Source organism: Otolemur garnettii, unplaced genomic scaffold (genome assembly GCF_000181295.1).
Source record: "Otolemur garnettii isolate 467f Iridium unplaced genomic scaffold, OtoGar3 scaffold00002, whole genome shotgun sequence".
Lineage (NCBI taxonomy): Eukaryota > Metazoa > Chordata > Mammalia > Primates > Galagidae > Otolemur > Otolemur garnettii.
In genome coordinates, this window is record NW_003852397.1 from 12,662,619 (window position 1) to 12,786,477 (window position 123,859).

The window sequence follows — 123,859 nt, forward strand, 5'->3', positions numbered from 1 at the left end:
AGTAGAGTGCCATGGCTTCACAGCTCACAGCAACCTCTTGAGCTTAAGTGATTCCCTTGCCTCAGGCTCCCAAGTAGCTGTGACTACAGGCCCCCACCACAATACTCAGATTTTTTTTTTTTTTTGGTTGTAGTTGTCATTGTTGTTTGTCAGGCTCTGGCTGGGTTTGACCCTCCCATCTCCGGTGTATGCGGCTGGCACCCAAGCTGCTGAGCTATAGCCACTGAGCCAATTCCTGTTTTCTTTTGCTCAAGACAGAATAAAAAAGCTGTCAGCTGCAGTGGCAGCACAATTTCTACCACTCACAAACCCTCTCCCAATATACTCCAAACCCACACAGCCCTGCCCATACGGGACTCATCCCACTAAGGGCGACTACTATCCTATCCAGCCAGAAGCGGATTTGTAAGACAGACCATCACCCCCATCACCCCTTTTAACAAGAACTGTGAATATTGGGGGTCCTAACGCAGCCCCACCCAAACCTTCTTACCTCCTCCTCCCCTTAGCCTCCTAAAACAAAGACACAAAGGATCTAGCTACCTACATGCCCCAGAAGTTCCAACAAAAAGACCTTCACTGACTGGTTACCTGTGGAATGTGCCCGCTCCCCACAGCCCCATACAAAAGGGATGTCTACATGCCCCTCAGGTACAGTCACCATCTTTTATCTGCCTAGGCTGGTCACCCCACCACCACCTTTCAGTGAATCTGGCCTGAACATCTCCTCTGTGGCCTCTCTGTGCACCATCATTTACACCTGTCATGAACTACAATCATTTAACGTGACATTCTTTTTTTTATAGTCTTTCTTTTTGTATCGGATCTGTTCCCTGTGCTGTGGTCAGTACTGTAACCATCTGATCTGTGGTTCCACCTGCCTTTAGAAAAGTTTCTCCCTGTGTGGAAATACCAATTTTCCCTTGCTCTACCTCTCTATACTTTGCTCTGTTAATTTTCAGCTGTTTCCATCAGGGCTGCTTCTTCCTCTTTAAAGGTCCCCCTTTGTGAAGTTGATATGAACATTTGCATGATGGAGTGGTGTAATAGCAGAAAAATGGTGGCTTGGCAGCTATATGAGTACATTTGTGTCAAGCATATTGTAGAATTTGGGAAAATACCTAATCTTTAAAAGTAAATCCATCCACTACTGGCAGATTTGACTTTCTTTCCTCATCTTCTTCCAGTTTATTATCAAATCTATCTCATAAGAAACAACGCAAAGGGGCGGCACCTGTGGCTCAGTGGGTAGGGCACCCGCCCCATATAGGGACGGTGGTGGGTTTCAACCCAGCTCCAGCCAAACAGCAACAAAAGAAATAGCTGGGCCTTGGGACAGGCGCCTGTAGCCTCAGCTACTAGGGAGGCTGAGGCAAGAGAATCGCCTAAGTCCAGGAGTTAGAGGTTGCTGTGAGCTGTGATGCCATGATACTCTATACTGAGGGCGATAAAGTGACACTCTGTCTCTAAATAAAAAAAGAAAGTAACAATCCAAAGTATTAAAGGCCTAAGTAGCTGTGCTATTAAAGTGGAAAAGAACTCAACCCATTTTAACAGTGACCTGTGGACATTAGGGCGTCCTCAGTAGCACAGCAAGCACAAAGTTATCTGATGAACTACATTAGGACTACTGGAGTTATTCCAGAGCAGGGACTTTGTACTCTCCCCATGAGCCTTGGAAGATTAGACTTGTTATACCAAGACAGGCAAATGAATTAGGATTTTTCACTGTTCTACTCTTAGAAATGCATTTCAGCACCAGTGAGCCATTAATTAATTTGTGAGCCATTAATTCTCTTTGTGAACTATTTAGCCTCCATCTACGTGTTTTTACATCTTCCAGAAAAAACAAGAATTCTTCTCACTTGTCTTTATATCAGGCATCACCTCTTCGTTCTCACTTTGAAGGTAAGCAGCTTCTTTCTTATGTGTATACTATAGAGTTCTCCCGTGCGGCCGCATTGTTTGGTGCCGTTTACAAAAATGGGGCTAAACATGTAAGAGATCTCCTCTTTTGTGTAGGAGGCAAAATGATTGTGTGATTCTGTTTTGCTTTGGCACTCAACAAACCTAGCCATGATATAGTTCCAAAATTTAAAGATCTAAGATTAGACTCTATGAAAGCAAAATACAGTTTCTAGTATACGTAGATTGTAAGGCAACAGAATGTCTCTGTGACAGTAGAACTAGATACCAGACCCAGGTTGTCCATTTTCTATTCTGCTCCTGCTTGTGATCAATTCAACAGAGTCAACTGTTCTCCAAACTTTCCACTTCTTCTTTTTTTTTTTTTTTTTTCAGTTTTTGGCAGGGTTTGAACCTCCACCTCTGGCATATGGGGCTGGAGCCCTACTCCTTTGAGACACAGGCACAGCCCAACACTTTTTTTTAAACATTTGACTTCCCTAGGGGAAAAAAAGGCTTCCTTATGTTGGCATTCTAGCTATTTTCTATTGTTTCATTATATATTATTAGTACAGAGAAGTATTAGAAGAAAAATAATGTTTGCAAATATTACAATATTCTATCTAATTCCACACAAAATTTGAGTAACCTCAATCTCTTCTGCATCAGAATTCCCTCGGTGCTGGACTTAATTGTTTCATTCATACACAGTATCTTCGGGTCACCATAAATACTTTTGACCTGTTTCTTCTACCATTTCGTAAAATTTACTCATGATCTCCCTGCCACTGCTCAGGGAATGGTCAATTGCTAGGGCACTTGCTTTAGATACAAAGGTTCTCACCCTCTGGCTGCCTCCAGCTACTGCAAATTCCTGTGCTTTCATCAAATTGTTTGGTTCTCTTGAACATCAAGAAATAGATACTGACAAAGATTTTTAAAATTTCTCAAATGGGCAGTTGGAGCAAATTGTGATTCATCATCCTTCTAATTATAACTATACATTTCAAAACATCACATTATGTAATTGTGCACTTATCACATCCCCTGTGTTCTTTCTACCAATTTACAATCAGGTAGGCCTCAGCTGTGGGGTACACGCTTTCCCTATAAGTCTGCTCTACGCATTTCTCTACATGAAGGAGCATGTAATCTATTTGCTCTGTCAGTTCCACGTGGCATCCCACATCATGACCAATCTCTTTCCTACATGCATTTCTTTCTGTATTTTAGCTCAGTTTACCATCAGCACCAGTTGTTTCACTCTTGTGAAAAGATGGTAATGGGCAAAGACTCAATACTCCCCAATCCTGCACCTTTTAATGTACATTTTTCATTAACTTCTATGTTACTGTTAAAAGCCACTATAAATTTTCTACATTTTTCTTGTTAATAATTCTCCTATCTCTCCATCTAAACTAATAGATTTAGTACATATTAACATATTTTGAAATGTACTGTCAGCCTGTCTTCTAACTTTTGCCAACACTCATTAATTAAAGACTGATTCTTTTTTTTTAAGATTTTTTTTTTTTTTTTTTTGAAACAGAGCCTCAAGCTGTCCCCCTGGGTAGAGTGCCGTGGCATTACAGCTCACAGCAACCTCCAACTCCTAGGCTCAAGCGAGTCTCCTGCCTCCGCCTCCCAAGTAGCTGGGACCACAGGCGCCCACCACAACGCCCAGCTATTTTTTGGTTGCAGCCATCATTGTTGTTTGGCGGGTCCGGGCTGGGGATTCGAACCCACCACCTTAGGTGTACGTGGCTGGCGCCTTAGCCGGTTGAGCTATAGGCGCCGAGCCTAAGATTTTTTTAATTAAATCATAACTGTGTACATTAATGCAATCACAGGGTACAATGTGGTGTTTTCATATACATTTTGAAATACTCTCATCAAACTGGTTAACGTGGCCTTCATGTCATTTTCTTAGTTATTGAGTTAAGACATTCATACTCTGCTTTTAGAAAGATTCACTTGTACCCTTGTAGGATAAACCATAGAGGTGACCCCACGAACCACCCTCCCTATCCCCATCCACTCCCCTCCACTCCCCTCTCCCACCCCCCTTCCCATATTCTAAGGCTATAATAAGGTTATAACATTCCTACAAAAGCTATAAATTAGTTTCAAAATTGGTCTGTGTACACTGGATACTTTTTCTTCCATTCTTGTGATACTTTGCTAAGAAGAACATTTTCCAGTTCCATCCATGTAAACATGAAGGAGGCAAAGTCTCCATCTTTCTTTAGGGCTGAATAATATTCCCTGATGTACATATACCACAATTTCTTGATCCATTTGTGGGTCGATGGGCACTTGGGCTTCTTCCATGACCTAGCAATTATGAATTGGGCTGCAATAAACATTCTGATACAAATATCTTTGTTGTAATGTGGTTTTTGGTCTTCTGGGTATATAACTAATAAAGGAATTGCAGGATCAAATGGCAGATCTCTTTTTAGTTCTCTAAGTGTTCTCTAGATGTCTCGCCAAAAAGAATGAATTAATTTGCATTCCTAGCAGCAGTGTAGAAGTGTTCCCTTTTCTCCACATCCATGGCAAAATCTCTGGTTTGGGGATTTTGTGATATGGGTTAATCTTACTGGAGTTAGGTGATATCTCAAAGTAGTTTTAATTTGCATTTCTCTGATGATTAAGGATGGTGAGCATTTTTTCATATATCTGTAGGGCATGTGCCTATCTACTTCAGAGAAATTTCTATTCAATTCCCTTGCCCACCCTGAGATGGGATCACTTGTTTTTTTCTTGCTAATACGTTTGAATTCTCTATGGATTCTGGTTATTAAACCTTTTTTGGGGGCATAACCAGCCAATATTTTCTCCCATTCTGAGGGCTGTCTACCTACTTTATTTACTGTGTTCTTGGCTGTGCAGAAGCTTTTTAGTTTGATCAGGTCCCAAAAGTGTATTTTTGATGTTGCTTCAAGTCCATGAGGGGTCCTCCTCATAAAGTTTTCACCCAAGCCAATTTCTTCAAGTGTTTTCCCTACTCTTTCTTCTATTATTTTTATAGTTTTATGTCTTAAGTTTAAATCTTTAATCCAGTGAGAGTCTATCTTAGTTAGTGGTAAAAGGTGTGGGTCTAGTGCGAGTCTTCGACAGGTTGCCAGTTAGCCAGTTAGCCCAGCACCATTTGTTAAATAGGGAGTCTTTTCCCCACTCAATGTTTTTAATTGGCTTGTCAAAGATCAGATAACGGTAGGTAGCTAGATTCATCTCTTGGCTCTCTATTCTGTTCCATATATCTACCTCTCTGTTTTTGTGCCAGTACTATACTCTTTTGATCACTATTGATTTATAGTATAGTCTGAGGTCTGGTAATGTAATTCCCCCTGCTTTCTTATTATTTCTGAGTAATGTCTTTGCTATTCGAGGTATTTTCTAATTCCATATAAAATGAGGTATTATTTTTTTCTAGATCTTTAAAGTATGACAGTGGAGCTTTAATGAGGATTGCATTACAATTCTATGTTGCTTTGGGTAGTATGGACATTTTAACAATGTTGATTCTTCCCAACCATGAGCATGGTATGTTTTTCCATTTGTTAACATTTTCAGCTATTTCTTTTCTTAGAGTTTCGTAATTCTCCTTATAGAGATCTTTCACGTCCTTTGTTAGGTAAACTCCCAAATATTTCATTTGTCACTACTGTGAACGGGATAGAGTCCTTGACTATTTTTTCCGCTTGGCTGCTGTTGATATATACAAAGGCTACAGATTTATGAGTGTTGATTTTATAACCTGAGACGCTACTGTATTCCTTGATCACTTCTAGGAGTTTAGTAGAATCCCTGGTATCTTCCAGATATGCAATCATATCATCTGTGAAGAGTGAAAGTTTAATCTCTTCTGACCCTATATGGATATAAAGACTGATATGTGATTAGAATTCCACATGGCAGTCATGGAAGGACTATAGGGGATTTAGGAATTTGTTGCACATCCCATGAAGGTTGTGTCCCTTCCTGTTAATGACATCATCATCATAGACTCTTGCTTCTTAAAATCATGCTTACTTTTCCTAGATGATTATAATCCTCTGTGCCTTCTAGTCATCCAATTGTCACTTCTGGGTCACAAGCTGTCCTTATTAGGATCTCTTTATCCCTTTAGCACTATTCCAATAGCACTGAAATTATGTTTACTTGATGGAAAGACCAAGGTCGCCCAGGTGCACTCTTATTGTTTCAGTCCCAAGGCATGGGATTGGCTGCTTTCCAGGGAACTCTCCTGCTTTCCAGTAGATGTTAATAGCAGAGCCCAAATCAAGGCTCTAACAGAGGTAAATTAGGCTGCTCTTCTTTGACACTGTGGGCATCAAAGAGGCTCCTTAAATAACTGTAGCGACAGAGCAAGTTTTTCTCTCTGCTGTCCTCTTCCCCACTTCTCTCCCTGCTCCTTACTTTGACAAGAAACGCACATGGAGGGTTCCATCTAATTTTTACATTTTATAAATCTCATTTGATAAGAGAAGTTATCAAAATCAGATTTTCCATTTATACTGCTACTTTCACAATATACTTTTAAAATTACTAATTTCCCTTTCTGTTGGGATGACTCTTGGTCCAAGATAACTGGAATTGTATATTTCTCATGCTCTTTTTTGATTGGAATGATCAACTAATCAGAGAAAGAAGAAAAGACTTGACGTTCCAAGGGAAGAACTCCTAAGTCGACAAAAACCTCACAGTTTGAAATAATAAAATAATGAAAGGCATTAGGTAAATGATGACTCACAAGGCTTGGTTTAAAATCTTCACTCTGGCACTTTTCATATAGGACCCAGTATGTGAAAGATTTCCTGTGTGCTCTTACTGTTTTCCAAACTTTATTTTGTTATCACGGACAACTTAATAGCTTATCTTCAATTTTCCAGGATTCCATGAATGGATTCATATCTGTTATTTCCTGGTTGAATTACCCCGTTGCTCCAAGTAAATTACAAGTTAAGAAACAAAATCAAACTTTAATGAAAAAGTGTCAGAATGTATCATAACCTGATAACTCCAGAAGTTATGCAAAGAAAAGCTTCTATAAATTGGCTAAAACTTAGGCCCTCAACTTCAGTTACAGACACAAAGGAAAAGATCCATCTGATGAAGGACTCTCTATTAAGAGACAGGTGTTTCTTATGCCTGTTCAAGTGCAATGCTTAAATTTGCTTACCGTGTAGTGTATATCAAATCTCTGGTAACATCATTTTGGACACTATTACAGTAAGTACTTTCATCTCCTTTCCCTGTGCCTGAATGAATGGAGAATATACACAGAAAATGAAGACCCACTGCTTGAGCAGAAGTGTCCGGTGAACTGGGGCAAGCGACTCACCCAGAATTGGTTTTTAGAGCTACAAGGTTATTATGTGTCTATGGGAAAAATAAGGAAGCCATTTCTTTTCTTAACATAACCAGAAGCAAGGATATTGATGGAAACAAGATACAAATTCCTTCTGTTTCATTCAAAGAATTTTATGTATCTTTTGCAGGTACAGAATTATGGAAGATTTAGAAGCAGACTTATTCACATTTAAAGGGTTTACTTTGGCTCGTGTTGCAATTAAAACTGACCATTTAGAAAAATTAGATGATTTAGAAATTAGAGATGATGATGTCTTCATAGTCACATACCCCAAATCTGGTAAGTTCATTCTTCCCATAGCTAATCTAAAACATAAAATGATACTTCTACAATGATAGAAGTTAGATTTTTCACTAGTATATATGGCCATATATTCTTAATCCATTGGAAATAGGAAACTCTTCAGTCTCCTGGGTAATAAGGTCTTTTGCAAAGCAGTTATGTTATTTATGACTGGGCAAGAGAACAAACAAAATGTTAAACACTTTGGGCTTTAGAAGTTCCATGAAAGTCTGAATGTTGAAGTGCACTGGGAAAGAATGAAAGAATATTTACCATCTATCAGAGACTTGGGACATATATTTGAAGCCATCTTTAATGACTAAGCATAGAAAGGAGGAAAGCTAATTATCCTATTACAGAATAACACTGAACATTTTAAGTTTGTGTTTAGGTCATAGAATGTTGTTCCATTCAAGAAAATGCTAAATAAGGACTGATATAGGAAAACAGTAAAGGGCAGTCTCCCTTCTTGCCACTTCCTAGTGTTTTTCATTTTCTGCCTGTGGATCTACGTTCTGGCTTGGTGCCTCCGTTCTTTTCTTCTGCCTGACTTTCCTTTTGATGAGCCAGTTTGACTAAAGCCTGGCTTCTTTTCCATTTTCTGTTCTGTGTATTGCACTCAGTTTTATTTCATGTGCTATATTTTGATAACACATAAGATGGTTGAAATATAAGTTGAAATATAAGCTCTTACAACAACACACATTTCAAAAGAATACTCTTTAACAATAAATACACTTTAAACCAATAGACTAGTTGCTGCGGTAGGGTTGGGGGTAGGAATAGAAATAGAAAATGAGAATCAAACAAATATACTAGTAAACGAGGGAGGGGCTGAATGAATCCGTGGTGCTAATGCCGCAGGAACTATAGGGAGGATTAACAGTCACTTGAACATCTGACATTCTAAGTGGGCAAAACCTCAAAAATATAGAAATGAAGGAGGGAGGGGGTAGGACAAGTAGAAACAGAAAAGGAAAAAGAAGGAGAGGAGGGAGAAGAAAGGCAGCCTCTTTAACCCAGGGTCACTGGAAGCATACATTCTTCCAGGGCTCCTGTTCTTCAATATCCACAGACCTGCGGCCATACCAGGTTCCCATTAACAATCCCTTGATGACCACGGCTGGTGACCTTGTAGCTGTGATGTGTTTTGTAGAAGCAGTATCTGTCATCTCAGAAAGAAGAGAGGTTAGAAGAAACTCTTTAGACTTTCATATCAATACATTTTCAGTAGAATATGTGGTCTAGCTCTGGTAGAATGTAGGCTCATGTGGTCATGGTCTTCTGCAGGCAACATTGAAGATGACAGCTGCTGATTTTAGGTAGTAAGAGGAACATGGAAGGTAAATATCACTTGTCCTTGCCAGCAAGGGATGTATGTTCAACAATGCTCTTACTCCACAGGTGCAATAGTTTACCAAGGGGGACTGAGTATCTCTGGAAACCAAGGTTAGGCTGGGAATTGTTGAGGGGCGATTGGTTTCTCACAGCAGAAATCTGCCGAATTTCCAACTGGGACTTGTGACTTGTGGTGGGGTTAGTCTTTTCAATGCATTTGAACTGAAAAGAGAAGAAGCACCACCATTAAACTAGAGTGTTTTAAATCTTAACGGTCCCATATATTAAGTAAGCACAAGAAGTATAACAAAACTAAATATCTACTCTAATTGGAATTCATCTAAACCTTTGTCTCTAATCCTACTAAAAGCTAATGGTCTAACTGTAGCTATTAACGTTTGATATCGGTCTCTATGTGGGTGTCAGTGGTCCTATTGTAGATATTTATAATGAAACACCATTTCCTTAAGCAGAAATCAGTGGCAGAGTGAAAAATCATGGGGAAAGTGAGGAATACTAGAAGTTACTTCTGCACAGCAATTCTTTTCTTTCTGCTCAAATTAGTTAATGCCCTAGGAGTAGGACAGAAGAAGAAAACATAGAGGTAAGCACAGAAAGTAATTTGAAAGGTGACATATACAGATCAGAAGAAAGTGCACAGGAGGAGTCAAACAACAAACCTTCATCTAAGAAACAAACATCTGTCCTGTTTGGCATGAAACATCTCCTTAAAAAGAAAAGGGAAAGTAATATTTGCTCTCCTATAGCCATATGTCACTCTATATAAATGAAAATACCATTACCCATTGTAATCACTTTCTTTGACTTGCAAATTGATCGCATATACTTTTGTGAAATACATACATTATTAAAAACAAAATTATTTCCTTTATAGGAACTGTCTGGTCTAAGCAGATATTAAGCTTGATTTACTTTGAAGAACATCGCACAAGAACTGCACATTTGGACACAATATATAGAGTCCCATTTCTGGAGTACTGCATTGGAAAAGAGGATCTTGGTGAAAGGCCATCTCCTCGTCTCTTCAATACCCACCTTCCATACTACTTGGTGCCAAGAGGATTGAAGGACAAAAAAGCCAAAGTAGGGAATAGAGATACTGTCACCGCCTTCCCAAACCTGCTGTCTTGCCTGCTTCACTGTGCTTCCTTACCTGCACACCACTTTCATTCAGCTGTCCAGAAACAGCAATGGCTGAAATGGACCAGATGTTACATACTTTCATTTTCAGTGGGCATTTGAGTTCTTATAATGTTTGGAGTTAATTTTTCACCTTGTCTCTTTCTGGATTGTGTAAGTAGTAGAGGTAATTTGTCATTAATAGTCACACACACACACAAACACAGACACACACATCACACCACACTGGCACTCTCTCGGGGCCTTCACCCCTGCTGCCTTCCCAGCTTCCCTTTGACACTCCTGAACTATTTCCCAAGCCTCTTCTCCCTAAAGACTTAGTAACTTTGAAGGTAAGAAAACTTTATAACAAGTCATTCTTCTCTACAATGACGCTCTGTTCTTTTTTCACATTCTTCTCTGGATCAATGACCACCTAATGATCTACTAATAATGGCAGCCCTCGGCTCATTAACTTCCCCTCTAGTTCTATGCCTGTCCCTCCTGTGATTAAACAAGTTCACATGAGTGATCTTCTGGCAGAGTCAGACAAGGGAGACGCTAACAAGGCCCTGGGCTCAACATTTAAGGAGGCATGAGCACTCAGGGTCATGCAAATACAGGATCAGCCCTAGGAAGAGCCTGAGAGTTAGGGCCTCCTTAACATTTAGAGCTCAGGCTCTACAGTTGGCCTACCCTGGCATTCATCCTGCCATGCCTCCTGGTGCTGACTTCTTAGACTCCTAGGACATTTTCCTTCACCCATCTCAGCCACCCTCTTCTATAACACACCTCCCTGTAGTAACAACACTGATTGCCATCTGGTATCTATTTATCTACTCATTTATGTTCAGTCCTCTTAGCCAGAATGTAGAACCTTCAAGACAGAGGTATAGGTCTGTTTTCTCCTGTATTCAGAGCACATAGAACAATGCTGGAGGTTGAATGAATGAAAAAGGAATTACTTTAATTTGTGACTTTCAGCCCTTGGTTATTTTGCTGCTACCTCTTATTGTTTTTAGTCCTTTTCAAGTGTTCACGTTGTAACATACTTAAGGCCAATGGGCAAGGAAAAAAGTTTATTGAGGGCCTTCTGGGGAAAGTCTCTTTACTCCTTAAAGAGGCTCTGGGAAGAAAGAGCAATAGCCATATAGAGATGGAGGAGAGTTAGCTTGTCAGCATAAACACGTGGGAAGACTCTGAGTCCTTGATGACAACACTGGATGATGAGTTAACTGAACCTGTTCCACTCCAACCTGAGCTGATGAGTTAACTGATCCTGTTCCACTCCAACCTGACATGATGAGTTAACTGATCCTGTTCCACTCTAACCAGGGCTTTTCTGTCTTGTAAGGAAATAGATACACCATGTAGAAATTACTATTTGGAGTTTTCTCTAATAGGCATAGCATGCTGTGGCTTGTTTCTCCCTTACCAGTTTCTCCGTCTCTGTCCAACCTCCTAGTGCTGAAGATTCTCAGGTGTTTGGCCTCTCCTTCTCTCTCCCTCTGCAGTGAATCTCGAAGTAATATTATCCAATCACATAACTTAAAATATCTCCACATATTTGGCTTTCTAATCAAATCTAGACTGATGAAAACTATTTAATGTCTCAGATAGTATTGCTAATCACTATCTCAAATTTAAAATATCCAAATGGAACTTTTTATGTTTTCCTCAATCCCCATCTCTTCCCCCATTTTCCTGTAACAATAACATGAGGCAGGACCAGGACATTTGGCACAAGTAACCCATTCATGCCACTTTTTGGTCTGTTCTTTTTATGTAAGCAAGTGAATTCACGACACGAACCCATTCTCAGACCAAAAGAATCGCAGCAAGAGACTAAAAGGAATTTTTTTCTTCAAGTCCTAGAGGGCCATTCATTTCCTTCAAAAAATGTCAACCATTGTTGACATTACACCTCTGAAGAGTCTCCTTCCACTCCACTGGGGATCACTGAGGGATGAGGAGACCCTCAGATGAACACTATATCCACCACCTTATCTCACAGCATTAGGCCTTAGCTCCCAGCAATGCCAAGGGAAGCCGCAAGTGGATGAAAGCTTCTCCATTTCTAATTTTTGGAAGTCTCCCAAGAGGGGTAACAAAAACTCTATACTTCATTTAATAACAATGGTGCAAGAGCTTCAGTTTTATCCAGAACCTCTGAATAGCCTGTGCAGGCATAGAATGAGCCATGTAGCTGGGGTTTAGAGTAGAAATGGATCATCTTTTGTATTCCAGTATGATTGGATTGCATAATTGTTGTTAGGAAGTGATTCATTCTGGTTGTTTACAGAGACAATTTAAAAATGAATCTTTCAGACTGGTCTGAGTGCTGTGGTGTTTACATATATTATAATTGATTACAACCAGCTAAATATTTCTGTGTTCCTTCTTCATTTTTATTGTTTCATTTGACTACCCCAATAAAACCAAACAACAAAAAATTAATAAAAAACCGAGCACAGAGGTTCATGCCTGTAATTCTAGCATTCTGGGAGGCCATAGCAGGAAGATCCCTGGAATGCAGGAGTTTGAGACCAGGTGAACAAGACTGACCCTGGCTCTACTAAAAAGAGAAAAAAATCAGCCAAACTTTGAGGCTCTTTGTAGGCTAAAAAATAGAAAAAAATAGCCAAACGTGGAGGCTCTTTGAGGATACAAGTAGACATGGCTACTTGGGAAGCTAAGGCAGGAGGACCATTTGAATCTAGGAATGTGAAGTTGGGGTAAGCAAGGCTAACGCTACAGCCTAGCCTGGGCAACAGAGCAATTGTGTTTCCATAAAAATAAATTAACAAAAGCCACCAAATCTTTCTTGATAGTTTCATGGTGTAAAATAGTTAAGAAGTAACTTCTGTGTGCCAAGCTCTTATGTTTTGCTCAATGAGGATGTAATAGTAAAATATGTGAACCTTACATTAAAGAATGAGAAAAGCAAACCCTAAATTTTACAAGGCATTTAAAACCGTTTTAGTAAGTTATTCCCATTTTCATATATGTTATGGTTTATGAAGCACTTTCACATGCACAAGTGAGTTAGTTCTGATTTAGGGGCAAGAGAGTGAAGTTGCTCTCTGCTGGGGAGTTAAGAAGCAGTAACTCCTGAGATGTGTCTTGAAGGACAGTTAATAGTCACTAAGCCAGGCATGAAGGGAGAGGCCTGGCAGAGAAGGGGAAACGCTACATGTGAAGGGGAGGGCTGAGAATGTACGGGACGTGATTAGGAATTAAGACCCTTAAAATAATGGCTTAACCCAATTGAAATGTATTCTGATGAAGCTGTGATGAATGAAAGCATCAGAAACAATAATTCTTTTCTTTCCTTGCAGGTTGTGTACTTATACAGAAACCCTAAGGATGTTTTGTGTTCATATTTTCACTTTATTAAAATGTATGCAGTGTTTAAAGCTGGAGATACCATGGAGGAGTTTATGAAACAATTTTTAGAAGGAAAAGGTAACAGATATTATTAACTAAATAATAAATGTTTTATGCCATGGTGAGATTTCAGCTTCACGAACTTGGAGGGAGGAGAAAAGGGTGGTGAAATAGAGTAAAGTGGGGGGGCAGTGGTCAGGGTGTCAAGTTCACTGATAGGATTGTCTTGGATGACCATGTCTTGTCATTCATGCAAATTCCTCTACTCTCACACGCCTCTCAAGACATTGTCTACATTACGAAATCATTTATCGTGAAAAGTGAAGACAGGTGAGTGTCTCACTAGCTCAGCAGTGTCTGTTCTAGTTCAGCTGTGAAGGGAGCTCGGTTGAGTTTGTGTTTGGTGGGTTCTTTGTCATTGCATCTTGCATGTGGCAAATGTCTGTCTGTAAGTTCCCATCCACATCCTTTTCTAAGGATCAAATGTAGCTGGGTGAGCACGAGCAAGACCTGCTGAGACAGAGACGAGGATCTAACACAGGAGGACTAAGCTTAGGCTGTGGTCCACTGGACAGAGCTGAAGGGACTCCTCAGGGACCCTATGGTGGCACCTGGAGAGGGAAGATGGCTGTGTCTATAGGTTTGGGGACAGGGAGAGCAGTGGGAAGGAGAGGAATAGTTCCCGTGACTACGCTCCGTTCTTGGTTCTTCCTTGCTCCACCTCAGACTACTTTTCTGTTCATACAAAGTACATTATTAAAAGATGAATTTGTCTTTGATTTTATGCCATTGTTTCCAGTTGGCAGCTAAGTGCTTCTCCCATAACCCTGTGAACAGGAAAATCTGGAAACCAGAGACAGAAGTTGATTTTCCTTTTGGATACTAGAGTTTGTCAGACCTCATAAACAGTTGGATTCACTCAATGTATTTATCTGATTACTTACACCTTCTTTCCACAGTGCAAGGAGGCCTTTGGTTTGACCATATCAGAGGCTGGTATGAGCACAGAAGCCACTTCAATATTCAGTTCATGGCATACGAGGAGATGAAGAAGGTGAGAGAAGTTTGCGTTTGTGATCAGATCTAAGCTCTAACCCAGCCTGGGCTAATGCATGTGTAGTTTATTCCCACAACACCAACAGAACAATCTGGACTTTGAGATCCAAGACGAAGTTTAATGTGAGACAATCTTTTGTATCAATGTTGTATGTTGTCTCCAAGGTTGTCATTAATTGTAAGTTAATGTAAAGTCTAAAATTATTTTTTAAAGGGTAAGTATGTAAGAAATTCTGTGTATATGGATGAGGGTTTGTAAATCTTAAAAGAATTAAATAAACTGGAACAAATTTGTATTTCATTAGGGATAATCTGGCCCCCAGAAACAGTCAATAGAAGCAACCTAAAATACAAGAAGACTGTTGCTCAGTCACTGAAATGCAGAGCAGGCTGTCCCCAGGCGGGGCGTGACAGCTCAGGGACGTCAGGAAGGTCTCCAGCATTTCCCACCTTCCCCCTTCGTCCCACTTGCTGTGTCAGTGAGGTCTCTCCTCATGATTGTAGGATGGTCGTCAGGGCTCCAAACTCACGTCCTCCCGGGAAGCACCTAATGCAGGAACAGAGGGACTGGACCAAAAGGGCTTTTCCCCCGCTCTGTTCCCACCTTCCCTCCAGAAGGAAAATCAATCTCAGAGGCCTCTACTTGACTTCCTCTTTCTGTTTGAATGACCAAAATAGGATCCCATGTGCGAGTCCATGTGCCAAGTTGCAGCCCTCCTTACATCTGGCCCTTCTCTCTCCAGTCCTGTCTCCTCCTTTCTCATCCAGGCCTGTTTCCACCAAGCCCCAAGGATGCCAAGTTTCTGACTTTCCCGAGGCCTCATAGCTCATGATGCCACACAACTGTCCTACTGTGCACTGTTCCCTTGTACTCAGAAAGCACATCTCCAGTGTTGTCTACCTGGGAAATTCTTATTTCTCCTTCAAGACCCCAAATAAATTTCTCTTATTTTTTTTAATTGTTGGGGATTCATTGAGGGTACACAGAACCAAGTTACACTGATTGTTTTTGTTAGATAAGAACCCATTTATATCTGTGTCCTGCCCCACACCCTTACATTTCTCTTTTTTACTGTAAATTTCTTGGACAACGACTGTCTTGCCCTGGATCCCTGGACTCAACTCCCAACACTGATTTCCTTCTATCCCTGTGTTCACTTGCACCGTCACCCAGGCCAGTGCCTGACAGACAGCAGGAACACCCCACGGGTTTGCCATGAACACAGAGACAGTGACAAATGTGCAATTAGTGAATTGAGCTCTCAAACAGCAGGCACTTGAATGATTTGTCAGCAAGGAATAAGAAAGTCAGGTCACACTGTCCAACTAAGAATTTATGACCAGCAGAAGCACCTACATTTTTCACAACCACAGTAATGCTTACCTGCGACCCTTGCCTGTGTCACCTCTGCAACAACGTGCATCACTTATTATACTGTGATTTGTTTCAGGATCTCAGAAGTTCTGTGTTAAAACTCTGCAAATTTCTGGGGAAAGATCTGAGTGGGGAGGCCGTGGATGATGTGGTGAGACAGGCCACATTTGAGAGCATGAAGGATGACCCACTAGCAAATTATGAAAATGTCCTAAACACCCGGGTTGGGGTAACTAGAAGAGAAGGCCATTTCCTTCGCAAAGGTAAAGGTCAGCAGTAAGGCACTGAATGCAGTACTTTTCACTGTGGTGCAGATGAAGCTAATTGTATTTTCCTCCCCAAGTTTCACACACTGAAGCCCTCCTGGGCCTCTTCACTTCTCTACGGGTTTCTTTTCCATGCTTTCTGCTTGGGGCTCTCCATGAAACTTTCTTATCTGGGTCTTACGGGGAATGTAATGAGTACCCTGACATCACAAGGTCTTTGAATGACCTGTGAAAATCTACCAATGCCAAGCACAGTGTCTGTCTGCCACCAAATAGGTGCTCACTTCATGTTGGAGGCATTCCCCTCCTAAATAAGGCCCAGCACCTGACAGTGAAGCAGTGACAAGCCCGTTAGCCATCACGGGCCACTCTGGCATCTCCCTGATTCATCCTGCTTCTCTGACAGGGGTCAGTGAACGACACACATTAGAGCTTTTATTATTGGGATAGGCTATTACATGTCTTTTACTAAACTAGGATCCGACTTTAAATAAATTTATAGTTCCATATTATTTATCTCACCTCTGGTGAAAGAGTTTTAGAATGCGTGAATTCTCCATACAATTGTCAAATTTGAATGTGTTAAAATATTTTAATTACACAGTCATTCTACATTATATTTCATGTTTGTTAACTTCGTATTACACGCAATAATAGACATAGCTTTCGCACTTAGTGGTTTCATAGAGTTATACACTTTATATCGAGAAGCAATAAATATTGGCTTTGTATTTCTCGAAATTGGTTTTTCCTTCCCTTACATTCATCTCTCCTTCTCTTATAATATGTTCAGCACAGGTAACGCTGAGCTGACCTAAGGAGAGACACACCCACGGCCGTTAGTCCCAGCACACCCTAATGTCTCTACATGCTGAGGCCACTGCCCAGCTCTACCGCGCTGCATTTTGTACTTAGAAGAAGACATTTTTCTGTGTTTCTGTGTCTTTAGGAAATCCTGAACATGAGTGATTTAAATGGCTATAAGAAAACTACGAGTGAGCAAAATCCTGGAGACACTATTTGTGTCTCTGCAAATGACCACTCCCACTTTGTGGAAGTGATCCCTGTGGTCACTTGCAGAGACACAAAGAGTCTGTCCTGGATTTGGTCAACCTGACCGTCCTTTGCTCTCTGGCTCTGGGTGTCTATGTTCGTGGTTCTTTCAGCCCCACTGTGTATTTCAGGTCAGAGTGATTTTCAAATCAGTATTTCTTTCCTTTCTTCTCTTTCTATCAGCTGCTATTCCTCATACTGACTGTGTATCTTTTAAAGTTTAGTTTTAGTTTATATCAGATTTAAATGAGGTAAGGGTGGAATGATTTCACCTCTGCCATAATAAACTGTATGACCTTAGGTTATTTTTTAAAATTCGATCAACATCCATGTCCTCTTTAGGAAACATTACCTCAGGGATGTCTGATCATCTCAGGGTTTTTTTAAATGATATGGTAACCATTATGAACCTGAAACAAAACAGTGACCAAGTTGTAGTAATTTTCAGTTTCCCAGGTGCTAGTCCTGAGAAGGCAGGTGATGATTCTATCTGTTTAGAGTACAATTGTAGTGGTAAGTATACTTACCTGCTAGCCTTAGAGTGGGAGAAGGAAGGGTACTAGCCACATGGAGGAGTGATTGGGAGTTAAATGGGCAGAAAAAAGTAGGAAAAATATTTCTCCCAACACGGCATTATATATTTGTTTTACCTCCCACCCCATCACAAAACTTCACCTAGGCAATTTCCCTGTTTTGTTTTGTTTTGTTTTACCAGGAACCATTGGAGACTGGAAAAATCATATGACTGTTGAGCAGAATGAAAGATTTGACAAAATTTTCCAAAATCAGATGAAAGATTTTCCATTGCCATTTATTTGGGATATAAATGAAGTATAGAATTAAGATCAGCACGCAGAATCCTAAGAAGGCACTTTAAGCCAGAAATGCATAATTATATGCTTCAATCTTTAACTATCATTGTATCATATTGCAAAAATCTCACTGATGAATGAATATTAATACAGTGACCTTTATGTCATCTGCTAAACTTTCTATTTCCAGGGATTCCTTAGCTTCTGATCAAATAAGGATTCCCCATGTTGTTTTGATATATATTTCTGGATGTTTTTACACTTTATTTTTATCCACAAACGACTTTGTATTTTTTTTGTCATATTCAGAATTTTAATTTCATCTAATAATATAACTCAACTTTTCATTTTATGGTTTCTAAGATTAGCTCCGTTAATTTAAATCAGGTAACATGATTTCTCCAGAATTTTCCTCTTGCTCAGGATGGCTTTGGCTATTCGGAGTCTTTTGAAATGCTAGGATTATTTTTTTCTATTTTTATGAAGAATGTCTTTGGTATTTTGATGTATCCAGAGTTAAATTATTTACAAATGATTATTTGCAACATGAATTTGCAACATTAAAATGTCTATTTCTGTCAGCATGAATTGGTGAACACTTCAATAAATAATGTTGGGTCAACTTGTTATTTATATGAAAAAATAATTAAATAGAATTCTTATGAATAATATCCAAAAGAAAGATGTGACTTGTAAATGTACAAATATAGGAGGGGACACCAATCCTCCAAAGTAGAACATAATCTTAGAAGCCAATGGCTTTTAGTCATAAGCAGTGAATCCCACCAGGACTCCATCCTTCCCTTTAGTGAAGCATATTTCCTTCTGTCCCAGAGTAGGTTCTATGCCATCCAGGAATGAAGGCTTACACTCAGGAATCTGGTTGGTACTTAATTGTATCACACTTGAGCTGATACTCAAGTTGCAAAAATCCTCAGAGCTCTTTTTTTCCCCTTTCTTCATGTGGGAAGATGACTGTCCGTAAACCAAGCTGCCTGTAGTTGGGGGAGGGGTGACAAGGCCTGGCTTGGTGCACCTGCTGGTCTCTTTGGGACATGTGGACCCCATGTTCACTGGCCTGAGCAAATCCATTTATGGGAATTACCCAGGGACTACACCCCTGGAGGTCCTACTGCATTACAAAGTTTGTCCAGACCTCAGACTACTCCTTTTTTTGCCATTGGTGGAGCTAGCAGGGATTGAGGCTTAGGAAGAATGTTTCCCTCTGGCTGAGCTGGGTCAAGATGCTTCCTCTGTGGGCACAAGCAGAATTCTTCCCTCTGCTGTGTTCTGCTGTGCCAGGGTGGCCCTGAGTTTCAGTGAAAAGCCCCACAATCACTTAATTCCCCTTCCCTCTGGCATACAGATTTTCTTTCCACTCTGTGCACTGGAACAGCATGCCATGGTTTGGGGAGGAGTATTGCGGGTATTGCAAGATTGTCTTTTCTGTTCTCTTCAGCATCTGTTTTCTTGATGTAATGGGAAAACCAGGTAGTACAATCAATAACCTTATCTTTGGTTCTTCTGAAGGTGTTTATGTGGATAGTTGTCACATGAATTGTCACATGTCTGTGTGGTGGAACCATTGTTGGAGGTTTCTATTTGGTCATCACACTCAGTCCCTATCTGTTGTCCTTTTTACTTAAACATGGGTTTAGGTGGGAAGGAAATCTTACGTCTTACAGAAATAAATATCTAACACTTTCTGTATAGTAAATATTGGGTTTACAATTGTATATGGATTCTCTTGTATCATACTAACAACATTATGAGGTAGGTAAGAATAGTCCACATTACAAAGTCCCAAAGCTGAAGATGCTGGTTTGGGTGTGAAGAGAAGGAAACACTTTTACACTGTTGATGGGATGTTAATCTAACAGACTTTTTTGAAAGTATGGAGGGTAATCCAAGAGCTAAAAGTTGACCATCCAACTGATCCTGTGTTCCCATTAACTAGGTGTCTATCCAGAAGAAAAAAAATCATTTTATCATAAGAACATTTGCACTCAAATGTTTATAGCAGCTCAATTCACAATCACAAAGATGTGGAAACAACCCAAGTGTCCATCAACTCATGAATGGGTAAATATACCATAAATACTATTCAGCCATTAAAATGATGACTGAATATTAACCTGGATGGAGGTGAAACACATGCTTCTTTTTTTTTTTTTTTTTTTTGAGACATGGTCTCGCTTTGTTGTCCTCAGTAGATTGCCATAGCATCATAGCTCACAGCAACCTCAAACTCTTGGGCTCAAGTGATTCTTTTGCCTTAGCCTCCAGAGTAGTTGGGACTACATGTGCCTACCACAAAACCCAGCTATGTTTTAGAAATGGGGTCTCACTCTTGCTGAGGCTGAGAAACACATTCTTCTTAGTGAAGTATCACAAGAATGGAAAAGCAAATATTTGATGTACTCAATATTAATACGAAGCCATTAGATAATCTAATTCATGCACACATAGGAGAAAAACCCATTTCAATTCAAGTTGGGGCAAGAGGGACCAAGATGGGGTAAAGGGGGGATTTGGGGTGCTTCCACTGAATGGGCACAATGTAGGTGTGTATGGCACACTTTCTGGGTATGGGACACAACTACAAGAGGGACTCCACCTAACAAATTCAAATATTGTGATCTGGTTGTTTATACCTTCACATTAACCTGAAATTTAAACAAGAAAAAAATATATACAAAAATCATCTTAAAATTCAACCATCAGAGAAACAATCCAATTCAAAATGAGCTAAAGACCTATTCTTAGGAGAGATTCCTCACCTAAGAATATACAGAAATGTCAAAAAAGCGAATAAGATGCACCACATCATATGTCATCAAAAAAAGGTAGGTTAAAACATTATTAAGAACTACTACGGACTTATAATAATGGCCAAATCCATATTATTAACAAGACCAAATACTACCAAGAGTGTAGGGCAATAGGAATTCTCATTCCTTGATGGAGAATGAAAAATGATATAGTTGTTTTGGAAGACAGTTTCTCAATTTCTTAGAAAACTAAACACACTCTTACTCTATCATCTCATTAATTACAACCAAAAATCTCAAGCAAAATACATATAGAAACTATTAGAAGATTCTACTTGGTGCAAAAAAAGAGCAAAAACTGGCTAGAGATCACAGAATTTTAGGAATGACCTAGTGGTGAACTCTCCATTGTTTATTTCCCCCTCCTATATATTACAAGCCTGGGCACTAGAGCAAGCTACACCTGGAAATTCCAATGTGCACAGACTTTGAAAAGCCCTACGAAGTTCTTCTTTCCCTAGAATCTAGATAAAGACTGAAAATAGAGAAGGCTGGAAGAACAAAATCTTTTTTTATGCTACCTACTCTACTCCCAGCAAACATGAGGGTAGAAGCTGTACTCTGCCTCCTGCACACTAGGTGCTGCTGAGCCAGTGAGTGGGTTTGCAGCCTGTTTAACCATTCTCTTCTCTATCTGAGCACAAGCAGGGGTTGCATCCCATTTCCTCCCCACTGAGCTCTGCATTTGTGGAGACTGCCAGGTAGAGTCCTGTTGATCATCCCCTCCCCCTGCTTTAATAAGAGTAGAGGCAGTGCCTTTTTCCCTCATTTCCATTTTGTGAAAAAATGCCAAAGAGGGTGCTCAACCACCCCCTTTCCAATACAGAACGAGGTAAAGAGTATAGATAGGAGGCTAAGGGCAGGAGTGGAGTATTTAAGTCTGCATGTAAATTTCCAAGGAGAATCCCAAATGACCCATGCATAAAAGCAATGAGAATCAACACACAAAAAAGCTTTGACACTTGAGTAAAAAGAGACAGCAGATGGTAACACCAAGTTGGCACAAATGTTGAAATTCTTTAACAAACATTTTAAAGCGGTCATAAACATACTCCAAGAAGAAAATATAAACACTCTTGAAACAAATGGAAAAATAGAAAATCTCAGCAAACAAATGAGATCAATAAGACAAAATGAAAACTTAGAATGTAAGACTATAATAATATTAAAAAACTCATAAGATGGGCTCAAAGCAGAATGGAAATGACAGAGGAAATAACCAATGATCTTGAAGGCAGATCATCAGAAGTTATCTAATTGAGCTGTATAAAGAAAACAGATACACACAAAAAAGACCAGAAACTAAGAAATCTGTGGAACAATAACAAAAACTCTAACATTTATGTCACTGGAATAGCAAAAAGAAGGCCAGGGGCTCAGGCTCATAAACCTAGCAATCTGGGAGGCTGAGGTGGGTGGATTTCTTGAGCTCAGGAATTTGAGAACAGCCTGATTAAGAGTGAGACTTCCATCTCTACTAAACATAGAAAAACTAGCCAGACATCATGATAGGTGCCTGCAGTCCCAGCAACTTAAGAGGATCACTTGAGCCCTGAGAGGCTGAGGGAAAAGGATCACTTGAGCCCAAGAGTTTGAGGTTACTATAAGCTATGAGGATGCCACAGCACTCTACTCAAGGTGACAGAATGAGACTGTCTCAAAAAAAGAAGAAGAAGAAGAAGAATAGCAAAAACAGGAGAATGGGTACAGAATGGCTGAAAAGTTCTAAAATTTGGTGAGAAACATCAGCATACAGATTTAAGAAGCTGTGTGAATGCCAATTAAAGTAAATCCAAAGTCAGGAATTAAACTTTGATATAACATCATATAAAATATATTCTCTGACAGTAATGGAATTGTTAATACGTATAAGTTAATCACAGAAAAATAATAAGAAAATCTCCAAACACTCCAAATCCATTAACCCATGAATGGCTTACCAAACTGTGGCATATGCATACCACCGAGTACTTACTATTCACTCATACTTACTATACACCTGTAAGAAAAGATGGAGACTTTGTATCTTTTATGTTTATCTGGATGGAGTGGAAACCCGTTTTTCTGTGCAAAGTACCTCAAGAATGGAAAAAAAAATCCAGTGTACTCAGTACAAATATGCAACCAATAAATAAACAAATATACACCCACATGAATGATAAAACACAAATGTAGTCTAGCAAGGGGGAGGGGAGAGGTGGGAGAGGAAGGGGGTTGAAAGAGGGGAATTGACAGGATCTCACCTCCTGTGCGCAATATGAGGGTGTTCAGCATGCCCACTGGCAGAAGGGCTCAACTACAACTTGAACTTTGCCTTAGAAGTGAAAACAATGTAACTTAAAAATTTGTACCCTCATATTAATTTGAAATTAAAAAATTCCAAAAACTGAAAGAAAAGAAAAAGAAAGAGCTTTGGGCTGAAAACAAAGCAGGAATAATAATGGATATTTCCTTAGGTTGTTCCTTTCAATTGTTGTTCTCTCCTAAAGTGGAGAGATAAGGAAGTTAAATCTGTCCCTTGACTTCCCTTCTCTGGACCCTACCATCCTGCCCTTGCTTGTCATTCCAAGGAAAAAAGCCCCCATTATAGAGAAAAAAGGAGGGGGGGGGAATGCTAACTCCTTCAAACCTTCTGTCAAAGTACAAAACCTTCAATTTATATTTCTAGTTTATCTTAACCTTTTGTTTTGTTTTTAGAATCCCAAGCATTCTAAATTCCAGGATCCTGATTTTAAAGAGTTCTGTAGCAGAGAAATTATAAGCAACATTTTGTACGCATGTGTACAGGTGTGTTTCGGAAAGGGTAAAGATCCAAAGAAAGCTTTTCTTCAAATTATCAAACAGGATGGAGGAGAATTATGTTCTTCCATTAATTTAGAATTTGTGACAACCATCTTGCTACATCTCATATAAATGTAAAGTGTCAAAGTTGGTATATTTAAAAAGAGAAATAGATAGCAAATTAAAGACTTTCACTTATGGTTTACAGTCAAGGCCAGATACTCATGTTGGACTCTGCATAGTATAATTCGGAGTGCTAATCCTGATCTTAAATCATTACAAAATTATGACATCACAATTATACGACCAATGGTATATGTACTTTAGTGTTAATTTGAATTTCAGCAATCAGAAAACAGGTAACCTATGAACTATTAATAATATAGGGTAAGTTTTCTACGTTGCCTTCTCCTTGAAGGTAATATTCTACCCACTTATCAGGCAGATTCCATATAAGTGGGAAGAACAAAACTCAATCCTTTTTTGTTTACTCTCGAAAGGACTCTGGGGTTTGGCTGCTGAGCACTGATGAGACATCTTCTATGAGCTCTGAGCATAAGACTTGGGGTCCCACAGAACGCAGGAGGGAAGAGGAGGGCCACGCGGTGTGGGTGGCCGGGTGGAGGGAGGGTAATGGGTGGGACCTCACCTATTGTTCATATAGCAAGGGTACAATATCAAATTTATTAAGAGTAGAGTATAAATGTCTTAACAAGTAAGTGAGGTGAAGGCTATGTTGACCAGTTTGATGTAAGCAGTCCAAATTGTATATAAATATGTATACCCCATAAATGCAGTAATGTACACGGTTATGATTTAATAAAAAATAAAAATAAAAAGACTTGAGCTCTCCTGTTCTGTATACTGGGATCCCAATGCCACCTGCACCACCATGATTCCAGGGTCCCAAGGTGTGTGCGTGTCTCTCTCTCTCTCTCTCTCTCTCTGTCTCGTCTCTGTGTCGCGCACGCATTGTACGCATGTTGTCTCTACACTCCACTAAGCCTCAAAGCACAATTTGGATCTAACTCTCAGACCGGTGAAAAGCTCCCGCTCTCCTGTGCGGGTGGCCATTCCTCCTACTTCGCGCTCTGGACTCAGAATAGGCGTTCTCAGGTTTCCAACCTAGACTGGTCAAGTCCACGTCGGATTGGCTGCATTGGAAAGAGGGGCAGGTGCTCCACCGAATCACAAACCTAGGATTTTCACCTTTTTTTAGTTTCCTTCCTCAAATCCTGGCAACAGGTGCGCATTGTTTTTCTTAGAGGAACGCTGCCCGGCGTTGCTATGGAGATAAGACGCTGCAACTTGCAGAGCAACCAGGGCGCAGAAACTGCTCGGAAGTCCTCAGCAAAGCGACTGTCTTGCGTTGCCTTCTTCCACATCTGCACTCCCCCTTCGTCCAGAACTTTTCGTTCTCTGGAATCCTTCCATGGAAGAAGATTCGACCTCCCTGAAGCAAGAAAAAGAAAACCAAGAACTGGGGAAAGCAGGGCCTCCGTGGGAAGAAAAGACAGCAACTTCTTCCCAATATCCTGAGCCAGAGTTCTCTGAGCCCTCAGAGGCAGAGCAGGGGCTAGAAACTGGACGCCAGCCCAGAAGCAGCCCTCCTCAGAGCCCCCAGTCTAGCGTCAGCCCGTCTCTGGGTGATGCTAAAGGACCAGGACCATCAACTTCCCCTTCCCCTCTACAGGAGCCTTCTCCCCCTCGTACTCCCCTGGCCCTGGCCACACAGGACCTTGGCTCACCTCTGCAGTCAGCCCGGACCGCTAGTGTGACTCCTGAAACTGGGACACTTCATTCTGATCTTCTGGAGCAACCTTTTGATAAAAGAGAATCCATTCTTCATCACGCAGGCCCGTCAGAGGCAAACACCTCTCAACGATCTCAACAACCCACATTTCAACCGTGTGGGTCGAGAGATGTGAGCTGTAGCAACTCTAAACAAAAAGAACTGAGATTTGACGTTTTTCAGGAGGAAGACTCCAACGGTAACTATGACCTAGACCAGCCTGCATCTGGGGCCTCTGAGGCTGCGCCCAGCGAGCTGGAGACAGCCATTCAGAATGCTAAGGCTTACCTGCAGAAGACCAGTAGCAAGTCCGGCTTGAATCTGTAAGTCTTGGAGAAAGAAAAAAGTATGGCAAAGAAAAAGGGTGTGTGTGAGTATCACTATGAGAAAGTGTATGGAGTTTTTGTTGTTTGTTTTTGAGACGGGGTCTCATCTCGCGTTGTTATCCGAGCAGCAGCATCGCCATAGCTCACTGTGCAACATCAAACCCCGGGGCTCAAGTGATCCTCTTGTTTCATTCTCCTGAGTGTATCACCATGCCTGGCTAATTTTTCTAGTTTTTTGTAGAGACTGGATCTTGCTTTTGCTCAGGCTGATTTAATGGAGATTCTTCTACCTTATTTTTTTCCCTTTATTTTCATTTTCCTTCTACCTTTTTAAAGACCCTAGACACACAGAAATAAAACCTAGAATTCTGTAGTCCCAGGCTTGATTGAGACCACAAAGATCATGAAGTGCAAGCATCTTTCCAGAATACTTGTAAAAAAAATAATTTTCTATCAGTAATAGTGAGCTCGCATCTAATCTGGGCCTTCTAGTGTTAGCATGGCTTGGTGTTGGGTGACCAACCATCCCAGTTTGTCCAGATTTGATCACTGAAAGTTCTGCGTTCTAAGAAACCCCTTAGTGCTGGGCAAACTGCAAGAACAGGTCACAATAAAGGCCACCAGAGTGTTTGCATTTTATCCAGGTCTCTCTAAAAATGTGATGGCCAGGTAAGTTCTGGCAATCCCATTGTATCTTTAATTTCAGAATTCACGATGAGTTTAGATTCCTAGAGATTCCTGCTTCCGGGGTTACATACTCATAGAGTCAATAGAATTTTAGGGCTAGAAGGGGTTTTAGGAAACATCTAATACAACCTATTTGTTTTTTAAACGAGGGCACTGGATCTGGAGAACCTAATGTGCATAGGATTTCAGTGGCTTACAGCACTCCCTGACTCTTACCCCTCCTGCCACCACAGTCCTCCAGCCCATGGCCTCAGTCCCCATGCTGCTCCCTCTGGCCAGCAGGCTTCTTCCTCCAAGTCTCTGCCTGCCTGGCTCCACATTCTACAAAACTCTGGGTTTAGGCGATTCTCTTTCCTCGCCTCCCGTGTAGCTGGGACTATAGGTGCCCGCCACAATGCCCAGCTATTTTTTTGTTGCAGTTTGGTTGAGGCTGTATTTGAACCCACCACCCTCAGTATATGGGGCCGGCACCCTAACCACTGCTTTCCACTTTTAAATTTCTGACATAAACTTCTTGTCATAATGCCCTGGGTTAAATAACAAGCATGCATACACAAAATTTACAAACTTGTTAAAATTACAAAAGAGTGCATTAAAAAACATTATTTATTTATTGAAATTTTTAAAGAAACAGAGTCTTGTTGTTTTTCCCTGGCTAGAATTCAGTGGTGCAATCACAGGATCATAGCTCACTATGTTCCCCAGGCTTGTCTCAAAATCCTGGCCTCAAGTGATCCTCCTGACTCAGCCTCTCATAGTGCTGAGATGAAAGAAGTGAGCTACTGTACTCAGCTGAGTTAACTAACAATTCAAAACTGAATACAAAGACATGAAATGAGAAAATTTCATTTATCGAATTATTGTATAACTGACATTACTTAAATACAGAAATTTAATTTTATTTCCAAATGCTATCTCTGAAGAAATACACAAATATCTTCTATAATATTCACTGTTATCCTCCAACTACTTTAGGGCCTCCAGTTAAAAATTGCTTAGTAAAACATGACTTTACTCTGTTTCTTATATGCAAATCTAATTTGACATTTTACAAAAGCTATTTTTTGTGGCAATTAAAACAATCTTTGTTTTAATTTTCATTTAAAAACACTTCAGATTAATATGAGGGTACAAACGATTAGGTCACAACGTTTGTATTGTTAGTTAGATCCCTGTTGTAGTTGTGCCCCACACCTAGGAGCCGTGCCATATACCCTTACACTGTGCTCATTAGGTGGGAGCACACCAATCCCCCTCCCTCGTCGCCTTTCTTCCTCCCTACTTTAATTGAATTGAGTTTTTCTGTTATGTGGAGGTGTATTAGTTTGTCTACCGGCTTCATACTGGTATTGACTACACTGGATACTTGCTTTTTTTTTTTTTTTTTTTTTTGAGACAGAGTCTTATTATATTGCCTCTTGGTAGAGTATCATGGCATCAGGCTCATAGCAACCTCAAACTCTTGGGCTTAAGCAATTCTCTTGCCTCAGCCTCCTAAGTAGCTGGGACTACAGGCACACGCCATAACGCTGGGCTATTTTTTGTTGTTGTTGCACTTGTCATTTTTGTTTAGCAGGCCCGGACCAGGTTCGAACCTACCAGCCTAGGTGTATGTGGCTGGCACCCTAACCACTTAGCTACAGGCCCCAAGCCAGCTTTTCCATCTTTGTGGTACTTTACTAAGAAGAATGTGTTTCAGGTCCATCCAGGTTAATACAAAAGATATAGAATCTCCATCTTTTTATAGCTTAATAGTATTCCATGGTAAACATACACCACAGTAAAACAATCTGTGATTACCCTGATATAATTATATGTATTGAAACATTGCTATGTACCCAAATATGTATAATTTTATTTATCAATTTAAGAATATTAAAATATAAATTTTTAAGACAATCTTGACTAAAATATAGGCTCTGAAATGGTTTTTCATCATTGAACAAACAGCCTACAGATAAGAATTGCTTCCTTCTTTTCTACCATTCTGTAGAACAAATTATTAATCCTCCCTAGTTAAAACTGTAATTATGAATTAAAATCTAATGAATATATTTCATAAACTGATACAAAAGCATTTCAGGCATGGACTTAAAGAATACTTATATAATATCTGGACTAAAGAACAATGAATAAGGCAAATATATTATATTGAAACCTGAAAAATGAAGTGAAAATTTGGACTTAGAGTTTCTGTTTTGATATTATGTCATTCACAGCCACTATTGGAGCAAATCAGACACTTCAATTACAAACCCAGCTATTGCCTGATGAGCAACAATATTTTTAGTCTTGAGACTTCTTCATGAATTTCAACACTGAATGAATATTAAGGAAGTTTGATGAAGTTTTAAAGAAATTCCTAGCCAAAACATTTCTGGCTACATCCAAAGGATGTAGTCTTCAAATACCATTTGTAGTCTTCAAATACCATATCATATTTTTAACTGCCCTTTACATTGGTTCCCTAGATAATCTACATTTTTTTCTTGATACTCCTAAGGTCCATTATACAGATAGACATTAAAGAAAAAATAGTGCAGATCAATCAATAGAAAGAAGATTATTATTAAACATCTATTTGTTTTATTTCACTATAATAAGGGAGGAGACATATAAAAAAATAAAACCCCATTCTTTGCCTGTGTAAAACCTCCAGCAGTTGCTGAATAGGAAATATACAATGTGTAACATTTCACAGCAGCATATTGGTGTTCTCAGAAAGGGCCACTCTAAACTGAGGCAGAATGGTTGGGGAATGACTTGAGTGCTAGTCCTTGAGAATAAAGGGGCTTTTGAATTATCTGGAGAGAAAAGATACATTTGAGACATAGCAAGTAAAGGCTCCCTGGTGGAACTTAGCAAATGTGTGAATGTTCTTTTTTTATTTCTCATGCGTTAGGTTGCATTGTTTGCATCTGATAGGTAAGGTCCCCTTGGTGTCCTGACCCCAAGAGGTGTACCATACACTGTAACCCTCCCTATTCCCCTAGCTCCTCCCCTTTCCCTGCTGCCTCATTCCCCCCCACCTTGAAAGGATTTGAGTTTTCCTCTTATGGGGGTATGTATTAGATTAGTTACTGGCTTCATGTTAGAATTGAATACCTTGGATTCTTGCTTCTCCATTCTTGTGATACTTTACTAAAAAGAATATGCTCCAATTCTATCCAGGTAAATACAAAAGATGTCAGTCTCCATTTTTTTTAAATAGCTGAATGGTATTTCATGGTATACACAAACCACAATTTGTTAATCCATTCCTGGGTTGGTGGACATTTAGTTTGTTCCCACATTTTGGTGACTGTAAATTGAGCTGCCATAAACAGTCTGGTACAAATGTGTGATTTGCTTTGGTGAGACAAAGTCTAATAGAACTAACAAGTAGAAACAAGGTTGGGAGAATAAGATGCATGTCCACTGAAGGGGCAATTCATGCAAGTTTCCACACTAACCAGAGGAGTTTCTTTTCAAGTAAAAAACACTTTAACATGACTGGAGAGCACTTTGTCAGACGTTTTGGTCTCATCAATAGTAATTCCATATTGTTAAATCTGGTACTTGAAAATGTACACACTAGCAGTTATGTATAGAATGAAATGAATTAATGGGAGGATAGAAATAATTTCACTACTTCAATTATCAGATAAAGAGTTAATGCAGTGTTTTCAATAGAACAAAATGAAATATTAGAGTGCATCTCATTTTAATAAAGTTATTCAACGACACTTTTAGTTGTATGTGGGTAGAGGTTACAATATGAAATGCATTCCATGTAGGTCTTAAAAACACTGAAGTAGGTGAAACAAAGGAAGAGAATAAATTTTAAAGATAGACTCAACAGGATAAGAAATTAAATTGGATTTGGTTAGAGTAGGGGAAGGGGCATAAAAAGAAGTTAGAGTAAAATTGTAAAAATTAATGTTAATCACTTTTAAATATATAACCAAGAGGGTTTAATTTCAGAAATAAAATGTCAAAACATACCTGATATGGACTATGTATCTTCTTGTAATATTTTTCTTTGGTAACTTAAACATCCTGATCCTTGTATTGTTCATTAATCTGATAATTGGGTATTCAGGCACATACATGTGCCTCCCTCAAACCTGGTCATGGCATAGGCCTACATTACCTGTTTGATGTGAAAAAAAAAATTTTTAATGTTTTAAAAACTTAAATATTCATATCATAGTGTTTCCAAAGGAAAATTCTCGGATAGGTATTTTTGGCATAGTGGAAATTACAAGTGTTTATACATTGAAAGTCACTGAGGGCTTTAAGATATTGCTAGGGTCACCAGATTTTAACATTGGTAAGGTGGGACAACATGGCAGGGGTGGGGGCGGGGCGGGAGTTGGGGCAGGGCAGGGCCTGACAACAGTGCAAACTTTGATAAGCAGTTCTCGATAATCACTTCTCAGCAATTATTTGTTATTATTACAGTTTAACATTATAAAATTAACAAAAATAATATAAAACTCATATTCTGGCGAAATAGCCACATGGCAGTCGAAAACCGTATATTCCCTTCTTGTTCTCCAGCCCGTTCGTGCATTCTTTCCAAAAATCAGGACTTTTTAAAAACGCCTAGGGACGCGGGACAAATTGTTGAAAAGTGGGACGGTCCCGCCAAAAGCGAGATGTCTGGTCACCCTAGATATTGCAGTTTCTTAAAAACCAACTAGCTGAGTCTGCATAAAATGCTTCTTGGAATGCTCTTGACTTGTACATTATCTGGAATTTTCTCTGTTTGAGTAGATATGATCATCTGTCTAATATGCTGACTAAGATATTAAACGAGCGTCCTGAAAATGCTGTTGACATCATTGAAAATATTAGCCAAGATGTGAAGATGGTACATTTTAGAAAAAAATTAGATACACTCCAAGACGAGAAGGAGATGCTCCCAACATATGAAATAGCAGAGAAGCAAAAGGCTCTTTTTCTCCAGGGACATTTGGAAGGAGTTGACCAAGAACTGGAAGATGAAATAGTAAGTTACGACTATAAATTTTAATAGTTAAATCTTAAGTTTCTATTTGGGATGAGCGAGTTGTGGCTTTAGTTTATACCAACTGTCCTTTATACCTTCCTAAGTAGAACTTGCATCTTAGTTTTTAAAAAAATCTCTTCCAGCTTTCTCCAGGCTCATTTCACATGGCTTATTTCCTTGCCCAGGGGTTTCATACTTTGTCACATTGTGTTTTAGTATTTTATAGGCCTGAGCTGTTTCTTCTATGTTTGTGGGCTAAGTTTATTGATATCGGGGAAAATGGCTTCGTCATATTTTATATTCTCTAAGGCGCCTGATACAAATCTGGGTATACTGCTATTTCTTATTAAAAGTTTGTTGAATAATGAAAGTATTTTAGATAATAAGAATTAGGTTTTAAATCAAATTGCATATTTTTTCTCTTTAACCTACTAAATGATTTAAAAGTATTTCTAATATCATTTGCATTCTTTTCTAAGGCAATCTCCTTATATTATGACTTGGTATGCATGTTATGTCAATAGGACATCTATAAGATGAGAAGTATAAAATATTTTTTAAATCATGATAGGTAAGTTGTTTAAAATATTTAGAGAAAAGTTGACAAAGGGGAGAAAAGCTACCATTGAAGAATAAAATCTGGTGCATCACCGAAATTTCAGCTTTAAATATTTCAAAATAGGGGTGGCGCCTGTGGCTCAAAGGAGTAAGGCACCGGCCCTGTATGCTGGAGGTGGCGGGTTCAAACCCAGCCCCGGCCAAAAACTGCAAAAATAGTAATAATAATAATAATAAAATAAAATAAATATTTCAAAATCGTATCCAACATCTTGTTTTCTAAATTCACCTTTTATACATGTCTGCTGAGCTTCCACATTCTATTACCACGAGACTATTTAAAATATATCTATATATCTGCAAATCTGATGTTTGGGGTAAGGTATTTTCAAAACAGGACTCTATAAGGTTAAAGATAAGAGAGACAGAGACTTAGTAAGTGCACCCAATAGGGTTTAGCAGCTTATAGGAGGAGACCCAACTTGTCACAGTGAGAGCCATAGTAGTCAGACAGAAGTAACAGGTGATACATATCAAGGAGTTGATATCAAACAGCTTCAACAAGGTGGTATTTGGCTTTGTAGCAATATACAGTGATGATGTGTCTGGGAGCAAACGTGTGGAGATCAAGCAAATAGGTATTCTCATGGAGGCCTTAAACAAAGAAAGGTCAGATTCCAGTATAAGAGTGGGATGTTGTGTTATCTATAGGCACAAGATTATAAAGCAGAGATCTACATCCTAAAACTAGAATATAGGATGAGAACACAAGCTGTTTTGATCCTGGAAGCTGAGCTCCTTAACCAGATCCTGTGAATTTTCTTAATAAAGGATAAAATTGGTTTTAGGACAGCTGAGTCATAAGTTAAAGATTGAAAGCTCCAGCTCAAAGGGTAGAAAGGATGCAGGGACAGGAAGAAAGGTAGGTCTCTGAAGCATTGAAATACGAGCTATGTGACCAACTCCGTCCCAGACTCCTAAGTTTAGAGTGCTCATGATTTCTCCTGTCTTTGACTATACCAGAATTCCTACACTTAGCCTTCAGCATTCATTTATTCATCCACCCATTCATTTGCAAACACTGTGACTACTTACTGCACGCCAGGTATTGAGATACACGTGTGAAAAAGACTGTTCTGACTTCAGGTTGTTTACAGTTTAGTGAAAGAGGCAAAAAGAAGATTGGGAAGCCATTCTATTAGTGTAATAAATTGACAGTCTTGTTACTGAACCAAATGGAGCCCATTTGCCTATGGGAAAGCCAAACACTGAAGCATTAGTTCTTGTGTAGAAAGAAAAGTTTATTGCAAAGCTGCCGAGCAAGGTACACAGGACCTGGGCTCAACTCTGTCTTCCCTACTCTTCATAGGTAGAGAGTAATGAGGCACGATGTGATTGGATCTTGCAATGAGGTGATGCCAGAGCTTGATCTTATTGGATCATGGTTCATGCCATGAGATGTCCACTTCTTAATCTGATCCCCTTACCTTGGTCCTAGCAGTTAGGTTCTGCCTATGGCTATACTCATGGTTCATCTGGGCATCCTCAGGTTATGTAATTTGCAACCTAGGGGTCCATGGCAACTAAAAACTCTATTTGTTACACAAAGTTGAAGCCAACTGAGCTGGTTCTGTGGTTGTAGCCTCATAATGATAGAACAAAACATGGGGTCTGAGTTAGAATCCTCATTCAATCACACGTTACTATGTGACTTTGAGCAAGTGACTATACTTTTCAAGCCTCACAAATAATCATAGGGGTAGAGGTGGTGTAGATGAAAGATCTGGCATATACTAGGAACTTAATTAATGGTAGCAGTTGTTATACTGTTTGACAACAGGCTGCAAGACAGGATGAACCTACTAACTCTGTTATTGGGAATTGGGCAAGGCTTTGTAGTGGATTTAATATTTAATTTGGGTCATGAAGGATAAGTCAAGAGTACATCAGGTAAAGACTATAAGGAATAAAATGCTGAGGAAAAAAGGATGATAAAAAGCAGGAAAGATTATTTAATGCTTGGAAAAGTGGAGTGTGAGTTTGGATAAGTAATGGATATGAAGCAAACAAAGTGCTTAAAGCAGGACTGCTCTTTGTACATTGATAAGAAATTTCTTTCTTATGTAACAATGAGAGGATTTTAATAGAGAATAACATGGTCTGACTTTTGATTTAGAAAGTTAACACTGGTAGTAATGGGAGGAGAAAGAAAAAGAAAGGAAAAATAGAAGCAAGGAGAGTATTAGTAGGACCCTTTTGTTATAGCACAAGTAGCAAGGATGGGGACTAAAGTAACAGAAATGAGTAAAAGAGGAAAAAATAATGCCAAAGCCTTTTTATGTGTTCAAATCAATAGACTTCTAATTATTTAAAAAGGTTAAGGGAGTCAGAGGAAGCAAGGATGACTGGACTTACCATTGTGAGAAACTGAGGGAATAATGATGTTATTGGTGAAGAAAGAGTGTAGAGAAAAAAGAGAAAACTTTGAGAGAAATGTGTTAAATACAGTAGAACCTCCACAGTTGACCACCTCCCTACACTGACCAACTCCTTAAGTTGACCTAATTTTCACAGACCAGACATGGACCACGTGTACGTATCAGTATAGTCGGCCTAGTTCCTTATGTAGACCACCTCCATACGCTGACCAGTTTGTCATAATCCCTTCCAGAGGTTCTACTGTATTGAAGTTTCTGTAGACTACTCAGATTAAAATTTCTCCTAACTGGCTAGAATTACAGATATAATTTGGGAGCAAAGTCAGGGTTAGGGAGTGAAATTATAAACAGCCATATGTTACTTGGAGTGATATGGAAACACACTCCATATCACACCACACATATCGACGGATTAGATGACTGAAAAGGAAATTTTGAGGGCACTACCATTTACAGCTCAATTAAGAAAAAAGGGAGTCAATAATTAAAGAGACTAAGAAGAAACAGCACTAGAGGGCCAAATAAGATCAAGAGTGAGTGGTGGAGCAGTGTCAAGGAAAATGTTTTACAATTTTAAATCAATGAGATGAGGATTGAAATATATCTATGTGTTTATTTTGACACTACAGTTGTAATATAAACAAGAGCAGATCATTTGTAAGAATAGCAAAGTGCTCTCAACTTCTTTGAGAGGGTCATGACTTTGTCTGACAAGTTTTTCTGATTTCAGGTGATTTTCTCTCCTACCTTTTCACAAATATTTTTCTACAATCCTCTTGAGACTCTGCTTGTTTATTTTCCTATATGTCTTTTATGGAATTATCTATTTTTCTCTCCATTATTTTAAAGCAAAAATTATTATAAATAAGGGGCAATTATCTTTGTCTTCAAGTGTAGTCATGCCGAGCATTTACTTTATTCTACATTGCCTTTATTTAGGCTGTATGTTACTCTATATATAGGATACTGTATTAATTTTTATTTACCTTATACAGGGTGGCCACTAGTGTATATAAAGCCATGTATTTAATAATATTTTAAAAATATAGCAACATAAACATACATAAAACCATATTTTCCCTATGTATGTGTGTATATAAGTTATACTACTTATTTTAAGATAGTAAGGGAGTCATTTAAATATTTTTTATAATGCAGGGATGTGGAACTGTTATTATTAAAAGTAGTCATTAAATCTCTCCAAGATACACTCTTAGAATAAGGTAGCTTTTATACTAATAAGATACAATGGTAGAAGCTACTTACATAAATAATAAGAGAAGAATTGAAATTCAGGGATTTTCATAGTTTGAGCAAAATCTTGAAAGAAATTACTGAAGTGGTGGAGAGAGAAAAGTAGAGCTAATATCAAGGTGTATAAAAACTAAAAGGGAAACAGGCATTCGCCTTACTGATAAAATTTTAACTACAACATTTATTTTCCCAGGCAGAAAACTCTCTTCCTAACATAATGGAGTCTGCCTTTTATTTTGAACAAGCTGGAGCTGGTTTGGGCACAGATGAGACTTACCGCATATTTCTTGCCCTCAAGCAGCTTACTGACACCCACCCAATCCAAAAATGCCGCTTCTGGGGCAAGATCTTGGGTCTGGAGATGAATTATATTGTAGCTGAAGTGGAATTTCGTGATGGGGAAGATGAAGAGGAGGTAGAAGAGGAAGATGTAACTGAAGACAGGAACAATGGAGAAAGCGAAGAGGATGAAGATGAGGAAGATGACTTACCGAAGTCCTTCTACAAGGCCCCACAGGCTATCCCAAAAGAGGAAAGTAGGGCAGGTGCCAACAAATATGTGTATTTTGTTTGCAATGAACCGGGAAGACCATGGGTGAAGTTACCATCAGTTTTACCTGCACAAATCATTATTGCAAGAAAAATCAAGAAATTTTTCACTGGGCGATTGGATGCACCCATCATAAGCTATCCGCCTTTCCCAGGAAATGAGAGCAATTACTTACGAGCACAAATCGCCCGAATTTCAGCAGGAACCCACATCAGTCCTTTGGGATTCTATCAGTTTGGCGAAGAGGAAGGAGAGGAAGAGGAAGAGGTGGAAGGTGGGCGAGATAGCTTTGAGGAAAACCCAGAGTTTGAAGGCATTCCAGTGATTGATCTAGTTGAATCCCTGTCCAATTGGGTTCATCATGTACAGCATATTCTCCCTCAGGTATGAGCTTTATGGTTCTCAGTCTATAACAAGCAAATGCAATAGAACCTCCATAGTTGACCATCTTCCTACATTGACCACTGCCTTAAGTTGACCTAATTTTCATAGACCAGACATGCACCAAATATATGTGTCAGTACAATAGGCCTCGTTCCTTATGTTGACCACCTCCGTATGTTGACCCATTTGTTACAGTCCCTTGGGTAGTCAACTTTCAGAGGGTCTACTAAATTGTCCCAATCTTGCACATAAAGATATCCAAAATGAAACATTTCTGATCCTAAATACAGAAAGAAATCATTAAAAACATGAGTAAAGTCTGGGTGTGGTGACTTACTGTAATCCTAGCACTTTGGGAAGCCAAAGCAGGATCATTTGAGGACAGGAGTTTGAGACCAGCTTGGGCAATATAGCCACATCCTGTGTCTAGAAAAAAATAAAAAAATTAGCCAGGCATTTTGGTGTGGGCCTATAGTCCTGGATGCTTAGGGAGCTGAGGCAAGAGGATCATTTACCCCCAGGAGTTTGAGGTTTCAGTGAGCTATGATGACACCATTGGATTCTAGCTCAGGTGACAGAGGGAGACCCTGTCCCCAAAATAAAACAAAACACAGAGTACTATGTAATGTCCAGGGCCCCAGAGATCTTCAGACAGATTTTTATATTTTCAAGTGGAAATAAAGCAAATTCTTTTGTGGAGTGTTTAACAGATGATGTATGGGATTAGATTTATGTGTTCTGAAGTTACTACTCATTTTTTATATATTAAATACAGATGAACACATCAATTTTGGAAACAGTTCTTTTAGTCTATCTTTATAATACATGGAGATTTTCTGCAATAAAGGAGTATAACAAAAACAAGAAGCAGAGAGTGATACCTAGCAGCTACATAGCACCTATTGTGCCAGGTGTGATTAATAGCATATATATGTGTGTGTGTGTATACATACAATTTAATCATCACAGCAACCCTATGAAATAGTATTATTCTTACCTTACAAATAAGGAAATTGAGGCAGACTATAGGAGACTATAGCTAATAAGTAACAGAATCAGATGAGAGGCTATGCAGAATGGGTCCAGAGTGCATCCTTTTAACCCCTCTCATCTATAGAGTCTCATCTACAGGTAGAACATCTTCATCATACTTTTGTCTAGATAAGAGATAATCTTAATTATCTATAAATAAGAGTTAATTAAATGAGAAATTATAAATCCCAAATCACCACATATAACCTTATTATCGCATTTAAAATTTTAGGGTTGTCATCATCATAGCTTTACCTCTCTCCTAAATTATTTATTACAAACCAGTAAAATGCATTATTCCTTTTTCACTAAGATTCTGCTAATTTTAAAATATGACTGAACCCTGAAGTTCTGTAAGTTCAAGAAATTGGAAAATTCTTGAAATTAGTAACAGTCTTTTCTTTGTAACAACCTGGATCAAAATAGCACTTGGAAAATGTAAGATAAATGAGTGACTAATTGACCAAATACCCACACAGTGAAACCCTCCCCTGGTAATTGCTTCAATACAAATGAATATTCTGAGATCTTTAAGGTCCTCATTAGACTACTAAATCTTGCTACATCCATTCCCAGGGTCGCTGTAATTGGTTCAACCCTATGCAAAAAAATGAAGAGGAAGAAGAGGAGGAAGATGAAGACAAGGAGGAAGAAAAAGGAGAAGAACCTGAGGACATAGAACAGGAAGTGGGGCCTCCGCTCTTGACACCAATCTCTGAAGATTTAGGTTATTTTACCTAGCTATTATCACACAGTCACACACACTGTATCATATACTATGTACATTAGATAGCAAATATATGAAAGTTGTAAACCTCTACAAAGTGGACAGGAGCCAAGGTTTCACCCCTTTTCCCTTTCCTGTGTTCTGGGATGGTGGGGAGTAAAGAAGGTGGCTGACACCCCAATGTTCTTTGACAAAGTTGAAGGAATGATGCAAACAAGAAAGATAAGTTGGCTGCTTCTTACTGGAAATGCTGACATCGCTCTAGGGTGTCATATTTTGTCTTGCATTCTGTAGACCATGAATAGCATATATGCTTATGACCCTTGATCTTTTTCATAATAATGATTTGACCTTTCATTTGGTCGTCAAATATTATTCCATCCTATAAGCCTCCTCTTTCTTAATAAAACAGCTCATCTCTGCTGCAAAATTGGAGGTGTATATTTCAAATTTCATTGTTCCAAAACATTTATAAAATATCCTGATTTTATGTTAAACTTCTGGGGTGTTTTTTGTATGCAGAATGTGTTTGTGTGTGTGCAGGTGTGTGAAGATTGATACAAGTACCTTCTCCATTGCATGGTAGATTCTTGTGTATTTAGGAGTTAAGCTTTTGAATTTCTCTTTGGATTCCAGAGATTCAGAATATGCCACCTTGGACAACCCGACTATCCTCAACTCTTGTCCCACAATATGCTATTGCTGTTCTTCGATCCAACCGTTGGCCTGGAGCATATGCCTTTTCCAATGGCAAGTAAGTATTGGAACATTTACAAAGCCATTATTGTGACATATGTAAGATCTGGAAATTATAAATTATCACTAGAAGGTTCAGTTTTTATTCTTTCAACTCAACTTTAGTATATTTAGTATGTGCCATAAGATTTATTAAACTAACATTTGTATCATACGGCAAAGCTTCAAATTCAGGACATTAGTTATTCAGACGTCTCCTTCATCTCAATTATCTAAATTACTTAAAATACGATATAATTTTTAATCTCTGATTATTTGAGTAATTGACTTGGTCTTTTACTTTATAGATTAATGGAGGTAAGTCTAAGCAATATTTAAATTAATTTAAATCTCAGATCATTTTTGCTGGACATCTTGATAAGAGATAATTAAAACCACTTTCAAAGGAATTAAGACCTAAAGAGCTTACTAAATATCCTTTTATCCTTTGCCTAGAACATAACACTTCCATGTGTCTTATGCTTCCACTTCTTTCCTAATAATCCTGTGTCAGAAGCTCAGTGGAGCTGGAGAGCAAGCTTAGCTGCCAGTGTCAGAGTAGCCATTAAAGCAACAAGCCAAAAATGAGAGTTAAGTCTTTAATCACTTACTGTGATAGTAAGAGCATTGGCTCTCCCTTCTCATTTTCCCCCAGGGAATAGTCCTACCAGTGGAGGGTTGGCTGGGTCAGCACAGATAAAGATGCCATGTAGATGAGGAGGTTGTGGGGTCATCTCATTGACAAAGGAGTCCCCAAACAAAAGGCTCCTGCAATTTTCCTGACCCAGAGGCTACTAGGAGGGTGGGAGGGCTAGAAGTGGAAAAGTACTGAGTACAGAGTCAGAGTGGGTAAAGTCCTCTGTAAAGAGACCTAGGAAGGAGGGCACCTGGGCTAAGAATGCAAATACAGGAAGAGCACCACCAGCCACAAGGAGCAGCTTTCCTGACCACAACTTTCCTTAGAGGCAGTAATGTAATGGCTGTCACATGTGAAGAATGACATGTAACTTTTCAACCACAAGCAAACTCCTCACCCAGCCAAGTGTTTGTGGAGCTAGGAACTTTTTAAAAGCTAACTTTATGGAAGATAGTAAGTTTTGTTTTCCTGAAAATGACTGAATGGAAAAGAAGGCCTTTACTTTTGGTCTAGTTGGCCTCATGGTTATCTTAACCAGTTTAAGCAGTTTAGATCAAAATAGTTTGGAGGTAGAAATATTGTTGAGAAATATTTCAGACTTAGCATTTTAAAAGTATTTTTAAAAACTTATGGGACTCTAAGCCCTTTATTACAGGAGGGTCAACTTTTCTGGGAAATTGTATAATGTTTTGTTTTGTTTTGTTTTTTTATAGAAAGTTTGAAAATCTCTACATAGGCTGGGGTCATAAGTATAGTCCAAACAATTACACACCTCCAGTTCCACCACCAGTTTATCAAGAATACCCCAGTGGGCCAGAAATTACAGAAATGGATGACCCTAGTGTGGAAGAGGAGCAGGCTTTCAGGGCCGCACAAGAGTCAGTTGCACTTGAGGCCGAGGAGAATGAAGAAACTGAGGAAGATGAAGAGGAAGATGACGATGACTAAGATCAGCTTGGGCACACGTGTCACTGACACACTCCCTTATGTGGGACTGACTTTATATGTGTGAACATATATATATATATACGTATATGAATACACACACACATATAGAGAGAGGAAATTATTTGCCCGCAAATGTTATTCCTTACAAATATACAACTTGGAATTTCACATGTAGAACTATTCATGTTTCTAGAAAGGTGCTCAATGTATTTTCCAGAGGCTAAAGGCAATGCAATCACATCACTACTCTAATGGTTACAGCTAACATAATAAGTGCTTGTGTATCATTTTTAAAAGATCTCAAGATTAAGTTCTAATATGGCAAACATTGAAAGATATAATCCATAGAAGTTTCTTGGAAACTTTATACTTTAAAAAAGAAAAACCCACTGACAACCACTGTACTAGAGTATGTATACTTAACCTGAGTAAGACCTGAACCAGAACGTGTATTCTTAAGCTTGTGTAATTAATCGTGTAATTGCCTATAGCTGGATCTGTGATACTGTGTGCAAGCACCAATATATGTATTCATTTTTCACTCAAAAGATGTTCATAATTCCATTATTTGCTCAAAAACGGTAGAAACAAATTTTTAACTATTTTGGTACTTCTCAAGAGGAGTCAATCTAACTCCTTCATCCTACAGAAATTGATTTAAACTATTGGGGATTGAGGAAAAATAAGTTACACAGAGATGGTTAGTTGGAACTATCCAAAGACTTCAGTCTTTATTTTCTACCACTGTTTTCCTCAAACATTTTTCTTCATTAAAAAAGTACATTAAGTACATTTAACTCCTATATGTTATTTTTCTTCATTAAAAAAGTACATTAAGTACATTTAACTCCTATATGTACTTGACAACCTGCAGCTATGAATAAAAGCTAAGCACAGTTCCTGAAATCAGCTTTCATTCAGAGGATTATAAAAAGAAAATTAGAATAGACTGCAATTTAGCAAGTCTTATTGTGATAAAGAATCAAAAAATAATTCCAATCTATTGCTGTTATTTTTGTAAAATGACACAGCAGTTCTCTGTTTCTGCACTTACCTTGTCATAGACTGTTTGCAGATCACCAGTCTACACTTCAAGTAACACTGTTGTCAAACAGATAGGTGTGCTTAAATTCAGACTTGAGCAGGTCAGTCAGAGCTACCAGCCAGAGTGTTAGGCAGAAAGGGTTCTAGGCAGAACTGGCTCCATTTTGGCAAAAGACTTTGGGCTGAAAAGAGTGAAACTTCCACTAAAGAGCGAGCCTAGAGTGGTAAGCAGAAGCCAGATTATGTAGGTCTGGATTTTACCCATAATGGAAAAAACCCCCAAAACTAAAAAGTAACACAAATGTATTTGTATTTTAGAATGTCTTGGCTTCAGTGTGGAAGGATAAGAGAATCAACACGAGACAGGGAAGCCAGTTAGGAGGTTATCACATTAGGTAAGGTGAAATGACCACATGAAAACAGGCTAACAACATGGGGATATAGAGAACTGGTCACGAGTCTGAAGGACAGAATATTAGAAAGAATAGAATGGTTTCCACAATTCTCCACTTGGTATTTCATCCTTGAAATCTAACTTTCAGTCTTTGTCAGAGTATGTAAAATTCATAAAACTTAATTCAATTTTTCATGATGTAGTAACATTTGCTTTTCTTTGTTGCTTAACATCCTTTTCTTTATCTACTCTGATTTCCTTTTGAAGAACTGCCTCTGTCCCATTGAATAGTATCATGCCAATCAGATGTACTCTCTTTGGAATCTGAATTTTGAGCAAAGATAATTTTACCATGGCTCCTAATTGGATTGTTCCTGCTATAAATTAGACCGTGTTCTGGTCTCCACAGTTGTCTTGGTTCTATCCCAGTGCTCTATTACTACCCAATGGATTATGAGCCTTCTGATAATCTTTCAGTGGATTTCTTTCTGTTTATGTTGGCCAAAGTAAGATTCTTGCTTGCAACCATACATGGTATATCCAACAAGAATTTCAAAGATTCTTTTCCAGAGGACACTTAAACACTAGACTCTCATAGTTATATGGTTTGTGCAATTATTTAATAACAGGAAATCCTTGTTTTAGAACTATGCTATTTAAATATTAAGATTATTTCTAAGCAGTGTACAAGGAATTTCATCATATAGGTTCTCTAACAGAATACAGCCAAATAGTATAACAGTAAGAGCTTGGAAGTGGAATGGCCTAGGTTCACAACTTGGGTCACAATCAATTTTGGGGGGTAAATTACTAACTCCGCAGAACTTGAGTTTCCTCATGAGGCTACTAACGATATTTGTCTCACAAAACTATTTTGAATATTAAACTAATACATGTGAAATACTAAAAGTGCCTACAAAAGTGAATTCTCAATACATACTAGCTTATGGCTATAAAACCAGTTCCTTAAATGTGGATAAGAAAAAAAAAAGCCCACAATGCAAATGAGATATTTTATTGAAATAATCACTAAACAATGAAGTATTACAGGTATGATTTAATTAACATAGGTATTTTAGAAATTAAATTATATGTTGAGTAGTTGAGAGAATTCATAGGTTTCGTAAGTTGTGTTAGGAGTTCAGTATACGAATTTGGAAAACAAAACGTAATTCCGAAGCATTGAAATGCTTAATTCTTCAAGGAATCTTCTCAGCTATAAAGACTTGAGAAGCTTGCCTCCTGGCCTTGAAAAGAATTTTAAAAAACATCAATTATAAGTTATAAGGCAATTAATTAGAATATTTAATTATCATTCTACTGTAAAAACCAAGTTTCATTTTTTTCATTCAAGATAAAAATGAAAATTCCTAAAGAAAAATTACAATCTCAAACTTAAGCAATTAGGAATAAATATTTCTAAAGCCAAGCCATAAAGAAATTAAAGAAAATTTCAGATAAAGACAAAACAGAATGAAATAGAAAAATTTGCTTTTTAATGGAATAACTATCAAAAGTAATATGCTGCTGGCTCAAAGTCAGAGAAAGATAAAAACAGAGGAGAAGAGTAGAGGGATAAATGGTTATGAGTTGAGAATCTCTGAGAAAATTATCTCCCTCAATTATGGCCTTAAAAATATCACATCAAAAAGATTTTTGATGATTGTGCTATTTTTACAATTTGAGTCCCAAGACATATTAAACCAAGATAAATCAAAACTCACTAATTAAATCAAGTTGAGAGCAAAGGATGGTACAATGGAAAACTAAGAATGTGAAGTAATAATTGCACATCAAACCGAGAAAGAGTTGAAGATGGTATTATATATATATTTGTATGTATTATGTCACTGAATTGAATTAGAAGGTATTTTCTAAAATAAATTTCTTCATCTTAATAAGTGCTTTCAAGTCTAGAACAGGGTCTAAAATTAGTAGATACTCAAAATATAATTATATCAGAAATGTCTGATGGTAATGTTAGTTGCCAGAATAAAAAAAAATTTTTTTGAAAACCAATCACTCTTGGAATAATAGTTGCATGATTATTAAAATATTAAAACTCATCTTAAGTCCAAAAATGAAAAAGAGAACATGAAATATAATTGTAAATATCTGTATTTTGGTATATTGTATATTATCAACTTTATTTTTAATAAATCATAGTTATTGCTTAGAAGAACATAGACATTTTAAAACCAGGTTATAAAAACTAACACAAAATAAAAGTAAAATCACTATTTTGTCCTTATTTAAGGTTGTAAATTTCCACCTGATGGTCTGAAGATCAATCAGTATTTCAATATTTGCTGAATTCCTATAGTATATAAAGCACTATTAAGAAGGACAGAATAGTAAAAGGCAAATAATCTTTGGTCTTTATATGATCTGAAAGAGAAACCAGCTTATGACTTTACATCTTTTGTATTAACCCGGATTGAGGTGGAATGCATTCTTCTAAGTAAAGCATCACAAGAATGGAGAAGCAAGAATCCCTTGTATTCTATTCTAAAAGGAAGGCAGTAGTTGAGCTAATACAAGGGGTCGGGAATAGGACAAAAGATAAGAGGCAACTCTAGTGAAGTTAAATTCTGGAACCGTGTATATCCAAAAGGCCCAAGTACATAAAATAGTGCCTCAGGAGTTAAAGAATCACATTTTAATAAACAATAATTATAAAATCAATGAGTTAGGTATTTTTTGGATTAAGTTAGATTTTCTTACCATAGGTGAGAATCATCTGACATTAAAAATTAAATATTATAAAATAACATTTCTGTAAGGCTCTAAGTAACTGATAGTCATTAGGTACCATTCAAATTAAAGATGCCTATTCCAGAAGTTAAAAACCATAAAATGTCTTTGCCAACTTAGGAAAAAGAATAAGGTACTAGGAGATATAGAAGTATAACACTGATTTTAACTAAACATTTTAAACTTTAAGTTCAACCCATTCAAGTGTCTCATAATATATAGATACTTACAGCTTTTTCTTCTGGAGAAAGTGCACCCTCTACTGCCACTATCTGGTACTGCTTATGTTTTAAATTTCCCATAGATTTCCGAAGTTGCTTGAGACTGCTGGCCTCTATGTCTTGCTTTAATAGTTTCTGCATTTCTCGAGAAGGACATCCAGGGTCAAATATTAGTAACCATAATGTTCGGTTTTTTCTCTCTTCAATTCCAACAACTGTTCGACTATGGCCTATCAAAAGATTTTTTAAAAGAATATGTCATATCATCTACAGCTGTAGTATCTATATAGTGTGTGAGCATATTGTATTTAGAATAAATATACATACAGTCAGCCTGTCTAATGTGTATAAGGTAGGACAATTAAGCTTGTGAACTCATCCTAGAAAAAGTGCTATATACTTCATTGCTGAGTATCACTATGGTCACCTTTAAAACACTGCCCTTGGCAAGCTATGTGCTAATGCACCTATTCCTTCCTTCAAAGTGATTTTCAAATTCTTTTTCCAGAATGGCCATCACAGCTGTCATCATATTACCCTAAATATCTTTTGAATGTCATTAAAATGTCTTCCTTTCAGTATTTCCATTATCTTCAGGTAAAGACAAAAGTCACTGGGAGCCAGATCAGGGGAGTAGGGAGGGTGTTCCAATACAGTTTTTTGTTACTGGCTAAAAATTTTCTCACAGACAGTACTGTGTGTGTTGGTACACTGTTGTGATGTAAGAGCTACCAGTAGTTGGCCAGATTTTCAGATTTCCTTTTGCTATACCAATGTTTACTTGGTCTGCTATGTTTTTCACAGTAGTCAGTGATTTTGACACATAATTCAATGAATATTTGCAATGTTCTCATCACTTCTGCTTGTTACTTGCTGCCCTGGACTCTCTCCATTAGAGATGCTTTCATTCCCCCCCCCCGAAAAATGTTTAATCCATTTGTACCCTGCCATTTTCTTCATGGCATTATGCACATAAACTTGGACAAACATGTTCCTGATTTCACTTCTATTCCTGCCAAGTTTAACTAGAAATTTAATGTCTGTTTATTGTTCTAATTGAAGCTCTGACATTCTGATAGCACACCAATACACACAACAATAATGAAGGCCTCTCTGCAAGACACTGCCACATGTTGACACAAACACAACTGTGAGTCACTGATATACCAAGTTATGAAACCTGAGTGAGTTGTTTATATGTGCTGCCAACTTAAGCACGTAGTGGCAAGTAATTGTCAGACCCATAATGCATATGTATTTTTATGTAGTTAGAATCACAGTTCACATATACCTGAGTTCTCCTAAGTCATAAGCGTTAGTTGAGTCTACTTCAGTTTTCTTTTGCTTAATTTTAGTTTTCTAAGGGCTTCATTACAAAAAATTCTGCTTCTATTTTGCCATATATTTTACTTTTCCCTTCCCAATCCCTTGATCTCTCTTATTCAAATTATCTCAAAGAAAAGGATATGAAATTTATCTATTCTAGAACAAAAACTCTCATGGTTCCAAAGGTAAGCAAAAGTAAAATTATATATACTAGAATATCAATGGGGAGGGCTTACTCTCTTACAGTTTGTATTCCTAAACACTGAAATTCCCAACATTTACTTTATTTCTGTCAGTCCAAATCATCAATTCAACAAAATATACCACGCATCTCTGTGACAGGCACCATTCCAGGTAGTAAGATACATAGCAAAAAACAAAATAAACATGCCTGCTTTCATGGAGCTTATATCTAACAGGAAGAGACACTCTATAAACAAAGTAAATAAGCAAAGTAAATGCCAGTGCTGGGAGACTGGGATAAGGAGTGGCACTTTTAAATAAGGTAATGGCAGAGAAGGCCTCATGTAAGGGACATCTGGGTGAAGACCTAAGAAGGTAAAAGAAGAACAAAAAAAGAAGGGTGAACCAGACAAAACAGCACACGAAAAAGGCCCAGGAGAGGACAGGAATATTATCCTTCATTACCCAAGTAGCTCTGAAAATCAGACAAACGTTATAACACCTCCCCATTGTCAGAATCTCAACCTTAGTCAGAATGTAATGGTTTGTTATCTTATAAATAACATCGCTATCTATGATTTATACCAGGCATCCTTAAACTACAGCCCGCAGGCCACATGCAGCCCGCCTAGGACATTTATCCAGCCTGTCGGGTGTTTTTGCTGCCACTGCCTGTCCTGCTTAGCAGCCGACTCGTCCCAGGGCCCACAGTCCGGCCCTCCAACGGTCTGAGGGACAGTGAACTGGCTCCCTGTTTAAAAAGTTTGAGGACTCCTGATTTATACTAACCTTGATGCTGAAGATAGATAGGAGGTTTAGATGTACACACTACTTTTGGACTTCCTTCCCTCTCTGGAGAATAATAGTTCAATATCCACTCAAATAAGCGAGGGTGTGTACCTGAAGGACCAGTTGACTTATGAAAATCAACAATACGGCACCTTAAAAAAAAAATCAACAAAATGGATTACAAAGAGAGTAATTTTTAAATACTGGAGTTTTCACTTACAAAAATTCTTAGTTTAGAACTAATTGTATCTAGATATTATTTCTATGAAGGAAGAAACAAAATTAAATATACATTTTTATTATTTATCTGGAAAACTATCATTTTTGTGGGAAAAGTAATTGTTTAAATAACTATAAGGTCGATGAGTTATCTAAACATTACACACCTTTTCTGTATAACATTTCCATGAATTGTAAATGAGGATCATACCTAATTTTTCAAAAGTCATCTATATGTAATCTGGGACACAGTGTTTATTCTAATACCTAATACTGATGATCAGTTAGAAGCTGACTTCTAATTTTAATTCAATAGCCATTTTCATATATCAAAAATATCCTGAATATTTTTCTTGTCAGTTGTCTCAAATTCTAATAACAAGAATACTTGCAAAGGTTATAGAAAAATATATGTGTGCCCACACCTATACATCTAACTTTCTCCTATTTAGCACCAGAACATGGTAGTATCCTACCTTCAAGTGGGAGTCACCCTTAAATAAACACTTTTTAACTAGAAGTACTGTTTATACTCCTCAATAACTATTTTTAAAAAGGTCAAGGTTTGGCACCTGTGTAGCACCGCAGGTAGGGTGCCGACCACACCTACCTGCACCGGGGCTGGTGGGTTCAAACTTGGCTTGGGACTGCTAACAACAATGACAACTGCAACAGAAAATAGCCAGGTGTCGTGGCGGGCACCTATAGTCTCAGCTACTTGGGAGGCTGAAGCAGAAGAATTGCTTAAGCCCAAGAGTTTGAGGTTGCTGTGAGCTGTGATGCCATGGCATTCTATTTATTCATAAGACTCTGTCTAAATGAATAAATAAATAGATACATAAGTCAAGTGGCTGGAAAGGGTGCGGCCCTCTCATCTGTCACACAATACATGTTCATGGGCAATCTGATTCTAAGCCACTGGTAGACAATCTGCTTCTGGGTTAGGGTTTTCTACGGAGATAACTTGCAACTTATCACTGAGAGTTTTAAGGCTCAACTGAACTTGTGGATAAATTGTTCAGAGGTTTGACTGCATGTTTAGATTTATATACAGTATTGACTAGTACCACGTATGAGACACATAGAGAGCAAAAGGAAGGGATTGTAAATAACTAGTAAAAAAATTCAGGGTCTATTAATAAAAATGATTTACTAAACTATTTAAGGTATCAAGAAAGACACTTGTTATACAGGCATTTTAGAAGGAAATTTTCCTTTCCTTAAGAATTCCTTAAGAGTACACAAAATGATATGATATACTATTTGTAAGAAAAGGCATGAACAGACTGGCAAAAATAAAAGAAAAAAGCAGAAATAAATTTTGAGGGCATTAAAATAGTTTAAGAAAGTTATTGTACACACAGTATTATTAGCTTTTCTATTTAAAATGTAAAAAATATTTTTACTTCTGTATCTAATAATCAATTAATATTGTAAAACTGCTATGGAAGACTGCTTACATTACTTAGAAACAAATACATATAAAAGGAAACATAAAACCATAAAGCTTAAGGTAAACTCTGCATTAAAGATGATCACAAGCATCTGTCTCTGTTTCTAAAACAGTCAGCTGCCACCTAAGACTTAATAAATGAAGTCTGCTATTCCACAAGTTCCATGCACTCCACTCCTATAGCACTTCTAATCAGCTTTTTGTACCTCAATCCGCACTCTCTGATTGGACAACTAAGGATTTCTCAAAGTTAGAAGAAAGCCTGCAAAGTGAAAAAGACTAAAACAAATGGCCATAAAAATAAATCAATAGGGAGCGAATGGGGACGAGGAAAAAAATGTTAGAAAAAAATTTGTAACCATAAAAGAATATGATACTATGAAACTATCCCTTCAAATTAAAAGCATAATTGCTAAAATAAAAATTTCAATGAAGTAGTTGAGAGACAAAGTTAAGTAAATCGAGAAAGTAAAACTAAAAACAAAGATATGAAGTAAGAGACATGATAAACTTAGAAGGTCAAAGAAGTTTGGTGGCCAACAAACAGAAGTTCCAGAAAGAAAAATTAAAAAAAAAAAAAAATAGGAGGGATCATAATTATCAAATACAAACGTTAACTTCTGAACTCTTCCTACTTGCCTGCCATAGTTCTAAGCACTTTATTATCTCATTTAATTGTTACTACAATTAATTCTATAAAGTACTTTTTACTAATATCTTCTTTTATTAATGAAGGAAGTAGGACACACTCAAGTTAAGTCATTCAGCTAGTTAAGTAGGCAAGCTAGTACCAAGTTTGGGCAGTTTGACTCCAAAGTCCAAGGTCTTAACTATTCTACTAACTGAGATCTTAGAATTCACAATCCCAGACTCAAAGGGAAAATAACTGCCCACCAAGGAATCAAACCCCACATTCAAGGTGAAATTTCGTATCAGGGCCAAGAGAAGATAATGAAAAACTTCCAGAGAAAATAGATAGGTTGAAAAAAAAAAAAATGAGAATTTGATAGCATCTTAGTTTCTCAACAGTAATACTGATTCCTAGAAGTCAATAGAATAGAAAGTTAATTTGATCTGAAAATGATTATAGAAATAAAGCCACCCAGTGCTTGCTTCAGCAGCACATATACTAAAACTGGAACGATACAGAGAAGATTTGCATGGCCCCTGCGCAAGGATGACACACAAAGTCAAAGTCATGAAGCGTTCCATATTAAAAGAAAGAAAGAAAGAAAAGAAATAAAGCCACCCACACTATCATTTAAGTAATAAAGATTAGGTACCCTGTCTCAGGAAGCTAAGTAAGTGCTCAAGCAAAAAAGAAGCAATACAGGAAAGAGAAAAACAGGAAACCCGAAAAATCCAGGCCCCATTACAAGAAAACAGTGAAGAAATGCTACATGGTAATAGCTGTGGAAGGGAACCAGCAGGCAACCCACCCAGACTGGCTCAATGAGAACAGAAGGCTCCGGGAAGGAGGGGTCTGGAAATAAAGACCTCAAAGCACATAAATGAGTGTCTAGATGAGATCATGATGCAGTCAAACAGTAAAAGGGGAAAGGCAAGGCAATTATTAACAAAAAAAAATTTTAAACTTGTTAGAAAAGGAAATAAAATTAGCAATTGGCAGTATTTACAAAATTGTAATGATGTAAACATCTGATTTTAATAACAATTGAGATTTAAACATATTGGAATTGAGGTAAGCAGGTAGAAGATTTAAAAAATATATAATAGGCACCATGTAAAACTGATGAAACAGGAAAAAACTATAAAATTGTATTATTTAAAAAGAAGGGAAGTGACAGCTGCCCGTGAGAAACAGGACCTGCAAGTAGAGAGGAGCAAAGATAGGAAATAAGTTCTTGGTTTTCATTATAAGCATTTCAAGGCCATTTAATTTTATTCATATTTCTTCAATAAAAAAAAAGCTCCCAGATATGGTTATAATATTTATTTGGGTTTTTAGGTACATACTTTATCCTTAGAGAGGTCAGGAGGGTATATACTTCACATGCTCCAATCCAGGCCTTTGTTCCCTGTAACCTGCTGTTAAGTTGAGAGGCCCCCTGAGGATCAAAACCTTCCTTCCATGCATCTTCAATCATAGACTGAATTTTTGGAATGCAAGGAATGGACATACCTAAAATTATACAAAGAAAGATATTATATTATAGGTGCTCAGGTATCAAACAATATCATTTATCAGTATATCACGAACTGTACAGGAAACTACAGCAGTTTTTAAGACAATTATGCCTAGCTCAGCACCCGTATCACAGTGGTTACGGCATCAGCCATATACACCAAGGCTGGCAGGTTTGAATTCAGCCTGGGCCAGCTAAACAACAATAACTGCAACAAAAAATAGCCAGGTGTTGTGGCAGGCGCCACAACAGTAGTCCAGCTACTTGGGAAACTGAGGCAAGAGAATTGCTTAAGCCCCAGAGTTTGAGGTTGCTGTGAGCTGTGACGCCACAGCACTCTGCCAAAAGCAACATAGTGAGACTCTGTCTCAAGAAAAAAAAACCCAAAAAACAATTATTCCTTACATCTTCTATTATATCATCTTCTCTTCTCCCAACCCTAATTCTTATTTCTTATGTAAATATCCACTAACTTTGTTAAAGGTATTAATTGTCCCTGCTATAACTAATACATTCCATATCAAACCCATTTTATCATATGACAAGTTCAGAGTCATACCTTTCAAGCAATCATCATAAGCATCATTTTGTAATAATGATGAAAGCAGCATCTGGAAATTTCTGTAACCGCAACCCCAACCTTTGTCACCCAAGGATGAATGAAAATGATCCACCACTGCAGAAAGCCACACATGCCTCACATCTGTGGAAACATTCTGATAATACCTATGAAGTGCTTCAATAATTCCTAAAGCAGAAAAAGAGATAAGAGTTGGAAGGTTTTGTTAATCACCTCTGTATGGCTATCTCATATATTTTTAAAATCAATCTCTCCCTTAAGTTACACATCTAAATCCTGTCAATTCCATCTTCTTTACCTTCTTACTGCTACAACCTTAGTTCGAGTTCTTGGCTTGTTACTATAATCCAATTTTCCTAACAGTAGCATTTTACCTGTTAAACTGAACTGAAATTATTCTCATCCTTCATTTCTGCATCTGCAGGACCCCACACATAAAGTAAAACTGTTGAAAGAATTTCCTTCTTATTACTCCATTTTATTAAACATACTGCTAGAGATGAATTTGCTCTTAATCAACAAACATCAATGGCTTCCTATAATCTATAGAGTAGCTTTAATCTATGGTACATGAACTTCCACCATAAGATATCCTCAAAACTTATCTTTCATTTAATGCCATTCTTCTTGCCATAATTTTGGCCGTGGCTTAACTAAACATATTAAAGCCTTGTCTTTCAAGATTCCTGGGACATACAATTTTCAGGCAGGGACAGTGGTGGCAGAAGCATAGCAGCATCATGGACAGTGCAGATAGGGACAGAAGGCAGTGTAAGGCAGATTATTGCTGGATAAGCCCTAGCACTCCTGAGCTTATGCCCGAGCAGTCTGCATGTGCCAAGATCCCTACTTCCAAATCCCTAGACCCTGAAGGAAGCCCACTTTCATAGCAGCCCCTTAACATGATGGGCTGGCAGTATCTTGCCTTCTGTGAAAGGACAGCACTGAGAGGACTGGATATTTCAACTTGTGACTTTTTTTTTTAAATGTTGCACACACACACACAGACACACACACAAGCCCTGTTAGCTATATTTGAAATAACAGGTTAACAGGCAACAGTTTACTGGTGGTTCTGCTGCACTATTGCAATTTCAATTGCTCTGAAGCAATTTTTATAGGATTCTTTAAAGGAGGGAGTCAACTTCATGGCAAGGCAGTGGTATGAGGAGATTGCATGGGTGTGTTGAATCTATAATATGTCTGGCTCAGAATAATTTCCAAATCTGTCAATTAGAAATTCTTTTTTATGTAAAATGGCCTTTTAAAAATTCAGGATCTTCATTGTTTTAATTCACTAAACTAGTAAAGCCTATCTAGTTTACATGATAAAAAGGTTTTTCTCCTCCAAAGTAAAGAAATCTTAATTCAGTCTTATACTGAAATTAACTGCCATACTATGTCTTAGTATGTAGACACTCTATTGGAAGTATTCCCCTTTGAGCTGGGCGCCAATAGCACAGTGGTTAGAGTGCCAGCCACATACACTAAGTTGGTGGGTTTGAACCTGGCCCTAAAACAATAACAAATGCAACAAAAAATAGCTGGGCATTGTGGTGGGCACCTGTAGTCCCAGCATCATCCCAGCTACTTGGGAAGCTGAAGCAAGAGAATCGCTTAAGCCCAAGAGTTGGAGGTTGCTGTAAGCTGTGATGCCACTGCACTCTACCAAGGGCAACATAGAGAGACTCCGTCTCAAAAAAAAAAAAAAAAAAAAGAGCATTATAAATTAAAAAAAAAAAAGTATTCTCCTTTAACAGAACAATCAGATCCACTTTAGACAGTGTAAGAGAAGCACTGTCCTAATAATGGTCTCTGCTCTTTGTTTTATATTTGTATTTCCAGAGTGAATATCTTTTAGACTCCTGTATACTTAGATCACTTCTGTATTGATATTCCTTCAGTGTCTGCATCTACAACTTTAGTAGGAAATACTGCATAGGTCTGAAAGAAATACGTAATGATTTTTTGTCTTAAAATCTTGTGGTGTCTATAATTAAGGAATTGATGAATGCTGATAAAGTTTAAGTTACCTGAACTGATGTCTAAAGCAACAAGTACTGTGAAATTATTGGACAAGGATCAAGTTTATGCTTAAAGCAAACCCTGACAGTAATTAGGAGGCAACATTCTATCATCAGAAATGGAAAGATGGGTGTGGCTTTGAAATAAATGAGCACAGGCTTTAGAAGAAATAACGCAGCAGTATTTACTTAAAGAGATAGATCTGTTCCCATTTTACTGAGTCTAGTCAGGTTTGAATAATGTAAGTACCACAGGACATAAGAAAAGGTTCGCTTTTCTCTGCTGCACCTGTTTTAATGAAAGGATTTGTTAGGTAACAGTTTAATTCAGTCCAAAGGTTGCAGGCCACAAGTTTCCTTAAGACCATAGGTTTCCCATCCAACCACTGGAGGCTATAAGCATTTGAAATATGGTTTTTCTAACTGAGATGTGCTGCAAAGTAAAAATACAAAATACATTTTGAAGAATGTATAAAGAATGTAAATTATCTCATTAATGAGTATCTCAATATCTCAATATTAATAGTTTTTAATATTAGTCACATGTTAAAATAATAACATGAATATACATTGGGTTTAAACTATTAAAATTAATTTTATCTGTTCCTTTTTACTCTTTTTAATGTGGATTCAGGATATTTAAAATTATACATTTGGAGCTGGGCGTGGTGGCTCACATCTGTAATCCTAGCACTTAGGAGGCTGAGACGGGTAGATTGCCTAAGCTCACAGATTCAAGACCAGCCTGAGCAAGAGTGAGACCCTCCTCTCAAAAAATCAGCTGGGCGTTGTGGCAGGGGCGTATAGTCCCAGCTACTTGGGAGGCTGAAGCAAGAGAATCACATCACTTAAGCCCAGGAGTTTGAGGTTGCTGTGAGCAATGATGCCATGGCACTCTAATGAGGGTGACAAAGTGAGACTCTGTCTCAAAAAATATATATAAATAAATAAATAAATTATATATTTGGCTCACATTATATCTCTACTAGACAACAGTGGTCTGCAACATCGTAAGTACCCAACAAAAAGTTTTTGAACAGGTTCATTTTTAAATGTTAAGTAAATTAACACAATATAAAAATAAATTATCTTTAAGTGATTTATTTTAAAAATAGAAGTTCAAAAGTTTCAAAACAACACATTTTAAAAGATATTTGAACAGTCTTATGCAAAACTACATGAATCATGGATCATGAAAATTAAACAAAATTCAAATGACTTTATTATTATATCAGAGATATATGCAAATGAAAACTATGATCTTGGTGCTTAAGTACTCACCAGAAGTTTTTGTTTTTCCATCATCAATACCAATTGCTAATGATTCCATCATATCAGCTTTTCTTCTATGAAATTCAGATGGATGCATTCTTCCTCTATTCACTTCTATCTCCATATTTCGTAGTTGCTGTTGTTTGTAGCCTCCAGAATTATCTAAACCATATTGTCTCTATTGAACATTAAGAAAAAAACTACTTAATTTTTATGTCCCTGCACCTTGATGAGAATGCAAACTTAACTCTACTTTTATTTATTTCAAAATATATGTTGAAACATTTTGGCTTATAGATTTTATATGAGTCAACTTAAAAATGTTTATGAAAACTAAATCACATCCATACAAATCCCTGACTTACATTAATAATTACATCTTCTATAAACAAACTCTGTCGCAAGAGATCTATTTTCCTTGTAGTAAGCAAAGTAAAGGATTTCTGTCTTTCTACTACAGGTACAGTGAAAGGCAGAAGAGTGCTAATTTTTTTTCAGGAAACTCGTCAGTATTTGTTATTTGGTTCCCAGGCTAACCCACAAAGTATACTTATTCCATAATTCATTCATTCAACCGTGCCACCCAGTAAAGGAACTATGTTTCTTCACACTTGACTGAGAATCTCAAATTGTATGTATAGAATTTTCTCCACCTAAATCAGCAGTTTTCAACCTGTGGTTGTGACCCCTTTGTAATAATGAAAATACATCGCGGCATTATGAGAACCACTGATCTAAATAAATACCTTGCAAAGATAAAAAACTTCCTTAAATACTAGAAACCTTGTGCACTAATAATGTTCAAAATTACGTAAGGCATAAAGACTTAGAAGTAGGCCATTTTCTTTCCTCCTCTGAATTCTGGTGGGAAAATACTTTGCAAGTAAAGAATCATCAATGAAAAAAAAAATCCTAAATTAGATCTTCTAAAGCACATTGCAAAGAACATAGACATCTGAGATGTCTGAGAGAAAAGGAAATAGGTCAAATAAGTCTGGGAAAATTATGATACGTACAATTTACATTAGGATATTAAAGCTGTTGAGAAGTCCTGAAGTACACAAACCTGTTTAACTGAACACTTTCAAAACTACTCAATCATAAACCCTTCTTACTTATACACTATACTATTAACACACAGAAAAAGAACATTTAAAAACTCTATGAACAATATTCCTAGAGAAAACACTATTCTGTAGAAGACACTACAGTCCACAAATTAGGATTGAAAAGGGGAAAAATGGATGCTAAAAATGTAAATGCATTAAAAAAATAACAGATGCTGCCACATTAGTTCAACAGATACTGCTACACACTTAAGATAAATGAAGTCTCAAATATCATCAAATGCTCCTTTCTAAATCCCTGAAAATACAATCAGTAAAAGAATTTAAGACTCAGGAGACATTAATTCTAAGTATAAATCTTATTTCCAAGTACCTACATAAACATTTAAATTCTGAGTCTTGATTTTGTAATTCACCCCATCAACTTACATAGGTTTGAAGCCAAGCTTTACCACTTAATAGCTGCCTGACCCTTAGCAAGTTACTTAAACATTCTTTGCCTCCATTTCTTCATCTGAAAAAAAAAGAAGGGGTGGGGGGCTAAAATAATTTCTTTATGGATTTGTTATAAAAATGTTAATATACTATATGTGATTACCCCCGTACCTGATCAGAATCTTATAAATGGTAGTTGTTATGAACTATATAATATACACAATAAATTTAATAATAAGAACAAAAATAATACACTGGAGTTTTAAAAGCATATTTGAAAAATAAGAACTCTAGGCTGAGCTCAGTGGCTCACTCCTATATTCCCAGCACTTTGGGAGGCTGAGGTAGGCAGATCACCTGAGCACATGAGTTAGAGACCAGGCCGACCTAGAAGAGACCCCATCTCTAAAAATAGCCGGGTGTTGTGGCAGGCGCCTGTAGTCCCAGCTACTAGGGAGGCTGAGGCAAGAGAATCACTTGAGCTCAAGAATTTGAGGTTGCTGTAAGCTGTAACACTGGCATGGCACTCTACTCGAGGCAACAAAGTGAGACTCTGTCTCAAAAAGAAAAATAACTACCAAATTAAAATATCATAACTGTTATTAATTCTGTACCTGTAGCTTCTGAAATTCTTCTCTTTCTTGTCTTGATTCTTCAGATTTCCTCTTTCTGTCTTCTTCTTGTTGAAGCTGATGAGCCAATTCTAGATCACTAGAACACTGGACTCTATCCATGCCTGTTAAATATTTTTAATGTTCAGAGTGAAATAACTGTTGCAATCAAAGTTTATTCATTAGTTAACACATATTTTAAAAAGAGTAAATACTATTATTTGCCATTTATTCATGGCCCTAATTTCACAGACTCACCAAGTACAAACCTAGCAAAACTCAGAACTGCTATAAGAAATAACCTCCATTTAAATGAAAACTAATGTTCACTGAGGGTTTAAGCTATGACATTTCCATTAATTATCTCATTTGATCTTCCTGACAAACTTATGAAGTAGGTATTGTTATTTGCTGAGGAAACCAGAATTTAAAGAGGTTAAGTAACACCTCACATTGATGCTCCTTAACACAACTAAGGCAGATTGATATTTCAAATAAATACTAGGGGAGAAAAAGGAAATAATAGAGAGCATAAAAATATCCATTTATACCTAAAGGGCAGGTGTTAGATAATTTAATAATTATAGTTTGGCCCCAAACAAATGGTATAACTTCAAAATCTTACCCTGCTTCCTTTCTACCCTATGTTCCCCAGAGCCATTAATCAGTGGCTCCTGGCCATTACCTGTCTCCTTAACCCCATAACAAGATGGTTAAGTTATGCTACTGAATACTCTTTCTTTCCTTTCAAGCCTCTCAGCAACGGCTACATCTTCCTATTTGGTCCCCATCCCTCCCATTCTTGGGGATGTACAATTCACAAACGCTTTTAGTATATCCTATCTACAGGATTTACTCAGACCCTATCTTTCTCTAATTATCCAGGATAGGCTTATATGATAATATACGTTCCCATACGAAGCCCATTATAGAGTAAGAATTATCAGATATTCAGCTTCAAAAGGGTTATCCTTCCATAGCACTCCCATGTAATCCTGTCCAAAGAAAGAAAACTCATCAGCTGGAGTAGTTGGTAGAAAACTACCAGAACAGAGAACTATTCTAATCTCTGGGTTAGGCTGAGTGAGCAGGTAATGTTGTCCATGAAGAGCATTAATATTGGTACTAAGATCATTGATACTGGACACTAAAGACCCTTGAATTAAAAGAAGCTTTCTATGTCCCTTAAGAAACTACAATTGGGGAGAACACAATTGTTTTCTCTCAGAGTCTACCTTACATTTTCATTCAGTGAGTTTGTAAAACTCATATAGGATCTTTCTACTTTTAAGGTATCATAATGATTAATAAATGCCATTATTAAAAAGATAAGGGACAGAGGAAACCTATAAAAGAGTCATTCTAAAACTAATAAGTAATTTTGGAAGTTAGGACAAGCAACTAAAACTGCACTGAAAGACATTTTGGTTATATAGTTCATATTCATTTTTAAAATTACATGTGCCATGCAGCAGTTTAAAGATCAACAATTTTTGCTGACCAAATGCTAAATTTGATCACTTCTAGCTGCTGAATGGCCTCAATTTGTAAACATAACACTTTTTAAATTGCATAATATTTAAAATCAATGTTTGTACCTTCTAAATATTGGTGCTCCAGTGCAAAACCCAGGATGCACATCCCTGGTTTGGATGGCAGTCAAATAATTTATCCCTTACAACTTCTTTGTGAAAACAATTTCTAAAGAAAAAGTTGCAACTAGATAAGGAACGGAATTATTTTTAAATAGTATGATTTTTTCCCTATATCAATCTAAATATTTATGTCTATAAAAATTGTAAAATTATTATTTATAAAAAAATTTATGTCTATATTCTAAGATTTGTGTCTTAGGAAGTAGAAATTAAATCACGATATTTTTATCTTGAAGCACACAAACATACCTTGTCTAAAGCTGCTTTCTTCTAAGTGCAAGTCGACATGTTCCTGGAGAATATGGTAATTTGTACACATGAGCCCACACATAGGGCAGTCATAGAACGGTTGATCACAGTCTGTATTAGAGACATAATAAAGTTTGTTTTATTTTTTAAACTTCTAGATTTTTTACACCATGTCAAAGATTGCCTATCACCTATGAACCTATTCCTCTATCTCACTTCTATTAAATTCACCTTTCTAAAGTCTTTGCTTTAATTAAAACCTCCTATATAGAACGTATAGACTTTATTTGTTTATTTATTTTTTGGTCATTCATAGCCTCCCTCATGTTTTTATTTACTTTCCAGCCTGCGATTTCATGCATCCTCTAAGGATAATCATTCCTTTGAACTATCTATATAAACTCACCTATTTCATTTGTTGCAACTCAAAGTTGGTTAAATCTAGCTACCACTTCTATACCTCTAATGACAACCAGTTCTTCTGTAGTGCTAGATATGACACCAATTTACTGAGAACTTATGGGAAATAGTGTGTCAGTGGAACAGTGTCTGGCATTTCTCATCAATGGGAATCCTTGCAGCAGCTCATAAAATTTTCATTATTAGCAGATAAAAAAATCATACTTAGAACACTCAGTAATCAATGAACGCTATTACTAAGAATTGACCAAGACTAGATAGATACTTTAGCTATATAAAAAATTGATAATACTCCTATAAACCTGCAAAAATTAATTAGGTAATAGGAAATAAAAATAGAATTTACAAAAGCAATACAAACTATAGACTATACAGGAATAAAGCTAACACAAATGTACAATGAAAAAAACATAAAATTTTATTGAGGGATAAAAAAGATGAATTAATGTGGAAATGTACTTTGATCTAATTTCAAACTAAATTACAACAGAATTTTCATGAAACTTGAAAACATGGTTCTAAAATACCAAATAATAATGTCTAAGTTGATAATGAAAATCAAGAATGAAAATGATAATGAAAATGAAGAGGGAAGTACTGTTGGATCTGACGTTGCTGACTTGTTACAAAACTACTGTTATTATAATACAGGGGTAATAAGAAAGCAATAGCTAAGTAGAAAAATAAAGTGCATCTAAAAGACTTACCCATATAGATAAGAAAACTTAATGAAAGATAGATAAAGTACTATGAATCAGTGCAAACCTGGTTTCTGGACAGGAGAAAACTAGAAATTAGTTTTTCAGTTCACACAATACACACAGACTCAAACATACACAAGCCAGATGGGGTTTAAAAATGTGAAAAAATATATGAAACATTAAACTTTTTAGAACATGAGAGTATTTTTCTGATCTCAGGGTAAAGAATACTTTTTTAGACAATTCATAGAAAGGAAATATAAACAAAAAAATTTAAATCCTGCACAAAATTAAAGGATAATCAATAGCCTGTGAAATACAGCTTATGTTAAGAATTTGCATTGAGAAGATATTTAAAAACCAACTGAGGAAGACAATCAACTCACAATATTTAACACATAAATACAGTTGGCAGATGCATATAACTTAATAGAAATATATAAAAAATTTTAAATGCTACTTTACAACAGAGGAAATTAAAATAACTGTAAAAAAGATATTAATTTCATTAACAATCAGGAAAATGCATTTAAAAAGGAATCCAGACATTGACTTTGTATCTGCAGTCCCCAAACCCCAGGCTATGGCCCCTTAGGAACCAGGTCCACAGCAGGAATTAAGAGGCTGGCAACTGAGCAAAGCTTCATCCATAATTACAGCTGCCCCATTGCTTGCATCAGAACCTGAGCTCCACCTCCTGTCAGACCAGTGGCAGCATTATGTTCTTCTAGAAGCAGAAACCTTACTGTAAACTGCACACGTGAGGGATCTAGCTCAGGGCTCCCGCTAATTCTGATTATGGCGACTTATATAATCATTTCATTATACAGCAGAACCTCTCTAAGCTGACCACCCAACAGTATAATGAACTGATCAACATACTGAGGTGGTCAACCTAATGAACTAGGCCTATTGTACTGGGATGTACATGTTGTACATGTCTGGTCTATGAAAATTAGGTCAACTTAAAGAAGTGGTCAGTGTAGGGAGGTGGTCAACAATGGAAATTCTACTATTACAGTGTAATCATAATAGAAATAAAGTGCACAATAAATGTAATATGTCTGAATCATCCTGAAACCATTCTCCCTTCCCCCCATCAGTGGAAAAATTGTCTTCCATGAAATCAGTCCTTGCTGCCAAAAATATTGGGGATCAGTACTTAAGACCTTTTACAAAAATTAATTCAAATGGATCACAGTTCTAAAAATGCAAAACGATAAAATCTTTAGAGGTTGGTGATTAAGTTTTTAGAGCCATGAAAGAAAAATTAAACTGCATTTCATTGCAATTAAAAACTACGAAAGTCACTATTAAGACAGTGAAAAGACGAGCTACAGACTGAGAGAAAATACTTGCAAAATATTCATCTAATAAAGAACTTGCAAACAAAATGTATAAAGATTCTCAAGGCTCAACAATAAGGAAAAAAATGAGATCCTAAATGTGTATACAACAACAGAGCTGCAAAATACAAGCCTCAAAAGCAAACCTGACAGAACTGAAAGGAAAAACAGATAAATTTGTAGTTATAATCAGGGATTTTAACAACCTTTTTCTTAAAAATTGGTAGAACTACTATTCAGCACTAGATAGGAAATCAGCAAGGATATAAATAATCTGAACACAAATAGGAACTAATTGACACATATAGACCAGTCCACCCAATAAAGTACATTTTTCATTTAAGTGCCCACAAAACATAGACCCTATCTTTAACCATAAAATAAATCTCAACAAATTTAAAAGAATACATAGTGTGTTCTCAAATCATAATGGAGTCAAACTAGAACTCAATACAGAGCTTAGGACAGTCTAGATGCCACTGAGCTTGTAGAAATAAAAAGAATAACCCCTTGAAATGGGACAGGTTTCAAAATTACTGATGATATAGCTGAAACATCCTACATATGCATCAAAATTCTTTCCCATAATAGTATTTTTATATTTTAATAATGGCAAATGAACAATGTTATAAACATAAATGGATTAAAAAACATACTTGTAGTAATCTGAGTTACAAACTAACTTTCAGGACACCAGATATTAAACTGAGATTACTTTTACTTATAATAATTTATAACAAAATAAACACCTTACCTTCTAAAGGATTGTCTAAAAGATTGGCATGTTTTGTTTTCACATGAGTTTCCATGTCTTGACTACATTCCTCTGTATTTCCACAGAACGGACATTCAGGAGGACTGTATACTGTTTCATAAATTGATCCCTTTCTTTCAGACTGTTTTTCCTTACTTTTCAGGAATTTTCTAGATTCAGGTAAGTTCTCTGCATAAAAGGCTTCAGGTTTTAAAGTACTATCCTTAGGCAGGGTTTGAGCTGAATTTTTCAAATTAGATGCACAAGCGGAATGAATACTTGAATTCAAGTCTGTTCTACACTGTAAGGTGGTGTCCTTTTTGTTCTCTGAAGTTCCATATTGCACTGTATTGATCCTCTCAAAATTTCTTTTGAGGGTATTCTGCTCAAAATGAGCAGTTTCAATATGAAAACACATTTCATCATAATTCACTCCTGGAAACTTGCAAAATGGACACACAACTTCATTTTCCATGTGAACAATTAGTAAGTGAGTCTTCATGTCGGATTCTGAGGTTACTGTTTCACCACAAATATCACAGGAAAGCATGGTATGCCAGGTAGCTAGAAAGGAACACAACATTAGGTTTCAGAGAGTTGAAGAAAAACCAATTTCACAAAATAATTTCAGATAATTATTTTAATATTTAATGTTAGGTTATTTTAATGAAGCAATTTCCAGTGTACTTTCTGTTCCTCAAATACAGAAACTTATTCATAAATTTCAACCACAATTTCAGGCTTATGGTTTCCAACAAAATTAATAATAACAAAAAGCAATAATTTAAAAAATAACGCGGTGCTCATAGCACAGTGGTTATGGCACCAGCCACATACACCAAGGGTGGAGGGCTCGAACCAAACCGGGCCAGCTAAACAACTGCAAAAAAAAAAAAAAAAGCCAGGCGTTGTGGCGGGTGCTTGTAGTCCTGGCTACTTGGGAAGCTGAGGCAAGAGAATCACTTAAGCCCAAGAGTCGGAGGTTGCTATGAGCTGTGATGCCACCACACCCTACCGAGGGCGACACAATGAGACTCTGTCTGAAAAACAAACAAAAAAAAATTTCAAAAAGTGTGCCTAGTCCAAGGTGGAGAAAAAGTAACATTTAGAAAAATTGCCCAGGCAACATATGTCAGGTAAAAGAAAACCAATCTATCAACTGATGCATCTAAGTACAGGACACTAAAGTTGATTAAAATGCTGAGCGTAAATAAACACATCTTAATAAAAGGAGTTTAAAACACTTTAACAGCTCTATACATGTATCTGTAACTAATTTAAGTATTACTTTTAGAATAACAGACTAGGTGACAGGGCTGATACCAGGAGCAGGGGCTTGAAGATTGAATACAGGTGTTAAACCTCAAGCAAAGGCTAACTAGAGGGGCTGATAACCGCCGACAGGAGCCAGTTTCAACTGGCTTGTCAGCTCTGACACCTCACATGAACTCTGGCTAATTACAATGTAGTTTTAAAAATTTCCACCCTTGAAATCATGACAGTTCCCAGACCAACAAATAAAGTATGAAAATGGGAGGGAATCTAATTCTATAATACACTACCCAAGTCCTTAGTGAAAGCCAATCCCTCGGTCTTCAATATGCCTCCCCTCAATTATTGCAACTACAGCAAATCTAAAACGACTTCCTCCCAGGACAGCTGCTCTTTCCTGCCTGCTCCTCCCCCCCCCCCCAGGGTATACTTTAGCTTTCAATAAAAAGCTAACGCTTGCTTAGCTTACGGGGTACCTTCTGAAATTCTTTTCTCCCCAAAACCTCCACTTGGAGGCAGATAATACTATCATTATTCTACACATAAGGAAATCCTGGTTCAGGTAGGTCACAAAAAACCTGGTTCAGGTAGCCAGGTTTCTGGGTAGAAAAGAGCAAAAACCAAAATGGTAACCCAGGCATGCTCCACGGCCTGTACTCTTCACCTCCAAGTAAAAAGCAGAGGAGGCATAGTAGAAAAAAAGCACTTATTCCAGAGTTGAGAGAACTGGGCATAATCTCAGGTTTCCTCATTTTTGATACATCTCATCTCTTTGAGGCTCAAACCATAAAATGTTATACTAGTTCAGTAGTCACTTTTGAAGTTACGAACTAACAAAGTACTGACTACCGATATAAAGGTAATGCTAAGAAATAATTTTTTTAAGCAATCACTGCCACCGTCTTCCTACTACATACCATCGTTCATCTAAGACTACTTAAAAACAAACAGGTAAAGAAAAGGATCGCAATGCCGCAAAGCTGAGTCTGCGACAACGGCCGGATCCAGAACACAAAGCCATCCCGGACACTAACAAGGACACAGCTTTGCTCAGGGGGAAGGAGGGATGCGACTGTCAGTTCTCACCAGCCCAAGAGGAGACGGCTGCCACACTGAGCTCCGCTCAGTTTCCTTTCCCGGCCTCCCCAGAAAAGGAGTGCGTGTGCGGCGTCCAGTACTTCTCCCAGCCTGAAAGCCTGAGGCCAGGCCTTCCTAATACCAGAGTCCGTTAACTGAGAAAAGAACTGGAGACTCCAGGGCACTGTACGCCTCAGTTTCGCATTCAAACAAAAGCACTTCCTCAGTCCCGGAAGGGAAGAAATCCCAGCATTCTCCGCTCTGCGCCGGTCTCGGTTGTAGTGCATTCTGGGAAACGTAGTCGTTTTTACGTCCCACTTATTCCCGCTTTTTTCTCCTCCCATGAGGGTTCCAACTCCTGATTTGCTTGGAGAGACAACTAGGCTCTGAGATCATTAAGACTCAATCTGATTCAGTTAATAGGGTAGGTCATAGGGCAAGCACCTGTCTACTCTGAGGGCCTCCTGAGTAGCACTATCTATTATAGTTATCAATAAAGAGTTCATACTATTACTAGGTATCAAACTCCAAACTATACTCTGGAGATGGAGGATAAGAGCATGCAATTACAAGATCATAAATATTTTTGTCGTGCACCCTGTATTTAATTCAACAAACATTTAAAGAATTCTGTTTGGAACAGGAGCTGCAGCAGCAGTGCACAAAAATCCATGACATTTGAAGTTTATAGTGTGATGAACAGAGAAAATAAAAAGTAAGTGAACTGATTGTGGTAAGTGCTATGAAGAAAATAAAACTGGACTATAGAGATACTAAGGTTAGAAAAGTTCTCTGAGGAAGTGAGAGTGCTGATGAATGACCCTTGTCTCAGTAGGAAAAAGAGCATTTCACATAAAGAAAATATCAAGAACAAAGCTCAAAGCTGGAGCAAAAAGGACCAGAGCATAATGTGGTAGAGGTCCAAATCGTGTATGACCTTGTAGAAAGCTATTAGGATATTTAAATAGGAGGATGACATGATCTGATGATAAGCCATATATTTTAAGAATTATTGTGGAGGTTTGTGGTTTAACATGGCACATTGAATATGTACATTCATATTATCCTGCTTCTCAAAATCTAACAAAATGATAGTAGGGGATAAATAATAATAAATATCTGAAGAGATTTTTACAAAACTTTGAAAGCTAAATAATGGATAAATGAGTAATAATTAACTTAGTTAAGAACATAAGTCAACAAAAGCAAATCAATTCATACCTCCCCCAAACCTAGAGGTGTTCAGAAATGAAAAAACATGTAGTTCTGAAAAGATGTTGAAATCTGAGTCTAAAAATGGGAACATTTTTCTGAAAGTCTGAATTTTTCTGAAAGCACTTAGAACCCCACCTCCAGATTTCCTCCATCAACATTGTAATAGTTAATTTTAGGTATTAACTTGACTGGATTGAGGGATGCCTAGATGGCTGGTGCAGCTTTGTTTCTGGGTGTGTTGGTGAGGATGTTGCCAGAGGAGATTGACATGCGAGTCAGTGAACTGATAGAACACCTGCCCTCAGTGGGAGTGGACACCATCAATTGCCCAGGGGTCCTGCTGAGACAAACAAATGAAAAAAGAGTGATTCTCCCTCCATTCTTTTTCCATTCTGGAATAAAACACCTTTTCGCTTCCTTCCCTTGCACATCAGACTTAAGGTTCTTCAGCTTTTAAATGTGGAGACTTGCACCAGAGGCCTCTTGGAGCCTCTCAGACTTTCAGCCCCTAACTGGAGACTGCATTCTCACCTTCCCTGGTTTTGAGACTTCTGGACTGTGCCACATTACTAGTTTCTCTGGCACTCTAATTTGAAGCTGGCCTGTCATGAGACTTCTCCACCTCTGTGATAATGTGTCAACTCCCAAATAAATTGCCTTTCATATATCCCATTGTTTATGTCTCTCTGGAGAACTCTGACTAATACAACTAAGTTGCTATGAGACTCATTTTTCCTGTCCAGACAGAAAGCTATAGGTTTAGTTCATTCAGCAAGGCTCTGAACACAGAAATGAAGAGCTAAGAGGGGGGTCAAGGGGCTGGACTGAAAATTGGAAATAGGGCTCGGCGCCTGTGGCTCAAACGGCTAAGGTGCCAGCCACATACACCTAAGGTGGCGGGTTTGAATCCCCAGCCCGGGCCCGCCAAACAACAATGATGGCTGCAACCAAAAAATGGCCAGGCATTGTGGCGGGCGCCTGTAGTCCCAGCTACTTGGGAGGCTGAGGCAGGAGACTCGCTTGAGTCCAGGAGTTGGAGGTTGCTGTGAGTGTGATGCCATGGCACTCTACCCAGGGGGATAGCTTGAGGCTCTGTCTCAAAAAAGAAAAAAGAAAAAAGAAAATTGGAAATAGGGAAAATTAAATACTAATTAATGAATCCCCAACCTTCTCCTCCCATCACATTCTAATGTCTGATTTGTGACTCCAAGACAGTCAATTAGAAAATTCCTCCATAGAGAAGTTGATTTCACCAACAGAAATGACTATAGATGTCAACTTTTAGGAAGTTCTGCAATGAAACATCTAGGTCCCATTTTATCACTTGATAGAGAGGCCACCAATTGGTGAATAAACAAGTTCCCATAACACAGGTTGCAGTAGGGTTTCTTTAGTGTCTTATTTTTACATGTTAATGAATACATGGAAGCTCAATGACTAGTAGGCATTTGAGTACATCCTATAGCAGGTACGATGAACCACTCCCCCAAAATTAAGCTCTGAAGAAACACTAAAGGGAGAAAAAAATTCAATGGAAACTATAATTAATATCCCAGAAAGATAAGAAAATGTATTTAATCTCTGAATTAAAAATAGGAAATAGCTCTTGGGATTAAAAAGAAAAGTCATAGATCTTAAAATGCATATGGAGGACTAAAAAATAAAACCCAAAGAATTTCTCAGAAAATAGAACAAAAAGAACAAGGGATGAAAAGGAGGGCAAAAAAAAAAAAAAAATCAAACAAATGGTGTTCCATATCCAACTATGAAGAGATACAAAAAGGAATAACAGCAAAACTGTGGAAAATTATCAAAGAAATGATATTGAAGATAATTTTCCCAAAACATTACATCTTTTCCATTCTAAGCTCCTACAAAAGTGACAGAGAAAGCAAAGGAAGTGGACAATATAAAATTCAACAAGAAGCTATTCCAAAATAAGGGAGAACAGAAAAAAATGAAGGAAGGACTAGAACGAAGAGAGGGAGAGAGAAAGAAGTGACTGACAGATCACTTTATCTTTACGGCCTTACTGAGAGAAACATACCTTGTAGAAGCAGAGTAGTGACTCTCAAACATGTTCATGTCCCAACTTACAGTACATGTTAATGTGTTGCCTTACATGGCAAAAGGGAATTTGCAGATACAATTAAGTATCTTGATGGGGAGATTATCTAGGACAATGCAATGTAGTCACAAGGGTCCTTATATGAGGAAAATAGGAGGTTCAGTGTCAGGGAAGATGTGATAACAGAAGGAGAAATAGAGTGATTCAATTGTTGAAAGGGGTCCAAAACCAAGGAATGTGGTAGCTTTGAGGGATTGGAACAGCCAGGAAATGGCTAGATCCCCTTAGAAGCTACAGAAGGAACATGGCCTTGGTGATACCTTGATTTTTAGCTCAATGACACCCATTTTGGACTGCTGACTTCTAAAATTATAAGATAATAAATTTGTTGTGTTGTTTTATGCTAAAAAGTTTGCAATAATTCGTCAAAGCAGCAATAGGAGACTAATCCACATGTCTAGTAGTATGTTTGAGGATGAATTGGTGATTAGTATGTGTAAAACCAAATAAATGGTAATGATAGAAAACAGGCAATTATTAACTTTAGAACAACAAAAACACTATACAAGGAAGAAAATATAATTATAGTATGCCATGAAATGTTTTGACCACTATTTACCAGTTATTTACATAACTAGTAAAAACTGATTTAACCATAATTTTAATAGAACTATACTGGAAGTTGTGAGATAATGAAGTGTGTGTAAGTAGGGGTGTGTGTTGTGAGACTAGTGTAGTAAAAGTGTGGTAAATACTCATATAAAAGTGAAGAAATAGCATTATGGGAAGTTCTGACAATGAAGTTTATGAGCTCATTCTACAAAAAATGTTACATTCCTCATTGCTAAATATCACTGTGGTCACCTTCAAAATACTCCTCTTGGGAAGCCATGCACTGATGCTATTGCCTAGTCCACCACTCAACACAATTTTGGAAATCTTTTTCTACAATGATCTTCAGAGCTGTCATTGTATCATCCTTGATGTCCTAAATGTTATCAAAATGTCTCCCTTTAGATATTTCCTTTATCTTCAGGTAAAGAAAAATATCACTGAGGGTTAGATCAGGTGAGTAGGAAAAGTGTTCCAATACAGTTATTTGTTTACTGGCTAAAAACTGCTTCATAGAATGCCATGTAAGCTGGCGCATACTTGTGATGCAAGAGCCATAAGTGGTTGGCAAGATTTTCAGTTAAGGTTTTCCTAACTGTCTCTTGTTGATATTTACTTGGTCTGTTGAAGTTCTCACAGTCAGCCAATGATTTTGACACACAATTCAATGATTTGTTGAAATGTTTTCATCACTTCTGCTCATTACTGGCTGTCCTGATCTCTTTTCATCAGTGTTGCTATCTCTGTCCTCAGAAAAACTCACTTTTACATAGCCATCTGTTTTTTTTTTTCACATAAACAAAATTTTATGCAGAATATCATAGGATTTGCTACCTCCATTCCACAAAGTAGATTTCATGTTAAAAACTCCAGTTTAGAATCCAGCATACAAAATGCTAAAAGTATTAATGGAGGAATAAATAAGGAAAATAAATAAGCAGGCAAATACACAGAGGAGTGTATCGTAATGCACGCTTTTATGTTGGCTGATGAAAAAATTGTTTCCAAACCTAAGCCTATGAAAATTTATTTGATGAAATTATTTGAGATATGAATGAGACATAAAATATATTTAGGTGTTAATTATTTTATTTACAAAATTCTCAATAATACAACTGCTTGGAAAAAATACCAAAGGCTTGTTCATTATTCTCAGAAGTGGAAAATAAAAAAAAAAAGTGGCATAAAAATCCATACTCGGTTAAACTGTTAAAGCAGATAATTGACAATTAAATGTTTGTAGTATACCTCAAACAAGTAGGGAAAAATGAATTTAATCATAGGAACTTGATTATTTTGAATTATTGACTATATAAAAAGGCTATTGTGAAAGACAACATCAAGTTGTTAAATATATTTTACAGTAGCAATGAAATTTTCAATTTTACATTTAGTTACAAAACCACAATAAAAAGTTGACCATACATATATCTAAGCACTTTACAGCAGATTAGTAAAACTACTGGCAACTTCAAAATTGTTTCATAAAAGGAGTAAGCGTTCTTTACCACAATTTTCCCATGGTCTTAGAGCTTGAAATAAAATTCCATATACTATCTAAATCAAGATTTATTAGTGCCTAAAATCACAAAAAAATACACAGTACTATCTCTGCAGCAGCTTAACATATATATCAGCATCTAGTTTTTGCAAAATATACGTTTTATAATCTTTCTGTCTTTAAATCAATTTGCAAAAATATTTTGAAACAATCTCCTTTAAACGCTATTCTTTTTGATAAGGGTAAATCTTTTAAAATCTACATACCAGATCTTGAAAACACTTGAGAAAAAATAAACTATAAAAGGAGCAGTTAAATGTTTCAAACAGTGCATGTGAAACAAGACCCCAATATTAATCAGGAATCTAATGCAAGTTTTGTAAAGCCAGTAAGTACTGCAGTATCATTAAACTCTGCAGAACTTGAGATGCAACAATATCTATCTATTTCCATAAATTCATTCCTGGACACCACACAAATACACTCTCAGCAGTATTTGGCATCCACCAAATAAAATTTATTTGCTGTATTAGGGTTGCAATACTATTGACATCATGAATAACCTGAATTATTGGTCTTCAAATAAGGAATTTGAACAAAGAGATAAATTACATCAAAATCAATATAATTGTTTACATGAATTAACTTGAAAAATTTAAGAGATAAACCTTACTTTTTCAAGAAGAAAATCAAATAGCATAGTTTAGTGTTACTTATCTTCTTTCCAGCTTTTAGCAAGTGCTAATTACAAGTATCACTAAAGTGAAAGGTATTTGAGTATGAAGTGTTTATATATTTCTCTAATTTAAGATTTTTAAAAGCTTCATATTAAATAAATTGTAGATCTACTTAAAGTATGACTTCTCCCTCAAAGAAGGAAAGAAAGCTGACAAGGTGGGCAGGTGGGATACCTGGTAATGATGATGGAAGTAGGCTGGTAAGGCTTCTTCCCTCCCTGGAGCTATGGGATGTCATAAGAGCCCTTTGTAGAGCTCTTTTTGGAGTTTTGGAGAAAGGAAAAATGAAATGCTCTTGTAACCTTTTTTTTTTTTGAGTCCAATTTATTGCTCTAGATGCTCTGCTCAATATACTGTCCATATCTTTTGTATTTGCTTCAAAGGATTCTGGATCTGCAGTGTAAATTATCTCACATGAGCTTTACAAATTATGTTGGCTACATGTCAATATAGCATCTTTAGCCAGTTTTCTTTTGGAAGTTCATCTGATGTCATCTGGAAACTGAGCAGTACATTTGCCTGTTCTTTGGTGTTGGTGGCCTCACAAGCAAGCCAAAAGCATGATGGCAATTTTCTATCTCTCTTTTGTCCAGCACCTTCTCAATCTGATAAAGAGGCATTAGATGAAGGTGCTTAAGAGAGGCTGGGGGTCCAGTATGACCATGAGGACTCTTAAAAGTGCCAATAATCTTATGCTGTTTTCTTGCTATCTCTAGGCAGTCATTGAAGAGGAAGAGAGTTATCCCAGCAACCATCTTCATAAACAACATCAAAAATTTGCTTTTGAGTTCTGTTTTTCTCTTACCTGTATTAAATATGTGTGTCATTACTTCTTTTAGTGATCCAATAGCTTTTTGTGAAGTGTTTTTGTCAGAATTTTCACCAGCTGTATGCTTCTTAAGATCATTTAAAAGTAATGCAACACAGAGTAACCTCTGTATTGGACAACTAAATTGTTCGACAAGGTTTTGCCATCCACATTCTGGTTTGGCTTGGCTTATCTTGAAAAAAGCATGAAATCTTGGTTTCTGCTTTTCACATTTAATAATTTAATAATTTCCTTGCTCATTTCAAAGAAGTTTATAAAGGGAGGGTAGATTTTTACCAAATCGTTTGAATATTTAAGAAAAATGTCACCAATGCTTTTGCTTTCATGCCAATTAGCCATAGTCTTCAAGGTCATCCTTCATTTTAGCGTGTGCATCAAAGATATCTGGGATGCTGCCAAAAATTGTCTTAATCTCTTCTGTTGCAAGGATAGGCCCACCATTTTGTCTTTCCTCTTCCACTGGTACCTGAAATAACTGAATAATTGTTGCCAGTATGTTTACACAGTTATTTTCCAATCTGATAGAGCCCTTTTGCAACTTGCTACCTGGATGACTGCTTTGAAGGAAGTGGAGTGAAATTTTTACAAGACATAGCACAAAACATTGGTGTTTCTCCACAGTTAATGCTACATTTTGATGTGTTAGAGATATGTGATTGTAATCCTATACAAAGGGAATGTTCAGCTGACAGGCACTCACAGGGAGAAAAAGGTGACATATCTGTTTTTCTTGAAAGCTGATCAGTATCTCTTTTGATCAACACCTTTTGCTAATGCTGTTTGGACTACTTAGAGAAAGCAGTGACAGGGGTGTTTGCCTCTTCATATAAATACATATTTTTTTTTCTGGCTCAGGCATCTATTTGAATGCTTCCCTAGAACCACACTTGCTTGCCAAAATAAAGCTTCTTCGAAGGTTCACTTGGAAGTTCTTTTACTATACTCTTTTCAACTATATGGTGAGTGCATCTTTCATCTCTTACCTCTTTGCATGTCAGTCATTTCTTCCATATAAATTTTCTCTTCATCTGAAAATCCCCAGAAAACTTAAAGCACAATCTTGAAATGGAGAAACTTTAAATTCATTTCTAAAGTCATTAATTACTGCATAGAAATCCTGTTCATTCTGCATTTTTCAAGCTTTATAATTTCATTCTGGCTTCATAATTGGAGTTCCCAGACCAATTTTTTTCCATTTATACACAATTTTGTACAATTTGCCACCAAATGTGTAACTTTTGAAGTCTTTTCTAATTACTCCACTCCTATGATGGACCAATATTACCCATCTAACTACTTCTTTCTTTCTGAGTCCAGTAAAGCACAGTACTGAATCCATCATACTTTTACAATACAATGGGTGACATGAAAATGACAAAGGCTCTCCTTTTTGTGATCAATGTAATAGAACTGGTGGTCCAGTAACTCCATGGTCAGTCTTGTATAAGGCATTAAAAACAGAGTCCTGGAAGGCCATGACTATGAATACATTTTTTAATTCTGGAGAATCTAAACCTTCAAATTATTCCATTGATCCTGTCTTTACAAAGTGTACTTTGATTTCCATATTAATAAATTTTTTGTTTCTGTTGCTCTAGGTAGAGTGCTGTGACAGCAACCTCAAACTTTTGGACTCAAGAGATCCTCTTGTCTCAGTCTCCCAACTAGCTGGGACTAGAGATGCCCACCACAATGCTTGGCTATTTTTTTTTTTTTTTTTTAGTAGAGACAGGCTCTCACTCTTGTTCAGGCTGGCCTCAAACTCCTGAGCTCAAGAAATCCCCCCTCCCTTGCCTTGGCCTCATAAAGTGCTATAATTATAGGGATAAGCAGTGCCTCGCCCTTAATAACATTTTTACTAATTTTTCACCCAACTTTCCAGAACAACTTTTATTTTAACAATGGGGACTTCCATTATGTTAATAGTCTTTAGGGATTTTATAAGTCCTTCTTTTCCAGCTGCTTGAATCAATTTCACTCTTGTTTCAATCTGAAGCATTTCTTCTTCAACATATGAAGCAGATCCAATTTCTTTGGAAGTTTAGTAACTTTAGAATAAAAAATGGATGAGTCTGCAAAGCTTGTCCTTCCAGGGGATGACAAGAAACTATTTCTAGCTAATGTTTCTACTCTTCTATGTTGGCGCTCTTACAAAAAAAAAAAAAAGCCCTGGGAGTCCAGCTCTTCAAACTCAGAGTCCTCTCACAGACACCACTATTCCTTACAATGTGATCACTCTTACTAAAAGCCATGCCAATTACACTGTGATTTTCTTCATGACATTATGCCCATAAACTTGGACTAACATGTATCTGATTTCACTTCTACTCTTGCCAACTTCAACAAGAAATTCACGAATGTTTGTTTTGTTGCACTAATTCAAGCTCCAACATTCTCTCAAGGGAACACAAATAAGTAATGAATGTTACTCATCAAAACACTGCCACACATTGACACAAACACAACTGTGAGTCACTGATATACCAAGGTTATGAAACATTACTGACTTGCTTGTACAGTGCTGCCAACATAAGGCAGGTTGGCAAATTTGCAAACTTAATTGTCAGACTTCGTATGTATATGATTTAAAATTTTTCATGTATAAAAGAGAGATACTCTGCAATAAATGTTAGGGGGAAAATCTTGTTTTGTTAGATGAGACCTATGGCAGCAGCAAGGATACATGGCTATAAGGGTGGTAAATTCTTAATCTTATATAGCAGCGGTTTTCAACCTGTGGGTCAGGTTGAACTGTATTAAAGGGCCGCAACATTAGGAAGGTTGAGAACAACTCTTATGTAGAATATAACAATACGTAATGTCTATGATCAAAATTCAAAATTCTTTATAATAACTTCATTGTAAAATAGGCTTTCCCCCCCAACTATAGGCTAACATAAGTGTTCAGGGCACATTTAAGGTAGTCTGTGCTAACTTATAATGGTCAGTAGCTTAGGTATATTAAATGCATTTTTTTACTTAAAATATTTTCAACTTAATAATGGCTGTATTAAGACATAATCCCACAGTTTAAGTCAAGGAACACCTGTATGGCTCATACTTTTGGAAGCTAGAAGACTAAGATCAAGGCTCAGGCAGATTTGGTATTTGGTGATAGCCAGTTTCCTCACAGCCAGTGCCTTTAGCCTGGCAAGGTGGAAAGGGCAAAGCAGTCTCATTTACAAGGCACTAATGGCATTTATTAGGGCTCCACCCTCATGACCTAGTTACTTCCCTAAAGCCCCACCTCCTACTGTAACACTTTGGGTGTTCAACACATTGATTTGATGGGCACAAACATTCAGACTATAGCATCTGCCTAAGTAAGAAAAAATATTTTGAGCCAATGGGACAGAATCTTTTCCTTTTCCATCAGGGCCTCTGAAAGAGTGAAGCCAATAAACAGGGAAATAAGCTCCTTACTTTTGAAGCAGCTGCTTCTGGGATCGAGGAATCACTGAAAAGTAGATTTAATTTTGATAGGCAAGAGTTGGGAAAGATGCTAGGGGTCAGAGTTGAGACAGAAGTTGTTATGATTGGCATTTTATACAATAAATGAAGTCAACATTTTGATACCAATCCTCTTCATTCATTTCTTCCCTAGATAGGAAAAGCAGGGACTCAGATCCTGCTGAGCAGTGGTCCAAGAGACATCATTATCATCTCTTCTGCTATATCTGTTCATAGGGGAGAGATGTTCAGATTGCAAGAATTGTCTACAGGAGCATGGAAACAAGTGCTGATGGTCCAAATGCAAGCAATCAAAGGGAAATTTATCCCAAGCTTACAATAGCAAGGGAGTCAGCCACCATCACTTGCAAGACTCAAAAAATGTAGAAGAGTGGAGAAGCTTTATAATGGAAGAAAGGGAAGCCTTCAGATATGTCCTGATTGGAGGCTGTTGGCATGGAGAAGCTGTAGGAGGACTCATCATTTAAGAGAAGCAGGGCATCCTAAGTAATTATTCAGTGGTGGGTGCATATTTGGCTTTCTCTAGTTAATGTTAAGTTGGAAGTGGAGACAAAATGTGGGGAAGCTGTCTGTTATTAATCAAGTCCTGGTCACTTGGGGTAGATTAGTACCAGGTTATTGTTTGGCTTCCTGGACTTGTTACTACATATAGTAGTCTGGCTTCTTGGGCTGGTTACTGTGTCTAGTAGGTTTGATTCCTGGGCTGGTTGCTGGAGGTTGTAGGTTAGCATTCTATTTGTATATATAGTCTGACCACTGTCTGTATAAGCAGTGTCTAAGGCGGAAGAAGGAGACAGAAAATAAGAAATGAACAAGGTGGCCAGGTGATTAAGGCAAGAAAACTACTCTGCCAATGCTGCAATAGCCATATACAGATTTCCTTTGTCAAGCTTTTCTTTCCTTCTCAGTCACACATACCCACAGTTAAATAATCCCTTCTCTCCTGTTCATTTTTTAACTATTGAACTTAGGAAATATAGCAGTCTGTCATCACATTCCCTCCAAACACATGGTAAATTCCTTCGTGTGTCATTTATTGTATATGGCCTGTTCCTACATTGCATCTGGATACAGTCTACTTTCAATACTCTTTGTTGAGCTCTGGGGTAGATTTACAGGGCTGTATGTGTTACAATTTAAAGTACTTTATCTGAAATTATTCATCTAATATATCGATGACTATATTTTCGTCAAACATCCACAGGTATTATAAAACCCAAAACTATAAATAAATAACATATTAGAAACCATGAAAGAAAATCAACAGAGCATATGGTAAGAAGATATTGAGCCTGAGGAAAGCGAGAGTTTCTCTATAAATCCACAAGGCTGAAATTTTTACCAGTTACTTTCTCTGTTGTATCGCCGATACTTTATCTAAAACGGTTCCTGGTACGGATCAAATCCTCAGAAGTGAATGAATGAGAGACCGCTCACTGGCATACGGAAGGGTATCGGCCTCGCCTTAACAGACATCCCCCTACACTCAAGGAGTCAGGCGCAGGCGCGGGCTCAGGCTCCTCCCTCGGTGGGTGGGGCTAGGAAACAGCACGGCTCTAAGCCCTTCGGCCAGTCTGCGCGGCCACGCCTCTGCCGCCGCCGTTGCTTGCAAGGGCTTCTGGGAGCCGAGCTTCGGGGTCTAGGGTAAGGGGCTCAGGTGGCCGCCATCTTGGGTTGGGAACGGGGTCGCTACGGAGTGGCGGCCCCTCTGTTACCTACGTCGCCGCTGGAGACTGGAAAGTCTGGGCACTGGAGCGTACCACATTAATGGGTAAGTGGTAGTAACACAATCCAGGTTGAGAGAACGTCTGGTTTGGACCCTGTGTCAGCTACTAGCGTCTGGGGGAAGGGAAACTATTTTTATTTACCCCTTACTTTGCGAAGCGTTCAGGACCTGGCCTCGCCTGGTGGCTTTCATATTTCTCTTGGGGCGACAGCGGTCGTGGGGGCGTGGCAGCCGGACCTTTGCCTTGCAGACGCGAAGGCGCCGAGAGTGCCTGTCGCTCAGACTGCTACGCTGTGTTCTAAGGCGCTAAAGCAGCCCATCTCATCCTCTCGCCGTTCTGCCTCACTGGTTCTTCGTAGTTCTTTTTCCTAAAGTGTCTTGCCAGAAGTTGCCACACACTCCTGATACCCAGCGGCTGTCGGTGTCCAACAGCTTATGAAATTACTCACTGCCCAGAGAAGGGGCGGGTTCCATTGCAGGGGCCTGCTGGCCGCACCCTCCACCTCCGCCGGCTGCCCTCCTCCACCTGCTTGCAGGTGCTTCCGAGTGCTCGGCCCGGACTCTGCCAAGCCGAAGTTCGACGGTTCTAGCAGCTTTGTTCCAAAACGAACACGTAATAATGTTTCAGCGGTGAGGCGTTAAGAGATGAAAGGATTTGAAAGCCATGAAATGGCATGGTAGTACTTCAAAAGAATATGTCACTGGCATTTACTTTTGAGGTTTTTAGGTACACTAAAGTAAAAGACAAAAAAGACTGATGACTTGTCTGTCAGTTACAACACTCAATAATGACATATTCTGTACGATTTTTTTTTATAAGTAAGAATAAACTATCCTTAAGACCTAGGTACTGCTTATTTGGTTATAGAGGCTCTAGTCGTCACTTTCTTCTTTGTTCAGTCTTGTAATTTTGGTAATGAGGCACCCACACCCGTAGAGATAAAGGCTTTACTGTTATAAGAAATATTGTTAATAGGTAGTAAAAAATTCTAGTTATGTGCCCGGTTTTAACACAAGTTTTCTAAAAGCTGGGTTTGTGAGTGGAAAAGGAATTGTTCAATATCTTTACAGTGTTTGAATAGCATTTCTTATATTTAAAATAATTTATGAGACACCAGTCTTTGATGTAAACTTATTTTCCAGTCAACAAAACAATCTTGTGGGATTACACACCTTCAGAGATAATTTTTCCCGGCCATAATGTTTCCTTAAAGGAACTGAAGTGAGGATGCAGGTGTTATATAAAAAGCAGAAAGTTAGTACTATAGAAGAAAAGGGAACAAGTGATATATGAGTTGTTTGGGCTACATTTCATTTGGTTAACAAATTTATATTGAACCATTTTAATGTACATGCCTGGATTAATGGTGTCAGACATATTGTCTAGTGTGTGTGTGGCAGGGGAGGGAAGAAAATAATTAGAACTTCTATTTACCTTTAAACCTATTCTATTTGTAAAATGTTAATTTTTTTGAATTTTTATAATAGAGTAGTATATATTAAGGTAGTATTAATAATACACATATAGTATTTAAGTTTTACTAGCACTAAACATAGGCCACTCAATATATACTGAGGATGAGTGCACAAATATATTTTATATACATATTTAACATACATAATTTACCCAAATATATTTTAGGTGCATTTTGATATGTGATCAAAAAAGTGTAGAGGCCTATAGAAAATGCCACAAATAGGGTGATAAGAGGTCTATTTCCATGAAACATTTCACTTAACTAACATATTTTATTCTTACTGAACATAATTTAGCAATTAATGTTGAGGCCCAGTTTGTTCTGTAATCAACTCTGATCTCTCTTGTCTTTTTCCCCAAGAGCTTAAGCTCTTAGTAATGAGATAGGATTTTTATGTATAATTAGAGAATAATGATAAACATAATTATTAATAAAGTTATATCAAACATTTCTAACAACTGTTTGTAGGGGCACACGGTATTGCTGAAATCCGTTAAATATTTTAAAGAGGGATTTTAGTCAATTATAAATGCATTTTAATTACCAGAATGTACAGGTGTTAACTTTACAGGCTTAGAGTACCTATTAAATCATTCTGAAATCCTTAGCTCATTCCATTCTATATTTAGCTCCTCTGCTAGTGAAATTTATCTCACTGTCTTTACCAGTGACCTAATTATCGAATCTAAGACCTTGTATGGTACTTGGCTTGTTGTAGGCACTTAGGTTTGCTGGATGAATCAATGAATGAGTAAATTGAGTGTTTAGTGCTACTACAACTTAAATATTCTTTAGTATCTTTTGAACTCCCTTCTTTTCTAAGACTCTTTATTTTTTTCTGATTCTCCTACTTCTCTGATGTATTTTTTTCTCTTGCCTTTGTCCACTAAAATATAAGTATCGTCAAGATTCTCTTTTGATTATCTTTGTTTTGTAGCTCTATAAGCAGTCGTACTCCTGTTCTGAGTTCTGATCCATATTTTTAACCATCTATAAATCAGAGCCTCCCATGTGTACCCTGAATACTATAAATTTAACATGTTTAAAACTAAAGTCCTTATACATCTATTAAAATGGCTACAATTACCAACAACATAAATCTTGACAATACTAAGTAGAGACAGGATACAAAGCATCTGGAACTCTCATATATTGCTCATGTGAGTGCAGGATGTTGCAGTCAATTGGAAAGCAGTGACAGTTTCTAATAAAGTGAACATATCTGGTCTGAAGTATGACAATAAAGTTTATGAACTTGTCACTATGCACTTATGGTGATAGCACAGTCATCTCTGTAAGGTTTCATAACTTCATATATTAGTGTCTCACATCTGTATGGCAGTATCTTGCTTTTGTCAACCAAAAGTGACATTCATTATTGTGGTTGTGTTTCCCTGTGCTGTTGTGAGAATGTTGGAGCTTGAATCAGAGCAGTGAAACAAACATTTGTAAATTTCTTGTTAAACTTAGCGGGAGGATAAATGAAATCAAGGACAGGTTAGTCCAAGTTTGTGGGGCTAATGCCCTGAATAAAACAGTGGTGTTCAAATGGATACATTTTTTTCTGAGGTGAGACAAAGCGTCACTAATGAAGAGAGGTCAGAGAGGTCAATAACAAGCAGAACTGATGAAAACTTTGCACAAATTGGTTGAATTGTGTGTCGCAATCATTGGCTGACTGTGAGAAGCATAGCAGACCAAGCAGACATCAATAGAGAAAAATTGAAAATCTTAACTGAAAATCTTGAGGTGAGAAAGGTGTGCCTCTTGCATCATGACAGTGTACCAGTTCACATGGCATTCTGTAAGGTAGTTTTTAGCCAGTGAACAAATAACTATATTCGAACACCCTTCCCCCCATCTGGCCCCTAATGATGTTTTCTTTAATTGAAGATAAAAGGAAATATTGAAAGGGAGACAGTTTGATGACATTCAGGACATCAAGGATGATACAACGACAGCTCTGATGATCATTGTAGAAAAAGATTTCCAAAAATGCTTTAAAGGATGGACTAGGTGCTGGCATCGGTGCATAGCTTGTCAAGGGGCAGTACTTTGAAAGTGACCACAGTGATATTCTACAGTGAGGTATGTAGCAGGTTTGTTTTTTTTTTTTTGAGAACGGAGCCTCAAGCTATCCCCCTGGGTAGAGTGCCATGGCATCACACTCACAGCAACCTCCAACTCCTGGGCTCAAGCGAGTCTCCTGCCTCAGCCTCCCAAGTAGCTGGGACTACAGGCGCCCGCCACAATACCTGGCCATTTTTTGGTTGCAGCCATTATTGTTGTTTGGCGGGCCCGGGCTGGGGATTCAAACCCGCCACCTTAGGTGTATGTGGCTGGCGCCTTAGCCGCTTGAGCCACAGGCGCCGAGCCTGTAGCAGTTTTTTTATGATAAGTTTGTGAACTTAATCGTCAGACCTCATACCATACTATCTGTCAGTCCTACTTCTAAATATTTACCTAAGAGAAATGAACACTTATGTTTTCACAAACACCTATATAGATATGTACATAAATGTTTATGGTAAATGTGTTTGTAACCACCCCAAGATGAAGACCACCCAAATATTTTTCAACTGGATGAACTGGGGTATTCCCATACAGTGGAATACTATTCAGCAGTAAGACAAGCGATTGATAGATGTCAGCAACATGGATGATTCTCAAATACTGCAGATTCAAAAGACTACTCTATGATTCCATTTATGTGAAATTCAGCAAAAGGCAGAACAGTAGGAATGGAGAACAAATCAGTGGTTGCCATGTGTTAAAGGAAGGGGCTGCCAGTAGGAGAAGCACAAAGGAGTTTTCTGGACATGAAGGAACAGTTGTATGTCTTGATTGTGATGGTTGCATTTATTAAATTTATAGAACTGTATACTAAAAGAGTGATTTTTACTGAATGTAAATTAAAAAATAAACTTAACTAAATTCACCATTATTCTCTCAGAAACAAGCCAGCAGGCAAACAGAATAACCACTGCTCTCATCTTCTGGCTGTGTTACCTGTCTTGAGTATTTGAAAATACTGAAATAGCTTAAGTTAAGCTAAAAGTCATGGAGTTATCCTACTTCCCCTTTCTTCCTATCACATATCTTTTACATTCATTTGACCTCTAATTCTCAATGAATTAACTTCAGAAATGTTTCTGGAATCCATCCTGTCTTCTATATTTCCAGTGTAGCTACTTACTTAGTTCAAGTTTTCATTATCTCTCTTATTACTCAGTAGACAATTTGAAACAGGTTTGTCCTTCATTTCTTTAATTCTGTTCCTTAGGATTAAGCCCAAATTTCTGAAATGGGTTATTGGAACCATATGTGTTCTTACTTATCTTTATAGCTTTATTTCTTGACCCTCTTGTTCAGGTGCATTGAATTTCTTACTGTTCTTTGGTTATGTCAGACTTCTTTAAAAACTTTGCATGTACAGTAGAATCTTTGTAAGTTGACCACCCAAGGGACTGTAACAAACTGGTTAATATATAGAGATGGTCAACATATTGTACTATTGTACTGATACATACATGTGGTGCATGTCCAGAGTTGAAAATTAGGTTAATTGGAGGTGGTCAGTGTAAGGAGGTGGTCAGCTATGAAGGCTCTACTGTTTTTCCACTGCTTAAAATGATTGTTTCTTCCCATTTCTCTTTCCATTTTCTTCCCTGGCAAATTCCTTCTTATCCTTTAACATAAAATAACTGAAGTTTGTAGAGCTCTCTGCGGCTCAGGTACTCAGTTGCCATGTCTTCTATGTCCTCACAGGACTTAATGAGTATGTTTTATTGAATTATACAATAAAATACAATTTTATTGTATTTATTTTTAATGTACTTAATGCATTTTTAATGTATTTATTTTTATTGTATTTTACAATAAAATACAATAAAATTTGGCAACTCATTAATTTATTTCTTCTAAATCAGCCATGGCAGATAGAAACCAACCTTTTGTGTTTACTTCATAAGTTAATTGATCACAGTATTGTCCCTTGTTGGATATGGTTATGTCCTCCGAATTTATTAGACTAACATACTAGATACTTATCTCTCATGTTAAATTCGAATAGAAATCCTTCTTTAGACTGATTGCTTTTTCTTGATACATAAATCTAGAACACATTGTAATATCACTGCTTTGGTATTAATATCAAATAATATAAAAATACCCATGGTGGTAATTATTTAAAAGTTTATAATTTACTTTCTAAAAGTAAAACTAAAGACTAGGCATGGTGGCTCACCTCTGTAACCCCAGCACTCAGGGAGGCTGTGGTGGCAGATTGCTTGAGCTCACAGGTTCAAGACCAGCCTGAGCTAGAGCTAGACCTCATCTCTAATAATAGCTGGGCATTGTGGTGGGTGCCTGTCGTCAGATCTACTTGGGAGGCTGAGGCAAGAGAATCACTTGAGCCTAAGATTTTCAGGTTGTTGTGAGCTGTGATGCCACGGCACTCTACCCAGGGCAGCAGCTTGAAAAAGTAAAAGTAATACATGAATTTCAAATGTAAAATTGTATATTTATATACAGTATTTTATATATATACTTAAAATGTTTGCATAAATGTTAATATTTTAAAATATATTTATAATAGAACTATCTAAAAATAAAGTATACATGTACTTTAGTATTTGAAAATAACTATAACAGAGTACTGAAAACTGGTATTGCAGTCATAATTGAAGCCATGATCCTTGTGGCATAGTTCTAAAGACAGTACCTTAAATGAAAGAAGCCAGACCCAAATGAATATTTGAGGTATATTTATTGAAGCCTAGTACCATATTTAAAAATGAGAAACTTTAAAAGATTTTAAAAATGAGATACCTCTCTGCTGGTTGTTTTCTGACTGACAGTCATTATAAGATACTTCAGAAAGGTTAAAATATTGTGGGTGGATAGAGGGGTGGGGAAGGTTGGTGTACCTTAGAATCAGTAAAATAGGGTAATAACTTTGTGTTTAAACCAGAAATATTCATTTAATATGTTATTTCTAAAATATTTGGACATTTTGCTCCATTCTTGATATGAGAGTTGTTTCTAGAAATGTAATTATGACTTGTCATCTTCCTATCTATAGTATCCAGCAGTTACTCTTTGTACATAATTTTCAGAATGGGTTTTGTTGGTCAGTTTAATCAGAGAAGCTGGATTTAGTTGTCCTATAGTAAATATCTTGCATTGTTTTGAGAGTTATCAGTCTATTTTCTTCTCTCCTTCCCTTAAGATGCCATGGCTAGTCCAGGAAAGGATAACTATAGAATGAAAAGTTATAAGAATAAAGCCCTGAATCCTCAAGAGATGCGTAGACGCAGAGAAGAAGAAGGAATACAGCTTCGAAAACAAAAAAGGGAAGAACAGGTAGGTGTTTTTAAGTATTTAATTTTGTTTAACAAAAAAAAAAAGTATATAGGGATCTTAGATGTTTAATAATTATTGCTAATTTTTAGATAATTTTAAGTGGAAAATTAGGAAATTAAATATAGCTACATCTATTCTGTATTAAATTCCAGGTATAATATAATTGCAGAGTCATGAATCTGAATCCTTTGCTATTTTTAGTCACTGAGAAGTGTGGTTTTTCTGATTTATTAATGAACCTTTAATATAATCATAGTTCTACCTCAGAGCAAAGAAATTTTTATTCTTAAATCTGTTTAGATTGTTTCTATTTGTCATTATAAAATTTGCCTCCTAAAAAATATGAATTATATTTATGTGCTATTTTATGGTTTTCATAGCTCTTGCCCCTAAGTTAATTGTAGTCATCTTCCAATGCTACTCATACTGTTCCTCCTGTAATCAGCCATATCTTTTAGCCTTCCCTGTTTATACATTGCACATATGACATAAAGAATAGAAAAATCAGGCTTGGTGCCTGTGACTTAAGTGGCTAAGGCGCCAGCCACATACACCTGAGCTGGTGGGTTCGAATCCAGCCCAGACCCGCCAAACAATAATGACAGCTGCAACCAAAAAACAGCCGGGCATTGTGGTGGGCGCCTGTAGTCCCAGCTACTTGGGAGGCGGAGGCAGGAGAATCACCTGAGCCCAGGAGTTGGAGGTTGCTGTGAGCTGTGATGCTACGGCACTCTGGCACTCTACCCAGGGGGACAGCTTGAGGCTCTGCCTCAAAAAAAAAAAAAGAATAGAAAATCGTTTAAGAGTACATCTCAACATTTTTCATTCCAAGATATCCGTGAATTTAGGAGTATTTATAAATAGGAGCGTTTGATGCTTACATATACAAATTAAAACTGATGTGTGAAAAGGACTAGCAACAAAGCAAGTAGGTGTGCTTCAGAAATGTAATTATGACTTGTCATCTTCCTGTCGATAGTATCCAGCACAGTCCTTAATCTAGTATAATAGATACTGAAAACAAATCTTGTTGAATAATTAGGAGAAGTATGTACAGATTGAAGAAAAGAAGTATTTATTTAACTATTTAAAATAATATCGCCTGATGTTTTTCCTTAAATTTGGATCTAGGAAATATGTAGTCATCCTTTGGTATCCATAGGGTAGATGGTCCCAGGACCCCTGGGTTACCAAATTTAGTATATTTGGTTACCAAAATTTGTTAATGTTCAAGTCCCTTCTTTAAAATGGCTAGTATTTGCATATGACCTGCACACATTCTCCTGTATACTTTAAATTATCTCTAGATTATTTTTAATACTTAATACAGGATAAATGCTATGTAGGTGAGTTATACTATATTGTGTTTATTTGTTTTTTAAATTGTTATATATACATATATATACATACACATACATACACACATATATTTTAAATAAAGAGGGTCTTGGAGTGTTTCTCAGGCTGGCCTCAAACTCCTGGGCTCAAGTGATCCTCCCATCTTAGCCTCCCAAGTAATTGGGCCTACAAAGCTTGTGCTACCATGCTTGGCTTATTATTTTTTGTTGTTTTTATTTCTCAAATATTCTATGATCTGAGGTTGGTTGAATCTTGGGATACAGAACTGACAGATAAAGAGATTCAGCTATACCTATAAATCTTCATTAGTAACCTTACCTCATTTCCTTGCTCTTTTTTTCCTTTAATTTTTATCTATTCCTGAGATAATAAGCATAGGGCTGTCTTTCTTGAGGATTCTTTTCTATCTCTTGCTAAACATATCTTATTTAATACTAACTCTTAATATACCACGTTCGCTCTCCTATGTTAACAGATTTGCTTTTTTTTGAGACAGAGCCTCAAGCGGTTGCCTTGGGTAGAGTGCGGTGGGATCACAGCTCACAGCAACCTCCAACTCTTGAGCTTAAGTGATTCTCCTGCCTCTGCCTCCCAAGTAGCTGAGACTACAGGCCCCTGCCACAATGCCTGGCTATTTTTTGGTTGCAGCCATCTTTGTTATTTGGCAGGCCTGGGCTGGATTCCAACCGCCAGCTTAGGTGTAAGTGGCTGACGCCTTAGCCACTTGAGCCACAGGCACCGAACCACAGATTTGCTTTTTAATTAAGATTTTCTTAGAAAAATTCTTAGACCTTTCATAATCTGGTGTGGGAATATATGCATTTTCAAATGTTGTAAAATGTAAATGTGTGGCTGGCCATTGGTAAAAGACAAGGGATTGAAAATGATCCAAAGGAGTCTGCGCAGGACAAAAACTAGCCTAGCCTGGAAAGTTTTGAGTTTTCATAAATAGTTTAGATCTGCCTGGAATAATGATTGGGAAGTACAAAAATATTCAGAATTTTAAATTATAAAATTACTACTTTCTTGTGTCAATGGAATTTTATGGCAATTGGATGTTTTATGGATTGATTTAATGTGTAAACTGATTTCTCTTTTTTGCAGTTGTTCAAACGCAGAAATGTCTCTTTACCCAGAAATGATGAGTCTATGCTAGAAAGTCCAATACAAGATCCGGATATCAGTTCCACTGTACCCATTCCAGAGGTATATTTTACAAAAATAGTTTTCAAATTATACCTCAACAATATTTCAGTGATATTATATACACCAAATATTATTCATACAAAATATTTTCATGTTAATTATGTTTTGTGTGTTTTAGGAAGAAGTCATTACTACAGATATGGTTCAGATGATTTTTTCTAATAATGTTGATCAACAGCTAACAGCAACACAGAAATTTAGAAAGCTGCTTTCTAAAGGCAAGAATTCTTTTCAATGTGCTTATTTGATATTGTTATGGAATTTTGAGCTTTATTTTATTAGGTATTTTTTATTTTAAGATACTTTTCTTTGCCAAACACAGTAGGTATTATTTCACTTTAAAAATATATTTTAAAATAACATCCATTTTTGTTCATTGTGTCATCAAAGTAACACATATTGATTGAAGAAAAATTGTAAATATAGAAGAATTTGAAGAAGCAAATATGAAAATCATTAATTTTGCTGCCAAGAAATAAAGTTAGAGATGTACATTTTTAAATTCTTGTAAAAATATTTTTCTGACATGAGCATTCTAAATGGAACCATAACATTACAGACTCTGGATACAAAATAATGATTCAATTTGGCATTTCATTTTTTCTATCATAAGCAGTGTTGAGACAATTGTATAATCTAAAACTTCCTTAATGTACTCACAAAGGTGAAAAAGAGAGTCAAAGAGAATAAACTATATTAATTTATACTCCTGTCTTCAGTTTGTACAAGTATTTATTTCATTGTATTTTTACCAACACTCACAATTATCTTTAAGAAACAAATGCTCATGTAATAGTAGCTTATTATATGGTTTAGGTTTTTTTTTTTTTTTTTTTTGGTAATTAAGTTGAATAGTTTTCCTTATTTATTGACTATGTAATTCATAATTGCTTGTCTGTTTTGTTCAATTTTATACTGAGTTTATAAGAATTTATTAGATAAAAATTTAAATCTTTATCTTGTACTTCATATATGGAGTTTATGTAATTAGAAATTCTAAGTATATGGAATTGCATATATGAACTGCTGAGATTTTTGCCATGCCCTTGGCTCGGGTGCCTTATCTTCCTAAGAGACACAGAATTTGGTAGCTTATGAAGAATGAAAGAAATCTGGTCATTGTGTCAGCATAAATTACAAGGCTTTTATCTTTGCTTTCTTTTTGTAGATCATGTTTATATAATAAATACGTAACTTTTGTTTTCAGTTCTTTACATCTCAAGATAAAGTAGCATAGCAGTGGTAAGAAATCTTTATATAATCAAGAATGGCTTCTCTCTTCCTAATCAAATCTCACAGTTTCTGATTTTTGTAATTGGGGTTATTTTCTGGTTCAAATTAATATTTTAAATTGTTTTTTACATTGTTGTATTCTCTTTCGTGATTTTTTTTGATACGTATTTCAAAACCAGTTAATTCATGTAAGAGTTTGGCAGGAGTGATTTTATATCACAACTTCATTATTTAATTCTTTATTTTGATTAATCTTTTGTTAAAGTAGAGCATTGCTTGAAGGATTCTCTTCTCCCAATGCAAATTGCCCTGAAACAGTTTCTTTTAAGACTTCACCTGTCCAAATAATATATGTCTGATATCTTTGAGCAAGTTCTCTGGGCTTAGAATTCTTTGATTAGAAGATTTTATATGCTCTAATTCCTCAAGATATTGTCTCTGTTAAACAGTTGTCTCTTTTTAAAAAAAAAATATTTTTCCTTTTAGAGACAAGGTCTCATTCTGTTGCCCAGGCAGGAGTGCAGTGGCGCAATAATAATCAACCTTGAAACTCCTGGGCTTAAATGGTCCTCTTGCATCAGCATATTGAGTAACTGGGATTACAGGTGTGCCTCACCATGCCTGGCTAATTACAAAAAAAAAAAAAAAATTCTTTTTTGTAGAAACAGGGTCTTGCTCTACTGAGGCTGGTCTCAAAACTCCTGGCCTCAAGTAATCCTGTGTTGACACTACAAGATTATAGGGATTATAGGCATGAGCCACTGTGCCCAGCCTATCTTCTTTATAGATATAATCGTATTTTCTGCTTTTTCTTTGTAATGGAATTACAAAGGTTGGGCGTACAGCAGGAGTTATAGACGCTTCCTTTTACTAATTGATATGAGTTCCTGCCAAATATATTAGGCCCAGAAAGTAAACTGTATTTTTATTTAATCTATCAATGTACAAAACATGGAAAAACAGCTAGAACTAGAACTGGAAATAGAAATAGCAAGAAACTTTGCCTCTTTCCCTAGCATTTTCTTTTTGTAATTAATGTTCTTGCTGTTGACAGTAGAGCTATAAATAATATCCTTGGCTACTCCACAGTCTACCTACTTCAGCCTGTACTCCTCTGACTTGTGTATGATGGTGATCTTTTGCTGTCTCTGCTTTTTATTTCCCTATCGTGGCTACTCTTTTGGATGTAAATCGCTAGTCATATTTTTCTTAAGTCCCAGTTTTGTAGAAATTTCTTCAAAGCTTTTTTGTTTCTCATGATTCTCCCTTAGTTTTAGGTGCTGAAGCAGATCCCCTATTTTGCTTATTACCATGACTGAAAGTCTTTGCCATGACTGAAGGTATTCTCCATAATAAAATAATTCATCACTTTTATAAGATTATATAGACAGGGCGGCGCTGTGGCTCAAAGGAGTAGGGCGCCAGCCCCATATGCTGGAGGTGGTGGATTCAAACCTAGCGCCCTGGCCAAAAAAATCCAAAAAAAAAGAAATTGTATGGACCATTATTGTTCTATCAATGAATACCAATAATAGTTAATGACACCACATGAACTGATGATTTAAGTGTACTTTAATTGCTTTCTTTTAAATGAAGGTAAGCATAAATGAGTTGCTTTTACGTCTCCAAGAAGTGACTATATTTGTGGGGTTTTTTTTGTTTGTTTGAGACAGAGTTTCATTTGTTGCCCTCAATAGAGTGCTGTGGTGTCACAGCTCATAGCAACCTCAAACTCTTAGGCTCAAGAGATTCCCTTGTCTCAGCCTCTCAAGTATCTGGGACTATAGATGCCTGCCACAACACCTGGCTATTTTTTTTTTTTTAGAGACGAGGTTTCACTCTGGCTCAGGCTGGTCTTGAACCTGTGAGCTCAGGCAATCCATCCACCTCGGCCTCCCAGAGTGCTAGGATTACAGGTATGAGCCACCACTGCCTGGCTAGTTGTGTTTTTACATGTAGGTATATGTCAGATCTATATCTGTATTTACCTGCATTTATAGATACAGTTGATGATCTTAGTACTCATTTTTCCCTACCCTAATCATGAAGCCTTATTTTTTTTCCTATTCTCATTCTCACCTTACACAGTAAGACAAAATTTCTATCCCTTAAATTAAAAGAAAATTTAAAAGAAGATAGTACATTTGGTATTTTCTATGGAAATAAAAAACATGGTGAAAGTAGTAATTGCAACCCTCTAATTTTGTTTTGATTTTTTTAAAGGTGGAAAGTAAAAGAATTAAGTTTATTGTTTTATCCTATTGATACTTTATAACTTTATAATGGCAGTATAAGCTAGGTTCTGTATTAACATTTGCAAAATCTGTACTCTTTATTTAGAACACCCAAATAAAACTTTAAGGGCATGGCTTTACTAATTTTGCAGAAACTTCCTATTTTTGATCAGGTTTGAAAAATAGCCAATTTGTAGAAAAATGAAGGAAAGGAAAAAATAAGTTGTTTGTTAAGTAAACCATTTTTAACAATTGAGAACATGGTTTCTAGGATTTCATCTGACTTAAAACTTAATGAAAATATTTTTCTGTGTTATAAAGAGGGGTTCAGAAATTTTATGGCTATCTTTGCTTATTCATCCTACTCATTGAATACAACGTATTAGCATTTCTGTAAGTTATTTATGATCAGTGCCAGTCAAATAGAGGAAGTAAGAAAAAGGAAGAGTCAAAAGTGGAAATGAGAATTCTCTTTTGTGTGAGTATATAGGTAACTCAGTAATAGATAGATTTAGGTGATAGATACAGGGCAAGATGAACAAGTAAACACAGTGATATAGTAAGTTGGTTTTGGTTATGGTACAGTTTTAAAGAAGGTGTGTATATAAAAATGTATCAGATAGACGCTTAGAAAAATGGACGGAAATCGATGAGAGAAGAATTCAATTAAGGAGGTTAGATTTGTGAATTATCACAGATGATAATGATAAGTGATATGTGAATAAATAGGTAAATTTTCTAAGAAAATAAACAGGAATAAGTCTAACTTAAAGGAACACCATCAGAGAAGTCACTGAAGAACTACAGAGGATACTTTTTGCTGAAGCCAAGGTAGAAGAAAGAGTTCTTTATACTTAGATGGACAGTACCTGAAGTATCTTTCTTTGAATTTTACATGAGTTTCCAAGAGATCTTATAATTTTCAAGAGCCCTGTGCATTTTATGAAAATTTATTAACAATTATAGATATTCTAATAGCATTTCTATAAATAATAATACAAAACAATCTCATGTGGCTGCGAGATAGCAGGCAAGGCATGGTTGATAGTGAAGGAGATATCCTTAGAAATTGAGAGTAGTATTATTATATGAAGAACTAGTGGATACTTTATTGTTCAGTTGGTGTTTTAAGTATTGACTGAAATACTCAGTTTGTAAAAGTGACCTCATCTATAGCCTTTAACTTGTAAGTTTAAATATTTATGTAGAAAGTTTTTAGAAATTATGTTATTGCAATTAATGAAAGAATAGAATTTACTTTGTAAAAAAAATATAATTATGAGAACATTTGTCTTAAGTCACATGCAGCTAAGGGTTTTAAACTTGGTTGAGTGAAACTTAGGAGAGAGTTGTGTGGCCTGTGAATTGACATAGGGACCAAATCATTGTCTCTTCTTGTCTATTTAATAACTTTTTTTTTTTATTTTTAGAACCTAATCCACCAATTGATCAAGTTATACAGAAACCAGGAGTCGTACAGAGATTTGTGAAATTTCTTGAAAGAAATGAAAATTGTACTCTACAAGTGAGTCTAAAGTTTGCTTTCTTAATTTCTTTCCAGAAATGACCTATGATTAGAACTTCTAGTGAAAGCAGCTTACACAATACTAACTGTATTGTGAGCATTTAGTAAAGACTTGGCAATTAAAGGAATAGGCTGTGTGAACTGTCTTGCCTTGGGTGTGGTTGCAGTGCTGATTTTTTTCTGGGAATTGTTACTTTATTAAACAAGTTTGAAAAAATATATAAAATCTTTATTAATGTTAATAAAAATTTTATGGTTGTCAGCCTTCATGTTAAAATGTTAACATTTTAGTGATTAAGTTTATTTTGGTTCTTAGCTAAGAAGGGTTGTAACTTTTACTTACTAAAACATTTTTAGGTGATTGATTCGCTCCTTTTTTTGAAAAAGAATAAATTAGTATCTACTAAAAATGTGACTAAAGTTAGAGTTGCTTCAGTCAAGCTAAAGAACATTGCTTCTCAACCATGACACAGTTATAGTTTTAAGATATCCTTCAAATAATTTGCTCCTGATGGTAAATTACTAAAGTTTCCAAATATTTAAATGTTAATTAAAAGAAAGATTGCCTCCCTGACTTTTATTTCTATTTTTTAAGTAAGAGCACAAGGTGGAATTTTGTACTATTGGCAGTTGTACAGAGCAAACACTGTCAGTTACATCTGACTTATCAGTGCTATTGTTTGTAATGGAGGACTGTTATTCGAGTGATAGTTGTTGAATTTACAATTTTCAGTAATAATTCTTTAAATAATTTGAGAAATATTTTAAGTGTAAACAAAGCAATGTGTTGCACGTGTGAATGTGAAAAATTGTTGAAAATGTTTACAGTAAGAGTCTCTGAGGCAAAGACTACTTAATTCATGTTACAATTTTATTGTGAATTATTTAGAGCTAGAGATCAGGAGAATTAGTGCCTTTGCTTTATATAAACTCTTGCCTATACTAAAATCTGGGCCTCCTGGGCTACCTAGTTTGTTTTTTGGCTTTTTAATTCCAACTGAATGAAAGAAGATAGGAGTGAATATGGATATATAAAATTGAGTGCTAGTTTGAGCCAAACAGTATGTAAGTTATCATAGTTCTAAAATTAAGGTGTTATCCCTGTCTCCAGAAATTCTTTACTCTCTGCTGGGAAAGGTGGACATAAAAGAGGTCTGTGATAAACAAAGTGCTCTGAGAACACAGAGAATGTAGCAACTACTCTGGTAGAAGGGTGTCCAACCTGTGGCCCACAGTGAGGACTTTTTTTGCTTGTCTATGATGTGGGATATCATGAAGAGCATGTGTAGACCTTTTTTTTGAAGGTCTATGTGTATTAAAATGCTAATAGCTTTCATTAGTATTTATGTATTTAATGTGTGGCCCAAGACTACTCTTGTCCAATATGTGGCAAAATACGAAAAGGTTGGACACCCATGGATTAGGGAAAGTCGGAGACGACTTCACAGAAATAGTGTTGCAGGACCGCTGTTAAGGATGAAGGGGACTCTGGCAGACTGAAGAGAGGAAAATTACTATTAGATTGAGAGGGTAACATGTTCAGAGAGCACAGTGTTTCCGAGAACATTGGGAACTTGGGCATTTATTAATCACTATAATTAAAACCAGAAGAAATTCAACAGCGTGGCCTTGGGGTAGCTACATGTTGAGCTATGTTACCCAAGTGCATATAAAATATGCCAGTTAAGATGATTCATCTGTTTAATAGAGAGGCTTCAAACTGGGAGCCCATAGGCCAGATTGGCCTACAAGCAAATTTTATTTGTCCCACATATATTTTTAAAACGTGGGAATTAGATGCTGGACTTTTAAAAATTAGGGAAATTCAAATGAATGTCCAGATTTTTAGCTGCTTCTGACAAATCAGAAGATTTGGCATTGTTCCCAGGTAGTAAAGATGAAGTCAAGCTGAATAGGAGCTTTGCCCCCCATCCCTTTTTTAATTGGGAAGTTATTCTTTTAATTGTAGCCAGGCACTCCAGTTTTCCCACAATTCTCATTGACTTGTATTACTCACTTTAATTGTCTGATGGTAGGTTTGTGAATTTACCACTCTTATACTCTCTCCTAGGGATGCCAAGGGCAGTTTTGTAAACTTTTGATTGTCCTTTAGTTTCTTTCATTGTCTGCAATCAGTTAGCATTATGATCTCCAATATTTTTAATATTAATTCCTTCTCAATATGGACAAAGCAGAGCAACAAGAAAAATACATAAAATAAATTCCTTCTTTAAAATACTTCCCTAGTCTTACACATAATAGTAGCTGTAATTTTTAGTATTGTAATAATATTTTGGGGGCACATTTGTTATTACTCATAATGTCCCAATGTATGTAAAAAGTAGTGTATGTGAAATATTTTTTAGCTATAATTACTCTTAGACTGGCTGTAGATTTGTATGTTACTTTCAACTAGTTTATGCACTAGTTTATTACTTTTGAGCCATCGTCAAATTTTCTTAGTTGCTTCTGTTATAAATCCATAATGTTTATTTGAATGTAATTAATATTGGGTAACTTTTCAAAGGCTTTTCTTTTTAAAAGAATAGACCAGAAGTCCTAGTCTTAGGCTTGGTAATAATGAATGCTTAATGTTGAACAATACCTAGAAACTTCAACCTCTGATTTTCTTGTTTCTTAAAAGAGAAGGCTACTTGATTCTAAGGATAACTTTATGATTTTTAAGTCTCTGAACTATACTATTACTTTAATAAGTAGTATCTCTTCATTTTTGTTTTTAATTACTATGGGTAGATGAATGTTATGTATCTTTATTCTTGTTTATTTTTAAACTGCTTGTTTTAGAACAGTTGGCTCTCTAATAGTAAGTATTATGAATTTTGTGAATCATAAACTCAAATCTGTTTATATTCTGTTGATTTTGTAAATTTTCATTATATTCTTTCTCAGTTCTTACTTTTTGTATTTAAGAATGCTTTTTTTCCCTAAGGGTTTTCGTCTGTGAAATCTGACTTCACAGTGAATCTTACTAATTATGTCAGTCTTACTTTCAAACTTGTCCAGCTAAGTCTTTACTTCCTCTGTCCTTCCCTACTTCTCCTTTCTGACATTTCTTTGGTGCTTTCATTTATTTCACTTTTTCTTTTTAGTTTGAAGCTGCATGGGCATTGACTAATATAGCATCTGGAACTTTTCTGCATACCAAGGTAGTGATTGAAACTGGGGCTGTTCCAATTTTTATCAAACTTCTTAATTCTGAACATGAAGATGTTCAAGAACAGGTAAGTTTCTTATTTGTATTGTCATATTTAATGTAATTTTCTCTTGAAAGTACCATTTATTATGATTTGTAAGTCACTTTTGTGCTTGATTGCCTATATATTTCATTTATCACGATAGAGGAGTTTTTTTAGTATCAAATTAGAAGGGAAGAAGAATGAACTATTTCAGGCATAACCCTGGCTACTCTGTAAGAGTGAGCTCAGCTAGAGTAGAAATTACTGTTCTATTTACAAACAAGTACACTGAGACTCAGAAAAGTTAGTAGCAAAGCTAAAGTCACAGTAAATATCTGAACCAGCTTTTAAACTTTTGGCTGGTTTGACTACTTGTTCTGCATTTATGTATATGTATCTGGATTATTTTATTATTTCTTTATAAAATATCACACTGCTTTGAATCAAACCATTTTTTAATAAACTTCAATATAAGAGGGAAAATTTAATCACATATATGTGCAATCCAGAGAAAATTAAGTAGTTTGGTATTTTTATTTTGCATCATTTTTATATAAATTAATCTGTTAATTTCTCTACTATTCCATTCATTGTTTAGTTTTGTATCATTTTTTTTCCAGATAACACTGAATTGGTATTATTCTTTTAAGAAAATTATACTGATTTCTCAGTATCCACTCAGGTGTCTATCATAATTTGTTTTCTGTTCCTCAGTTGTATATTTCTAGTTTATTAGTACTATTAATACTGTTGTGATAAACATCATCATATATCATTAATCATTATGTGCCTCTTAATTATTGTTTAGGGAAAAAGATGAATGAATTAATTTTTTAAAGCTCTTAGTATGTATTTCATACTTGGCTTCCAAAAAAAATACACCAATTAATGTCCCTGCCAATAGAATATTGTACTTTACAGAGTAAAAAAAATGTTTAACGGTTTTTCTTAAAAAATAAAACATGGGGCGGTGCCTGTGGCTCAAGGAGTAGGGTTCCAGCCCCATATACTGGAGGTGGCAGGTTCAATCTTGGCCCTGGCCAAAAACTGAAAACAAAAAAAAATAGTCTACTGTAGCTATTGAAAATATTAAATCATATCATATTTTAAACATTAAATATAACTTTCCCAATTGAAAAATAACGTGTATACTTTTGTACTTACCTGAGAAATTTGAAATGAGAAAATAATAAAATGATAATTGTATTTGCATAATTTGTCATCTAATGAAACTTAATAAGTGAATAATTTGATTTTTTGCTACCGTGTATTTTGTTGTTGAGACAAGGCATCACATTTGCCTGGGGCAGAGGGCAGTGGCATCATCATAGCTTACCACAACCTCCAACTTGTAAGCCCAAGTGATCCTCCTGCCTCAGCCTCCTGAGTAGCTGGAAATACAGGCTTGTGCTACTATATTCAGCTAAGTTTTGTTTGTTTGTTTGTTTGTTTGTTTGTTTGGTAGAGATGAGATTTCACTATAGCCTGCCTGGGCTGTTCTTGAACTCCTGGTTTCAATGATTCTCCCTCCTCCTTCCAAAGTGGTAGGATTATATGCACCAGCCACTAAGGCTGCCAGTGCTACCATTTATTTTAACAATTATAATGAACTCCAACTAATCTTAAACTTATTTGTAAGGCCCACCCCACGCTAATTTTTGTATTAGCTATTAACTCATTTTTTCTGTGCTTTGTCTCTTTCTCTTCTTCTATTATAAATCCATCCCTTTGCACTGAATGGATTTCTTGGCATAGGAGCAAACCTCTAGTATTAGTACAGTCATGAGTCACTTAACAGGGATGTATTCTGAGAAATATGTTATCATGTGATTCATGTTTGTGTCAACATCATAAAGTATACTTTTGTATATATATAACCTACTACACACTCAGGCTGTATGGTATACCTTATACTAGGCTGCAGACCTATACAGCATGTTATTGTATGAATACCATAGGCAATTGTAACACAGTGGTAAGTATTTGTACATCTAAACACAAGAAAGATACAATAAAAATATGATATTATAATCTTATGGTATCATCATCATATGTGTGGTCTGTTGTTGACTAAAGTGTTATTATGTGGCATATGACTAATTGGAAAATTTGCTAAATATATTTCGTCTCTCCCTGTAGATACAGAGTAGAAAAATGATGTTGTTTGTTGAACATTATAGCTATTTTACTGTCATGCAAAAAACCTTTTAAAATACTCTGTTTTTCAATTTGATTAAAAATATTATTAAATAGCATTTTCAAAGTTTTTCTTTCTTAATGTCCTCCTTTTATTTTTTTCATGTTGCCAAAAACTATTCTTTGTTCATTTAATGCTAAAATCTCATTCTGAAAAGAAAACACTTTATTTAAGATAGATATTATCTTAATTTTTTTTCTTATTTTTCTAAGGCGGTTTGGGCACTTGGTAATATTGCAGGTGACAATGCAGAATGCAGAGATTTTGTATTGAATTGTGAAATACTTCCACCTCTTTTAGAGTGAGTACTTTCTTTAAATTTATCACAATTAAGTACATATCAAACTATATATACCACTATATTTCTGTATACACAATTAAGTTCTTCAATAAGTCTTTTAAATTTGGCTTGTGGTTAACTATGCCTTCAGTAGCGTGCAAGTAAGTAAAAGCAAGAGAAATTTTCAAATTGTATTTATTATTTTTTTATGTTCTCTTCAGCCATACTTAAGAGTACACCAGTCATTGTTTACTCAGTGCTTGCTGTGCTAATTCATTCTATAAAACAAGGATATTTAGTAGTATATAATACAATAAAATGTAAATGTTGCTGTAGCAGGGACTTATAGTTATTTAGTATGTTAGAAGGTTTTTATATTTGATTTTGAAATATTCAGAGAACAAAAATCCACTGAATGCAGTGGCCTGATCATAGTTCATTGTAACCTTGAATTTTTAAGCTCAAGCAATCTTCCTGCCTCAGTCTTCTGAGTAGCTGGGACTACAGCCAGGCGCTACCACACCTAGTTAGTTTTATTCTTACTTGTGGAGACCCAGTCTTGCTATGTTGCTCAGGATGAACCTGAACTCCTGGCCTTAAGCTAACCTCCCACTGCATCCTCCCAGTGTGCTGGCATTTCAAGTATGAGTCACCATGCCTGGCCTAATTCTATCAGTTTTTGCTTCATGTATTTTGAGGCAGTATAAGGTCGTATAAATTTATAAGTGTTACTATGTTCTTGATATATTGACTTTTTCTTTTTCTCTTAAAAATTTAACTAAAAGTGTATTTTATCTGATAGTAGAGTAACTACTCTGGCTCTCTGTTACTATTTACATAGAAATCTTTCCTATTATTTCACTTTCAGTTGACTTATGTCTTTAAATCTAAAATGAGTCTTTTATAGACATTATTGGATGGTCATAGTTTTTTATGCTTGGTTTTAAAATGTGTTCTACAAGTTACTGACTTTTTAAGAGTTTAATCCAGGTATCCTCAAACTATGGCCCGCGGGCCACATGCGGCCCACCAAGGACATTTATCCAGCCTGTCAGGTGTTTTTGCTGCTGCTGCCTATCCTGCTTAGCAGCTGACTCGTCTCGGGGCCTGCAGTCCAGCCCTCCAACGGTCTGAGGGACAGTGAACTTGTCCCTGTTTAAAAAGTTTGAGGACCCTGGGTTTAATCTATTTACATTTAGTGTAGTTGCTGATAAGGGAGGACTGACTTTTGCAATTTTTTTTTTCTCATATCTTTTTTACTTTATGTGTAATATTTCTTTTTCTATTTTTTTAAAGTTATTTTCTTAATAGTTACTCTATTCTGAGTTATACAATCAATATTTTAAACTTACAATCTTGTTTGAATTATTAGTAGTTTTGCTTTAAAATTGTACAAAAATTCTGCTACTATACATTTCTGTCCCACCTTAAAGTTGTTGCCACAAATTGTGTCATTATACATTGTGTGCCCATTACCATATATTTTTCCTTATTTTATGCATTTGCTATACATTTCTGTCCCAGTTTAAAGTTGTTCCCACAACTTGCATCATTATACATTGTGTGCTCATTACCATATATTTATAATTATTTTATGTGTTTGTCTTTTAAATCACATGAAGCAAAAGAAAAATTATTAACCAAAATATGTCATCATATTGCCTGTGATATTTACCTATATAGTTATCTTTCGCAGGATTTTTTTTTTAATTTCTTTGTATGGTCTCAGGGTATTGTCTGTTGCCCTTTCATTTCAGTGTAAGGGACTGCCTTTAGCCATTCTTGTAAAGCAGATCTGTTCGTGACAACCTTTTTCAGGTTTGTTGTTCTGGGCGTCTCTTACTTTCTCCTTCAGTTTTGAAGGGTAGTTTGCTAAATATAGATTTGGTTGACAGGTTTGTTTGTTCCTTTTAGCACTTTTAACACGTCGCCCCATTATTTTATCCTCCATGATTTTTGCTGAGAAATCAGACTTTGGTCTTAATGAGTGACACTATTGTCACTTCCCTCTTTTTGTTCTCAAGATTCTCTATTTGTCTTTGGACAATTTGATTATGTCTTGGTGTGTATCTCTGAGTTTACCCTACTTTGAGTTCATTTAGTTTCTTAGATGTATAGAGGTTTTTTTATTATTATATTTGAAAAGATTTTTAGCCATTATTTCTTCAGATTTTCTTTTGCCCCTTTTCTTCTCAGTCTTCCCTTATGTATACATGCTTAATCTTGTCCCACATTCATTTTTTATCCTTTCTGCTTCTCAGACTACATAACTTCAATGGACCCATCTTCAGGTTCATGAATCTTTCTTCCACCTTCTTAAATCTGCTATCAGAACTGCTCTAGTGATTTTTTTTTTTTTGAGACAGAGTCTCACTTTTGCCCTTGGTAGAGTGCTATGGCATCACAACTCACAGCAACTGCAAACTCCTGGGTTAAGGCGATCTTCTTGCCTCAACTTCCAAAGTAGCTGGGACTACAGGTGCCTGCCACAACACCCTGCTATTTTTTTAGAGACAAGGTCTTGCTCTTGCTCAGGCTGGGTTCAAACTCCCGAGTTCAGGCAATCTGTCTGCCTCAGCCTCACAGAGTGGTACAATTACAGGCATAAGCCACCGAGCCTGGCATGCTCTAGTGAATTTTTAATGTCAATTATTTTATGTTCGGCTCCATAATTTCTAGTTAGTTCCTTGTTATTATTTCTATCTCTGTATTTATAATTCTCTATTTGTCAAGACATTGTTCTCATAGTTTCCTTTGTCCTTGGGATTTTTAGTTTTTTTTAATGCATATTTCAGACAATGGATTTAACATTTTAGTGTAGTACATTGAATGCCTATGTTTTCAAAGGGACTTTTAAGTTATATATTTTAATCTTAATGGGCTACATTTTTTTTCTTTTTATATTCCTCATAATTTCTTATTACAAATGGGCATTTTTTATTATAACATGGCCACCATGGAAACAAGATTCTCCTCTTTCTCCAGCTTTTGATGTTGCTACTTGTAATTACAGTAGAACGTCTGTAAGTTGACCACCCAAGGGACTATAACAAACTGGTCAACACCAGGAACTGGGCCTACTATATTGATAGGTACATGTACTGTACTTTCTTGTATAGCTTTTGTTAGAGAATATACAAAATCATACATATCTAAACATAGTAAAATCATACATACAGTAATTTATAAAATCAATCCTGTTTTCTCATGGTTTAATCATTCTTTCTAAAGACAGAGTCAATCTGGTCTGTTTCTTATTCTTATTATAAATGTTAAGTGGAGAAAGCACTCTCAGTGCTGGCTACACCACTCAGCATACCTGGGCATTCTTCCACAGCAGATGATTTCAACTGCATTATCAGAGGTCTGACATCCTCTTTCGGAGTCTCTGCAATTTGCATGTCGTCTTCACGTACGTCTTCCCACTTCATCTACTGCTTCATGCACTTTTACTCTGGTCTATACTTTGGTCAATATTGCTCGGAAAATTGCTTCTTAGTCAGATCCATTACAGGTCACCACCTCATTTTCCATTGCAACAAACCCTTCAAAATCTGCTTCTGTGAATTTCCCATTGGGAGATGGACTGCCTGATGAGGCCAAACATCATGCTTTTGGGTTGTCACAAATCCAATTTTCTTTAAACACTCTATATTGTTTCCGGCTGAACTTTATTCCAGGCAGAACTGATTGAGAGGACAGCATCCAATTAACTGATAATGCAGATTAAGTTGCTTCCACAGATAGACCACCAGTTTGTGTTTTTAATAATGACCTCTATAGGAGCTCAATTCGGTAGTGCAATGTTTTGATGATGCCTTGGTCAAGGGGTTAGGTTTTTGAGATTGTATTTGGAGTCAGAAATTTCACTGTCACATCTGTGAAATAATTCACTTACAGAGGGCCAGGACAGTTGTCTACTAGCAGTAGAATAGACTATTTCTTCTTCTTTTCTTGGCTGATACCCTTATACACTCCCCAAGTAGGGCACCAGTCATCAATGTGCATTTGTTTGATCTCTTAGTCACAGGGTGATCTTCAGGCTTCAGGATCTTGAGTCCACATGACTTTGCAGATTTATGAATCATCAATTACTTTACTTTCTCTCTGGTTGAGCTAACACAAAGCAAAACTGTGAAATGTTCTTTGGTAAGTTTTCTGCTCTTACATTTTTCTCTTTTCATGATGAGTTCCCGTCAGGCATCGCCTTGAGAAAAAGTCCATACTCATTAGCATTAAACATGTTGTCAACTTTAAAGCCTCTGGTGAAGTCCAGGAACTTTTTGACTAACTTTTCTGCAACTTCTGCTGGAATGTCATTGGATTCACCACACAAGACTTTCTGGGAGATCTTATGCTACAATTTAAATTACTCAAGCCAACCACTTGATAGTCGGAAATCTGCCACCCTGAATTCCTGTGAAAATTTTTTAGCAAATTCTTGGATCACTGGCCTGGAGATTTGGGCACTACCTACCTTCATTTGTTTGAACCAGCTTAATGTGGCTTCATTGACTTCTGAAGGGAAGTTTTCTGCTTTAGGTGACCACTTTCCTTACCATCTGTCTTGCTCATGTTTCCTGTTTTTGGACATTGCTGAATACGGTGGTCTATGGACATTCTGCTATAACACCAAAATGTTCCACTGTTTTTCTTTGCTTATTACTTTCCAGAAAATGTAGAAGATCAACTTTTTTCTTTGACATCAGCTCTTTGAGTTCTTTTCTTTGGGTCATCATGTCTTGATGAACTGTAAAACTTCAGTAATTGCAGGATGTACCTATGGTTCATAATAGTCCTTCATGTTAAAAAAAACAAACAAACAGTCCTTCATGTTGAAAAAAACTTTAATAGTGTGTGATAAACAATAGGATGTTAGGCCTAATCCAACACATGGTAATAATAAAATATGAAAAAAGAGCTTACACTAAAGAAGAAAATGTGTAACAAAGGGGCAAAGGCCATGCCTTCTACCTGTTGGTGTAGAATGGACTCAAATGGTCAAGTTATGGAGGGTAAATTATTCTTGTGTGTGTCATATTCCAAGGGGTCAAGATACAACCTACAGAGGAGGTCCTTATATAAAGGTCAGTCTTTTATTGAATATATGTGGTATATGTCTCTTCTATGAAAATGGGGTCAACTTATTAAGCAGGTGGTCTATGGAGGTTCATTCCACTGTATTTGTTTAGGGACTTTTTTCAGTTAATTTTATAAAATCTGTCTTCTTTGTGGTTCCTTAAATTTCTGGGAGGCTGAGGCAGATGGATTGAGACCAGCCTAAGTCAAAGTGAGACCTCCTCTCTGAAAAAAAAAAACAAAAAAACAAAAACAGCCAAGTGTTTTGGTGGGTCCCTGTAGTCCCAGCTACTCTGGAGGCTGAGGTAAGGTAATCCCTTGAGCCCAAGAGTTTGAGGTTGCTGTGAGCTGTGACGCTACAGCACTCTACTGAGGGTGACAAAGTGAGACTCTGTCTCAAAAAAACAACCACCAAAAAACCCAAAATTTCTGGAGCCACAAAAAGGAGAATTCTCTAGGGCTTTTCAAATTGACTTTGTGTTGGACCCTCCCTTTAACCTGAGTCAGGCTGATGACAGCTATGACTGTTAGCACCCCCTGCTTGTGCTAAGCCTCAAGGTCAGCCAGAGGTGAAAGCTTAAGGCCTCCTCAAGTTTTTCTGATCACATACTCTGCCCTGTACATGGGCAAGTACATGGCTTTCTGGATTGTCTGATGTATGTGGGAACTTTTAAAATTCCTCACTTCCCATAGTATTTTACTCCCAGCTTTCTATCTACGCTTTAAGTGTGTCTCCTGGTTACCTCCACTATATCCTTTGCCCCAGGTTTCAACATCTTATTTATTTGCCTTTTAATACTTTTGAGGAATATTCTTTACAGAACCACTTTTCTACCTTGAGAGGGTTCCCAGTTAGGGAAAACAAAGGCAAGTGCCTTGCATCAGTTTTTGAGGGAGCCTCCAAACAGGTCCAAACAGATGAACGTAATTACTTTGAAATAAGATGTGCTCTGTTCCCTCTAGAACAGCAGTTCTCAACCTGTGGGTCATGATCCCTTTGTAACAATGAAAATACATCCTGCATATCAGATATTTACATTATGATTCATAACAGTAGCAAAATTGCAGTTATAAAGTAGCAACGAAAATAGTTTTATGGTTGGGGGTCACCATAACATGAGGAACGGTATTAAAGGGTCGTGACATTAGGAGGCATTAGGAAGGTTGAGAACCACTACTCTTGAACAAGGAACTCACAATGGAAATGCAGGCTGGCATCTTACAGGCTGCTGCCAGGCTGGGAAGGGAAGTAGGAAGGGTAAGTCATGCTAGCCCTTTCCTGGTTAAAAGTCCTCTTAGTTATGGGCAGCACCTGTGGCTCAAGGGAGTAGGGTGCTGGCCCCATGTGCCAGAGGTGGCAGGTTCAAACCCAGCCCTGGCCAAAAACTGCAAAAAAAAAAAAAAAAAAAAAAGTCCTCCTTAGTTAGTACAAACTTTTGACTATCTAGTTCTAGAGTTCCAGTTAAGTTGGGGGAAGATGGACCCTCAGTGTTCCCTTCTGTACCACTTTTGCTCTGTCACTCCAAGAAAGGGCTTTTTTTTTTTTTTTTAATGTAGGTTCTCTGTACTTCTAGCAAGGTCCTTAGGAAGTTAACAAACTCTTGAAATTGCATGCCAAAATATTGGTGTGTGCACTTTTTTCCTCAGGTAAAGATTTGTTATGGTTTGTTACAGGGTTCACAACTCTTTTAAAAAGGACTATTACTTTAGGGAATTAACTGTATAACTAAAACATAACCTACTATACTATGTTGTGAAAAAACTTTTAAGTAGTAACTCCTTAGGAGTCTGAGAAGAAAAAAAAATCTTATTTTAGACATTAAATTTCTTAGTAGCTAGCAGGGTTTATGCAAATCAGATAAAAGTGCTAAGACATACCATCTGTTAAAAACATGCTAAGACATACCATCTATTAAAAACAGAAAACTTCCCATGTTATAGGTGATTTTCATTTAATTTGACTCTGTATTCCTCGCTTTTTGTATTTGAATAATGTTTTATTTTTATGATTAAAACAAAGATAATCTAGTACTTTTTAAAATGTTTAGAGAAATAAGTAAATTTCCCATGATACTCTTTATCTTCAAAATGTTTTATGATTTAAGAATACATTCAGATCATAGATTCTAACTTTATTTACTTTAGGTTAATATGAGGATATAGATGATTAGGTTACATTGTAGATTCAAACTTCAGAAAATAGAACTGTAATATATTTATTTTTCTTTCTAAAAACTTAGTGAACTTTTAAGGCTCTTTTGTTTTACCAGTTTGAATATCTTATATACTATGTTGAAGAAAATTTTTATGTTATGATAGAAAATAGCTAAATAAGAAAAATAAATGTAAAGTGACAGTTCTTTTTCTTTTTCTTGGCAGGTTATTAAAAAATTCTAATAGACTTACAACAACAAGAAATGCTGTGTGGGCCCTGTCAAATTTATGTAGAGGCAAAAACCCTCCTCCAAACTTTAGTAAGGTATGATATAAAATATACAGATTCATAAATCTGTCTCCATAAATTTAAGTTTCTTTATGATAGATTTTTTTGAGGTTGAAGGGATTCTAATTTTTTGTTAATAATTGCATACTTCATTGACAAGACAATGTTTGCACATAAAATTTAAAAGATTTAAAGTTATAAAGGAAGTTTCCTTTTTGTTCTTCTTACTGCTTAAATTCTTGTGCCCAGAGACAACCACTATATCCAGATATTTTTGTATCTAGGAGTTGACTTACAAAATCAAGTTTAGTTGATTTAGTCTAGTTTATAGGAACTGAAAATCTCAGAAGATTAAGGTAATTCCTCAGGCCCACTGTTTGTGCTTTCCCATATTTCACTTAAAATATCTTTTTTCCATCTACTACCATTTGGCCTTTACAGAGATAGACTGATAATAAATTCCCAATTTAGTTCTGTTGCTTACCAATAAGATGCTATTAGAAAGACAGAACATGGGTAAATTTTTAGAATACCATTCTTCTTTTGAATTCATTGTCTATGAATTAAAGGGGCACAATGAACAATCACTGTAGCATTAAGAGAAGCTCAAAGTTTGGTAAAGATCTCTTGTATCCCTAGAAAAGTTTCTAGGGGTAAAAAATAATAAATTTCTAATTCAGTAGAGATAATGCATGAGTTAGCATGCCTTCTCATTTGTATTTTCACTATTCCAGTTTTAAGAAATCATTTTGCCACATAATCTAAACTGCAAGTGTGTCTTAAAAATCTCTTTGTACCATGTCTCTCTATCTGCTATCATATCTATGGCATATTGTGTATTTAGTCATAATTCATAAAATTTTCTCAACCTTCCATGCCTATTCTGTTTCATGTTTATTGAAAAGTACATCATGTAGTACAGCACCTGTGGCTCAAGGAGTAGTGTGCCGGCTCCATATTCTGGAGGTAGCAGGTTCAAACCCAGCCCTGGCCAAAAAAAAAAAAATACATAATGTAACTAAAAAGATGATGAAACATTATAAAATATGCTGATACTAAAATGAGGAACACAATTAAAATTTTAACCCAAAATTTGGCTTAGTAGATATGTATCTTAGAGAAAAAGAGTTTTGAGTGGTATACTTCATAGCCTCTCAATAGAAAAAATTATACAGTATTCATATTAAAAGTTATACATTATTATAACATAAATTATACATTATTCATTTTAAAAGTTATTTTGTATGATTTGCAGTTTGATAATAGAAGAGGAACAGATGATGTTTTAGTTACATTATGTGTATGTGTACATTACGTCTTTTTAATTACATTATTTGTTTGAATTAAGTATAATACCAGGAAAATAATGCTTCTAAGGTACACAGAGAGCCTCAGACAATCTTTTTAAAAGACATATGAGTATTATATGTTAAAACTAATAATTTGGCAATGACTGTTACACAGTTGAAGGGAAAACATATTTATATTTTGTGAGAGGAGATACAAGTAATAAATGGCAGTGTGTCTGATGATAAGTCTTTAAACTACTGTTCCTATGTTTAAACTTACACGTGTATAGAACTGGCTTCCTAAATGCAATCATAGCTTTAGTAATCACAGTAATTTCTTTATTTTGCCTGTTAGAATGTTATATGATACCATTTTTTAATTAAGTTTTTATTAAAAGAACCTTGGTTTATGCATTGCTTTTCCTATTGAAATTCTTTACTTTAAAAGGCACTTCTTTTGAGTGTTTGGTGTTCATTTTTTTCCCCACGTTTAAAATAGAGGGAATGCAGCTGTACATGTGTTTATGTTGAGGTATTAATTATGTAATAATAATTTTAGGGATGTAATTAGTTTAATATGCCATGTTTGATTTTTTTCATTTTTTTTCCTGCTTAGTAACAGTATTGAATTATTCTTAAGAAATATTTACAGTTCGAGATTTTTTTTTTTTTTTTTTTTTTGGCCAGGGCTGGGTTTGAACCCACCACTTCCAGCATATGAGGCCAGCATCCTACCCTTTTGAGCCACAGGCACCACCCACAGTTTGAGATTTTTTTTTCTAAATACATTTCATGGTTATTTATGAGTTCTTTAACCATAGACAAATAGTAAAGATTTTCTAGAACTTTGTAGTAATAAGCACCTTATATAAATAATTCATTTTTAAGTAAATTTTCTCGTATAGTTGATAGTGCCTTTGAAATTTATGTGATATGTTTTCCCTAAAGAATTTCCTTATTTGAAAGTTACTGAAATTTATAAAATTTATAACTTACAAAACTGGTAGTCTAAACCACATTTTTCTAAGCAAGCTTTTAAAGATACTTATTTTAAATGAAACATAACATCGAACATAAAAGACTTTGGAAAGTTATGTGGACCTTTAGAATTCATATAGTAATCTGAATTTAACAACAATTCATACTGATGCTCATTAATACACACTGACAGATAGCATAAAAAGGATTATTAATTAATAGGATATTTCTTATTTTGTTTTTTGTCCTCCTTCTTTCTTCTCCTTTATCCTCACTCTTAGCTTATGACCTTGCTTCCTACTTTATTGAGAAAATTGAAGCAATCAAAAGACAGCTTCCATAGTTTACCATTACCACCACATTTGCTATCATGTGGTTATTTATACCTACCTATTATACTTACTTGTCGTTGTTCATTATTTTTTCCCATGCTCCTTTATCAAGTTTGTTCCACCACTTATGCACGACATAGCCTTTTCTTTTTCTTATTTAGGGTCATCATGCCAACAATTTTTTTTTCTCTAGCAGTATTGTTTTCTTCATCTAAATCAATTCATTACTCTAAAAATATACTGTTACTTCTCCTGTCTTAATTCTTCTCTCACCTCAGTTTTCCTGTTAAGTAAAATTTATTTCTTTCCTTCCCTTGTAGCACAATTTATTATTTATCTATTCTTGCATTGTTCACTATCTTTCCTTACATTCTTTCTGGAATCCATTCCAGTGAGGATTTTTGCTCAGTCACTGCACTAAAAACTGATGTCATTAAGGGTATAAATATTTCCACATTGTGGAATCTAGAGGTCAATGTGTAGACCTCATACATGACCGAGTATGTCCAGTGGTTGATTCTCAGGTTTTATGTTACCTGATCTGCCTTCATTTGACACAATTTAATCATTCCCTCTTTCTATTTAAGAAAATTTGGGGCAAACAAAATATTCAGGTAGTGTGAAAGCATCACTCCACAAAGTATAGATGTTAATCACAAAGAGAGAGAGGGTAGGAAGCAGGTTTATTTACTGTCGAGAATTCTAGCAGACATTAACCACCTTATCCAAATAGCTCAATTTAACGTCAGTTATAAAGGAAAAACTGACGTTAGTGCTTTCAGATGTGATATGACTAAAAGGAACACATCACCACCTGTGTAAGACTCCTTCCTGCCAGAAATGTTTAACATTTAACAGTAAGTAAATTCAAATTTAGAGATGGTGTGCAAAATAAATGGCCTAAACTCTTTAAAAAAGTGTCATTATTAGGAAAGACCATAGCTAGTCTGGGGGAACTATTCAAAAGTAAAAGACTAAAGATACTACATACCTATTAAAATGGTTAAAATTTTAGAAGCTGAAGATACCAAATGCTAGTATGACTCAGAGCAATTGAAACTCTCATACATGGTTGATAAGAATGTTTTTCAAAATGGTACGGATACTGTAAACTATCTTACATTTTTGCTGTTAGGTACTTATTCAAGAGATATGAAATAGTATGTCTTTGGAAAGACGTGTAAGCAGATTTTTGTGACAGCTTTTTTCACAGTCACCAAAAACTGGGAATAGTTAAAATGTACATAAGTTGGTATGTGAATGAGAAAATTATGGTGCATGCATGTGATGGAATGCAGCTCAGCAATAAGGAACAGACTCCCGATACATGCAACGGCATGGATGAATCTCAGAAGCATTAAGCTAAATGAAAAAGTCATGCACAAACGCTACATCTTTAAAGACTCCATTTATGCAATATTTTGGAAAAGCCAAAACTATAGGAAGAAGAATCAGATCAGTGATTGCCTGAGGAGAGGAATTGATTACATGGAACAGAAGGGTATTTTAGGGGGTAATAAAAATATTCTATATTTTGATTGGAAGGTGGCTGTACAATTGTGTATATTTGCCAAAGTTCCCAGTTGAACTGTGTACCTAAAAAAGTATATTACTTAATGTATATTATTTATACCTCAATAAACTTATTCTTTTAGAAAAGACACTAAAGAGGAGATAATAACAAATAAGTGAAGTATTTAATCAGTTAGATCATGGATAAAAATTAATTTTTAGCTTAAAAATCTGAATATGCTCCATACCTTAGATGATATTATGTTAAATTTCCTGGGTGTCATAATGTGGTAGAAAAGCCCTTTTTATTAGGAGATAGGTGCTGAACTATTGAGGGGCAAAGTACTGTGATGCCTGCAAATGCTTCTCAAATGATCCAGTAAAAGAATACAGAGGGTGCCAAAATTATATTTACACATTTTAAGAAAGGGAAAAAAAGTGTTAAAGTTATAATACTGCTCAAGTTTGACTTCTGCAATCCCTGTGTGTGTGTGTATGGGGAGAGAGAAAACATGTAGCGAAATGTTAACAAGTGACGAATCTAGGTGAGTATCCTATGGGCATTTATTGTTCTGTTTTTGCAAATTTTCTGTAGGTTTGAATTTTTTCAAAATAATATATTGAGGAAGGAAATGCGTCTCTTAATACCACCTAGTTTCTACTACCTTCTGTTACTGCAGTAGACTCCTAACAAATCTTGCTTCTGTTTTCACCTACTCATCATTTTTCTTTTTCTGAGAAAGCAGACAGAATGATCCTGTTAAAATTGCTTTTCATACCATGTGTTTGTGTGGAATCCCGCAGTGGGTCCCTATATTTCATTCAAAATGAAAGATAACCTACAAGTTAAATAACCTACAAGAATTTTCACTATCTTCTTGGACCTTCTGTCATCTCTCAGACTCCATGTCTTACTGTTTTCTTTCTCTCACTCCAGCCGCACGGGCCTGCTTGCTGTTGCTCAGGTTCACCAAGTGTGGTTTTAGCATTGCTGTAGCTGTTCCCTCAACCTAGAACAAAGGTTCTTAAAATGTTTAGTCTCGAGACCTCTTTCTACTTTTAAAAACCATAAGTATCCAAATCTTGTATGTGATTTATATCTTATAGTACTTACTATATTAAAAATTAAAATTAATTCATTTTAAAATAATAAACCCATTATATTGTTAAATATCTTTTATACACAGTTGTGATTCTTATTTCTGACTCTATATTCAATCTGCTGTAATATGTTATTTTAGTTGAACTGTATGATTGTCTTTTTATATAATCATGGATTTATTTTATTTTTTGGGATTCATTGAGGGCACAGAGAACCGGGTTACACTGCTTGCATTTGTTAGGTAAAGTCTCTCTTATAATTGTGTCCCAACCCCAAAAGGTCACACCATGACTCCCCAACTCCCCTCTGTTCTTCCCTCTCTCTGCTCTTCCCTACCCTCACCCCCAATCATGAATATTTTTTGATATCACAACAAAAGTTGAGTGGCAGTTTCTTAAAGGTAGTTAAATTGATGAATCTGAAATCATATGTTGAATTTTTTGTATTCTGTTACATTAAAATCTATTAGTTTTGTTTACATTTTGAGTGGATCTTTTTCTCACATATGATTTTGTAATATTACATTATGCATACTGGCCATTTGGAAAATACAATTCCCAGAGTTATGCAGCTCTCCCTAATGTTGATACAATTCATTTACAATTATACAATTTTCAATTATTCAGTATTTTAAAAAATCACAATATTGCCATCAGGAAGTTTTCAATCTTAGCAATGGTAGGTGCAAGTTTTCCAAAATTTTTGAAATAACAAAATTTATCATTGGCAACAAATATAATTAGTTATTTTTGTTGAAATGATAGACTCTGTTTATATTTTTTAAAATGTACTCCAAATATCTTAAGACTGAGTAATGAATAGTATTCTAAGTAAAAATGGTGTTCCGTAAGGAAAAAAATGGCCAGTTCAACTTGCAGCTCAATCACAAGACTGCTTTTCCTGGAGACCACCCTAGTACTTTTGTGCACAGAAGTACTTTCTGCATATTTATTATTTCATCCCATAAAATATTTAAAAGACATGAACTGGAGAGTTTAGATTTAATAAAATTAGTAATTTTTACTCCCTACTTATGTTAATTCTTGAATAAAACTTGCTCCCCCTCTCCCAGCCCCCACTCTTCTAACTGGAGGTGATGAATACAAAGATATATAGTGAATTTTAGTACTAATGCCTTATTTGTGCTAAGGTGCCAACAGTTTATCCATCATTGTTTTTGTATCTTTAGTACCAATGTCAACACAATGAAAAAGACTAATTATGTCTTAGTATTATTTTGAACATAGTTTTGATATCACATGCCCCCCAGAAGGATTTCAGGAATCCCACAGGAGTCCAGGGAGCATACTTTGAGGGCCTCTGCCTTCTCATACTTTTTTACAGAGAGCTGCTTTACTGGTTGCCTTATCTCCATTGTTTGCTCAGAAGTCACCTTTTCCATGAGCTCTGACCACAGTATTTAATAATGTAATCTGTCAGTGCCCCAAGCCTGTCACCCTCATTTCACTCCAGTTTTTCCAAATACCTTTTAATATAATATGTTTTGCTTCTTTAGTAAGTCTATTACTTTTGGAAATCTTCCACTGAAATATGAACTCCTTAGAGGCAGGAATGTTTGCCTCTTGGGTTTATTTATTTATATATTCCAAACTAATGAAATTAATAGCACATGTTAGGGCTTAAGATTTACTTGTTACAATTTATATGATTTCTTTTGAAAGACTTTGTTTAATCTGCCTTTTTTGAAATTTATATTTCCACAATCATATTTTGTGTTTTCAAGAGTTATTTTTTTTGTTCCCTGGTTGCTCATCTTTATATAGAATTCTGTTCTTTTATGGACATTGCAAATTGTCATACCTAGCTGAGGATTTTAGTTTTGGTGAAGATTTTTTCTTTTTCTGGTGTCTGTAGTTCTTTGTGTTTTTTTGTTTTGTTTATGGTTTGGTCTTTGTATTAGTCACTTTCTTGCTGGAGATTATCGTCATTTATCTGATGATCCTTGGCTCTTCAGATTTAGGAAAGAGGTATCAAAAAGCTAATTAGAAGATGGGTGTATGGGCTTATTATCTCCTGGCCTCACTGTATGGAAATTGGGCAGCAAAACTATATTTTCTTTGAGAAACTCCGAATTTAAGTCTCTTTTCTGAGACATTCTGATTTTGCTGAGACATTTGTTTTTTCCTGAGACAGAGTTTCTATTTGTCTGCAGGAAGGTGGGTGGATTGGGTTTGCATATAAATTAGTTAACACACCTGGTTACTGGAGATCTGGAAACTGTGCACTGGAAGAGGGATAGAGGTTTTTACCAATCAGTAGGCAGACTTTGCTCTCTAAGTTTCCAGTCCAGTGCTATATTTCAGCCCCAGTTAGGCCATGGTCCATGATCATTATGTTAAAACACGTGATTCTGAAGCATTTGGACCTTAGTTTTGGTATGCCTTTTTTTGTGGGATGTGTATGATTTGGACATAGACAGGAGAGCCCAAATATATATTTCATTATTTAAAAAAAAAAAAAACTTTACTACTGAATCTAAAATTAACAGGAATCATAATCAGTTTCATGCTTATCTATCTGATCATAATTTTAAAATAATAGAATAATTTTTCTTATTTTCATAACATTAAGTTTACTTTAAGATGAATTTCTATATTTTCCTAAGGAAATTTGGCTATAAATAGAGAAAAATTTAAATATTGGCTTTTTCTTCCCTTTCAGGTTTCACCTTGTTTAAATGTTCTGTCACGATTATTGTTTAGCAGTGACCCAGATGTGTTAGCAGATGTGTGTTGGGCCCTCTCTTATCTCTCCGATGGACCCAATGATAAAATTCAAGCAGTCATTGATTCTGGAGTGTGTCGAAGATTGGTGGAACTTTTGATGTAACTAATTTATATTTAATAATTATATGATTGTTTATTAAGTTTAGCAATTAAAGTAATGACCTTGTACATATCTTAATAATCACTATCAACAGGAAGAATTAAAAAGCTACCAACCCAACACTTAACAGAATAATTAATACTCTAAAATGTTGACATTTAAACTAATACTGGGATACAAACGTGTATTTGGGATAAGTTACTTTGTAAATGACCTTTCTTAGTCTAATGTGCTCTCTTTGTGAATGAGGAAGGTTAAATTCAACAAATATTTATGGAATGCCTGTTACCTGCTGTTGTGCAATACATTGTTAATGAAGTATAGAACCAAATTCCTGCTCTCAGGGAACCCATAATCTAGTTTATTATGCATTATAATGATTAAGAAGAGTAAAAGTATTTCAGTTGTTTTAAAGATAGTATGTTTCTTTTTGCTGAGCTGTTACACTTATTTTCTTTAAAAAGAACAGCTTTTTTATACGAAGGTATTAAAAACTTCTAAGAAAATTTGTTTTAAGAAAATTTGTTACTGTGCTGGCTGGGCACAGTATCCTACCTAGCCCTGTAATCCTAGCACTCTGACAGGCCAAAGTGGGATGATTGTTGGAGCTCAGGAGTTTGAGACCAGCCTGAGCAAGAGTGTGACCCCCATTTTCTACAAAAAATAGAAAAAATTAGCCAGGCCTGGTGGCACATGCCTGTTGTCTCAACTACTTAGGAGGCTGAGCTAGGAGGATGGCTTGAGCTCAGGATTTTAAGGTTGCAGTGAACTATGATGACGTCACTGCACTCAAGGTGACAGAGTGAGACTCTATTTCAAAAACGAAAAGTTATTGCTTCTTTATCCTCTTAACCTTCTTTTAAAAAATGTGTTATTTTCCTCTCTTCTGTCAAAAAGCCATTAGATAGGCGGTAGATGGCACAAAGAAGAGAGGTCTGACAATATCAGGAAGGTGGGCAGGCAGGTCCATTGGTGAGATCAGGGGCTGAGCTTGAGAGTGGCACTTACAGAGTTAGCATACAAGCAGGCTAGAGTGAGGCATGGAGCTAATACATCATGGGGTAGCAGCCTAGCTGGGCTGGCAGATTGGCCATTATAGAAAATTAGGAAAGTACAAGCTACTTCTTGTTACCATAGAATGGAGATAATAAATATGGAAGAAGAGAAAGCCTGAATAATTCTGTGATTTTAGATTAGAATAGAAATCTCACTGTGCACTCATGGCTCTTAACAAAGATAGGTGTAGAAATATATATATGTATATGTACACATACACACACACACTAGAAACTCCATAGTTGACTACCTCCCTACATTGACTTCCTCAAGTCGACCCTAATTTTCATAGACCAGACATGTACTACATGTATGTATCAGTTGAGTAGTTCTAGTTCCTTTTGTTGACCACCTCTTTATATGGGTCAACATATATGTAAATATATGTGTGTCCTCTTAAAGAACTTGGGAACAACAGTAACACTTTTATAGTAGTAAGCTGAGAGCACTGAATGCCTAAATCTAAGTTTTTAAACACCACTGTCTATTGAAAGGAACCAGGGTTCTTGGAGAAATGACCAATTCCAGGGCTGGCACTTGAGGAAAAAGCATGACTGTGGAAAGTAGTAAGTGCTCAAAGAATGGATAACTGTCAACAGGACACAGAAGCTCACTTGAAGGGGCTCTCCTTGTCCAAACGTTGGATAATTTGAACTTTGAAATGGATTATTTTAATGTATAATTTATTGAATAAAATGGGAAACCCATGAGTCCACATAAAAGCGGATGGCTGTAAGATATGTACTTCGAATGATAATATTAGAAAAGCATTGATAATAATACTACTAATTACTAGCAATGCTAAAACTAGTGGTAAAGGTAGATTAAGGAATAGCATTTTACATAGTCTCAAAGTATCTCCTCACAAAATGTTAATTCTAAAGAGAAAAACGGTAGGGTGGAAAAGTCTGGCAGGCACCACCTTAATTAGTGACCAGAGTTCAGCACCACTATAATGGGACACAATAGACACACCATGTCATGCAATAGAATGTAAAGAAAAGATTATAGCATTTGTGACATTGCATCCAAGAATATGTAACCTTGGTTATAATCATGAAGAAACTCTGGGTAAACCAAATAACTGACTTATGATCTCCAAAAACATCAAAGTCATGAAAATCAAGGGAAGACTGAGAAACTATTCTGGGTTGAAAGGGACATGAATAATTCATGATCCTGAATTCTCTGTTATAAAGATATTACTGGAATAATCACTGAAATTTGATTGAAATCTCAGGGTAAAAAGTATATGAGAGTTTTTGGTGCTATTTTTGCAAATTTTAAATTCTTATTAGTATATAAATTCCTATCTTTATTATTTTCAGGCACAATGATTACAAAGTTGTATCACCTGCCTTACGGGCAGTTGGTAATATTGTGACTGGTGATGATATTCAGACACAGGTGAGTTCAGACTTTAAAGTGATAAGCTGTTAACATAATAGACTTTAAGATATTTATTATGTTTCATATCACAACATACTGTGTTTCAGATGTATTAAGACTTTAGTGTTATTGTGATTATATTGCCATCCATATTCTGACAGTGTATTATTGATAACAAGTGGTCAACCTCAGATACTTCTGTAGGAAAGTACTGTTCTAGATCTGTGTGAATGCAAGGAAGTGTAAGAAATGGGCTCTGTTCTTGAGGGGTTTATAATTTAATTATGGAAAAAATACAGGAGGACCTCCGTAGTTGATTGCCTTCCTAAGTTGACTCAGTTTTTATAGATATATCATGTACCACATGTATATATCAATACAGTGGGCCTACTTCCTTAGATTGACCATCTCTGTATGTTGACCAGTTTGTTACAGTCCTTTGGGTGTCAACTTACAGAGGTTCTACTGTATATACAGGGTGTCTGTAAAGTTCGTGTGCAATTTAAAACCCTGTATATAAACAAAGCAGTTTAGCCTAAGTAGTATATGTTTTCTGTAAATTGATGAGTCACTAAATGCTAAAAAGTTTAATAAAAGAGATCAATATGCTAAGAAATCTGTGTAGTTTCCATAAGGGATTGGAACTAAAGCTAAACATTAAAAATACAAAATTACTTAATTAGACCAGAAAAGATTTATGTGATCATAGGTACAGAGGCAGACATGCGTTAAAATTGACTATCATAGAAACTGTCAGTAGAGAACATGATTGACTGTTAGAAGAGAGGTTGGAAATGAGAGGCACTTTTAAACCAGATTGAAGAACCGGATTATAAGAGTGGAAGGAAGGATGGCGAGGAAACATTCCTAGGGTTGTTCATTAACAACTCACATATGTGAGTTTGTATCTTGAAAGATGGTGGGATGTCTAAAAGTGGGATGTCAAGATTGACTACAGATTTGGGGTATAATCTCTCTTGAAGATAGAAACTTAAACTCTGTAACCCATTAGATTCTCCTGTGTTTGCCACCTAAAAGTGTATTTTTTATTTTAAACAACATATTTTCTTTTAGTTTTAATAATTTTTAAAGTCCTATTTAGATATATACCAAAGTTATTAAAAAGTCAATCTTTGGGACAGCGCCTGTGGCTCAGTGGGTTGGACGCCGGCCCCATATACTGAGGGTGGTGGGTTCAAACATGGCCCCGGCCAACTGCAACAAAAAAATAGCCAGGCGTTGTGGCAGGCGCCTATAGTGCCAGCTACTTGGGAGCCTGAGGCAAGAGAATCACTTAAGCCCAGGAGTTGGAGGTTGCTGTGAGCAGTGTGACACCATGCCACCCTACTGAGGGTGATAAAGTGAGACTCTGTCTCTACCAAAAAAAAAAGTAAATCTTTGTTAATTAGTAATTACTCATTTAAAATAGCTTGAAAATGCCTTTCTAAACATGAAACTATATTTTTCAGCTCAATTTACATTCTTCACCAGTAAATTAAATGTAAATCATTGGGGTATTTTGAATATAGGAAAGTAATCTTGAAGTGGAATAAATGTAAAGAGACAAAGCACAATATACCTCCTTACAAAAAAAAATGAGGAAACATTTTTATAAAATAGACTTATTCTATTTTCCTATTCAAGGTTTCCTAATGGTTGTAGAATTTTTTACTAATTCATTTGGCAAAACTAGAAATTGGATACTGACCTCAGCCACCAAATCCTTATTCAAGTAATTATATCAGTTGAACTCTGAGTATGTTTGTAAATTCAGAGGACACACCTATGATTTGCATTTTAGTGAGTTGAGAAGAGGGTACTGGCATGAGACAAGTTTTGGCAATAGCTAGATAGTAAAAGTGTTTTAAGTTTTAACTTGAGAGGAATTTCTCTTAATTTCATTTTTCAGAATGGTTTTTGTACTTTTAAATAATTCATTAGTAGATTTTTGTGTATATTTTTTGCTGAAACTTTTTGTTTCCATTTCTAACTTGTTTTAGGTAATTTTGAATTGTTCTGCATTACCCTGTCTCTTACATTTATTGAGTAGCCCAAAAGAGTCAATTAGAAAAGAAGCTTGCTGGACAGTTTCTAACATCACTGCTGGAAACAGAGCTCAGATTCAGGTAAATATGCTTCGGATCTGAGAATAGGACAGAAAGTTCTAAGAAGCCAGTTTAGACAAAAGTCAACATTTTATCAGTGGTTGTTTTTAGTGAGTTACTGAATAAGATTCTTAAAAAAGATTGTTGAAAAGTATTTTTAAAACCATGGCCTTTTCTTCTCTAAAATGATGACATTTACTGACAGTAGTCGCATATTCTATTGAGGAATAGCTTCTGTATGCAGAGGGTGCCAAAAAAAGGTGTACACATTTAAGAAAGGAAAAAATCGGTATTGAAATTGTAATAGTCAATATATACTGATAACAGAAGATGAATACAAGTCGTGTTGCGCACCTCTTGTAATTGCAGATGTCATATGTGACTTGAATATTACAAATTTAATGCCTTTTAGAACCGGGCGCTGTGGCTCACTCCCAGTACTGTCTGGAGGCTGAGGCAGGAGGATTGCTTGAGCTCAGGAGTTCCAGACTTGTCTGAGTGAGAGTGAAACACCAACTCTTGAAAATAATGGAAAACCCAGCTGGGTGCTGCAGCGAGCGCCTATAATCCCAGCAGCTTTGGAGGCTGAGGCAGGAGGATGCCCACAGCCCAAGTCTGAGGTTGCAGTGAGCTACGATGCCATTACACTCTGCTCGGGGCATAGGATAGAACTCTGTCTCGACAGAAAAAAAACAAGGCAATTGTGCGCATGTGCTCATCCCAACCCCCAAATCCCCTTAAAACAAAACGTGCCTTTTACAGTCCCTAACACATAATGCTTAGTCTTTAGAAGGAATTATTTTTCATTAGTTTTAAACAAGTTAGGGAGTGATCTTTTCAAAGTTTTTAACTATTTATTAGGGTCCTGTCAAGCTCCTTGTGTCAATGATTACTTATTCATTTTGATACATTGTGCTTTATCATCTCTGAAATTTATATTGTCTTATTATTTTCTCCCAGTCTTTAAAAAGCTAATTTCCTTTTTAAAAAGCAAGATGTTAATGTTTGTTGAAAAAATTAGAAATAAAACACTTGCAAAGATATTTCCAAAAACCCTGACATTTTAAAGCCAGTGGTTTTGAAGACTCCTCTGCTTGGTAGAAACAGTGTTTGTACTGATTATGCTATGTATCGTTTTTGCCCTCTCAGGCAGTTATAGATGCAAATATTTTTCCTGTTTTGATTGAGATTCTTCAGAAAGCAGAGTTTCGCACCAGAAAAGAAGCAGCTTGGGCTATAACTAATGCAACATCAGGAGGCACTCCGGAGCAGATAAGGTGTGATACAGATTTTTTTATTAATTATTTTTTTAAATGCAAATCAGACATTAGAAATAAAACATACTATTTATTTATTGATGAAGCTAAAACAGTATTTCTAAGCCAGTTTGAGAAGCATTTTTAGTATGAAATGACAGTATTTGTTATATCAGGTATAGCATTTATTTATAATGTTTTTTAAATTTAAATTACAATTAATGTCATTATCATTGCCTGGCTATTTACAAAAAAATCAGAGATTAAAAATGTGACTAAGAATAATTTATTAATTTAAATGTACACTATCATGAGCATGAGATTTTTTTGAACCATTAAAATTACAAAAATGTAGCTTTATTATGTAGAAATGGCTAATAAATTTGAATATCTAGTTATTTTAAATAACATTGAAGGAAACATTTGTTTATATAGTGATGATCTATTCCTCATTGGTTGTCAGCCTTTCCTGTGCATAGTATTTTACTTTTGTTTTTCTGCTAGTTAACTTTTTTTCTTTTTCACATTAACTATAGGCGTTTATCAGTTGTTTGTTTTACTGACAGCATAAATAGTAGGTATATAGGCTTTTATGTTAGTCTGGACAAATCTTGCTCCTGCAGTAAAAGTTGTGTGGTCTTAACGAAGTCATTTAACCTGTTTTATACAGTTTCTTCATTTTTTAAAATGAGTTCAAAGAGACAGTACCTTATGGTAGTATAGTCCACTGTCCATATCCTGTGGTTCCATATCTGTGGATTCAATCAACTGCAGATCAAAAGTGCTAAAACCCATCATAAAATAATAGTACAACAATAAAAGTAATACATTAAAAAAAATAAGAATACAAGGTCTGACAATTAAGTTCTCAAACTCATCCTAGAAAAAGTGCTACATACTTCATTGCTGATTATCACTAAGGTCACCTTCAGAGTACATCCCTTGGGAAGCTATGCACCGAAGCCATCACCTAATTCTTCAAAGCAATTTTGGAAATCTTTTTCTGGAATGGCCATTAGAGCTGTCGTCATGATACCCTTGATGTCCTGAATATCATCAAAATGTCTTCCTTTCAATATTTCCTTTATCTTCAGGTAAAGAAAAAGTCATTGGGAGCCATATTAGGTGAGTAGGGAAAGGTGTTCCAATACAGTTATTTACTGGCTAAAAACTCCTTCACAGACAGTGCCGTTTGAGCTGGTGTATTGTCGTGATGCAAGAGACACATTTTTCTCCTGCCAAGATCTTCAGTAAAGATTTTCCTGTTTCTCTATGAATGCTTACTTGGTATGCTATGCTTCTCATAATCAGCTGATGATTTTGACACACAATTTGATGGATTTTTACAATGTTTTCATCAGTTCTGTTCATTACTGACAACTTTAACCTTTTTTTATCAATGAAGCTTTCTCTCCCTTCAGAAAAAACATTTAGTCCATTTGTACACCACAGTTTTTTTTATAGCATTAACCCTATAATCTTGGACTTGATGTCCCATGATTTCAGTTCTACTCTTGCCAAGTTTAACAAGAAATCTAATCTTTGTTCATTGCTTTAATTCAAGGTACAACATTCTTGCAATGGCATCCTAAAACATGCAACAAGTAATGAATCCCACTAGGCAAGACACCATCACACATCAACACAAAACACAGCTATAAGACACTGATATACCCAGGTTATGAAACCTTCCTGAGTTGTTTGTACAGTGCTGCTAACATAAGTGTACAGTGGCAAGTTCACAAACTTAATTGTCTGACTTCGTATGTATTTAAAGTGTTCAGCCTAGTGCCTATGCATATTAAATTTTCAACTAAAGATAGCTATTGTTATCCTTTGTAATCATCATAATTTTTATTATCTATATTGATTTCTAAATCTCTAATTCTAACATGTGCCTTTACCCTGTTTATCTCCTGTAGCAAAGTTTGACATGGCACCTCTATAAAAGCCTAACTTCCTACAGAATCTTCTTGTTCTGAGGATTCCTTTGTGGTTTTAGATTTCTTGAAGTGACTATTTAGAAAATATTTTCTAATAAATATTTTATTTTTTTTATTTTATAAAACAAGAAGTCAAAATACAATGCTACTTTACAAATTAATTATATTATTTTGAAATCTACCTATTATGAGATTATTGTCTTTATTGCCTTCATTTGTACTATTATTTTTCTCTTAAATTTATCTCTGCATGTTAATAATATCTTTTCCTGGTTTTATTTTCCATTCCACTTTTTTGCTTTCATTAATACTTCCATTTCATTTCTGTCATGGATGTAAGCAGAATAAACAAGATTTTTCCTTTGTTTCTATTTTATATTTTTAATGCTATTATTATTACTTTTATCTACTTTGAACTGAAAGTTACTTGTAAACAGTTGTGTTTTTTTAATCTATTTTAGTGATTATATCTATTGCATATATTATTTCTTAATCTTATTAGTGTGGATCAAGTACCCAAATTGAAATGATTTTTTCTAACCATTCTCACTATTTTATTACCTCTACATATTTGGGAAGAAAACTTCAGTCTCAGATTAGGTTCTGTATGCATACCACTCCTACTTGCTGAATGCTTACTCTTGCCAGTTGTGCTAAGTAAATTACTAAGCACCAGAAATGTATCAGGTACTTTAACCTATTTCATAATATTTCCTTTAACCTCATAACTGAAATAGTGACTCATGCAACAAATGTATTTGATCAGTTATGGTATGGTATATGGCAAGTGAGTACTGCACTCAGGGGTTGTACATTTTTTTGAAAGGGATAGGAATATTTATTAAATGCCTGTTATGTTTTCACGACAGCCCTCTAAAGTTGGTACTATCATTATCCCCATTTTAAGAAGGGGAAACTGAGACAAAGCAATTGCTCAAGGTCACACAATAAGGAGTAGAATTGAGACATAAAAGCATATGGTCTGGCCTCAGAGCAGGTGTCTACCTTTTGTCCTTAATACAGACCTATTGCCCAGTGAACATATCAGTTATGTCACTTTTACAGACTGGAAAAGCAGCTCATAACAACTAAAAAAAGACATATTAGGAAATGAATGAAATATTTTTTGTGAGCATTATTTTTGTGAAAATTATTCACAAGATAGCCTGCTTTGTTCCTAGAGGCTTCTGTGCTTCTGCAACTCAGCTTTATGTTTCAGAACATTAGCTATGATTGTTTTTGTGAGAAATTTCTTAAACTTTAAGTGTCCCTTCTCTTTTCCTCCTAATTTCTGCCTCTGTATGTGTGAATATAGGCTCTCCTTAAAAAAAAAAACAAAAACCTTTTAACCCATTACTCTTAATGTTTGTATACCATACATAAACAAGCCCAAGTACCACTTTGCTTGTATGTGTATGTCGTAGTATTTTCAATACCATTTATTCCTAATTGTGTTAAAATTTAGAAAAAAGGAAAGAAGGCTTTCACATTCTTATGTAAGTAAAAATTTAATTTTTTTTAATATTTGAGTTTGTATAGGAATATTTTTCTTAATTACTTATGTAACATTTCACTGTGAAGAATATTTTTCATGCCTTGTTATAAACATTATTTAAGTCTTTTAAAGTCTTTTTTCTTCCCATTTCTCTTTTATAATCACTCTGAAGGTATTTGGTAGCTTTGGGCTGCATTAAACCACTTTGTGACCTTTTGACTGTTATGGACTCCAAAATAGTTCAAGTGGCTTTAAATGGACTTGAAAATATTTTACGTCTTGGAGAACAGGAATCTAAGCAGAATGGAATAGGCATTAATCCATACTGTGCTCTCATCGAAGAAGCATATGGTAAGCAATCAGTTAAAAATTTGTAATTATACTAAATTCATAATTACCTGTTATAGGTGTTTTCCTCTTCAATTCCATAAATATCTTTGGATGTAAAAGCAGTATATTTTTTAAGAATTTTTAAATTTTACTCATAATTTTATTACCCTAAAAATGTATGTATATTATTTTCCTTTGTTTTTATGTTGTCCTTATGCACGGATACTTTACATTGATTTAATTATATGTATAGGGTTGTGTTCTGCTTTTTAACATGATGGAGAAATTTCACGTTTCTGCATAATTTTATAATACACACGTAATGTTATATGGAGTGCAGTTTTAGCTGTTTGAGCACAGATTTAACCATATACCTGTTGTTGACCTTTGACTTGTTTTGGTTTATTTATTGCTTGATATAGCCAAAATAACCATCTTACTGCATATAAATTTGTTCCTTCTATAGAATTAATATCTTGGGATAAAATTTATGGAATTTATTTAGGAGTATTAGGCACAAGATTTTTTTTTTTTTTTAATTGTTGGGGATGATTCATTGAGGGTACAGAGAACCAGGTTACACTGACTGCATTTGTTAAGTAAGTAATTGTGTCCTTTCTCCAGGAGGTATGCCACACACCATGGCCCCCCAGCCCCCTCCCTACTTACTTTTCTTTGCTCCCCCATTCCCCCACCCTTCATGTACTAGGTCATCTATTATCCTCATATCAGAATTGAGTACATTGGATTTTTGCTTCTCCATTTTTGTGATGCTTTACTAAGAAGAATGTGTTTCATAGCCGGGCATTGTGGCAGGTGCCTGTAGTCCCAGTTGCTGGGAGACTGAAGCAAGAGAATCCCTTAAGCCCAAGAGGCTCAGGTTGCTGTGAGCTCTGACTCCATGGCACTCTACCTACAGGATGACAGCTTGAGACTCTGTCTCAAAAAAAATGAAGAATGTATTTCAACTCCAACCTGCTTAATAAAAAAGATGTAAAGTCTTCATCATTTTTAGTGGCTGAATAGTGTTCCATAGTATACATATATCACAATTTGTTAATTCTTTCCTGGATTGGTGGGCATTTAGGTTGTTTCCATAGTTTGGCAATTGTAAATTGAGCTGCAGTAAACAGTCTAGTGTAAATGTCCTTATGATAGAAGGATTTTTTTTCTTATGAGTAGATGCCCAGTAATGGGATTTCAGGATTAAATGGGAGGTCTAGTTTAAGTTCTTTGAGGATTCTCCATACTTCCTTCCAAAAAGGTTGTATTCATTTGCAGTCCTACCAGCAGTAGAAAAGCGTTCCTTTCTCTTAACATCCATGCCAGTATCTACAACTTTGAGATTTTGTGATGTGGGCCATTCTCACTATTGTTAGGTGATATCTCACGGTGGTTTTGATTTGCATTTCTCTTATAATTAGGGGTGAGGAGCATTTTTTCATGTTTGTTAGCCATTAGTCTATATTCTTTAGAGAATGTTCTATTCATTGATATAAGGGATTGTTGGCTTTTTAAATATTGATTAATTTGAGTTCTCGAGGCACAAGATTTTTTTAAGTTTTGTTATGTCTTCTCATTTTGCTTTCCCAAGGCCTATGGCTCCACATTGTCACTGGCACCATATGAATCTGTTCCACCGCCTCATACTTGTTTTGGTGATTTTGATGATTTAGCAGATGTAAGATGATATCACCAGGATGCTTTTATGTGCCTTTCTTGGTTTATTTCATATAGAGGGAGGTGTGTATTGTCTATATGTTAATGTACTTCCTCATCCAAATTGCGTATTTATTTTACTTTGTCTACTT

The 123,859-nt window shown here is 36.2% G+C and overlaps 4 protein-coding genes, 2 non-coding genes and 1 pseudogene across 7 annotated transcripts in view; 5 read left to right on the top strand and 2 right to left on the bottom strand.

The window, feature by feature from the left end:
* Window positions 1-7,422: 7,422 nt before the first annotated feature.
* On the top strand, window positions 7,423-18,019 carry LOC111724932 (amine sulfotransferase-like). The gene is made up of 6 exons (XM_023512537.1): window positions 7,423-7,564; window positions 9,801-10,009; window positions 13,384-13,510; window positions 14,392-14,486; window positions 15,940-16,126; window positions 17,898-18,019. The coding sequence occupies exons 1-6, from the start codon at window positions 7,423-7,425 to the stop codon at window positions 18,017-18,019; spliced, it is 882 nt and encodes a 293-aa protein (XP_023368305.1).
* A 7,019-nt stretch (window positions 18,020-25,038) lies between these two features.
* RSPH4A (radial spoke head 4 homolog A) lies at window positions 25,039-40,667 on the top strand. Its single transcript, XM_023512541.1, has 6 exons — window positions 25,039-25,721; window positions 31,170-31,404; window positions 35,848-36,588; window positions 38,197-38,347; window positions 38,984-39,101; window positions 40,433-40,667. Exons 1-6 carry the CDS (start codon window positions 25,039-25,041, stop codon window positions 40,665-40,667), a joined length of 2,163 nt encoding a protein of 720 aa, XP_023368309.1.
* LOC111725859 lies at window positions 30,453-30,553 on the top strand. Its single transcript, XR_002773815.1, has one exon. It is a non-coding gene; the product is annotated as a small nucleolar RNA U13 (small nucleolar RNA).
* Window positions 40,668-43,099: 2,432 nt separating the features above from the next.
* ZUFSP (zinc finger with UFM1 specific peptidase domain) lies at window positions 43,100-64,846 on the bottom strand. Its single transcript, XM_012805231.2, has 10 exons — window positions 64,670-64,846; window positions 62,312-62,875; window positions 59,091-59,201; window positions 57,190-57,311; window positions 55,083-55,251; window positions 51,757-51,945; window positions 51,028-51,193; window positions 47,379-47,530; window positions 45,090-45,310; window positions 43,100-43,352 (listed from the first exon to the last, which is right to left on the bottom strand). Exons 2-10 carry the CDS (start codon window positions 62,859-62,861, stop codon window positions 43,305-43,307), a joined length of 1,728 nt encoding a protein of 575 aa, XP_012660685.1. The 5' UTR covers window positions 62,862-62,875; window positions 64,670-64,846; the 3' UTR covers window positions 43,100-43,304.
* Window positions 50,156-50,263, top strand: LOC111725687. The gene has a single exon (XR_002773704.1). It is a non-coding gene; the product is annotated as a U6 spliceosomal RNA (small nuclear RNA).
* Window positions 64,847-70,879: 6,033 nt separating the features above from the next.
* On the bottom strand, window positions 70,880-73,874 carry LOC100945825 (annotated as a pseudogene).
* Window positions 73,875-76,704: 2,830 nt separating this feature from the next.
* The window catches only part of KPNA5 (karyopherin subunit alpha 5), a 49,252-nt gene continuing 2,097 nt past the window's right edge, over window positions 76,705-123,859 (top strand). The window contains exons 1-13 of one of the 2 annotated variants that reach the window (XM_023513307.1): window positions 76,705-76,864; window positions 83,528-83,661; window positions 86,125-86,226; window positions 86,345-86,444; window positions 91,124-91,218; window positions 94,329-94,460; window positions 96,825-96,913; window positions 104,351-104,450; window positions 112,310-112,473; window positions 114,859-114,937; window positions 116,920-117,045; window positions 118,174-118,301; window positions 121,891-122,069. In XM_023513307.1, the coding sequence (XP_023369075.1) occupies window positions 76,861-76,864; window positions 83,528-83,661; window positions 86,125-86,226; window positions 86,345-86,444; window positions 91,124-91,218; window positions 94,329-94,460; window positions 96,825-96,913; window positions 104,351-104,450; window positions 112,310-112,473; window positions 114,859-114,937; window positions 116,920-117,045; window positions 118,174-118,301; window positions 121,891-122,069 (1,432 nt within the window). In that variant the 5' untranslated portion in view covers window positions 76,705-76,860. Of the gene's footprint in view, window positions 76,865-80,277; window positions 80,386-83,527; window positions 83,662-86,124; window positions 86,227-86,344; window positions 86,445-91,123; window positions 91,219-94,328; window positions 94,461-96,824; window positions 96,914-104,350; window positions 104,451-112,309; window positions 112,474-114,858; window positions 114,938-116,919; window positions 117,046-118,173; window positions 118,302-121,890; window positions 122,070-123,859 lie in introns of those variants that run through there. The other variant, XM_012805295.2, reaches the window with a different exon arrangement.

Coding starts and splice junctions, on each gene's coding strand:
- LOC111724932 (XM_023512537.1), top strand. CDS start 7,423: ATGGAAGATTTAGAAGCAGACTTATTCACATTTAAAGGGTTTACTTTG. Junction 10,010..13,383: donor TGAAGGACAAAAAAGCCAAA/GTAGGGAATAGA, acceptor CTTTCCTTGCAG/GTTGTGTACTTATACAGAAA. Junction 16,127..17,897: donor AGGCCATTTCCTTCGCAAAG/GTAAAGGTCAGC, acceptor TTGTTTTACCAG/GAACCATTGGAGACTGGAAA.
- RSPH4A (XM_023512541.1), top strand. CDS start 25,039: ATGGAAGAAGATTCGACCTCCCTGAAGCAAGAAAAAGAAAACCAAGAA. Junction 31,405..35,847: donor AAGAACTGGAAGATGAAATA/GTAAGTTACGAC, acceptor TTATTTTCCCAG/GCAGAAAACTCTCTTCCTAA. Junction 38,348..38,983: donor ACCAATCTCTGAAGATTTAG/GTTATTTTACCT, acceptor TTTGGATTCCAG/AGATTCAGAATATGCCACCT.
- ZUFSP (XM_012805231.2), bottom strand. CDS start 62,861: ATGCTTTCCTGTGATATTTGTGGTGAAACAGTAACCTCAGAATCCGAC. Junction 59,202..62,311: donor TTTAGACAATCCTTTAGAAG/GTAAGGTGTTTA, acceptor TCTCTAATACAG/ACTGTGATCAACCGTTCTAT. Junction 51,194..51,756: donor TTATGATGATTGCTTGAAAG/GTATGACTCTGA, acceptor GTATAATTTTAG/GTATGTCCATTCCTTGCATT.